The sequence below is a fragment of the Parasteatoda tepidariorum genome, chromosome 9 (genome assembly GCF_982258835.1).
Source record: "Parasteatoda tepidariorum strain Cologne lab strain chromosome 9, Ptep-v5.0, whole genome shotgun sequence".
NCBI classification, from domain to species: Eukaryota; Metazoa; Arthropoda; class Arachnida; order Araneae; family Theridiidae; genus Parasteatoda; species Parasteatoda tepidariorum.
Window position 1 is genome coordinate 27,875,011 of NC_141763.1, and position 105,287 is coordinate 27,980,297.

The 105,287-nt window shown below is 27.9% G+C and overlaps 2 protein-coding genes across 10 annotated transcripts; one reads left to right on the forward strand and one right to left on the reverse strand.

The window, feature by feature from the left end:
- Positions 1–3,228: 3,228 nt before the first annotated feature.
- On the reverse strand, positions 3,229–64,356 carry spg (dedicator of cytokinesis spg). 2 transcript variants are annotated; one of them, XM_071186398.2, is made up of 47 exons: positions 64,202–64,356; positions 62,464–62,547; positions 61,629–61,669; positions 60,736–60,791; positions 60,561–60,657; positions 58,396–58,544; positions 57,707–57,791; positions 57,219–57,251; positions 55,678–55,823; positions 53,968–54,049; positions 53,814–53,874; positions 51,704–51,769; positions 50,809–50,884; positions 50,505–50,596; positions 48,842–48,964; positions 45,949–46,073; positions 44,870–44,968; positions 44,404–44,467; positions 43,932–44,035; positions 43,270–43,495; positions 42,584–42,681; positions 41,534–41,626; positions 37,814–37,914; positions 36,588–36,722; positions 35,553–35,664; positions 35,003–35,189; positions 33,788–34,032; positions 33,226–33,437; positions 32,649–32,727; positions 31,255–31,355; positions 31,055–31,113; positions 29,913–30,061; positions 27,811–27,896; positions 26,914–26,931; positions 25,277–25,378; positions 23,934–23,994; positions 22,801–23,043; positions 21,427–21,516; positions 20,652–20,756; positions 14,651–14,792; positions 13,423–13,589; positions 11,776–12,123; positions 10,430–10,653; positions 8,016–8,277; positions 6,483–6,732; positions 4,864–4,952; positions 3,229–3,750 (listed from the first exon to the last, which is right to left on the reverse strand). In XM_071186398.2, exons 1-47 carry the CDS (start codon positions 64,236–64,238, stop codon positions 3,379–3,381), a joined length of 5,976 nt encoding a protein of 1,991 aa, XP_071042499.2. In that variant the 5' UTR covers positions 64,239–64,356; the 3' UTR covers positions 3,229–3,378. The 2 variants fall into 2 exon arrangements, with proteins under 2 accessions (XP_071042499.2, XP_042900639.3); XM_043044705.3 differs by lacking the exons at positions 60,561–60,657; positions 60,736–60,791; positions 61,629–61,669; positions 62,464–62,547; positions 64,202–64,356 and adding an exon at positions 59,753–59,901.
- Positions 64,357–64,544: 188 nt separating this feature from the next.
- LOC107448687 (uncharacterized) lies at positions 64,545–83,459 on the forward strand. Of its 8 annotated transcripts, none has more exons than XM_071186399.2 (3): positions 64,545–66,283; positions 76,696–76,766; positions 81,892–82,599. In XM_071186399.2, the coding sequence occupies exons 1-2, from the start codon at positions 64,795–64,797 to the stop codon at positions 76,743–76,745; spliced, it is 1,539 nt and encodes a 512-aa protein (XP_071042500.1). In that variant the 5' UTR covers positions 64,545–64,794; the 3' UTR covers positions 76,746–76,766; positions 81,892–82,599. The 8 variants fall into 8 exon arrangements, 6 of the variants coding, with proteins under 6 accessions (XP_071042500.1, XP_071042501.1, XP_071042504.2 ...); XM_071186400.2 differs by having other exon boundaries at positions 64,545–66,265; XR_006225422.3 differs by lacking the exon at positions 64,545–66,283 and adding an exon at positions 71,416–73,375 and having other exon boundaries at positions 81,892–83,459.
- The last annotated feature ends 21,828 nt before the right edge of the window (positions 83,460–105,287 follow it).

Here is a 105,287-nt window from a genome sequence, read left to right on the forward strand (position 1 = left end):
AAGTTTTTCTGCTGGCAACAAAGCTTTTATATATAGATATAAAAAAAGAAATCTAATAATTTTAAAATTAAAAAATGTTTATTGCAAAATATGTTTAGTAGACATAAGCTAGCATGGAATAGAATTCTGAAAAAGGCCAAGGCTGGCACTGGCATGTGGCGCTATTAAAAGAAAAAGAATTTATTCTTTTGAAATAAAACTATAAAATAGAACAGCAAAACTTCATCATTAAAATAATACATAAAAATTAGAGACTACTGTTTGAATGCCAAAAGATTTCAAGCACTTTAGAGAAAATTTTTAAGTTAAAATAAAAAAATAATTAATAATAAATTGCTACAAATATGTTAATAATAAAAATTACAAAAAGCAACACATTTCAGATTTTTTTGCAGCAAATATATAGCTAATTATATTAATCAAATACTGATGCCACAAGTATCATTGAATATATATGTTCCCCCCTTTTTTTCATATGTCTGTAATTTTCCTTTGTTTTATCTTCATATATAAATATATATATATAGGGCCCTATAAATTATGCGAAGATGCGGAATCGCAGCATATCTGTATAAATTTTATTTCTCAGCAAAATGTATTCATTTACCAGATAAATTTTTCCTTAAGGGTTTTTTTTTTCAATTGACACTGCTTGTCTCAATCAGTGCAAAGTTTTGTTAGAAAACAAGTATGTTTCCAAAGACTTTTAGTTCATTGCAGAACACGCTCAGATATTAATGGATACTCTTCTCTTTTTCGAAACATGTGGTGTATCTATTCACAAAGCTTACAATAAGATTTTTTCATCTGTGGTCTAAACTGCGATGTAATTCTCAGGCATCATACCCACGAAAAGATTCACGCAATGTATTTCTTCAAGAAGTGTTTCACAAAACAATTGCAAAGTTGAATACTTATTACTCTCCAGAACTAGACGTATTCAAAAAACGCGGGCCCAAGTTTAGTCAACCTGCATTAAACTTCACGAAAGCTGCTCGAGTTTTCGATCCAGAACAAATAGTCAACCTCAATATTGAAGACAACGATGTATTCAAGAATATTCCAGGAATGAGTGGTCAAGATATAAAACTCGAGTATGCTTACAAAGAATATGTAAAAGAATGTTCAAACCAGGACTTAATTAGATTCTGGAATTCAGAGGTAGTCTCAGAGAGATTTCCAGAACTTACAAAAAAAGCAAGACTAGTGCTCTCAGTGCTTCCTAATTCAGTAGATTGTGAAAGAGCTGTATCCTGCTACGGCCAAATTTTTACAAAACAAAGACAGAGTTTGAAAGAAAACGCAGCTTCTGGACTAACTTCTCTCCATTTTAATAAACTTTAATAATTGCTCTGATGTAGAAAATGGATGTACAATACATAAGAAGGTAAATTAATTCAAATCTTTACTGTATTCATTGAATTTTTTTTTTTATTAAAACAGGAAAGAAAGTTGAACTTTTTTAAGAGATTTTTTTTTCAGTTTCAATTGTTTTCTGGGTCATTCGTAACCTGCATGCATAACTTTTAAAAGACACCGCATCCTTGCCGCATAATTTTTAAAAATTTTCGCATAATTTATAGGGCCCTATATATATATATATAAAACTTATTCTGAAAATTAAACAAAGACAAAATATACAAAATACTTTTACTAGAATTTTATCAATAGATTGAGAATCAATTAAAGCAAAATATCTATTCAATATAACTCATTTTGCATATGGTCAAATAATACTATTAATTTAATAAATTAATAAATTTTTAAAATATATTGCCTTTTTTTCATATCTAATATGAATTAGAATAAACTCAAAAGCTTTACACTGAAAGTAAAATTTTTCAAAATTTTAAAAGAGATAAGAGCATTAGAATGCTTTATCTTAATGTTAAGAAAATTCTATAAAAAGTAAACTATATTATGCATCTTAATTTTTATATATAAATACATATAAACTAAGACATCTTTTAAAAGTCAGAATTTTCCAAATTAAGGAAATAAACTGCTTATTTAAAAAAAATCTTACTTAATAATAAATTATGTTTAAAAAAAAAAACTTAATTACTTAAACTAGGCTAAAATCCTTGGTTAAACAATAATAAAGGTAAAAATTACACATTTTTCCATAAATAATACTTAACTCAAAAATTATACTGTCTAGAATAGATTTTTTACTTCTAAAAATAAAAAAATTAGGCTTTGAAAATGCAAATGTTAAAACTACACCATCAAAATAAAACAAATTCAATTATTTAAAAATTTTACGATATTGCTGAAAAATAGCATGTTTTTTAAAAAAGAATTTTTCTTCATTAAAAATAAACAAACTATTTTTCAAAAAAACATTTCAGTGATATCCACATAAATATCAAATAAAAGCATGTTTTTACCAGCATTTTAAGTAAAAAAATTTCTTTAAAACATACATAAAAACATATTATTAGTAAGCACTGCTTACATGTGTAGAAAAATCTTAATATCACAAACAAAATGTATATAAATAAACTAAATGATATTACCCAATTTTGTGTATACATAACAAAAGTAATTTAAAAATGTAACAACACGTATTTATTAAAACTTTTTATATGGCTCCATTTGAAAAAAAAAGAAAAATTCAGCTGTCTTTTTGCTCCATGCATATAAAAATATATAAAGATCATGAAATTTAATAAAAGTAACCCGAAGAGGCATGAATGGTTTTAAAAATGAACGACAAACAAAGACAAAGCACAAAAATAGCTAGTTTTTCACATAAAAACAATTAGAATTTATCTATACAAGGAACATAATTGAGCGAATCCACAAATAAGAGCAAAAGCAGCCAAGAAAAATATACATAGTAAAAATTTAGAAAAAATATACATAATTAAAATTTATATTTAACTAAATGATGTATACATACAAATGCTAATAAGTAAGACTCTGCATGACTAGAATTTCTATAAGGTAAAACCATTAATGCCTTTTAATATCAAATTTCTACTGTTACTCATCACTGAATTTTTTATTATTAAACATACAAGTTTAGAAATTTTGCATAAAAAAACCTGTTTTTTCACAAGTGAATTTTAAAGAGATCAATACAGTTACTTACAATGTATCTAAGATAGAAAAAAAGTAATTTCTAAAACACAAATTGGCAAAGGCCAATCATGTTATCTATTCATACAGTATAGATTATATATAACTGTCTTGAAAGTATCTGTTCCACAGTAATATGTACTTACAGAAATAACGCGTTGAAAGTATCTGTTCCACAGTAATAGGTACTTTCATGAAATAAAAGTTATTTCATATAAATTAAAGATCTTGATCTGAACTGCATCAAGATCTTTTTCCAAGGAGATTAAGTTAAAATTTTGTAACTTGTGTCTATCAGACACTGGAGGACTCGTCTCTATCGCCATTGAGTTCATCTTCAAGGTCAATACCGCCTTCTTGTGGAATTAGAGGCATGACGCCAGTTGGTATTGACTGGGATCTAATCATTGACTCCGGCGTCCTGACAGGTGATTGATTAGGTGATGTGGTAAGTGAAGTTGGATTGCTGTTACTATTACCGACAGCTACGACTGACTTCTTGTTGGGAATAGGAGGTGGTGTAGGCTCGTTTAAAAGAGGAAGAGCAGATTCTGTAATAGGACTAGGCGTTGAAATAACAGGAGTTGACTGAGAATCAGGTGAATCTGTCATAATAGTGAACTGTTGTAATTCTTTGGATTGATTGGCCATTGCAGGCATTGAGCTCTGGAAAGACATTTAAAATGATCAGGTTAATGCATGTTTTACAATCACTCCTCTTTCAAAGAAAAGTTTTACTTTTTTGCCAGTAAGTAAAACAAAGTTGAACGAAATGCACCCAATGGAAAAATGTGTTCATTATTTTATCTCCAAACATTTAAAGGTAATGAAAATAACTTTTTTTTCTTTTTACTGTTATTTCCAGAAATTCACTTTGAAATAAATCTTTAATTGAAAAATATATTTATTGATCAGTTTTGGAGGTTTTGTGAATAAATTTATTTAAGAATTTAAGAGTGCTTCTTGTAATGCAAATTAAGTTCACTTAACATATATATATATATATATATATATATATATATATATTGATTATAATAAGCAATCTTCAATTAATAACTATAAGCAATTATTCTAAAATTAAAGAAAAATTACTTAATGTTACAATAATTTTTTTCCAGCATTTTAAACATTATACATCATGCATTTATCTAAAAAAGCAGCTACTTTAAACAATATCACTATCCTCGTTTTTTCTTTTCTTTTCTGAATCTCAAATTAATGTTTCGTTGAAATTCTGGTCATCTTCTTCTCATAAATATCAGCATCAATGAATCAGCAAGTTCTTTTCAATCGTATTGATGGATATATGCACATACTATATCTTTTACATAAATTTTTTTTTTTCATAAATGGCTGATCAGGAAATTTAACTTTAAATATAGCTATTTCTTTTTTTATTATGGATTCAAGAAATATTTCATTAAAAATTATTCTAGAAAAGTTTTTAAATATCTGACTGCAAGAAGGAAATTTAAATTCTTCGGAATAAAAATAGTTAGTGGAATCTAAGTTCACCGACAAACATGATTGACTAAAAGAGATTTTATTATGCATAGGAATAGCAAACACAGAGAGAATTCATATTTTTTAAAAACATGGATAAAAATGACAACAATAATAGTACTAATGATTACAAATATCTTTTGATTTTATAAAAGACCATTTAGTGAAGCATTAATATAATTACATTATTTTCAGAAGAAACTAGCAAAACTAAAATTTTAAATGAATAACAAATACACTAATGCATTGCAAAAACAATATCAAATTTTTTTTTACTTTTTTAGTTAGTCTACGTGGAAGAGCAGGTTTGGAATCCTCAGAAGGGGGTACTCCTGTCCAAGAAGTAACCATTCTTTTCTCATTACCTGATGGCAAAAAAAGAAATATTTTAAGTATGTAATAGTAACATTTTACACTGAATTTTAGAAGATTTATTAATGTAACATTTAATTTTGATGATGTTTTCAAACATAGGTCAGGGGAAAGTTTGCTTATTTTTATACAATTAACATAAATTTAAAAAAAAGTTAATAAGGGAAACAAGATCTTTACTTAACTAATAACTGTGCCCACAAAGTATACTGGCTAATTTACAATAAAAATAAACCCTTACTCAAATAAGTAATTAAGTCTGCCGTTAAAGCTTTGCTTTTATTATTGGAATTAAAATTGCAAACAATATCTGATGCCAGGAAATTTAAAACAATTTCTTCTATATTATTTATTTGCTTTTATGAATTTAAAATGAATGAAGTCAAAATCAATAAACACATTTCCTTTAAAAAAGGTTTCTAAACATATGCTAAGGTCAGAACTTTTTCTAACAAGCAAAGAAAATCGACAAATCTAAGCTGATCTAGCTCTTAGTACCAAAAACTGTGATTCACAGTAACCTTCAACAACCAGATCATTACTGATAACTGTTAAATTATGCTTCATAAAATTGGCATAAAAAAAAGGTTGGTATCCCCTGATATTACCATTAACTCCAGATTATCCATTTTGTTGTTTTTCTGAAGCCCAGCTCTAGTACAAAAACTTGCTTGTACAAAATGCTAAAGGAATTATAAACAATTTTAGTAAACAAATATCACTATTTTTTACCCCCTACACTTTAACACAATATAATTTATAAATAGAATAATATGAAATGCTTTGACATACATATCCCTTCTTACTCTGAATTGAAGCATAGGGCTTCTATCATGGCTTTTCATCTCACTCTATTTGTGGCCAGGTATTTTGCCTCTCTCCATGTCTTTCCTATTGCCTTCATTTAGTTTTACAATCGCCCTGCGCCAAGTACTTTTAGGCCTTTCTCTTTTTCTATAGCTCTTAGGGTTCCAATCAAAAACTTGTTTAAATCTAAATTTTTTAGGTTTACTTAAAACATGACCAATCCATTTCCAATTACGTTTTCTAATTTTAGATTTGAAAGTTATTTTTAAAAAAAAACTAAGCATCTGAAACTAACAAACCTCTTCTCATCTTTTAGAGCTGTCACAATTTTATGATATAAAATTAAATGTAACCTTAAACTAAAAACATAATTCTTATATATTATTCATAAAATAAATTTTATTTATTTAAAATAGATCTCTCATTCACAATTCCTAAATTTGTTTTTATGCATAATTATATTAGTAGGGATCATTTTTATTGATGCTATATTTTATTCATCGATCTGGTTTCCATGCCAATTCAAGTGGCATTTCCACACTAAGAAAATTACTCTAACAAAAATCAAAATCGTTTACGAAAAATCATATACCTTCGATAAAATTTTGAAGTCAATGGAGGTTACCCTTAAGAATGACCAACCTTCATTAATGACCATTTTATTGCAGAAAAGAGACTGTTCACTGTATTGTAAAATGAGTAATCAGATTACCTACCTCTTGGAGGCAGGGGAGGAGCTTCTTCTGGTAGAAGACTCTGTTCAGACCAGCTGTTTCTTTCAGATCCTTTGGGACTATTGCTTGGACTAGTTAATGATTTGTCACCCATCCCATCAGGAGTATTCAACCACTTCAAAGGGATGTTGGGGCTCATTAATCGATTGTAAGGATAACCCCTGGGATGAGAGTAATCTTCCCCAGTGTCCTTCATGGGAGAGGTTTGAGGGCGTGATTTGTCATTGCATATCTATGATGAAAATCATATACACATAAATAATTATATCAGTATTATTATATCATATAGTATAATTATATCAGTATAATTATAGCCAGTATAATTTATTAGCATAATTATATCAGTATTATAATTATTATAAATAATTATACACATAAATAACTATATACACATAAATAATTATATTTATTTCTCTTCAAATACCTAGTATAATAATAAAAAAGAAAAGAATTTTAAATTTATAGTTACATAATAGCACTAAATTGAAATAATAATAGTTACATTAATGCAATTGTACTACAAAACAATAAAATGCATAGATTCAAATTATTCAATGAAAAACACAAGTTTAATAATAATAAGAATTTGAAAGAAAAATTTCGAAATCCATAAAATAATTTCGACAATATACAGTAGGGAACCGATTGGGACCATCCCTATTCCGGATAGCTGATTTTTCTGGTTTTCTGAATCGCTGCAAAAAGCCGTTTTTTTTATTGTTAAACCCAACTAAAAAAAAATATTTGGAAATAATCTTAAAAAGAAGAAACAACGATGAAGTAATACACTAATGATTATTTCCAAAATGATGGTAAGGTAAACATCTTTCAAATAAGAAAGAAAAATTTTAAAATCTTATGAGGAAAAAAAAAAAAAATTTTTTTTTCAAACGGCGGGAAAATTTATCGAATTTCGCTCCGGTTTTCTGATTTACGGATAACGGGTCCTGTACTGTATATATATATTTTTAATGTGCAATCATGATCTCATCTGATGATTAAAATAGATATAGTATACTATTTTGCATGTTTTTTGAAAATTGTTTTTGCAGTAATTATTACTATAAATTTCCACGCTGTTTTTAAAATCCAGATATTTTTTTACACAATAAATACATGAATTTGCGAATTTAAGTAATTAATTTTAAAAATAAAGAATTTTTTTTTTAAAAACAATGTTTTTAACAGTACAATATTATAAGCACAATTGAGTAATCACTTCATTGTAAACCCATGTAGTTTTGCAAATCGCTTTTTCAGCAGTTAATGTTACAGATTTCTACATGGTTACTGAAATTATGTTGTAACATAAAAACATAAATAATCTTTTTTGCAACATGAATGATCTCTAATATTGCAACACGTGTATTTCCACATTTATTCTCAAATTTAAAATTGATTAAAATAATTTCTTTCTTATCAAAATTTGAAAAGAAATTGTCACAATTTTTGTGGCTTCCCGATTTTATAAGTCTGGATTTTTGAGGTTATGTTGTTGGTTCAAGAGAATAGTACCTTTGGTTCAAGAGAGTTCAAAGCCACAGAGCGTGGCCTGTTAGGTAATGGAGGAGGATGCAACACTGAAGAAAGAGGTGACAGAGGTATGTTGACAGGAACTTCTTGCGGTTTGTCGGGTGGGTGAGTATATATTTCTTCTTCATCTGAACCTTCAGGAAAGAAGTGACCATAGATACTGGAACCTGATGATGATGATCGATTGCTACCACAAGGGTCCATTTTCTTAGTGGAATCACATGGCAATGGAGGAAGAGGAGTACTAAAATTTGAAATTAGAAAAAAAGAATGGAATATAGTTTACAGTCATGCACATTTTAATCATGCACAAAGAGCTTAAAAAATATTTTAGAATAACATACTTGAGACCTATGAATCTTACTTCAGTTAATGAACTAATCAATGTTTTGTAAAAAAAAAATTCTTAGGTAATGTACTACAATGCTAATGTTTATAGATTTAAAAATAAACATTATTTATAAAATCTTTTGAACATTTGTGTTGACCTTATTATTTCTATCCCTAAATCTTCAACAAAAATTTTTTTTTTGTACTTAAAGTAAAATTATTTCTAGTTTTAAAAATCACATTTTATTAAAGAGATATGCAATGATTAGAAACTGTATTATCTTTAGTAGTAATTAAAATTTTACCACTTTCTTGAGACAATCTTATGATTTTCATAAAACAAGAAAAATGCGTTATAATAGTTTCAATTACTTAAAATATAAAAGTTGTAATCTGATACAGTCAGGGCCTTAAAGAGGAGAAACAAGTAATAATTTCAATATTTAAAGAGGAAAATTATTTTTAATGATAAAAAGAGACAAAAAACTATTTTCTTATAACAGAAAGAAATAAACTATTTCCAATATTAAGTAAAATAATCAATTGCTAAATGTAGAAATTTTTAAAATAAAAATTTTATTTCAGTAATAATTCAAAAACAAAATGTTAATCATTGGGACAGCCACTGAGGTTAATAGGTAGGTAGGTTAAGTCGCACTAGAGCAACACTATGGGTTATTGGTGACTATCTGAGAAACATCACCGAGGATGATTCAAAGAAATGCCATCATAATTTTGATCCTCTGCAGAGAGGATGACTCCTTCGTTTGGGTACCCCAGCGACTTTTTGGGTTCTTCTTCCTTATCCCCAAAGTTAGCAGGGCTAAACAATGTCCATGAAACTCATGACCCGGAGGAAGTCGACCACCAAAAGTGGGTTATTCAGAATGTCCCCCTTGTCTAGACCAAGACAGTCCAGGATATGTTGGGGAGAAGGCTGCATGTTGTGGCACCTGGGGCAGTTTGGGTAGGTTTTAACACTACCCTCGAAAGAAAGGGACTTAAGGTGGCCGCTGATAAGCCTGGTAAGTGCCGTCTGTTCCTTGCGATTGCACCGAATGTTGAGTGCACCTCCTGGACGGGTGCTCTGGTACCAGTGATGTTTGGGTGGTACGAGCCAGGAAACATTGACTTCTTTTTTCTTTTTTGATGCCAGTTCCATGAAGGTGAGTGAACTTGAACTCATCAAAGTTTCTTCTGTCCCCTCCTTAGCCAGCGTGTTGGCGATGTCATTGCCCAGTACCCCAACGTGAGAAGGGATCCATTGGAGGTGGACTTCACGTAATTGTGAGAGGATTTTAAGTTTGTGCAGGATTGAAGCTCCTGTTTTGTCTCTCACCTTCCTCCAATGCGATAAATACTGTATGGAACTGAGACTGTCGAGAATATCCAGATGTTATTGTGATCCTGTAGGGTTAGAAGAGAATCCAGAGCAGTATCAATAGCAATGAGTTCACTTCTAAAAACTGAGCAGTAATCAGGATTCCTTTTGGAGATGTTAAGGGAGTAATTACTTGATTTAATGTAGACACCGCTGCCAGATGATGATGTGTCCGTCTTGCTTCCGTCTGTGTACACCAGTATTGAGTGTTTGGGGATGGAATTTATAACCTCCAAAGCAAGTTGCTTAAGCAATACCGGGTGATCCAATTTCTTGTTAACTTGTGATGAAAGGTGTTGATGGAAATAAACACCAGGAAGTCCTTCAGTTGGGTCAATAATTTGTTTATTAAGGCAATCCTCAACATTACCAGCAAGAATGTTGTTAACTACGGCCTGGCTAAATGGGCTATTCTTCTTTAGTCTTTGGTTGCTGCTCCACCTTTGTAGATAATCTGCTGTTCTGTTTTGATGTCCAAAACTAGAGAGCTTGTTAAAGTATTTAGTTAGTATTTACTTTACAGTGGAACAGTTTAGAGGATTGATACCGCACACCCTCGGTCTCTACACTGGATGATTAAAGTGGTCATCTACTCGCTTACTGAGCCAGTAATGAGCGTGACTTTGAAGAAAGAAAGATTTATTGACTAAATTTTAAATAAATACAGAGGTAGGAATTTACTTACTTCACAATAGAAGGCTTTCTGTAATCTGGAATTTCTGTAGAGGGTGTGGGTGGCAAATCCCCTCTTCGGTTAATGGTAAATCTGGATGCTAAACTTGGAGAATCTACTTCTCTAATCGATTGTTTCATCACAGAGAAACGGTCAACCAACCGCCTATGTAAAGGTATCACTTCAGGTGGCGCAAGTCTTCCGTGAAGTGATAAACCACCCTCCAAAATTTGTACCTGTATAAATGATGTATGCAAATCATTAATAATTTTGTGTTAGGTAATCAACATTTATTTTTATTCATATTTAAAGTTTTTTTTTCTTATTAATTTACTAACTAAGTTTGCATTTTCGATAAAATGCCTACAGGGTAAAAAAAAATCAATAACTAGAAATCTGTGAGAACAGGGTGCATAGCCAAATCTTTCAACTAAAAATAAGCACCTTATAAGCATATTTTGCACTTATTAAGCACTCAAAAAATATTTTAAAGCACTATATATATATGGGGGACCAAAAAGTAATGTCGTTTTGGTGCATTAAATATTTGTTAGTCTTAAAAACGAATTCATTTTTTCAATCCATTTCGATCTGGCATTGAAAAGTTCTTGTTAATGAGGGCAAATACATTATTGATTAAAAATAAAATCTTGATAACAAATATCGAATGCACCGAAATGATATTACTATCTGGTCCCTCAAATACTAACAAAATGCAAAATAATTTTTTAAAGATTTTACATGGTCATGATAAAAATGACCAGTTTCTGACAATGAACAATCTTTGACAATCTTCTGATGATGACAATCGTCTGACAATTTCTTGACTATATCAGCCATTATAAAAAAAATCAAGAGGTTTTTCAGTTTGATATCAGTAGGTGGAAAATGAAGCCGGAAATGAATGAATGAATGCAGCAGAGTTGCAAATGAGAGTGCAAGAATCTCACCGAACCCAGCTTAGTAGTTGCACATATGTACTCGCAAGTATTTCATCAAACATGCAAAATAATTGGCATTTTTTTCTACACTATGAACCGACAGAACGCTAAAATAATTAATAAATTGCGGTTGAATGAATTGTAAAAACGTAGAATAGAGCAATAAAAAAAATAAGCACTGAATTGTGAAAACGCTAAATAGAACAATGTGAAAAGAATGAGTTGCATAATACGTGGCTAAAAACAACTTGGTAGAGAAAAAAATCTCATTTTCAAAAAGGGAAAATTAACACCTTTAAGGGCTTTTAAAAAACGAAAAAAAAAGCACCTTTAAGCACTTTATAAAAACGCTACGCACCATGCCTTATATTTCAAGGGGGGAAAACTGCCTATGTAGTTATGACAAAAAAAAAATACCTTTTCAAGGATGAGAGACTTAAGCTTGATGATCTTGTGAGTTTCTTCAGGGTTTTGTAAGCTGAACTCAAGAGTGAAAAAAGCCTCTTGATATTTTGCAATTCCGCCATTCACAGCAGCCTCAATGACACCCTGAAGACGCATGCTGAGGGGACTGATTGAGCGGCGAGGCTCTGCTGTGTACTGTGCAATAAGTTTGCGTAGCTCTTTGTTCATGTGCTCCACTGTCTCACATGCATGTGTTATGGGAGAAAGTTCCACCACATGCCAATTGATAACTTCAAACCATCTTAATATTCCAGGGAGTTGGGAAGCTATAGTTAACGTTGTCCGTTCTATCCACAAGCTCTAAAAAAGCAATAAATATAAAAGAAAAATAAATTTAAAAAAATAAACAGAGATATTTATCAGTAGTAGGAAGAAACTACATTTTTTAAAATTTAACAAAAACATAGCTGCCAACATGGATAAAAAAATTCCAGTGGGTTTTATGAAACAATATAAATTTCATGATAATTGTTGCATAATATACTAAATATTTTACACTCGGGGAATTTTAGAGATTTTTATAGTCATCAAAATAGAAAAACTGCAATATTTTCCACTTATAACCTACATCAAACATGCTTAAAATGTTATGCATTATGTTTACTCATAAATTCAAGTATTAATTGCTTAATTTAGCTACTTTGTAATTTTACATGAAGTTATTAAGGAAGTTATTAAGGAAGTTGATAAACTGAAACATATTCCATATAAAATATTGTAGTTTTATTTCCAATAATTTTAATGATTCATCTTTTCTATGTAGTATTAAAGATATTACATTTATTCTTTGAAGAAATAATAATCACACATTTAATAAATGTTTAAAATAGAATTTTAAAAATAAATACACTCAAAAATACAGTTTAAAGCTTCGAAATGATAAGACACATTTCCAAATTGTGCATAAAAATAGTTCTCAAGTTTTGCATGAAAAACAACACAATTTCTATGAACACAATACAATAGTTTCTGTAACCTGTAATGTTATCGAAAGGAAGTTTGAGAAAATTTTATAGTATCTAACTACAAACAATACTAAAGAACAATTAAATTTTAAATTTTTTCCTCTAAAAAAAGTTTGGCTTAGAAAATTATTCTTTCAATTTAAATAAGTCTTTGATACAATTAAATAAGTCTTTGATACAATTAAATAAGTCTTTTTCAATTGAATAAGTCTTTCAATTGCCTCTTCAACTCATATGAATTATTTTTGGCATAAATTATTTTAAAGTGTTATTATCTATTACATTTTATCAATGGTAGAACATACACTTGATAATAAAGCTTTATTTAATTTTAAGTTTTACCTGAAAGTTTTTTTTAAATGTCAAGAAAAATTAAAAACTTAATTATTAATTAAATAGTTTAAACTATTCAGAAAATATTTTAGTGAGTATAACTGTAACAATATTTCTTTTTCATTAAATCTTACATAATTTTTAATTTAGATATTTTTTTTTACATAAAATTTCAAATTTTTACTAATTGAAACAAAAAAGCAAGATTTTTTTTAGCAACTTTCCAATTAATTTCACGACATATAACATTAAGTTAAAAGATCTCATTCAAAGTAAAAAATAGAAATTTATGCAATGTTACCTTAAACTCATTATCTTTATCAATTTGACCTTTTTGTACTGGTCGATCAAACTGAAAGGACGAAACATCATTAACTAGGTAGTAGCTGATGATTTTCTCAGGAATATCTCGATTTTCAAATTCAGGACGTGTTTTGGGTATGGGTTTAACATTACAAATTTGAATATCTATTTCATATAGGAATGTATAAATAAATCAATGAAAATTTACTAAATTTTTAAAATACAGAATGTGTTTACAAAACAAACATTGTTTTATTTATTATTTTAGAAATGATATTTTCATCAATTACTATACTACTATTAAACACATTTTAACAATCATTAGCCATAACCAATATACTTATCATTTGATAAAAAAAATCACAAACATAAAACAGAACTTCTGGAGTTAATATATTCGGACAAGTCTGTACAGATATTATCAATCAAAATACTAATTTTTAATTAACACACATTAAATGACATGCATATTTTTAATTAAACCCCTACTAGGCCATGAGTGCTCCCATTGTGGTAAAGCAATGATAAGCATACTACTACCAGATTGAAATAAAATAAATATTTGATTTTGATTTGTAATAAATATAGATTAAGTACATTTGAAACAAATTTTCAGCAATTATTAAGCAATGCCATTTTATAAAGTCAGTCTTAAGTTTGTACTCTCAGTCACTGATGACTGGCGTGACCTAACCAGAAAGTTCTGTGTTAATCACCGATAATCGACATGGATTTAACATGCTAAATACAGCAGAACATGCTAATCAGAATGCCGATAAATAAAGTTTTTTTTTATCAACTGGATTAATCAAGGACCCTGTTTAGAGAATTTATTGAGTCAATCTGCTGCACAATTTTTACCTAAGCAAATTTGACTGCGATACTGGCCCAGTCAGAGAGAGATTATTATTATAAGCATTCGGCTTAAACTAACATAATAAGCAAATTTTGCATAAAAAAAGCTAAAAATTTGAATGAAGAGTTAATGCCATTAAAAATTTATGTACCTATGATCGTTTTTAAATTGAATTTGAAATACTTTTTAACAAATCCTTGGAGAAGCCCCAAAGGAATTTGATACAGAATTTTGCATAAAATATGACAATAAAAAAGCAGATGAAATTTTCTAAAATCATAATGAAGTATATTTGCAGTTTATCTAAAAGATATATAACATATTCAATATCAATGAGAATATTTGGATATTGAAAATACTAAAAGGATACATTGTCCATCTGAGTTTAAAATGCTGTCATCAGGGGTTGTACTTTTCATCAAAATTTGAGCTTGGGGAAATTCTGTTTGTAAACGCTGGGTAAATGCTCCTATTCTTTCATATTCTAGCCCTCGATACACAAACACCTTATTCTATGTAAATAAATTGCAAAATTAATATACAAAATAACAATCGTAATAAATAATAATGGTTGCAATGTGTAAAGTAATGATAAAAATAATACTGTCTGTCCATCACAAACTGGGGTCCCAGACATTAGACATGCTGAAAACAGTTTATTACACTCTCTGTAGGTGTGAAAGCTGCTGCTTGTGTAAGTATAAGTATATTTATAGATTCATAAATGTGCAGATAGGCATCTTCTGCCAAACATATAAAAGAGCTCATTTTGCAATGGACAGACAGTAAATAAACTTTATTGAAATATCATATCAAGATGCACATATAATGTCTTTGTCTAGTATTTTCCTTTCGCATTATGATTTTATTTTATGGCTGATTAAACTCATCTTATTAGAGACCATGAGAAAAAATAAATAAAAACATCCATAGTTAATTCTGTTACAGTTGTCAGTTTATTTAGTTGTGTCGATAAAATAGAAAAAAAAAGTCATTAAAAGCTGTACTTTATTGAAATGAATAAATCTTAATTATTAAAATTTAAGTATTAAAAAATATTTTAGTGCATATAATTTTCTAGCTCAATGAAGGATTCAGTGAATCATATTTAAACTGACCAATTTAATTATCTAATAACACAGGCCTGCGATGAAAAAAATACAAGGGGGTCTGATAGCTGAACTTAATGTATTTTTTGTTGCTGAAATGGAAAATAATAATGAAAAATGTCCATCACGTCACATGTTTCAGAAAAATTCTATTTTACTGGAATTTTTATGAACAATTACCATAAAAAAAATTTCGTTTTCGAATTTCTTCCCTTCTTGACTGACCAGCATTCTACTTTGGTCAAATCTACAAAAGTACCCCTCTATCACTACTTCCTGTCACAATCTCTCTCAACCAACAGCGTCGCGAGAATCCTTATCTAGGTTCGCTGACCTCTCAGAAACACTAGCAAGTGTAATAGGGAGTCATTTTAAAGTTTACTTTTTTCTGTGCGTTTCGTGAAACATGGCTTTGAGTTCCAAGACATTGTGAAAATTTCCCAGGTGACTCTTGTTATACATGCGGAGAATATAGTGTTGTTAAAAATCGCATGAGGAGCAATTCAGACTATGTAAGACAACTTTATCTCGCATATTTTGACATGAAACTCTTGGATCAGGACAAATCTTGGGCATCTCATGAAGTTTCTGCGCAGTGTCTCAATGATCTACGCTTATGGCATCAAGGAAAGAAGACTGCTTTACGATTTGGAATTCCTATGACGTGGAGGGAGCCCCCAAACCACTTTAATGATTGTTATTTTTGCTCCTGTCATGTTCGTGGGTATAACCGGAAAAATCAAGGATTGATATCTTTTCCAGATAGTATTCCATCGGCCATACGCCCCGTTCTTCATGGACCTGATGTGCCTGCGCCTTTGCCTTCAACTGAATTACCAAATCTCTTCAGAGTCTTCAGACTCGAAACATCCAGAAGTTCAAGGGTCCGATATCGAATATAAACCATCTCCAGCCGGTTTACCTCAGCCCTCCTCTCAGGTTGAGTTTAATGATCTGACTAGAGATCTTGGCCTTTCGAAAGAGGCAGCTGGATTGCTGGCAGGCTCCAGACTGAAAGAAAAAAACCTATTGGCCAAGGGAACATCTTTTTATTGGTACAGGAATCGTGAAAAGGAATTTATTAAGTACTTTGATGAGGAGGAGAACTTGATCTATTGTTCTGATGCTCCTGGATTGATAAGCAAATTTGATGTCATCTACAAGTGGATGTGTGGAGGCTGTTTATAGATTCATCTAAAAGAAGCCTCAAAGCTGTTCTTCTTCATCATGGGAGCTAGTATGCTAGTACCAGTTGAGAACTCAGTATATTTAAAAGAATGCTACGAAAACCTGACTCTCGTCCTGAACAAAAGAAAATATATCGACCACAGTCGGACCATTTGAGGTGATTTGAAAGTTATCTCCATGCTTCTTGGTCAACAAGGGGGATTTATAAAGTTCTCATGTTTCATTCGTGAGTGGGACAGCCGTGACAAGACTCAACATTGGGTCAGAAAAGAATGGCCGAAAAGACAAAATCTTGAGCCAAGCACCAAGAATGTTATTCGAAACAGGTTATTTGATCCGAAAAAAGTATTGTTACCCCGCTGCATATAAAATTAGGTGTAGTGAAGCAGTTTGTCAAGGCTGTTCCAAAAGATGGCAATTGTTTCAAATACCTGTGCAAAAAGTTTCCATGTTTATCCCAAGCTAAGTTGAAAGAAGGAATATTTGTTGGTCCATATCCGCAAACTCATGAAGGATAAGGAATTTGAGACTAACAGAAACGGAAAAAGAAGCTTGGGTTGCCTTCAAAGATGTCGTCAGTAAATTTCTGGGTAATTATATGGTTACAATTCTGGGATCCTGATTATAAGGAAATTGTAACGAAAATGCTGGACAAATTTAAAACGTTGGGTTGCTCCGTGAGTGTAAAAATGCATTTCCGTCACTCACTTGTGGACTTTTTCCCTGGAAATTTAGGAGCAGTCAGCGAAGAACAAGGGGAAAGGTTCCATCAAGATATCAGAGATACGGAGCTTAAATATCAAGGAAGATGGGACAAGAACATGTTCGCTGACTACTGTTGGATGATAGCTCGGGATGAACCGGAGATTAAGCATAAAAGAAGATCATCAAAAATAAGTTTCAGAGAAAAACGAGCATATACTTAAATAGAAACTTTTCTTTTTTGTTTTTTGCTTGTTTTGTTGTTTGTTTGTTTTGTTTTTTGTTTGTTTTGTTTTTCGTTTCAAACTTTCATATACACATACACAATATTTGCTATTCTTGGTTAATCGTCAATTTTGCGTGAGTTATCTCAATAAAAACAAATTAAAATGGTATGTTGGTGATTTTCTTCTAGAAACTGATGTAAAAAGTTAGAACACAAGGAACTTATTGCTTTTCTTCCGACCAGAGGTAACTTCTGCTGTCTGGTTACAGTATTTTTTATTCATTTTAACCTATAAAAAGTTAGCTGATAGCTCAAAAATCAATTTTCTTTCCCAAGATTAATTTTTACATAGATCAAAATGAATGAAGAGAACAGTTACCGGGTAGTACATGCAAAATTGCTTGAGAGAATTCCTTTCCAAATAAGATTTTAGTAAAAACATTAATATCGATTTTATAAAAAATCCTGATGTGATTGGTAAAAATGAGGGTCATTTTCGAAACCAGCGCATCAAATAACATATAGATCAACAATAACTTCTCTTGTATTTTTCAAAAAGTTCAATTTCGCAGGCTTGTGTAATTTGATATTTAACTGTATAACAGTAACTAAGAAAGGTAAAAGAAAAAAATTTATAACCAAATATTTTTTCACAATACATCGTTACACTTTCCTATTCATACAACTTCTTTGGAAACCAAAACTAAAAATGAATAGTTCAATAGTATTCTGTTTCAACACACAAAACTAGGAGCAGGTTTTGAAAAACCAGGGTATATTATTTTTACCTTTTAAATAAACCAAATAAACACAAGTGCTTTTTTTTATTCTTAGTAACCAAATTACTATTTAAAAGTACATTGTTTCTGATCTGGATATACTAAAATCTGAGGTCATTTTTTACGGAATCAATATTTTTAACAATCATACAATCTTTCAAAGTATAGTTCCAAATCCTTGAATTTAATTTCTTACAAAATATAACTACAAGGTACAATTTTGAATAGAGCATAAATGGTTTCCAAACAAAGGAGAAACAAAAAAAAAAAAAAAAAAAAAAAAAAAAAGGACAAAAATACCTTTTTTTATAGTAAAAATAATCTATATTTTTTCAAAGCTATATTTCTTAATTCTACTCCATTTTCACCTAAATTTTAGTAACAAAACTGGTCAACTTACAGAACATGAAGTTTTATAAAGAAAAATTATAATCAATCAAGTTATCTAAAAAATGACTTTGCATTTACAAGCTTTATAAACTGTAAATAATAAAAAAGTGTTAAAAGGTTTTTAAAAATATTTTATTTTCAGCATATTATTTGAATCTTAAGTGCTCTTATTGTTTTACTGATAAGCATATGATTTTTTTTTAAATAAACGAAAAATATTTTCAATAACTGAAATTTTAAATCCTAATAAGCCTGGCTAAAAGCACTCAATTGCGTCAAGGCACTGTTTCCTAAAGCACAAGATTGTCAATATAATTCACCAAACTTGAACTCAATTAATTTTGGAGAAAAGGATTTGTGCTAAACATCATTGTGCTTTAGAATCTACTAAAAAATTCTGCTCACAAGGTATAGGACAAAGTTTTAAAAGTTGAATTATGTTCAATAGCAGAAAATTTTGCGATATGTTTACAGTATTGGGTATTTTTTAAATTAATAATTACTTTATATGATTATGTAAAAAAGAATAATTTGAGTTAAAAAGTATTTTAAGTTAAACTATAATTCAAAAAGTCACTGGGTGTATTTTTTAGATTCAAGTAAAATTTATTAATAAAAGTATATTCAACAAAGCATTAATAAGATTATTGATCATACTGAATTTATAAAGATAAGTAAAGAATTAAGTAAAGTAAGAAAACTTAATGAATTTATATCAATTATGTAAATTAGTGAATAGCTCCTACTAAATTTTTATAATTTTTTTTCTTAGTTCTGTGTTTCTTTAATAAAGTGATAAAAAAATTTTTCAATAATTTTAGAATGTAAATACAATAAGTATTGAAGCTAAACATTTTTGTCAGAAGTAAATTATTAAATGGTCTCTACATTTGCTAAAAATTTTAAAATCTTGTCTTTAAACATTATCGAGTTTTTTTTTAATTAAATAACTTAATAGCACTAAAATATAAGTAATAAAGAACAATAAAATGTTTAAAAAATGTTTTTATACGAATAGTAAATATTACCTCAGGTAAAAAAACTCAACAAATTCCTATATTTATTAAATTTAATGAATAAAAAGGAGATGGTAATCGTGAGATGAGGAAGCTTTGTGATTCTTGACTGCTTTAGAGTCACATGAAATTACGTAATTAGTGAATGATCCCCACATTACGTTTAAAGATTATGGTAGTGATCATAAACAGAATAGCACAAGAAGGCCATTGGTTTACCAGTGACGAAGATGATACCACTTCACCAGCGATTAAATTAACAAGAGTAAAAAAATTTTATTTTGCTATCAGGCAACATTTTTTGGCATGTTTAATTGGTCTCCATTCAAGAGACCAATTAAATCAAGAGACCAATTCACCCAAAATTCAAGAAATTTTTCGGTTAAATTTCAAAAGGTGGAAAATGGAAGACTGAAATTGAGAACCTCATGCAAAATGCAGCAGAGCTGTACAAAAAAGTGCAAGAATCCTTTCCAGTGAATCCAGCTCAGTGTAAGCACATGTGGAACGTATTTCATCTAACATGTAATACATTAAAGCCAAACGTATTTCATCAAACATGTAACATACAGATCAACTGTATGCCAAAATGGATTGTGGTTAAATGAATTGTGAAAATGTTGAAAGGAACAATGTAAAATTCACGCTTTTTGAGTGCTTGGTATCGAAAATTAAGGTAAAGTTAAAAAAAAAAAATCTCATTTTGAAAAAGGGGAAATTAAGCATGCTACACACCTGTGTTTAAATTGATTTTCATCACCATGTAAAAAGAAATTTCAATTAATTTATTGAAAAAACACAATATAAAAACAATAATTTGATTTCTGGATTATTAAGTAACTACTAGTCAAAACAATGAAATTACATTTCTTTAGAGCATTACAAAGATATCAAATATATTTAAATACATGCATGTAATAACAAGAAAATTTAAAACAGTTTAAAGTTCTAATTTGCATACCCTTAAAAACAAAGGAAATCCACATCCATAAAATCCAACTCGAAAATATTCTGGCTCTGGTCGAATTTGGTTGAGTATATTGTCAAAAAATTTAGCCTGTGTTTTCTAAAAAAGAATCAAAAAAATATTTTAATTCATTTCACTGTTCCAAAGTAAATACTCAATTTTCATTGAATTTCAAACAATTAAATCACAGCTATTATCATTAGTAACACAAATATTCTTATTTTAATCTTTTATGCGGTTTTAAAGATTTATTTTTTTATCTTGTTTAATTAGAAAAACTATAATTATTGATATATTATCAGTAGGAAATAAGTTTTAAACTATGCCTGTACTACGCTTATCCTGATTTAAAAATATAGCAAATTAAGTTCAATCAGTAGTTTGCCTTTAATAGCAACAAAGGAGCAGATATAATTACTTCATCTCAGCTTACTTTCATTTGAAAAAAAAAATATTCTTGAATTAAATACATTGAAAAGATATTTCAGGCATAAATAGTATATTAATATTTGTGCTCTTGATTAAAAGTTAAAAAACTATAAGAGTAAACCTGCCAATAAAAAATTTCCATAAATATTAAGACTTGAAATAGATAATATGTCAGTCAAAATAAAAATGTTACCATGCTGCATAAAAACTATCGAAGATGTATTTAAAATAAATTAAAATTTAATGTAAATATACAAGCATAAATCACTAATGCATTAAAATGAAATAAAAAAAAACAAGCAGAGAACCTAAATAATAAATGTTGAGTTAGTTTACCTACCAGAACATTACTTAATTTTGCATAGTCAAGCAACTTCTTTTCATACAATTCAGCTAATTCTTTGCACAAAGGTATACCTTCTTCCCAACACTAAAAATAAAAAACAAAATTTTTAGGTGACTGTTAAAAAATCAGAAGAATATTATGAAGTTCAAAGTTTCTGTTTCAAAAGTGAATAAAAATATACTGAGATGCTGTAAGAGTGGGACAAGCTGGGTATTTGCTTTAGGTTTTGCACTAGTTATATTTAAAAAATGAACAACGTTTTTTGTTCAATAATTATAGATTATTTCATATTATTTTTATTATTATTTTGTGTGGAAAATAGATTTAAAGGTTTTTCTCTTTTTAAATTATTTTAAATGATAATTTAGATATAGTTTCTAAAGGCAGTGCTCTTCACATTTCTTGTTACCGTAACCTGAACTAGGAAATACACATAGAAATCAAAATAACAAAGAAAATAGATTGAAGAGTTTTAATGTATTTAAACAGTTTTAGATAATTCAGGGGTCTGTCTAGGTTTTTCTGAGAGGTACCTATTTTGTGAAAATTCAGACATAATTTGCGAAAATAAAAAATTATATAAAAAATCAACACAAAAATATGGTAAAAATATGGATTTAATGTTTCTTATGGGATACAAAAATAAAATTTTAAGAAAATGTATTTTACGGCTAAACGGTAGTAAATTTGGCCTGTGCAGACCACTGCTATAAACAAAAAAGCCCCAAAAATGTAAAATTCCAAATTTTTAGGAGCCTTCTGTCTGAAATAGCACTAAAAACATGAAACTATTTTGCCATAGAATTTAAAATAATTCATTTTAAATAAATTGAGAAATTTTTGAAAAATTATAGAAAAAAAAATTAAGTTCTTAGTTTTTAAAAAAGAAAATTAAAAAAAAAAAAAAAAAAAAATACATTCTAGCATCTTTTAGAGTTCCACCAAAGAAAAATATCAATTGAAATTAAGAGCACAGAATTAGGAAAAAAATTATACCTAAACTTTTCTGTTATTCAGATGAGGTATTTCAATGTGAAATTTTTCAGTGAAGAGCTTTGAGTTCAACATACCATCATTGATAAAAATTTCATGATAAATCAAAATTTAAAAATAAAATTAAATAATAATAAGGGAATGTTAAATAGTTACTTTTAGAACTATAATTTTAAGAAAAATTCAAAGTATACAAACTTATTTCTATAATCTATGTAAAAATCTAATAAATTTTCAAGTGTCTTTACAATCTATTTTCTTAAAGCTAGATGACTTTTTTAGTCCAATGCGCAAGGTTTCTACAAGTGACAGCTCTGAAAATAAAAATGCAAGCAAAACATGTAAGCAAGCATGTAAATTAAAATATACACTTACTTTTCCCTTGTCAAAGTAATCAATGATTTTATGATATAGAGCTTCCCTCCTTTGCCACTCAGGTTGTTGATTGTAACGTTGATCACCAGGAAGAGTTGTGTTGGAAAAACTAAGCAGATCAGCATGCAGCTTTAAAGTGAAAGCAGCTTCTGTATAATTCTCAGCTGGTAAGTGAAGCTCACAAAGTTTGTAAATGTAGCGCACATACATTTCTTTACGATTGATCTCATTTTTGTAGAAATTCTGAGAAAGAAAAACAGAATGATTTTAATGCTTCTGAAACACCTAGGAATGCTTGTAAAAACTCTTTCGCTAAACAAAAGAAAAACACTGTGAATGCTTTAAATTTAAAACTATATTATACACCATTCTCGCGTCTCTAATTTTTCCTCTATGTATCAGTTGTTTTAATGGTCCTGTCACAAAGACTATTCTTATAAATGTTGACAATGCCATTTTAGATCGTTTCTGAACTTAGCAGATTCCTGCATCTATTGTTCAAAAATTGTAAAGTCATTAAAAAAAATAAAGTTATTTCTTTTAGAAAATTAGTAATTTCTTATGCTAATGATGAAGAAGAAATTCAGGATTGAGAACTTACAAAGCATTGTTTGAGAAAAACACCTCAAATGTTGAAATCTGTGGTATTGTTGATTAAAATTGATTGATTAAATACAAAGATATTGGATTTTTAAATCATGTGAATAAGTATTGCAATGTACAATTTTTAAATCGTGTGAATATGAATCATGATGCGTAATTTTTAAATCAGGTAAAAAGGAAACCTGAAGTTTCATATTAAAATCACGTGATTAAGAATAACAATATTAACAGAATCCAGCACAGTTCCAAATATTCAAAATGGCAAAAATCCTCCAAACCAAAAGAATCTAATTGGTGGAAGAATCACATGTATGTAAATGCGTCGTTAATGCGATTTAGCAAAATTTCAGGGGATTTTAGGTTTTTGATGTCACAAAACTGTGACTTTTCTTCATATTGACTTTTTGCACTTATTTCACAAATAGCTTAGATGCCGCTAACTAAATGTGGACAGTTTCTAATTGTAACCTGACAATATAATCTTCAAAAAATAGTGTTAAATAATGATTAGAAAGACGATTAATACATACTAGGAGATTGACTGTACAGCTCATTCGCTTGTCACGATTTTCTTCACCATCCATTACATTCCTTAAAAAAAAAAAGAACATTTTTCTATAATTTCCATTAAATCATGTAACATATCACCATAATTAGAGGTGTAAAAACTTAGAGGGGGCAGAAGTACAAATTATAAGGTCAAAGAATCAAATTCCTTAGACTATTTGAAAGGAAACAGGTTCAAAACATCTAAGAATTCATTAAAATATTAGTTGTAAGTTTCTATACAGTAAAAATCATTTTTCTTACAAAAAAGTAGATAAAGATACATTAAGTTTACTACTTTGAGAATATATACAATTCATTGTCCTTTTATTTTTATTTTTAAGAAAAATTTATTTTGCTCTTATTAAAGAAAATTAAGTTACAGTTACTTGACATAAAAACCAAATTCATTGAGGCCCCCAGCAGCCAATTTATCTCGTGGGTTTCCTCCAAAAAAAAAAACTCTTAACATTATGTGATATTCAGGTTATAAAAGTGACCCATAACAAAAGGGATCCAAAGATCGTAGTTATTTGTGTACTAAGTACGTTATATATTCATGCACATAAATTTTATCAAAAAAGAACAACTACAAATATAAATAAAGCAATAAATAACTACATTTTAAGTTTTTATCATACATACTAAAATACTTTATTTTGAATGGATTTCCTAAAATTTAAGGATAAAAGGTTTTATTGCTTAAAGTTTTTAATGATAATTTTTAAAACTTAATTCATAATTTAGTTTTTAAAGCATTATTATTAAAGATGATTTATTTAAAGATTGCAAGACAATAAAAAAATTAGTTCAACAAGCAGTATATTTACTTAAATGTATGCTCTTAAAAGAAAAAAAAATGCAATAACAGATCTATAAACATTTTTGTGCATTATTATATGTTTCGAAATTAGATAAATAGTTTTTCTAACATAAATGATCAATACAGAACTTTTTGAGTTCTAATGTAAATATTCTTTACATGCAAAATGAAAATGCCATTCTTATAAACATCACCTAAAAATTAAACATCTCCACTATCTTATTCTATTTCTATGCAGTTGAGCAAAAACTAGAAGAGGAAGATTGATTTTTCTTACACATATAGTTATAATAACTGCTCTTCATCTTGGAGAAGCAGCAATGCAGAGAACACAATGAACTACCATAAAAGTGCAACCAACATGTTTCAAAAATTTGAAATTTTGGATCTTTTTCATGCAAAAAATTAGAGAAGAGAGATACATATAAAATGTAATATTTAATTAGCTTCTTAATGCTCATCAACAATACTTTTAAAAGCAGTATAATAAGCAATGGTTTATACCTATAATCAAGCAGTCTTTCAAGAAGCTTTGTAATGGAATTAATAAAGGCAACTCCATGTTCTTTCCAAATTGGATCATTAGTACGAACCTTTTCAAGGAGTCTGCAAAAAAGATTTTTTTATATTAATAACAAGCAATAATGGTTCTTATTTCTTAGGTATATTTTAAATGAAAAATATTTTATTTTTAGCAAACCTAATTTAATTAAAAAAAAGAATACATAGATATATGAGAAAGCATTTTAAAACAGAAAAAAAATATCAAGATTTTAAAAGATAAGATTTATTTTATGAATGATTTAGTTCATTTCATTAAAAGGTGACTATTCAACCCAGTCAGATACACTGTGCTAATGTCCTCATGATATTTTATTAATTTCAACTAATTTACAGACGTTCTTATGACAAATAATACTGTTAGTTTATTAAGGCAAAAATAAAATCCTAATCACAGGTACATTAAATTTGCAACTACATCAATGCTTAAAATTATAGCCAACAGTTAAGTTAACACAGTAAAAGTCTGTAAAAAAAGGATGTTTTAATGAATTTTGCAATGATTGCGACAAACTTAATACATTTTTTAAAATATCTTATTTTACTTATTTTAATATGCTACAAATACAAAAAATTAGTACTTATATACTACAATGTTTAGAAATTTTCTATAACCTACTGTACTCATAAGTTGAAAAAGTCATCCAAATTGAATTTTTATTTTAAAAATTTTTTCACAAAATGGTGGTATTATGAAAATTTTTTTAAAAAAAAAATTGCATTTTTTCAGATTACTCAAAGCATGTAAACTCAATTAAAAAAAAAAAAACCTATTTGTAACAAAAACTATATTTGTGACAAAATTTAAAGTAAATTAGTTGGAAATTGTATTACTTATTCAGAGATATAGCAAGAGAAACATTGTTAAGAGGAAACTGCATTTAAAGTTTTGTGATCAATTATCCATATAAAATTTTGCAGCTAACTAAAATGCATCAATACTAAAAATGCTTTTTCTACCATCATTTTTAGCAGTCTCAAGTGCTAGTCTAGTCCTATTTTAAAGTCGATCCAACCTTATTTGATGCCTCATATGATTTTAGATTAGTATCCGAAATTCTGTGGTCAGCTTCATTTTGGCTGCTAGACCTATACTTATTTTTAATGTTTTGAAAATTGTTAATAATCCTTTGCAACCTTCATTAAAAATTATTACAGCTAAATAAGTATTATTGATTCTTTTTCTTACACAACTTAAACACATTATTTCAATAATATATTTAAAATGATGGTATTTTCCTAAGGATAGGAGTGAGCACAACAATAAATCAGTTGAGCGTACAAGTTCACATGTTTATACATGTAACGTGCCAAGCTTATAATAGGCTGTAACTTTTACATTTTTACCAAAATAAATTCAATATTTTGGTACAATAATCTTAACAAGATAAAGTATCAAAAAAAGTGATAATATTTTCCTCTTTTTAAAAATTTTGTGTTGTTCCTTTTTAAGGGTTATCAGATTTTCTGTACAGATAACTAGTTCATTAATAACAGAATAAGTTCAGTTCAGTTATAACAAAAAGTAATAAAAATTTTTTTTGTAAGAAATAAGACAATGAAATTGACATTATACTTACACAGCACTTAAATGTTCCCTGGAACACCATGTAATAGAAATGAAAATAACATTAAAATAGAATAAATAAACAACAATTATTTCACAAAAAGTTATGCTAATCAAAATTAAAAGAGCAAAACTCGCTTTTATTTTAAACTGAGATAAATTATTAATCCTAAGCAAATTCTTTTTAAATCACATTTACGATCAATTGACTTGACTCAAACAATGAGAATTATAAGCAAATAATACTAAAATATAAACAATTATTAATTAACATCAAGATAAGATAAAATATCAATGCACACAAGCCAAAAGTATCTGTAACTCTAAAATATTCCTTGATAATAGTTATTTTATTCCAAAAAACAGAACAGAAAAAAAAAGAAACAGTTTTCTTACATTTCTAAACAAACTTTTTTTATTGAACAATTAGTGAATGAAATATCTATTTCCCCTAGAAAATCTCCTCTGGAAATGTTTACCTCCTATAAATGATTATTTTTTTATTTTTGCATAAACTTAATATATTTTTTGAAAAATAAATTAATTTTTAAAAAGCATTTGCAAGATTTAAGAATCTTCGCCAATGCATTCACGCACAGTGTTTGCTTATACAGTCTTAGCTAAAATCACTAAAATACTTTTAAGAGCTGGATGGTTCTTAGCAAAATTTCAGATATAAGTCAGATTTAAGATTTTTTAGTCTAATACCTACTTTAAATAATACATGAGAATTTTAAAAAATCTAAAGATTAAAATAATTTTTAAAAAAAGAAATAATGATATTGTAAAATATTATTAAACAGTGAAAAAAAAAGAAGACTTATATAAGTAAATAACTATTATAGTTAGAATAAAATGGTACATTTAAAACCATTAGAACAAAACTGCAATATCAATATTGCAAGCTTACATAGTATTAAAAAGTTGCCTGTATTCCTCGTCACCTTTGTTCTCACTGACTAAAATATCTAACTTATCGATGAGTTCAGATTCCACCTGCAAAAAAAGAGAAAACTAATAATGAAAAGAAACTCCATAAAATAAATTTTTTTTTTGTCAGTCAGTAATTAAAATTTTAAATGTGAAATTTTTAATCAAATTACTGTTCTTATGAATATTGTCGGTCTTTAAATGTAGGACATGGATAGCTTAAACTGGTTTCGATGAGCACAATATCAAGTTTTACTTTTTAAAATTTTATTTTATTTGAATTTTTACTACAGTTTTCTGTTTTTTACAAAATTAACAATATTCATTGATTATGCAGTGCAAATTGCATGCTTTAATACAAGTACATACTTGCCCACGTTGGAGAAATAAAATATTGGAGATTTTACTAGCGACATTTAATAAGCTATCAGTAAAGTTTTGATACATTATGCATAATTATGCAAGTCAAAAAGAGAAATTCATATTTGAAAAAAATATTAGCACTTACATTTACCGAAGTAAAAAATATGTATATAAATAATAATCTAAAGATTTTTTTAAACCATTATTTATAATTACTTAAACTATTTTATTTTATAACCGTCGTTGAATAGCCAACCCAAAGCCATTTGGGTTTACAACTACTAATGTTCAACTTCGTAGCCTTGTCATTCTGAACCCAATCCAGAAGACAAGGGTACTCCTGGATCAAGTAGTAGGAGAAATTTGCCTTTGTGGAGGACTTTTTGATGGAACTAACCGGCATTTGTGTTATACGGAGAGGAAAACCACAACGTTTTTCCATGGTTAGCCTGACGGCAAGGGGACTCTAACCCGTGATCCGCCTACCACGGAGGATATTTCACATTCGCACTATGGTCCGTGTGAGACAGGCAGGGCCGGATTAACCTATAGGCACACTAGGCACGTGCCTAGGGCCTACGAAATTCAGGGGCCTACGAAAAACTTGGGCGAAAAAAATTTGTTGACAAAAATAATTTAGCTTTAAAAACAACAAGTGTATTTTGCACAAAATTATGAAGATACAAATAAAAAATATAATATTTTTCGGTAATAAATTATTTTGCAGAATCTTATGATATTACTTTTTCGCGATTTTTGGATTCAACGAAATCTTGTATTATGCTGTCGAATTCCAAACTACGCAAAATGTCGTATTCAATAGACATAAGAGCGAGCGATGCCAAACGATCTTGATTCATTGTTGAACGCAAATAATTTTTTATCAATTTTAATCTGGAGAAAGATCTTTCTCCTGCATTTGATCCAAGAATCGACAAATATATTCTTAATGCAATGTGAACGTTAGGAAAAGTATTCACAAGTTTATCTTTAACATAGTTATCGATCGAACTAATCATAATGGTATTATCGATATCAACTGCAATATCGGAAGTATGTCGGTATTGCAGATGAAGTTCGATAAACAAATTTGTAAATTAAAATCCATATTAATAAAAATGTAAAAAATTATATGCAAGAAAATTTTAGCATATATTTTGAAAAGAGGGGAGGAGTGGGGGAAGGAGGGGAGGTCCCAAAAACGGCTGTGCCTAGGGCCTACGAAAGGTATAATCCGGCTCTGGAGACAGGAGTGGAATTCGTATCGACTAGCCATCGCTGGGATTCGAACCCAGTTCACTTCATTGCAAGGCGAACATTCTATCCCCATAACCATTACTTAAACTATAAACACTCAACATACCGCAATACTGGCAATAACACCATCTGTAAAGGATTAAGAGAGGTATTTTTGCCATCAATGGATATTTTAAAGCCAATTTTTTTTAAATTCTTAAATAAATACAGAGAAATTTGAGAATATAAGGGTAAACAGGAGAGAGTCATAAAATACAGGAGTCTTCGTTAAAAAACAGGAGACTTGGCAGGTATGCAAGTATTATTTATAATGAAAAGGAATAATTATTATGTTTTTGAAACAGTTTGAACATATATCTTGCGTAAACAGTTTTTTTATTTTAGAATTTAATATGTTATCTTTTATTGATTTTCACACTTTTTTAAGCTCCCATTTCCAATTGATATAAAAATGTAAATTACCTGTTTAAAGCTGCCACGGACTTTTTGCTCACAATCCATCATATCAAAAAATATTGGTAAAGTTGCTTTCCGTAAATCAATTTCAGGCACTAATGTCACTTCTAAGAATGGTCCCACCATTGCAGGTATAAAGAAAATTTTATGATCACCTATTAAAAGAATATGACAATCAATAAAATGTCTTCCTCAAAACTTGAATTTATGCAATGAATACAAATATATTAACTAAATCTCAAACATAAAAAAAAGAAACAACAGTTGAATTATTTAATATCTCAGAAACTATTAAATTCAAAGTACTGTGCACTTTCATGCTTAATGCAATGATTCTACTAGACTTAGGAAACTGCAGGTCCTTAGGGCCCTGTACTAACTATTGTCAATGTTTCTAATAATGTTTCTTTGTTTCACACGAATAAAACATTTATTTCAAACTTGATATAAATAAGAAAAAAATAAATTTTTAAACTTTATCTTCAAACATTCACTTTTTAATAAAATGTAAATTTTACTAAATATGCAACTGACAAACTACTTAACAAATAGAATACAAAAATATGCAGTTTTTTATTTCCATGCAGCATTTTATGCAGGATATCTTTTAATATTAGATAATAGGAGTTTGTTATGAGTCAGGAACATCATGAAGAGTGATCAATATTGAGTGATATGGCATCTTGGTGACTGCATGGCCAGCTTTGTGCACCAACCACCTTTACTTCCTACTTTCATGGGGTGGGTTTCAAGCTATAATCAGGAATTGAAATGCAGTGCATTACAGCAATAGTTCAGTGCCATAACCATCGACCCATTATGCATTAATTAAACTATAAAACCTAAAATGAGAAACTTCAGAAAACCACTTTTAAGTTGGAATTTTAAAATTGTTAGAGTCATTTCTATTAAATGGAAATATATAATACGTAAAAATAAATTACATTTTCTTTATAAAAGAATTATCAAAGCTTGACCAAAAATTTTAGGTCAGACAGAATGTAAAACTTTTTTGTTCATTTTAACTATGTTTAAGTGATACTTGAAGAATGAATGAATTTTCTTCAGTTGATGAAATGGATTGATGAATAAGAAAGTAATATTGATTGTAAAATGGTACTAAAAATATATATATATATCATGCCAACCTAATTTGTCCCACATGGATAGTATTTGAAAGCCCATTAGAACTCTCATATCTCCATACCTGAAAAATAAATATAATAAAATCAAAATTTGAATTAAAATAATATCAATTATGACTTAAACACACACAAAAGTTAAAAAGCAATATAAATTCAAAAATTCTTCCATGTAAAATTATAACTCAGCATTTCATTTTACTTACTTCTCAATAATTTTATCTTTCTTTACATCAGAAAAAGTCTCTAATTGTAAGGCTGGTTGAGTTAAAAAAGCTACAGCAAGAGAAAAATAGCTGCTCCATAACTAAAAGAGAAATATAATATACCTCAAAAAAAATAAAGAGAACATATATAAAATTAAAATATTAAAGCCCTTAATTAAATTGGCTTTAAAAAAGAATAAAGAACAACATAACAGCAAATTAATGTTTTACTATGAAAAGAATTTTTGCACCTAAAATTGTAACGAACTCCTATAAAACGTGAGGCACCATTTTTAAATTGAAATTTAAACTTTTTATGCCAGACAATGTAAGATTGATAGGTGTAAAATTAAAGATTAATTTTAGCTACAATTATATCAATTTAAACTAAAATGGCAACAGAATTAGCAAATAATAAAACATTTCTATAGTGATTACTAGAAATTTATTCAGAGGACAGTTCGCAATTAAAAAATCAGTGATCGTATTTATAACATTCTTAAGGTATCCAACTGGGTAAAAATCGGTAATTTCGGCAAAAATTTATATTTTTTTACTGTGTATATTTAAATTTTTGTCCATTAGCTTTCTAAATCTCTAAAAAATTTTGTTTTCTGAACTTTAGAATCAAAGTTATAGTTGTTTTTTTTTTGCTTGCTGACAGACAAAATAGAACAGTAATTACATACTTTAATGGAACTTTCAGAAAAATGCTGATTTTGAGGATCTCTCATTATGCAAACACACATTGCAAAAAAAGCTTATTTTAGAATTCTTCCAAAACTTTATACATAGATTTTGTTTAGTGTTAGTTATGTTTAGAGTTAAAAGCTACAGTTAAAGTGTGAATTTATTGTATTTATCATGCTTTAAAAATCTTCATTTTTCTTTTAAAAAAATCAATATTAAAAAATATATTTAGTTCTAGTTCTATTATACTCTAACAGCATCATTTCCAGCAGACACCCTATTTATAATCTCAAGTTTGTACGACAAAAGTAAGATTTTAGCAGGATAGAAAAAAAAATTTCTTTTAAGAATCACAAAATGACTCAAATTTAAAAGATAAAAAAAATTATGTTTATTAACATTCAATTCATTACAGGAATCATAATGTAAAAAAAATTATAATAATAAAAATAATTCAAATATTTAAAAAAATTAAATTTACTAATTCAAATGCCAATAAAAAATTCACATACACTGATAACTTATTTATCTCTGCATGCTTTACGTTAGGTTATAAACAACCAAGTACAAGATAAAACATTCATCCCAAATTTGCTCCTTGTCGAAATATAAATAATAAATCATGAACAAGTATATGAAATTTCCTGAATGAGAACATAAAAAGTTTCAAACAATTTTGCAGGAATATTATTTTGAAAGCTTACTTGTTCATCAAAGTCAAGACCATCTAAAAAGTCCACAGTTAAAGGTTGAGAGAATTCCTGAAGAGCACATAGAATAACACTGAAAAATAAAATTATTTTATTTGCTGTAATTTGAGAAAAATAATAATATTAATAATACAATAAAAACAGTTGAAAGATAACTTTTAATTTTAAATTTTAGAATAAAAATCTGCCGAACTTTAAGTTAGAGTGAAGTATTAACCTTTGGTAAATTACATAGTTGGTAAATAAGCCCTGTTAAATAATAACTGCATATAATTAATATATTATTATAAATCAATGCAATTTAAAGCAGAACACAGATGAAATTTCATTACTGAATTAAAAGCTCAGAAAATATTTTAAATACTTAAACTCAGTTAAACAAATATTAGGGAAATTTTCTGTTTCTGTAATGTGAAATGGACTATTAATTTATAAGAAATAGAAAATGATAATTAGCAATGAAGAAATTATTTAGTTAATATTAGCAAATCAAAAATACTTATTAGAACCAGGTAATTAAAAAAATAAAATGTTTTTGATAGATTAATAATCACGAGAAAAGTTCACTTACTGATTTGTGAGCATTTTCATGATAACCCAATCTGTGGGAAAAACATCTTGTTTCACAAAATCATGGAAGACAAAAAAGACACTGAGAAGAAAATCCTTCAATTGCCTCCTATCTCTACGCTGCCGAACATTGCCGAATTTCTCCCACAAATGATTGTAATGCTGCTCCTCCATTAATCTTAAAAGAGCAACTAATGATGCCACAAGAGGTCCCTAAAATGATAAATAACATGTTAATTTATTTATATCCAAAGAACTTCTTGTAGTTTTTTCTTTTCTTTTTTTTTCAAATTAGTTTAACGTTTTTAAGTTATAAACTTTTTTATTTGCGTACTTTAACTTTAAGTTATTTACTTACATATTACTTTGACAATATACATTTTATTTGACAATATACATATTATTTGACAATGTACACGTTAAATGAGTTGAGTCCAAATTCAAGATGAGGAATTAAAGTTTTATAAGAGTGTATAAAATAGTATTTCAATGAAGTAAGAGCTATATTAAAATATGAATGTATGAAGCAATATTAAAATAAGAGAAATAAATTGCTGACTTACAGCCACTGATGATGAGCGATCGAGATCCTTAACACAAAAGATTAATGTTTCTAGTAAAACAAGGGCTAATATTTCTACTTCTCGGCTCACCGCATGACTAGAGGAGTGTTGCTTTTTGGAATGCTCATGATGCAAGTATGTAAGCATGTCACCCAAAATGGTGGCACATGTTGTCAGCTCTTGCTGTTGTAGCATATGCTTTTTTAAATGCCGCGTGAACACTTCAAATAACTCCACTCTGGAATCTAAAAGAAAAACAGAAAAAAATATATATTCTGCCAGGAAGAACTAGGTTACTGACTGCATAAAATTAACAAAACATAAATGGTATTTACCTAATTTTTGGTAGATATTTACTAGTAATATTGATTTGTCAGATCTTAATATAATCCTTTGTTATTTTAAAAGTAATTGTTTTTTATTATTATTCAAAACTAAAGGTGTTAAACAAAAAATGTTGTTAATATATTATATTGCCCAGTAATTACATGATTTTACCTTTATCAGCAGCACTTATTCATTAAATGTTGTATTTCATTCAATTCATAAAAGATACTTATCATTAAAGGTTGTAATTATAACCCAGCAAAATTATTGGGTTCATATTTAATCTCAATAGAATCAAAAACTAAATCTTTGGAACCAAATTTGTGTTAATACAATTAAAAAGTTTTCACATTGAATTGTAAAATTAAAAGTTAATACAAACCATTTTTTAATAGTACAATTAAAATGTTGTTCCTATATTATATTGCAGTGATAGGTAACCAGGCAAAATTATTTGGTTTAGATTTTATCCAGAAACAAAATCTGTACAATTAGAAACAAAATCTGTGGAACCAAATTTGTCTTAATACAATTAGAAAAACTTTTAAAATAAAAATATATTAATCGAATAATTTTTTATTTTGAGGCAACATGATAATCATGAAAAAAAATATTGTTGAAGCAATCATGGTGAATAGAGGCTCCAAATTACTTAAATATAAATTAATGAAAACCACATTAACTTCAAACAACCTCTAATCGAAAATAATTTTTTTAAAAGTAAGATTGATATACATTTAAATCAAAACATTCATAGAGGTGTAATAATAACATATAATGTATGTGTCAATGTCTTATATTTGAACAAACTTTGAAGACAATGTAAATTAAATAAAGAGATCTATGTGAAAGAAAGTACCTTAATTGACTAATTCAAAAGTAACTTACCTATGTTTTGAAATATTTCACTTTTCACAGTATCATGTATACATCTAAGTTTGGCTTGAGTAAGAGCAACATTTGGTTCAGTGGGTAAACAATCTATGGTCAACTTAACAATTTTGGCAACTTCCTGGACTGGTAACACACTTAAAAGCTGAACATATATCTGACCAAAACTAGAAACTAAGGCAATCTGCAATCCAAACAAATTGATTAAACATCTTAATTTTTTTTTAAAAAAAGTGAAAATGTAGATTATGAATCAAGTAGAAAAAAAATTATTTTAAGTTAGTAGTATGAAAAGTACATAACCTGATCAAAAAAGTCTACAGTAAATTTTACAGTAATCAAGTAGAGTTATGCATAATCAAATGTGTTGCTAAACAAATTAAATAAAAGCTAATTAAATTTTGAGGTTCAGCACTACCTTAAAAAATTTCTTAAAAGCAACAAAACAATTCAAATATGGAGACACAAAACATTTGGATGAAGCAACAGTTAAAGAAATAGATGGTTATAATGTATGAAACAATATTAAAAGAAATGCAAAACTTACTTGAGTAGGAAGAATAATGAGATCATGATTAATGGCTAACATGCGGTTAAAAGAATTAAATAAAGAATAGAGATCGGCTTTGAAAGCTTCCTCACTTTGATCACCAGTAGCTCTGAAATGAGACAAATATTTGTCAAAGTAAATAATTATTGATCCATTATTTAAGATATTCATACAATTCAAACAACTAGCATTACACAAATACATTAACTTAGCAATGAAAAATCATTTTGTTGAGAAACAAAGCATTTTGATCAATACAATCTACATAAAAAGGTACATAAATTTAAAAATTTGACTTAAAATTAAGTTCTCGATTTTATTTTTTTAAAATATACTTCAAACTAAGCATGTTAATGTAACTTTTTTTAATACAATATGAAACATACTGATGAGATCTCAGTATAATATATTTATTATATTATCACAAATTTAGGTTTGGTTTCTTTGTTGTTTGGTTTGGTTGTTGATGCTTTAGAGTTCACTACTGGGCTATTAGCAACAGGTGAGTCTGATTGAGATTGGATAGGCAAGAATTAAAGCCACCACACTAATTAAATAGCAGTGTAAATTTAGATATAAAACATTTCAATAGTAAAACAATTGTGTTAAAAATATTAGGCAAAAATTCTGCTTATTTTTTGACATTTATTTCATTAATTAATATTAATTAGTTGATAAAATGATGCTTAAATAAATATGAAATTTCATGAAATAAAAATTGATTTTGTTTATTTGTTTGTACCTTTAACACACGTGTTAGTCTTTTTTTTAGAATTAAAGACTTATTATGTGGGGAAATCTATTTTTCAGACTTGTTTTAAATCCAAATGATTCAGGATAAAAAATTCTTCACTATTAATGAATCATATGATAATTTTGAATAAGCTAAATTATTTAGCTATAAGGATTGAAATACCAGTCAGAACTCAAATATTCAGAGTATTTCTATTTGATACCAGATGTAAAGTATATTAAATTTAGGTAAATTAGGAGAATGAAAAAAAAATCATTATTTAAATTGAAAGAACTTACCTAGCAAATAAAATCCTAGACTGTATAATAAATTTAAAAATATATTCCAATGAACGGAAACACTTCTGAATTGCATCTTGTTTATCAGCATCTCTAACTAAATCTGCGCAATGCTTCACACAGCTTATCAAACCTCTAAAAAGTAAAAAAAGAAACAAAAATATTACATAAGTGCTATTAAACACACTAAGCATCTAACAAGCAAATGAGGATAAAAAACAAATTTTTAAGGTACATTTTATTTATTTGCATTTTTAAATTGTTGCCCCCTTTCATTATTATATAATTAATAATAAGCATATTGCTGGAGAAAAAAAATTTCAGGTAAAAAGTGCAGGCGTAAAGATTATTTTTAGTTGCTCAACAAGTTAAACAATTATGATAAATAATGTTAAAATTTCAAACAAAAAATGGATTAAAATTAGCAGCTCCACTTATATTAAACGATCATATTTTTTACATTTAAAATTTCAGATTGTAAAATCCTCTTTTATTAAATAAAAAAAAAGTATTTCATTCAGAACAAGTACTTTTTCTTGTTTATTTTTAACTTTATTGACTATCAACATCATTTAATATCTTATGTGATCTTCTCAAGTCAATAAAATTGTATCTTAAAACACAGAAAATGATAATCTTAATATTTGGCTAAAAGTTAGTAACGCTGTAACATTATGTTTTGTATACTATACAAACTTTTTTAACTTTCATCTACTACACTTTTAATTTGCAATGTCATGAAAGAATAATTTAGCCCAAAAAGAATACTACCACAAAATACACTACGTCAAATACAAAGAATCACTTTCCTTAAAAAACTTGATTCATAAAAGTCAGATTGATAAATAATAAAAAAATCTCTAATTGAGTTCTTATATGACACAGATCATAAAAGACAAAATAAATACTACATAACCAAAACTGCATTTAGCTACTTATTATGATAAATATTCCTCTTCGTGACTAGGACAAAAAATTTTGCTACTATTTATAAATAAACAAGCATTTCCCCATTGAAACTTGCAAATGAAAATTCAGAAAAACTTAGTTGAAATAAGTGTTTCATCATTTTCAAAATGTAAAAATAATTTAAAAATTAAATAATATATATGGCATAATTTTCACTAAACCATACATTGTTATACCTTATAAATTACGGAAAAGTTACATCAGTAATGTATGCATTAAATACTTTATTGATAATAAGGCAATATGTTTTTACATACTTGTACACTAGAGCAGCAGCAAAATGTCCAGTAATGTATGCATCCATAACAGGCTTAAAATGCTCAAATTTGTTATCTTCTAGCAGACTTAAGATGTGTACCTTTAAAAGGAAAAATAAAAAAATACCCATCAAAATTTCAAAATTAGAAAGGAAAAAAATATTGTGTATTAGGTTAAAATAATAATTATCTACCATCACTAAAGCCCGGAATTTCAGGCAATAAAAAATGCAAAAATAGGCAGGCAAAAAGGCATTTAAAAAGCTTGAAATAGGCACTTAAAAAGGCACTTAAAATTGGAGCAAAATGGTAGTTGGTAATGCCTAAAAGCCTATATAGGTATCCAAGGTATAAAAAAAGTTGCTAGAAGTATCCAGTATACCTACATATTCATTTCACTCGACTGCCGTAGCAATAGTACAAAAGAAGTGGACATAATTGCACAAAAAAAAAACCTCAACTGCGTAGGTGCGAAATAAAAATTTAAAACTCGTACTTACAATAATATTGTATGCAAATTTATTCTGATGATTGGTTGTTGTTGCACATCACAACTAGATGCTGTTTCAAATTTTTGAAAGAGAAATTTTGTCTCCTGTCAGTCAATATAGTTTTTAACAAAGAGAAGGATCTTTCTACTTCGACAGAAGTTATGGGCGCGTACCTGAAACAACTTGCCATGGTAGGAGATATGGTAAGTTCAACTGTAGTATCACCAGAAAATACTTTTGCAATGTCCTTGATGCATTCAAAGTCTGTATTTGCAGAGATGATGCTTTCACATTTCTTCCTTATTATGTCACCAAATGGTCCAGGCACAGACATTAGTTCTTCAATAATATTATCGAAAATCTTTAGTGACTCGGACAAAGACATATTTCTTTTTTCCATGTGTTCAATAGCTCCAGGGAGCTTCCCAAAATAAGTTGAAATAAAAGTCAGTTCATTTTTAATTTTAGAACTGCTAAGCAGATTTTTACTTTTTCTTATGGATATTGCCTCTTCATCCGAAAAGCTGGTAAGGACTCGAGTAACTTCCTCAAAATTTGTGCAGTAGTATGAGACTGCTGAAATCCATGTTCCCCATCTCGTAAGAATCGGTTTAGGATGTAATTGAATGTCTGGTGCAATTTCTTTGAACACTTGAACTCTTGAAGGGGCTTTCACAAATACTTTTTTCACACTAGAAACAAGCGAGTCTACCTCAGGATAGAGACCTCTTACTTCCTCTGCTATCCTGTGCAATGCATGAGCAAGGCACGTTAGATGGATCATATTAGGAAATAAAACTTTTAAGGCATTTCCAGCTTTTTTCATGTAGGAGGCTGCATCTGTAAGAAATAATAGCACTCTTTCATGCTCAGTACCATTTGGCCAAAGTAAAGCCAGTGCATTAGTGAACAACTGTGCAATTGTAGTACTGTTAGTCTTTTGCAACTGTTCAGATGTCAACAAAAAGATTTTATGTTTTTCAAATGGGTCCATAACACCAACAATAACATTCGCAACATATCGTCCAGTTACATCTGTCGTTTCATCTATAGATAGCCATATGCTTTTCGTTCCGATTTCATTTTGAATAGTTTTAAGAACTTCGGTATAACAGTCATCTAAATAAGTTTTCCTTAAAGTTGATTCACAGGGCACACTTTGATTCGTATATTTTTGCAAAAAACCTCGTATACTTTTATTTTCAAGTTTCCACAGCGGAATGACGGCATCTACAAATGATCTGCATAAATCCATTGCAAATTCCGATTTGCGAGAAGATAATTGAAAACAAGTGGGAATCAGAGTTGGTGTTTTCCCATCTTTTTTATCTTTTGCTGTTTTATGCTTAGATGTCTCCAAGTGCTGAGATATAAAATACTTCTTCTCAAAATTTACTGACTTCTCGCATGCCTTACAAAACAGAATGCTCCCATCAGTAGAAAACACATCCGACCCAAATTCTTTCACAAAACTGTCCAGTTTTTTGCTTGTGCAGGCTTTTACTTTAGGCATTTTAGAAATAACTAGTAGTACTAGAAAACTTTTTCGCACTCCTGCTACAATGTGCTCAACCAGCTTGGTGAATTCGTTTTGTAGATAAGAGAGCATACGAGTTATTCGATGGTGTGGGCTATATGGGCCGTAAGTAAGAATAAATTCTATTGACTGTAAGTAAAAATAACTCCAATCTTTTCACTCCCTTTCTCTCTCTCCTTACAAAGCGCATCGGGCGAAGGTGACGCCATGTTTTCTGACGCCACGACGAAGGTGACGCCATCACGAAGAGACGGAGAGAAAATATTAATAAGACAAAAGGAATTAAAGTCCTAATCTCTATAAATGCATTACAATACGTCGGATGACAATCAACCATTTCTGTACTTCAAAATTTCTCCATTTTGCGTTTATGCTCGGTCAAAAGCACAAAAAGCTTTGCAGAAATATTTTAAATTAGACAGAAATAGGCATTTATGAACAAAAGGAACGAAAAAGGCATTTTCAGAAGAAAACGTTTAAAAAAGGCAGAAAAGGGCAATTATGGCATTTTGCCTGAACTTCCGGGCTCTAACCATCACATAGTAAAACATAATATTTCGCCCTTTAACAGTGAAGTTAAGTCAAAAACATGTACCCTCTAAAAAACATAAAATAAATAAATTTATTCTTGCACAAATAAATTTATTTCCGTTAAATTATTCATACATAATGTGATAAAATATTAAATGAATTAAAATAGTTTATTATACTAATGTTTTGTTTTGGGACATTAGCATTTGAGGTTCTAAAAATCAAAAAGTGGTCAAGTACATAAAATATAAAAAAGAAAAACATTTTCCCTTAAAAAAATCATTGAAATTAACATGAATTTTCCAGAACTTGTAAAACTAGCATGGTACCAATCATGTTATAACACGATTTATGTCAAGAATTTACACAAAAGACACATTCTAAGCCAACATAAATATTTAAAGGTCAAAAAATCTCAAACGAATTTAGTCTATTATGAAGTGCTAAAAAATAACACTCCATTCTTGGTCTGTAAGTCTTCATGCACTCATACAAAAATTCACCTTTTCGTGCATACAAATGAATTTTTGGGTTGTTAGAATGTAAAAAAAAAAAAAAAAAAAAAATTGAATTTTAATAATACATTATGGAAAAATGGATTTAGAGAAAGAATAATTTTAGTTTATGAAAGATCGATTTAAAGCAGTTTAGAATTTTAATTTGATTTTTAAGACATGGGTTTTTTGTAAAGAAGCCTTTTTTAGTTTTGGATAGTTGTAATGTGTACTTAAACTTAAACAGATTAAAATTCTTTTTAGATTGTACCCGGAATGTTATGTGACTAATAAAAATATTATTAAAAACTTGTTCAGCTAAATACAAACATATATATACATATTAATATGAAACAGAATATCTTTAAAAATCTGTTATATATTGAGCAGTTTAAATACTATTTGAACAAAATTTCTTTTTAAATTTATTATTATTTCGTTTGTATTATTTCTAGATAAAACTACAATGAAAATGAAACCATGTTGAAAAAATTTCAACTTAATGGTGATGAAATATATTTGAAATAGCCCGTTTTTTTTTTTTTTTTTTTAGTTTAAATAAAAAGTAATAAAAAATAATATAAATGCTATGTAAAAATAATATTTTAAGCATTTAATAATTAGCCTATAAAAAGTCATAATGGATTGAAAATATTCACGAACTTACTAGAACTTTAAACACTAAACCAGAATTAGAGGTAGAATTTCCATCACCAGTTGAAAACATTGAAAAGAGTGCATCAAGAATGTCTTGAAGAAACTAAATGGAGAAAAAATATATAAATTAAAAAATATCTGTAAATTTAGAAGAAGAAAAAAGAATAAATATGAAAAGTAAATTTTAATAAATATTAACAGGCATAAATTATGTAATAACAATATTAAAATAGTTTAAATATTATTTCATTTGTCTTGTCTTATTCTGACAAGTATGGTAGACGTTATATAGCATCAAAAAAAAAAAAAAAAAAAAAAAAAAAAAAAAAAAATCTTATTGGGCTCAGTTATTAGGAGAAGCTGGATAAATTTTAAATAAAATGTGAAAAAAAAAATTTCTTCTTGACAAAAGCGTAAAAGCAAAATATATAAAATAAAACTGGGAATCTTGATATGAGTAATAATAATTATTTAAGTTAAACAGTGGTACAATAAATTTAATTCTAGCAAATGATTAATTGAAATTAGCATCCACACTTATGCACCATCTTTTTAGTTATGGAAAAAAGTTGTTTATGCGCCTGCCTGTTTATACATGCTAATAGTAGCTTTAACAGATTCGAAATTTAATAAGAACGTAAGTACAAACCCATGCGCGTGCACCTTGAAATCTATTTTTTAATGAAAATTGTTGTGTAAAACTTATACCTTAATTTTTATAAAAAAGTCTTAAGCCTAATTTTTATTTAAAAGCATTCAGCTTAGTTCCATTTGTTGAAACAATTCAATTCAGGGGAAATAAGTGCTTTTGGTAAACTTAATAGAAACTATGCAAATATAACTTCATTTGTTTGGTTTAGTACAAATTATTCAACAAATAAATTAATGGAACTGAGACAAGCTTCAACCTGCAATTTTAATGCTATTATTTAATAAATAATAATGTGGTTAACATAAAGTTAGTTTTAAAAAAATTTAAGAAATGTTTTTTTTTAGTACACACAGATAATAGGGTTAAGACCAATAAAAAATAAATAAATAAAAGAAATTACATACAGACCTTAACAGTTTCTTCACCATTTAATTTCATAACTTTGTGAAGCGTATCTTGAATTCGCTCTGGATGAGCCTTCCATTTTAATAAAGATAAAAGATCTCCTGTAGGTGGATTAAAAAAATAAATGTAGTTTAATAAGATATATAGCAAAGCCTCTTCAATGGTTTACTTTAACGAAACTTAATTTCACAGAGAGAAATGAATTAACTTTATTGCTATTCCTCAACTTCATTTGGATAAAATGTAAGGAACTTTTTTATATTAATGAAATTGAATGTAATAAAAAAAGGCATCAATTAACCCACTGATGGTTTCGACATTTTCATCGTTATAGCTACCAAATATACTACTGTATAGAACTGTGATTCAAACTTATCCCCACCCTTCTAATCAAAAAATTGTGGCATGAAAGGTAATTTTTCTTCTTATTAATAGTTTAGTTTAGATAGGTGGGTGTTTTGGAGGTTTTTTATAAGTTTCGGATCATTTATAAATAGAGAATGAAGTGTAGGTTTTCTTTGCATAACAATTTGGGAGGGGTAGGAGGCAAAAGACTATGTGCAGACCTGCTGGTGAATAAAAAAAAAATATTTCGACTACAGATATAGATTAGGACATATATAGATCAGATATACAGAGTCATAATAATAAGTTGCTTATTCAAATAAAGGTTATCAGCATGAACTAACCATTTTGAGTGAGTTTAGTGGAGCAAAGGAGGGTCTTTATATGCACAGTTTCACGTGAACTACGGGAAAAAAACTGTCCAGTGGTTGGATTTGGGAATGGAGGTGGTGACGGAGGCACAGGAGCGTTGCTACTGATGCTATTTGGTGTTGTTCCTCCACCATCTTTGGGACCACTAGGAAGACTAAGATAAACTCTGGGATCTTGTAGTTTAGGACCATCTTCACACTAGAATATTTTAGAGTGGTAACTTTTTAAATATCACTAAATTATGTATAATACAAGAGTGCAAAAAAATTGCACTATTAGAAAATAATTATAATATGGCTCATAAATAATTATTCTAAACTGGCAAGAATTCGTAAATTTCTCCTTAGCAGTAAATTTTTAAAAAAAATAAATGTTAGAAAAAATCTAAAATATTTGGAAAATTAAGTTTAACTTAACATAACAGCATACCAACAACAAACTTAACAAAATTATCACACCAGATTACATTTTTTACTTTTTGAGTAACAAAAGAATTACCATTAAATGATAATTTTCATTAGAATCCTAAATCTAATCAAATAAAGGAAAGTATACAAGGAAAGAATATTTAAGTTTTCATACACTTAAAAAAAAAAAAAAAAAAAAAAAAAAAAAAAAAAAAAAAAACTCTTACTTTATATACATAAAGCTCATGACTGCCATTTTTTAATATAGTTCCTTTATCATCCATCAATAGTATAAAAGAAAATCCTAGTAGTTTCTTATCTTTATCCCGAGCTACAATAAAAATAATTATTTTCACTTTTCACCTCATTTAACAATTATTCAATTTTATCCAATAAGGTAATATCTATTTCAAATGAAATAAAAAGAAAAAAGTTACAACAAGAAAAATGTAACACAAGAAATTTTTCATTAGAAACTAAGAAAGAAACTCAAACAACAACTAAAAGAAATTGTATTTGTGCAAGGAAAAATAATTGGAAATAAGCAGCTTATTCAAAGTTAATAAGTTTTCAGCTGAAAATTCTTTAAATGTTACATAATTATGAATAATGATATAAAAACTTAGTTCTCACAATTAACATTTATAAACTAATTATCAAAGAACCAAAAAGAATTTCAATTTATAATGATGTTCTTACTTGAACAATGGCGATATTCAATTCTCACATGAGCACCATCAAACCTTTCAATTGGAACAGCAAGCTAAGAATACATGCACAATAACATTAAACAAGAAATACTGAGCAACCTAAAATTTAATAGTTACCTAACAATTTAATAGTATTTAAAAGGAATAAAAAAATTATGTAAGTTAATTATGTAATAATTTCTTGAAATTAGGTGTATGTTTCAAAAATTTAATTCAAGGATATATTATTTTTCTTCCCCCCCCCCCCCAAATTTAAAGGTCTATTAAAAAAAGAACTACAAAAAATTTTCTTATGTTTGCGTAAAATTAACAACACATGTGCAGACGAGTAATTCTTTTTTGAGAGCTAAATTCATATCAATGATACGTAAAACTAACAGAAGCTTGTGTATTTTAAGATATTATCAAAATATTGTAGTAGGAAATGTTAGTTTATAAATTTAAATCATACTTACTTTAATCATTTCAGACCAACGAGGAGTGTTGTTGTGATATAAAACTACCGAATGATACTTTGAAACATTTTCATGACCAGAGCCTGGATTTATACACCTCTAAAATACAAAACATAAAAAACATTAAACATATTATTCGTAGTTTTTTTTAAGTTAAAATATTCAAAATAGTTAAAATTGCTTTTAATAAAAGGAATGAAATAGTTTTGAAATTTCAAATTTTTTTTGTAAAAAAATTCCACTTTTTGAGAAACATAACAAAAAGTTGTAGCTTACTATTCAACAGTTAATTTTTTCTTAAAAACAAATAATTAGGTTTAAAATCCTAAAAATAAAAATTTTTACAAAAACGCATAGTGAAACAAAACATCTTTTAATTAAATGAATAATTTAAAAGCTACTAAATGTAGAAATTGCCTTAAAAAAATACAAAATTTCTATCATAATCCTCAAGCTTAGCAAATATATAACTGAAAAGAGACAAGTGAGAATTTTTTTTGAATTTATTTGAAAGTTATTGAATTTTTTGAAGCATTTTTTCTTAAAGAATTTTAAATTATTTTATTAAATATACATTCATAAATGACTAAGCTAGTATTTAAGTATGAAGCACCATTTTGTCTTAAATATTTTTCGTAAAAAAATATTTAAGAAATCTGAATAACAAGAGAATCAAACTTTCAATTATGACAAAAGTCTAATTTATCTGTAGATAAATTATGACTTTCACAAACTTATTCTCAAGAAATTTACTAATTCATGTCTGCTGAGAAAATTGATTTTATTTTTTCATGTGCCTATTTTTTCTATTTGTTTTAGATTATTTGCATGAATTAAATATACCAAAAATAAAAGCCACCAAGGTAAAAATAAAATAAAATAAAGCTTAGTGATTGTTGCTAAACTCCATCTGATACCCAGCTAACAGATTAGTTTTTTTTTTTTTTTACATTTGATTTTATTATTTAAATTATCCTCTGCTATAACTAATTAGCATATTTTAGGTGAGTACCCTCAAACAATGAAGAGTGTAACTTAGTTTCACTCCTTTTGTAAATTTTGTAAAACAAATGACATACCTCTAAAATAAGCCCTTCAGCATTTACCAAGAAAACTGTGGCTTCAATATTTTTTCCAGTGGATTTTCCTCCTTTCTCGAAATCTCCTTTCTCCAAAGTCAAATACAAGTCATTCCTCACATCACCTATAAAGGGTGCTTTGTTTTAATATCTCAAAATATATATATATATATATATATATATATATATATATATATATATATATATATATATATATATATATATATATATATATATATATATATATTAAGCAAAGAAAAAAATATAAAATAAACTATTTAACATAATAGTAAGCTTATACAATTTGTTTAATCTTGATATTTTTTCATAAAAAATTATATTTCCTTTTTAATAATCAAGTTTGTTTGCTTTTTAATTTGTTTTTAGAGCAACAATAAGAATTTAAAATCAAGGTTAACTTTAAGTTTAATAAAAGGATTAATTATTTCGAATTTGTAAAGATTCAGAAAAATTTTCTGTGCTATTGTGTAAGGCTAAAAGCAATCAAGTGGAAGCTAATATCATGGTAAAAATTAAGCTTATTAAAGCAACTAAATAACTAAGAGGAAAAATATTTATATCCAGTTCAAGGTTTATTCAATAAATATCTCTAGGATGGTTTGGGGGGTATAGCGCTCGCCTCAGGTGCCCCGGATTTGAATCCCAGAAATGACTGGTTGATACAAATTCCAATCTCGGCTCGCACTGACCACAGTGCTGATGCAAAATATTCTCAGTGGTAGACGGATCATGGGTTAGAGTCCTCTTGCCATCATGTTAACAGTGGGAGGTTTTTGTGGTTTTCCTCTCTACATAATGCAAATGCGGGTTAGTTCCATCAAAAAGTACACTAAGGAGAAAAATTTCTCATAATACTGGATCAAGATGTTTTCCTGTCTTCTAGATTGGCTCAAAATTACGAGGCTATGTAGCTGAATATTAGAATTGTAAACTCAAAATTCAGTTCAGCTGTTCAACTAATAGTGATAAAATAATATAGAATAAATATCTCTAAGATGTATCACTCTAGATAAAACTTTTTTCAAATTATTATTGGAATAACTTGGCTAACTCAAGCATACATGTAACGAAATTTGTACTTGCAAATAAAGGATAGTTAAAAAATCTATCAAATTCATGCCTTTTTTTTAACTTAATTATAAATTTACATAATACTACTAAAGAAAAATGAAAAAAAATCTATAGTTAGAGCTTTTAAATATCAAAACAATTTATCCCAAATATATAATCTAATCAGAATATCAAACCAGATTACCTTGCATTCAAAAAAAGGTAAAGGAATAGGGGTTTAAAATTTAGGTAAAAAGTTTAAGCTTTCATAAACAAAATAATTAAATATTTTCTACCTTTTTATTAAATATGTTTTTGCTCTTTGTAAATATATTTTAGAAAAAAAAAATTGCATAAGAGCCCTTCACATAAAAATTTTCCACAATTTAAGTCCTTGCAACTTCTTTATCGAAGCACTGCTAGCAGGCTGCACCTACTTGATTAATTGTTTTAGGTGGCAGATTTCAAAAAGGAGAGAGATGATTCCTTATTGCTTCTGAATGAGGATAAAAAAGAAAAATTATTTTTCTCTTGATCTCTATTTTACTCAGCAATTTCATTTACTTTAAAAAGAAACAAAAACAAAATGTCAATAAAAACATAAAAAATGTCAAATCATCAGGAATCGTACAAATATTCCTCTGTAGAAATATGTGTAAGTATTTTGATTACTATAGACTATGAAATAATTTAACAAGATTACTGCATGAGCTATATTTTAACAAATTTGATGATTTTTTTTAATTGATGATACATTATGCTATCTAAAATTCTAAAATGAAAAACAATTAGAGATATAAAAAATATTTACAAAATAGGTAAAAGAAATAAGAATTAACTGTCACCGACTTTCACTGACTGTTGCAAAACGAAATCTGATTGAAGAACTGGTAAAACGAAGAATTTGAACATATCTTCATTTAAAATATTGCATTTAAAATCCCACTATTGCTTTTGTGCAGTTTTTAAAACTAATTGATGATAAGATTGGATTAGGTGATTGGTGCAATATCATGATTGATATATCAAAAATTTTAACAAAATGCAGTTTAAAAAATATTATAAAGAAAAAACTGCTTACACTTTTTTAGAAAATGCAATTTTAAAAGAGAGGAAATTGATTTGAGAAATAATGTGACTATCATTTACAGTACAGATAAATCTATATCCATGCTATATCCATGCCTATAAATATGAAGTCTACAAAATGTTTAGTGCTACTGTACCTCATTCATTACATTAATTCAAATTTAATTTGATAAACAATTTTAATAACAATATCTTGTAAAGTAATAGATGTTCTAGGAATATTTTACCAAATTTATAGCACAAAGAATTTTTTATCCCAATTGTATGTCATAAAATAATAAATATTCTAAATAAATGTAACTGTTTTTCAGTTTTCCCCAATTCAAATTTGTAGCAATCAATTTTTACACCTTACAAAAAGTTTATTAACACTTAAAAAAACACATCAAAGATCTCAATAAAATTCCTCTCCAATAAGTCTACACTATAGCCTAAAATAAAAATTTCGAAGTCTAATAGTTTCCTGAAATATTCTAAAAAAAAGCTATTTAGTTAAAATGAAAAAATACAAAACTTAATATCTGGTTCCCTCTTAAGAAACTTGAATTAATGTAAGAATTTATTTAAAATCTTTTACAGCATATTCACAGTTTATGAATATAATTAGGAGTACCAAATATTTCAAAGTACATATGTATAAATAATTTGGAATATAGAAAATATGAAATATATCTGCAAGTACAAACAATTATGTAAGGAGTATATTTTAAAAGAAACTAAAGAAAAATCATACCAGGCATAATTACATCTGAAAAGCCCAACTTGTGCGTGATTGTTAAATTTTTAAATAGCAATGGTGTTTCTTGTTGTAACTGTGAGATCTCACCATTAAAAAGCCTTAAAGATAAAACTAATCCTAAAAGAAAGAAAAAATTACAAGACACATGTAGAATAGCAGTCACAATGTAATAATAATTGTACTATTACATTAAATTTCCCAATGTAAAATTGATAGTAAAAAGAGGTAGACATCAATAGTTATCAAGCACTTAACAGCAAATAAAGGAACATAATTTTTTTTATTAATTTAAATCAGTTTTCATAGATCAGAAAAAAATAATTGTACTATTAAATTAAATTTCCCAATGTAAAATTGATAGTAAAAAGAGGTAGACATCAATAGTTATCAAGCACTTAACAGCAAATAAAGGAACATAATTTTTTTTTAGTAATTTAAATCAGTTTTCATAGATCAGAAAAAAATTTAAGCTAAAAAGTTAATTTAAAATATACATACACATTATCAAAGCTAAAGAATCAAGAACATAAGTGTTAATGGGAAAACACACAAACAATGAATTTCTGGACACAAAAAATAATTATCTATAAAAATATGTCTTCTTAGTTTTTCAGAAGTTTTCAAAATTACTAAATAATTAATAGAGCTAGAATAATTCCAATACCTTTTATGTTTATTATTTATTGCACTTCACATTGACTTTACGTTATTAGATTTAGTAAAACACGTTTTTAGTAACTCATCCCATAAAAATAAAAATTAACAGTTTTCAGTATCAACTGGCATAATGCTGTTGTTCAAGGCAAACTTATATTTTAAATTTATCAATCAAGCAATTTTCTCCTGTATTTTTATCTTTAAGGGACTGTAATAAACCTATTTCCACAGTATTTATAATAAAAATGCACAGTAATTAAGCAGTTTTAACAGGCATCAAATTTACTCATAAAATACTTTGTTCCTATATTAATACATCTGGGACCTATTAAAACAGCGCCAATTACCATAATACAAGTAGTTCAAAATACTAAAAATAATTAAGTATTATTGGCATCAGTATGGCAATTTTTATGCCTCTTCTAAACAAATTAGTACAATTTATTTATTAATTAACATTCATTACCATATTTGAGCATCATTGGCATCAAAAATGGTATGACAATGTTTTACTTTTCTCCTAAACTAATTGGTAGCATTGCTTCAATATTAATAGACAAGATTCATATATGTGGAGCCTCATTAACATGGGATAATGTTCGTTAAACAGTCAATAATTCTAGTTTTCTCAATTAATGAATTACTTTGAATTGAGCATAAAATCATACCACAAAATTCTTCAAATTATAGTTAAAAAAGCTTAAAATTATTGTTTAAAATTACACCTAATTAAACAAAAAACTGCTTTATTGTTCAAAATTATAGTTAATCAAACATAAAACCATGCTATTTTTCAGAACTATTACAAAATAAGCATGTTTCCATATTGTAGGTAACTATATATTATGCTTAGTTTGGCAGATCCATAAAAAAATTAGGTTATGAGAATTCATAAAAACAAAGGATAATTGACAAGTAATGAACATGCTTCTAAATGCCTTGTCAAGGATTGATTTTAAGTATACTGATTATAAGTATACTGAGTAAAAATAACACTTACCATAGTTTTGTTGCCCTGAGACTACATTAAATTTATTGCTGAGTTTTTTTATGATAAATTCATGCAACTGACTGAAGTCGCTTTCATTGCACCTGTAAAATTCAAATGAGAACTTAAAAAACCCATTAATGTAACAAAAAATAAATAAATTTGCATCCGAAGACAAGTATATTCTAACATAATACATATTTCAAGTAAAATTATATATAAATATAATAAATAGTAAATAATTATAAGAAATAAATTTAACATAACTAGTTGGCATCTTTCGGAAAGTAAGAATTCAAAAATATATATTTCTTACGTATATACTTTGGTTGTAAATTCCTTTTCTTCCTCATTTTCACTCTTCGCTGATAAAATATCAGTAATATTCAAAACTAAAATTCGAAATTGTAACATTATTTGAAGAAAATATTTAATACACATCAAATATATACAGGGTGCGTAGCCAAATCTTTGAATCAAAAATAAGCACTTTTTAAAAACTTTTCAAGCACTTTACAAAAATTTTCAAGCACTCAAAAAATTCATATTGAATCAATGATATTATTGAAAAACAAATACTTTTTATGAACAGTTTTAGCATTAAAAAAAACCCAAAAAGAAACAGACGTAAATCGAAACAATCAGTACTTTCCCACATCACCGAGTGAATTCAACTTGACTCTGAACTCAGAACAAAAGTACCCTTACCCCCTACATCAAAAAAGTGTTAGAAGTAAAATAAAATAAACAAGAATAAAATTAAAATAAATTAAAAAGAAAAACATTTAATAAGGATCTGACTCTATCTGAATTGGAGCACTCGGGTTTCAGTTTCGAGCGTGCGCATGCGCAAGTCATAACGTGGGTACGACATGAAGTCCATGTGAATGATTACATAGCAAACACCCCATTTTTAGTGAAATGCAGGGGATCCGCCAGATATCACTGAAGGAAGAAAAAAAAATCATTCGTGAAAAAAAGTACTCTTTAAAAACGCCAGCTGAAAAAAGCACCCTTAAAAGCTTTTAAAAACGAAATCCCCCAAAAAGTAAAACTTTTACAAACACTAAGCAGCCTGATATAAAATCTGAAGTAAACTATTCCATAATAATAATAAGTAATGAATATAATGGGCCCATAAAAGTAAACTATGACAACATGTAAACAAATGAAATGTAAAAATAAATAAGTAAAATAAAGTAAAGAATTACCTGAACAGCCATAAGGCCTCCTATAAGAATGCACAGCAGATTTTCTTGAATCATTCAACATTCGACCTGGATTTTTGAACATCATATATTAATTATATTAATACATTCTATATTAATATTATATAATATATATATCTACATTATATATATTAATTATATTAACATACTACAATAGAGGGTTGTAAATATACAGTCAATTCGCTATAACTCGAATATTACTATAACTAAATTTTTTTATGTGGTTCCGACCCTTTTATCTTCAATTTCATGTTAATTATTCTCGATTACTTGAATTTTACTCCCTTTAACTCGATTTTTCTTTGTCTTTTAAAGCAAGAAAAAAAAACTAGGAGCTGATATCTTGCCCCTTCCTTTGCAACACACACACAATGTCTTTTGCACTCTTCATGGAGAAGCTAAAGCTGTCCCTCTTGAAGAATGTGAACAGTGGTTAAATGAAACGTTACCAAACTTACTTCAAGGATACAGTTAAAATGATGTTTTCAGTATTGATGAAATGGGTTTATTTTTTAAATATCTTCCAAATAAGACTATGATGTTTAAGGATGAAAATTGCTCAGGGGGTAAAATGAGCAAGGAATGTTTGACTGTCCTAGTTGGAGGAAATGCGTCTGGGACAGAGAAATTGCCCTTACTTGTTATCGGAAAATACTGAAATCCCTGATGTTTCAAGAATGTAAAAACATATCTTTTGGATTGCAAGTCTAACAAAAAGTTTTGGATGACATCAGTTTTATTTGAAGACTATGTAAGAAAATTGGATCGGAAATTCTTCGCTAAAAAAAAGAAAAGTGATACTCTTTATGGATAAATGCACAGCGCATAGTGATCTACATAATTTGAAAGCAGTAAACTTGCAGTTTCTCCCACCAAACACAACAGCAAAGTTGCAGCCGATGGACCAGGGTATCATAAAGTGCTTCAAACAGTCTTATCGTAAATGGCTTCTCAGAAAAATTATCTTAAATATTGTAAGCATTTAGAAGATTTGTAATTAATAAGCATGAATTAAATAATCCGACAATATTTTGAAAGTTCAAAACCGAAACTAACGGTAAGGCAAACTTCCGATATCGTGATTATCCGATTCGGGTTATCGTGAATTCACTGTATAAATAAACTTTCATTAATTCTAGAGTAGCTCTTTGATTATTCCTAGAGTTTTTTTAACTTTTACTACACAAGCTTTTGTGTTTCTTTGAAATTTCTTACCACCTTTGGCTTTTTCCAAAGAATAACATGCTTTTTACCCTTATTATTGATTGAGAAAGTTGTTGGAAAGAAATTTCTATACAAACTTGCTTAAATGCGAAAAGGGTCGAAATGCATTTTTAGGCATAGAAATCATGATATCACTGTAAACTGCATATATAAAGCACATATGCGAGATACTATGACTCAAAAAATTAGATAGAATATGATTCAGGCTAATAAACTACAAATAGTTTATTAAAAAAAGGTATATTTTATATCAAGCAATTTTTTTTCAGCAAAAAAGAATTATACCCTTTTTAAAAAAAATAAACTATAAAAGAAAAAAAAACATACGTCTGAGACAAAGCACAAAATAGACTTAAAATTTTGTAATTTTTTTATCATTAAACAAACACAACCTAAATTTAGATTGCTATGCAAAGATCTGGCATTGGAAAACTTCTTCAATTATGAAAACAAAAAATTACTTAAAATTTATTTAAACACATTTCTTTATTCCAGAGATATCTATAAAAGCTTGTCTTATAATTACAAAATTTTTTGTTTGTTTGAGAATTACCCATGAAGTATGTAACTGCATTACAGATTACTTTTATTTTCAGCAACAAAAAAAAAGCAATTAAATACAAAACCCTTTCCTACACACTCACATCCTTTTAACTAAACAAACCAGTTTCTATCACTATTCCCTTATGTTTTTCAGAAATTTGTCAATGAGTGGTAGATTTTAAATGGTTAAAAAAATTCTATACACGGATTTTAACAAATGATTTTAAAACAAGCTTTTTCTTGTTACTATCAATTGTCAATTAAGCAAATTTTTACAATTAAAAAACTTAAAAAACTAAAATAATTTTTAAAAAAATTTATTTACCGCTCCTAATAATGTGACACACAAGATACACTTCCCTATTTAAATCTGCAACACCTAAATCCTGTAAAATTAAGAAATATTAGAGAAAAATAAGAAAAACAATTTTTTAAAAGAAATTATGAATAATTTATGAGTAAAGAAAAATTTATTTTACCGTGAATATTGTACAAGAATTATTAAGCTTTTCAACAAAATGAGACATTCCAAATTTTGCAACCCTAACAAGAAATCTTTCACTACAAAAGAAAAAATTAGTATAATAAATAACAAGCAAGCATTATACTAAAAAACATACAATTATTGTTTTCTCTGATGCCCATCCGATTGACACTCGTCATTCAGGTATCAGTAAGGCAAATTTGTAGGCCACTCTTTCAGGGGCACCAAATAAGGTGGGGCAATGTTGCTCCCACAGTAAGGACAGAGAGTACAGAGAATAAAAGAACACCCCTGTCTTGCCTGGAAATCGAACCCAGGACCTTTTTGATGCGAGGTCAGCTACCTAACCACTACACAGTCTGGTCAGCAAAACATATAATTACAAGAAATATAAATAAGAATATACATATATATATCTTTATGGGCAGCACTGCTTTAGGATTGAGTTATACTGTAATACAGTGGAAAGTCCCATATCCGGAATCGTCGGAGCTTTGGTAAATCCAGAAAAAAGATTTTTCTGGATAACAGGTCTTTAAGGTATTGACAAATATCAAAACATCCAAATTCAATAAAAAAATAAGAAATAGACGATGCTAAATGTCAATTTAAAAAAACGAACAAATAATTCCACATAATCTGCGTAGTTGCGCTATTTCAAAAGATTTTGTTACAGATTTCCACATGGTTTTTAAAATATGAATGCAAATTCTGAATCACGCATTTCAGTTAGTAATAATTTCTCAATCTACTTGATTAGCGACGATTCCACAGTGAATCTGTGTGTTCGGCAGATCGTTTTTCTCGGTAGCTATAAAAAAGGATTTTCACTTCATTTTTACAATCTCAATGTTTTAATATATTATTTTAAGCAGCAAACTATGAATCGCTCATTTTTGCACTCAATTATTGATGACTCACCGGAAATCTCATGCTAATTTACGACCGCCTTTTTGCCAATTATTGCTACCGACTTTTATTATTTTTTAATGTTACATTATCATGTAGGAAACTTCTATTTATGCATTTGTAGAATTACTTTTTGATCATTCAATTTGTGATCATTTTATTGTCCATGTGGTTTTGCCGATCACCTCTTCAACGGTTCAGGATTTTCACATAATTTTTAAAATATAGATTTCATTTTTAATAGAAAATTATTATGACCCACAAATTTTGAATCATGCTCTTGAATAATCAATTAACGATCCGCTTTAGTCGTGACAATTTCACCTCAAATTCGCAATTTTTTTTAAATGATAAATTGTGTGCACTCTGAAATTAATTGTGTGATTCTTGGCAATAGTAATCCTTTTATAGGAGACGTGATTTTTTTCGCACTGTAGTGAAATTGCCGAATTTTGTTTCTGGGATATCCAATTGTTTTTTTTATTTTATATTGTAGCAGAAATCGGATTAAAATTGAAAAAAAATCGGAAGTTGGAAAAAAATAAAAAATAAGCGGAAAAACGGAGCATTCTCATTCATGCATACTTTTTTGAACAAATCATAAAAAAAGAAATAGATAATTCTTTCTTTGATAAGGGAAAAAGACTTCTCTTAAAAAAAAAAGAAAAGAGTTGATTGTTGAAGCGTCTGGTAAACGAACGTTCAGATATGGCACTTTGCACTGTATAATTATATTGCAAAATCATTTATGAATATATATTAAAAGATGCTTTTAAAAAAGAGAGAAGAAAATCACCTAATTGTCTCAGTTTGCTGAGCATCATATAGAGAAAAAAACAGTTCCATGTCTTCTCCAAGACTGCAACTAAAATCTCTCATACATAGTGATAGATGATAATTGGGAGACTTTTTTGACTCCTTCCTTTTTGTTGTACCACGTCCCTACAAAAAATTAAGCAAATTATATTATAATCAGTGCTCTCCCTAAATGATTTATGAAGGGTGGCCCTGCATGCCTCCCTATTGATCCATTAACCCCCTCCCCTTTGCCCTTTTAGTAAAAATAGGCCACCATTTCTTTAAAAACAACCTTTTAATTTTTTTCTTCTTCAGGAAAAGGTTTTCTTAACCATCTATTTAAATGAAAAGTATACTTCCATTTCAGATGATCATAATGATTATTATTTATCATTATTACCAGATAACTGATTATTATTTAACTCTATTTTTCAATTTCATTTCATTTTAGTAAGATTTTTATGTTGTCTAGTTAAATAGTTAAAATTTGCATGATATTCGGAATCAGAGATATTCACATCTTTTATTGGGGGGTATATTAATAAACTTTTCAGTGATTTCAAAATTAACTAAAATATAAAAAAAAAGCTTTAAAGTAGTTCATCACTTAACCCTTTTACTTTAATTTTTTTGAAGAAAATCTATACACCGAGGTTGTTTTTTTAACTTGTGTTTAATTATTTTTCAAAAGCTTCAAGTTTCTATTTTGATCATGAATAAGAATAATATTATGAAGTATACACATAAAATAGTATAAGAGAGCAATCTAAAAATTGAGGATAAAATTCTGTTATTACATAATGATGCATATATTTGATAAATTTTAAGGGTGGTGAGTGACCTTTTGATACACAAAGTGAGAATATATTGTGAGAATATATACACACATTAAAAGTAAACAATCTTAAAATCAAGCACATGAACGATCAAATAATTAAACAACTACAGAAAAATCTAAATAATGGCCTTTTATAAAAAGAAACAAATGAATAGGAGCAAAAAATTGTAAATGAGTACTCTCAGCATCATGACCAATCAGGGTTTATAATCTAATGTAGTTTCTTATAGTAGTACTCTTAGTAGTTTCTTATTAAAACTTTGACAGTTAAATAAAAAAAAGGGACGGAAAAGATTTAACGCTAATAGATACATTAAGATTTCAGGATAGAGATAAGCATTTCAAATTTGCAAATGATACTATAACTATCTGTTGCATTATTAAGACGTAATACTAAATTTGAAATTATTTCCAACAATCACACAAGCGTTATAAAGATGAAATGAAAATACTAAAAGTTTTTTATATACAAAAAATGATTGAAGCTGGGCCAAAAAGAAAAAATAAATTTCATTTTTCATTAAAAAAAAAAAAAAAACATATCTCTAAGCTGCTAAATAAAGCGTACAAATAATGCAGATTATTTGTACATTTTTATGTTGTATTTACAGAATGAAGATCATTAAACTGCTAAATTATTTAATCTATTATAAATCATAACATATCATATTTTTAAATTAACAAAAAAAGAAGACACTCACCAATCCAGCAACATTTTCTGCACTTCGAACATGCTAAAGAAAGATAAAGAAAACAATATGAATGAACTTTTTTGTTCAAGGAACATAACAAATACTTATACTAAATGCAATGGTTTCAGCATTACAGTTTTAAAACATCCTGCACAAGTTTTCTACAGATTGCTTTATAATTATTGTTCAAAAATTTATAAAATTGCCTAAATACTATAATTTTGAAACTATATAAAAAACTTCAAGTGTCAAAATTAACACTTATTTTATCAAAAATATTTTTTCTAAATGAAACAAACTTTATAATAAGAAATCAATTAAAATCCCCCAATTTAAATTCTTTATATATTATAAATATAAATAACTGCAATTAAAGGAAAGAAAAATTATAATCAAATTAGATTATATTAAGATTTTTCCAATCTTAAAAAGCTTAAAAACTTTTCTTGTATATAAAATCAAGAGTTTTTAATTATGGCCATCAAATTTATACATACCACTTGATGTAATTCAATGGGGCTTAAAGAATCTGGATCTACAACTTCAGAATTAAGACGTGGTACAAGATCTAAGCCCAGCTGCCTATAGGAAAAGAAATGTTTCTATTAAGCATTCCAAACAGATTAATATTAGACTGCAAAATCATAATCATTTCATTTAAATATTCAGATAATAAGTAACCTCAATTTAATTTTTCCTTTACTTGTTAAAAAAAATGATAAAATAAAATTTCAGGTACTAACAAGCTACTTAGTTTAGGTGAATTGTTTCAAGAAAATCTCTATTAATAAGAGAAAACACATTTATCCAATGTTAATGTTAAGCTTTATAAAATTTTGTTTCATTTAATTTCTGTGGCAAACACTAGATTTCATACATGTTTCTCTATCTGTAGAGTCTAAATAATGCTGATTGACAAGGTATGCTCCAACCACAATTGAAATCAAAGATCTGGCTATCAAATTTGATGATAATTCAAAGAAATATTAATGAAAGTCAAATTAATTGTTTAAGAAAATAAGAATAATGTAAAATAAATCTTATGAACAACTCTTAATTATACTAAACCGATAAATAATACTGTCAAATAAAAATCAAACATATTAATTTAATTTGTGAAAAATAACTAAGTTTATAAAGCTATGAATCATAAACTATGAAAAACAGACAATATCTACAGTCCTACCTGTTACCCCAGTCTATTTTCCCAGTTATCTTTAACTTCAATTCTCGTATCTGATCTTGAGTCAAAGTTCCAGTAATTAACTGGCGTCTTTTCTCGATTAAGTCTCTCATAACTGTTAGAAGTCTCTGAAAGAGTGACACTTCTCTTCTCTATAAAGAAAAAAAAAAAGAAGATATTAATGATTGAAGTTTATTCAAACAAGTTTCATAATTTAATGATATAATAATAAAATTTTATATTAATAAGATTGTAAACTTAAATATAAATGCAGCAAAATTTTTTTTATATTAATAAGATTTTAAACTTAAATATAAATACAGCAAAATTCTAACTGAATTTCAGAAATAAAACTAATGATCTATTCCAGAATTTTCAATAGAATTCCAAACCATATTTAATTTAAACATAGCAAGTTTATATATATATATATATATATATATATATATGTGGGGACGGCATGAGTGGTCGTCTTAAATAAAAGACACGTTCTTAAACAAAAACATATATATTGAAGATTAAATTTACATTGGGACGGACGATTAGCAATTAACGATTAAATAACAAAAAAATAATAAATGAAAGTTCGTCTTTAAAAGTTTTGAATAATCAAAGCTCCTCTTTGGAGTTCACGTCTTTTCGGTTCGTTCTCCATCCCGCTCTAACTCTGGGAAATCCCCACTGCTTCCTCGTCGTGCACAGGGATGAGTTTTTAGCTTGCATTGACTTGCGGGACTTCTAGCTTAAGGCGACTTCTAACTGACGGATCTGAGAACTGATATCGGGTTACAGCACAGGAACTGGCACCACAGATAGGAACTGGCACCACAGAGAACTGAGATCGGCTTCGTGTACAGGAGCTGGCACCACATATATATATATATATATATATATATATATAAATTTTTGAGAATCACATTAGCATTAAATAAAGATATCGTACAAAAAATCTATACACAAAACGCTATATATGAGATAGCACTATGAAAACACTTATAAGCACCTGTATATACATATCAATTGATAAAAATCCTTAAATCTTGAAAGAGAAAATAAAGAAACGTTACAAGTGTCAGCTGCATATGCTTACTCGTGCCTTAAACTATTGAACAGAGACTTATGCTACAATAACTAACAATTTTTTAATACTAAATTAAGTGATATATACCAATGCTTGAAATGAATATAACTCTTTTTCATCTTGAGCGTTACAACTTGTTAGAAGTCAACTGTCTCTAAAAGATTTCTGCATTTGACTCTATCCAGTGTTAATGCTATATATTAGCCCACTCATATCTGCTTCAGATCAGCAAGCAGTGTCAGCTTAAGAAATAGAGCGCTCAACTCTGAACTACATTACCCAAATTCAAATCCCGAGGCTGGTTGGTCCATTTGAATTTTACTTCTTGCTCACATCAGACATAGTTCTGACATAATTTATCTCCATTGAGAGACCAATCATGGTTAGTCTTTCTGCTGCCGGACTAACAATGAGAGGTTTTCTTCCCTCTGTAACGCAAATGAAAGTGAAATCCACCAAAAAGTCGACCATGAAGGCTAGTTTCCCCCAATATTTAATCCAGAAATTGCACTCAAATTTAAAGCTATAGAATCGGACATTGTTATTAAATGTTAAAAAAAAAATTTTTATTTTATTTTATCTTATCTAAATCATCATATCTAAACTATATGACCAAGCCATCCAATATGAGATGCATTTACTATTTTAAGAATAGATTTGCCATCCTTTTTAATAAATATCAGGATCTAAATAATTTTCAATGCAGCATTTATTTTACAAAATTTTTCTTTCTGAGATCAAATCTTTGTTGTAGTAGTGATAATACAAACTTATACAAATATCATGTTAATAATTTTATCAATTATATAAAAACTAAATTCAATTCAAAATAAAATTATAAATAAAATGTTCAGTAAAATTGTAGTTCAAGTTTTTTAAATCAAACGTGAGAGAATTTTGAATAACTTATTAAGTACTTATGAATTTTTTATTAAATTCACCATTTTTAGCATTGAAACCTAATTAATACTGAACATTTTTAATATTCAGATAGATTTAAATAACATATTTTTCATGCATACATTATTCATAAATAACATTTAATATAATGTCCCTCAACAAATTTAGTGTAATTGCTAAGACTTACTACATATAGCCGCTTCCAAATTGAGTGCCATTCTCTTAAAACTGATGCAACTTCCCTAACTGTAGAATCTTCAACAGGAACTACTGTTTCATACAAACTAAATAATGAAGAAAGGGTACATTTTTATAAGAGCTGATACAGCACTTAAAAAAATTACAATAATATATATACTTACCCTTCATTGTAAATATGGAAAGCTTTCAGGTGAATGTATGATGCAGGAAATATACCCTATATGCAAAAATACAATTTAGCAGTTACATTGTAAGATATTTAAAATGCAGTTAGTAATTATTTTTATTACTTAAAATAATAGAATTTATAAAACTATATAAATGGTTTGTCTAATAATAACTTATTACAAAATAATACAAGGTTGGAAAATACAATCTCTCAATAAAATGATAAGAAGTAATTAAGTCAAAGACAAATTATTGATTAGTAAAAGAACACTTTAAAAAAATATTTTTTTTTCAAAAAAAATATTTTTTTAAAAATCTTTTAAAAACCTTTCAATACAAACAGACACAGAGAAAATACATTTTGGCAAAAAGAAATTCAAGAATTTCTTATACATGAAGAAACATTTTACGCAATGCATTTCCTTCTGTCTGTTTTAGATTTAAGTTTTAAATGTTTAGCTTTGTTTACTTCATGTATTTCGTTCTTACACTTTTGATGATAAAACATTATTTCACAATGCAATAGTTTAAAAAAGATAAAAATAGAAGCTTTGCTTGTATTAAAAAAGGGAGAAAAAGCAAACAAAACTAAGAACTGTTTTAGATTTTTCTCAATTTGAATTAATAAAACTGTACAGATATAGTTTTCAATAAGTTTAAAATACTTTTCCTTTGACATTTAAGATATTATTTTAATTAATTTTATTTTTAAACATAAGAGCAAATAAACTTTTCACTTAGATACATCAAATTATAAATAAGAAAGAGCCTTTGACAACTTTGAACAAATCCAGTTGTGAATATCAATGGCTTATCTGATTTTATTTGAAATAAACTTTTACAATCAAAAATAAATAAGATTAAGAAAAATTTATAACAAACTTACTTTTAAGCTTTTATTTCGAACAGAAAACCCTCGGAACCAACCTAAAATTTTTTTAAAAAAATTAAAGCAAAATATATACACATAAAAAATTATATACCAATTAATCAATTATATATATATATATATATATATATATATATATATATATATATATAAATATATATATAATCTGATAGCAAATTTGAATGTTCTTTATACAAGTTAGCCTAGGAGCAGAATTAATTTCAATGTGCTCAAACAAAATTTCAAATAACAAATGTTTCACAAACATCATTAAAAATAGACAAAAAATTTTAGCAAGTTAAATTAGGAAAATTTTTTTTAATGATAAATAATCTTACTTCATAAACTAAAACTGCTAAGCAATTGAAACTATGTTTGCTAAATTTGATTATTGAACTTTAAATGTAACAATTTTAGAAAAAAGATTCAAAATATTTTTCAACAATGATTTTTAAAATTTATGATTTGAGACAAAATCCATAAAAAGCACTCAACGTAACAGCTTCATTTTTTCAAAGAAAAGTAATTTATTAATTATTGTTTAAAATAAGGTGACATAAATAAAATATGATTAAAATAGTACAGTATTAAAAAAAAAACTTTGCTTAATTGTAAAACAATGTGTTTCACTAAAAATGTTTAACTGTTTAAAAGGTTGAAAAACATCAGTCTAAACTAAAACTGGTAAATAAATATTTGTTGGAAACCCACACATCTCTAAAGATTCACATTTAGACAGTAAGAGTGTATGTTATGAAATAAAATACATCAGATGATAACAAAAAAAATCTATGAATTTTTTTTTAATTGTATAATTGAAAACTGCAATTACCTCCATATTCTTCTAAAATTTGCACAGTTTCTCCAATTTCAAGTGGCAACCCACATTTAGTATTTCCATCATAGTTGTAGATACCTTAAAAGTTATAATACCAGTTTAAGCAAATAGAACAGCATATAAGTGTCAAACTCATTTTAAAAATTCTTTTGTGAATTACATCACAACTTACAGCAAAAACAGCATTTAAAAAAAATTATTATTAAAAAAGCTAATAAATTTCATTTTTATTCATCAAAGAAACTGATGCATACAAAATGAACAAAAAAGACAAAATAAATTTTTAAAAAATGAACAGAAATTTAACATAATACTTAGAAAGAAAATCTAGCATTTACAAATTATTATAAAATATAATGAATAACAGAGAGTTAATTATTCATTGTATTTTTTATTCATTTTGCCTTTAATTTGTGCTAAATTTAAATATTTCGCGACAGTGCATTGATAAATTTTAAATTTTGAGATTTGATAAAGAAGTTTAGTGATTTTAATTTTGTCCCACGAAGCTCGAAATTTATAAGATTCATATCTTCTAAGATTGCAGTTATATCCCATAAATCAAAAGCTAAATCAAATCCATAAAAAAAAAAAATAATATTCAATTTAGAAAAGTATTTTTCCGTGCCACATTTTATAACTTTAATTAACAGCCATACAAATTCATTAGCATATTGCAAATTATAAATTTATTTGATTTTCACAGTCTCTTTCTGAGTAAAGAAAAATACATCTTCTAACAATTTAACACAACTCCATGTTAGAGCAAAGACATACACAACGGTGGGGAGAGGGACTACTGAGTGCCTAACCAAAATTTCTTATTGAAAAAAAAAACTTCTTTCATGAAAATTGCAGAAAATAAAGCTAATTAAGCATTGAGGGGAAAGTGCCTTCAATAAATTGTAACACATTTGTTCAGCCTTGTATAAGCATAGGCCCTAAATTTGGTATCTTTTAGTTTCTATAACCCACTACCTGAAAATATATGAACTTCTTGCTGGAAAAGAAATTACTAATGAGAATAATTATAAGAACAATTATTTACACGAATATTGTATCATTCATTTTCCTACGAACTTATTTACTTAGCTGACCTTGTTCAAAGATAGTTAAGGCATGAAAAACAATTAGTTATCAATTTGTAAAATAATAACTGAACAAAATTAAGAGAAGAATATGACTGGATCACTCTTATAATATTTTTATACTAAAAAAAAAATTAAGCTCGTATTCAAACACTAAGGAATAAATTGCAAAAAAAAGTCACTCGTCTAAAGAGAGTTTATTAGAAAGACATCTAAAACAAATAATTAAAAACTTATGTAATAATAACAGAACAAAACTAAAAAGAATGTGACTGGATGATAATTTCTATTCTGTTTTTATATTAAAAAACAAGATTACGCTCGTATCGTAACATCGAGGAAAAATTGGAAAAAAACGTCAACATTGGTAATTGTAAACAAGGAATTAGATGTATTGAAATTACAACACTTGTCATTGATTAAAGCTGTGACATTAAGTATTATGTATTCCTTCCAAATTACTTTAAGATAATAAAATATTGTCAGGTAGGAAAAAATGACAATCAAAGAAACAAAATGAAAATCAGACCAAATAAAATACAGCTTTAATATCAAGAATATACTTTGAAGGAAACAGATGCAATGTTTAAATTTATTAAATATAACTACTCTATTTGAGACTTTTTAATATGTACTAAACTTACAAACTCCTAATTTTTTGTTTTTAGTTGGGTTCCACATGATTTTAACCAATCATGCCTAATAATTTTTGTAAACAACACTCCTACACGGAACAAAATTCAGAATACGCCATTATTCTTTATTTTTCACTCTGCTGTCGCCAAACGCCGGGTATTAATTCTAAAATAAAAGTATTTTGTTTTCTTTTTCTAAATATTTTATCAAAATAAAAATTTAGTTTTGAATGTGAAAAATATTTATCATTTGCGGATCAGGCATAGACCAAAAAGCTAGGGAGAGCTGAAATTTGGTTCTTCCATACAATGACCAATTTGGATCTAGTTCAGCCATGATGAAAACGAAACTGCAAACAATATGGCTAGCATTAGCATTCCTTATGACGAAATAAACTTTTTCCTTTTAATTATTTTCCATTTCCATTAGAATTTGATTTTGTCTGTATATCTTATTTTAAACAAATATTTTCCCTTGATATTACTTATGAAGTGTTTCATAAATTTTTACCTCAGCTTTATTACATTATAAAAATATTTTTTTCTTGGTATAGCTCGATTGTTATAAACAGTGTTGTTTAAATGCAAATATTTAAATAAAAATGGAATCTGATGTTAGTAATGACAAGTCTGTGACTGAAGAATGTTATATTTGTGGTTTTGTGTGCAGTTCCAGACGTATGTTAGGACATATACGAAGTCATACGCACGTAGAGATTTTTGAATGTGAGATATGTGGAGATCGCTTTGCATCGAAAAAAACTTTGCAAAAACATTATATAACCCATAAGACACATTTTATTTGTGAACATTGCAATAAAAAATTTGTAGATCCTGAACGTTTGAGATCACATATATGTTTTAATCCTGAAGAAAACTATACTTGTGAAACTTGTGGTAAGGAGTTTGTTCATCAAAGCAGATGGATGAAACACATTGCTACCCATTCAAAAGATAAAGCATTTAAGTGTCAATATTGTTCCAAAGGATTCCGATATAAGCGAAATCTCACAGCTCATATAGCCAAGCATCCTGTTGATGAGGATGGTAATATAAAAATTGAGTCAACTGAGCAAAAGATCTTCACCTGTGATGTATGCAAAAAAGAATTTCCTAATAAAAGAAATCTTGAACGGCATCATTTGTCTCATACTGATGAAAAGCCTTTTATATGTCAAGTATGCAACAGAGGTTTTACTCTAAAGCATAATATGGAAGTTCATGAGCGTCTTCATTATCTTAATGAAAGACCACATCAATGTCAAAAATGTGGGAAGTGTTTCAGCCGAAGATCAAATTTAAAAGTACATTGTGCTATGCATTTGCGTCATGAGTTAGGCTTGCCTGCGCCCAAACAAAATAATGGAAAAGTTTTTCCTTGTGATATATGTCAAAAAAGTTTCATTTCTAAAAGAAACCTCATTCAACACCAAGTTACTCATACTAAAGAAAAACCCTATGTTTGCCAATTTTGTAACCAAAGATTTTCTTATGACTCTTGTTTAAAACGTCATTCTTATCTTCACACTGAAGGGGCATTTCGAAGAAGGCCTAAATATTCAAAAAATAGAATTGTTGTCATTGGCCCTGATGGTGAAATAGATACTAAGCCGTTTATTTGTCATGTGTGCCACGCTGCATTTAATGAAGAAATTGAATTAAAGGCCCACAGGAAAAGTTTTTGGCAAGTTCATAACTATAAGTGTTGCAAGTGCTTACAAGTTTATAAGTGTAAAAAAAAGCTTAAAGAGCATGAAAAAATCCATGACATTGGCTCTACTTCAAAACCAGTCGTTTGTGCTTTAAAAGTTGATGGTAGTAAAAGTACTGAGTCTGAAAGTGATACTATAGACACTGAAACTGAATGTGGAGAATCCAGTATGAACTCAGTTAGTTCTCTGAGAAATGAAACGAAAAATATTGAATATGAAAGTGACATAGTAGATATAGAAGAAGAAGAATCCTTTCTAAGTCTAGTTGTATGTGCTCCAAGTTTGGAAAATAAAAACATCGAATCTGAAAAGGATAGTAAAGGTGTTGAAATTGAAGATGAAGCCACGAGTTACACTAGCAGTGAGAATTATTTAAAAAGTATTTTAAATAGTTAATGTTTATTTTTAGCTTACATCAGATCGTGAGAAAAAATATATAAATAGTAATCTAATATGAATTGATATATCAACAATTTATTTAATTTTTATATTTATGAAATTATTGTTATCATGTATTGAACAACGATATTTCTTTTAATTGGTGACTTCGTAAATGTACTTCTTATTTTGAAGTGAATATGATAACAATGAGATTGCTCCCCCTACAAATAGTTATAAAAATTAATTCTCAATCAAAGGGTTTAAATAGTCATATTAAGCTTTATTGTTAAATTTTTAATCCTCATGTGTGAAAATATGAATACAGTAGAATCTTAATCTATTTTATGGAACGTTCATAGTGATTGATAGATGCTCTTAAACAGTGACTGCAGAGCAACATTATAAATCAAATAATAACTTGAAAGTGTATAAAAAGCTATAAAGATGTAATAGTCTTGAAAATTTATAAATTTACAAACCATATAAAAAAAAATCCATTTTAAAAAATTATTCATTTGATGGATAAATATTCACAATGCATAAGGATCACCTTTATTTATTTAAAATATTTAGAAATTTTGATTTTAACAGACTCTTTTTCTATTCAGCACAAACACGAAATTTTTGACATCTGTAATAAATTGCTGTTCATCTTCTGTAAGTTTGCAAAGTTGAGTTACTGTTTTTCGTCGAAAAATTAAAAAACTTCAATATTTTTTTATGAATGCCGGTCGAATTTCCGAATAATAGGTCCAGGAATCTGTTAGTTTCAAAAACTATCCAGATGATCATTATTAACATTATAAAAATAGCAATTGTGATGGAACTGTTGGAATAAGATGATACATATGGGAAAACAAAGATACAGGAACTATAGATTGAAGTTTGACTGTATTTTCAGATTGTTATATTTCTGAATGAACAACAAATTTATTGAATTTATATGTAGTTGTTTTTAAAATAATTTATTTTATTAGTTTAAATTATCTTCTAATCACCTCTTTTAAAAATTCTTAGCAAAATCAAAGCAATGTGTGACAATTAAAGCTTTTGATCAAATAATAGTTATATTCAATTTTGAATTACTTTCTTAAATAAGGTTCTAATCAAGGTTGATAAAAATCATTATTATTTTTTAATCTCGTGATGATTTAATGTAAAATAATAAAAAAATCCAGTTTTATTTTATTTAAATTGGATTTTCTTAAAAAAATTTGACTAATATTTTTTTATTTTATTCATTAGATTTAACTAATTTGAGATGTAATCAAGGGTGATTGTATTCCTGGTGTTTTCAAAAAATCAAATACTTATATTCCGACAAAATCCTCACGGAGCTCCACAAATCTAAAATTTAAATATTGAAATTTTCACAAAATCTCTATAATGTGACACTTCTCTTACCATTATTCCCTTTTTTTTCTTATAAAAAAAAACTATTCACCAGCAATATTTGTTTATTTATAAATTTTTTTTTGTATAGATTACTGAGAAAATAACTAAAAATGTAGCTAAGAAAATTTTTAAAATTGATAGTAGTTCCGAAATAGCATACTTTTAAAAAATTGTTTGCTTTAATAGTGGTTATATTTTTAATATTATTTAAACTTTGTATTTTAGGAAGTATAAATGTGATAAAAGTAGTTTTTGATCGCTGTATAACAACAGAATCTATGATGGAAGAGATATAATTATATATTACCACTTATATTAATGTATTATCTCTTAAAAATTTTGAATTACACATTTAAGTCATTTCCTTATAAATCCCAGTAGCACTTTGATAGCTTTTTTAATTATTGCTTTTGATATTTATATGGTTTCTAGTATACTGATATTTTTTATGGGATATTGTAGCATGTAAAATTCAAATCCTGCATTTAATGAAATTCATTCACTCTTAAGTTCACGTGTAGATACAAGCATTTTTACAACAATTATTGTTATTAATTTTCTGATGGTTTTTAATTTGCTAATATCAATATAAGATGAAAATTCAAATTATGCATTTGAGTAGCAATTTTTTGATGCACTTGATTTGACGGAATTCCATTTTTTAAATTTTTTTAGCAGTTGTTGCTAAGAATTTTTACATGCTTTTAAATTCCTAGTATTATAGTTTTTCATGATGATAAGATATCATTATGAAAACAAAATTCGAATAACTTCTTAACACCTCGTTTCTATGTTTACCCCCCCCCCCTATTTTTTCTACTTCATTACAATTGACACCATTAATACGATATTTATTACAACACACAAATTTCACTTTACAGTAATTACTTTTTACACCTCTGATTCGCTTGGTATCGTGGAAAATGCACATGTTTTTGTTGCATTTTGACTGTTACTGCTACTCATTTTACAGTGTTTAAAATTCCATTTTCTTTAAAAATAAGATTACAATACACAAAATACTAAAAAATCAAAGAATAAGTATTTTTTTTTTAAACTGTGAGATCACCACCCATAATATTGTCATACAAGTTATTTGAATATACATAAAACTGAATCTGTATAATGGAAATCTCTAAATAGATTATTAAGAAGCTACTTCTTTTGTATATATTTTGCATTAATAATTCTGCACATTACTTACATTAATCATCTGACATGTATTATTTTTTCAAGAGTATTTACATCATCTTTTCGTGTGATAATTCAATAATATCTTAAAATATTCTGACGAATAAGCATCATTATTCCATTTCATTATTTTTTATTCAATTCAGATCACGTGACTACTTATATTTAGTCTTTAAACGAAAATAAATATCAATGAATAATTTACAAATATATATTGATTCCTTATTCTCTTGGTAAACCTCATATGTTTTATTATTATCAACCTAATAAGTGTTATTGAACTTAAAAAATCATAAATTTTTGATATCTTTTATACTGTTTAAAGTATTTTTTAACTGATATAAATTTAAAAAAAATCTGGTGAAGTCATTTTTAAAAATAAAAAAGTAAATTGAATGAGGTTAAATCATCTCAGTCATGAAAATAGAACTTTTTCATTAAACCTTATTTGTTTAATGCATTAATATTTCTTTGTCAGTACCTGTTTGCACCAATTACAATTGCCAAAGAGTAAAAAGAATTTTGTACTTGTAAAAAATTTTAAAAAAAGTATGCAATTATTTGCTTTATCTGCTACAAGTTATTCCTTTTGAATATGTCTCCTTCTCTGGTTTTTGTTTAATATTTCCTCAGCCACTGCCAGTTGTCTTCAAAATTTGGCGTTCCCCCCCCCCTTTATTTAGTAGATAATCTCATATGGAAATCTTCCTTTTCCTTGGACAGAGTTGTTACTTAAACTATAGCCTTTTTCTTTTTTTTAGGATGGAGTAGTGTTATCATGAAATAAATTTCACTCTCCTATTAACTTTTGCGGAGTGGAATTTAAAATAGAAGAGTGAAATTTAGAACAAAGATTTCATTGTAATTTGCTGCCATTTCATAACACTAGCATATTAAATATAAATTAAGCAAGCAATTTAAAATTGTTGATAGAATATACAACCAAATAACACTATCACACATAATTTCAATTTTTTTTTTACACTATTTACTTGATAATTTGACTAAGTTTTCTAAAAGACGAACTTAATTATAAAATATATTAAATTTAATTTTTTAAGCATTTTTTCCTTTCATAATTTTGCAGCCTGTTTGAACTTCATGTCGCAATCAACACCTTCAATTGTGACATGAAAAGAGAGTCCTTCACTCTATAATCTGAAAAAGACATCTAGATGTTTTATCCTTAAGCCAAGCCTGGTATAGTTGAGCAGATTTTTTCGAATCCTTAGCTAAAATTACACAATTTCATGTCACGAGAATTTTAAATCGAAAATACATGTTTGTATTGTTCTTTTTTCACTATAATTTTAACACTATTTCTTTAAAAAAAATTTAATGTAAAAAAATTTACTATAGCCATCTTGTTGGTATCTGGCAAATATAAAGTAATGAAGATAAGCAATTTCAGACAGGTAAGTAAGAAAGCAATTCCAGGTCTTGAATGATTTTGAATCCCTGATAAAGAAATCTTTTATTTACATGTCATTAGCCTAAGTCAAAAAGTAAGTTGAATTTTAGCAGTGTGACAATGAGTAATTATGTAATTAAATAATATTTAAATTGTGTCACTTCTTGTATCTATTTTCGAGGATAAATATATAAGTTTTTAAATTTTTTTAGTAGAAATTGTCACTTATGAATAATCTTGCTTAGAGATAGAGAAATTTGACCATCTATCAGTCTCTTGTTTTATAAGTTGTCAGATTTCTGATGTTGCTATATTATTGACTTAAAAAAATCAATTAATAATATAAAAAAATTGTTCATTCTCTTGTTGAAATGTAAAATAAATAAAATGTTAGTTCTTTTCCATAGTTTGCCAAAGTTATAGGTTATATATTATTTTTTCAAAGCTAATTTAAAGTGAAACTTTGGTTAAAAAAAAATTTCTTTAAATTAAAAATGAGAAAGGGAAAATAAATTAAACTACCCTTGTTCTAAAGTTAGCAATATTACGTCTTGACTAACAAATCTTTTTCATGAAAGTGATAGAGAAGAAACAATAAATAGAATGAATGAAAAGAGGATAGTGTTACTCTTTTCTAAATACCTTTGTTAAAATGTTTTTTATTTATTTATAAAACTAATGTAGTTATTTATTGCATTTATTTTAGGTAGTAAATAATTAAAAGATATCGAAATGATTATTTTCCAAAATATTGTTAACTGATTTATGTTCTTTTAAAATTAATTTATAATATAAAAGTAAAGAAAAATGTTGTTTTAAAATATCATTTATTTTGCATACAATTTATATTATTTTAAATTCAAATGTCATCTGGTTTTTATATTTATAACTTAAAGAAACTTTTTCCTAAGTGTTTAAGATTTCGTAAAATTTGACATTCACTCTTTTATGAACTAAGTTAATGCAAAATGGAAACTAGCAGTCGTCTGCAGGTTTTAACTTGAAGACTTAAAACGCTTGTAGCTACCTATTTCTTCACAATTCAAGGCTATCTTAGTTGACCAATTAGCCTTAAGAAGTTCTGTTCCTTAACTTGGTCACATGACTTAAAATGGCCAATAAGCGATTAACGTTCGAAATGCGCATAACGTACGCGTAATAATAACAATATGGCTGGCATTAGCACCAGTTTTAGGGAAGGTGAAATAGAATAATAATAAATGGATACTAAAATATTGTTTTGAACATGAAATGAATCATTAAAGTTTGCTTAGAAATGGCATCTGGTAAAGCAGATACAGAGGAATGTTATATTTGTGGTTTTGTGTGCACCTCCAGGCGGATGGTGGCGCATATAAAGAGTCATACACACGTTGAGATATTTGAGTGTGAAATATGCGGAGATCGTTTTGCTTCAAAAAAAACTTTGCAGAAGCATTATATAACTCATAAAACACATTTCATATGTGAACATTGTAACAAAAAATTTGTAGATCCCGTACGATTGAGATCGCATATATGTTTTAATCCAGAAGAAAACTATACTTGTGAAACCTGTGGCAAAGAATTTGTTCATCAAAGTCGTTACATGAAACATGTTGCTACCCATTCTGAAGAGAAAGTTTTTACTTGTAAATATTGCTCCAAGAGTTTTCAACATAAACGAAATCTTACGCGACATATGACAACTCATTCTGAACACATAGAAGAAGGGCAACAAATAGACGAAATTGATCAAACCTACTCTTGCGACGTATGCAACAAAGAATGCTCTAACAAAAGTCAATTGGAGAGACATTACATGTCACACTCTGACGAAAAGCCGTACATATGTTTAGTATGCAACAGAGGTTTCAAATATAAAGGAGATATGAAGTCGCATGAGAAACTTCATTTTCAACAGAAAGGACCCCATGAATGTGCAAAGTGTGGGAAATGCTTTAGTCGAAGATCTAATTTGAAAGTGCACTATAATATGCATTTACGGCGGGAGTTGGGTTTACCTACCTTAACTTTTCACAATGGCAAGACATTCACTTGTGACGTATGTAATAAGAATTTCATTTCTGAAAAGGTTCTTACTCAGCATCAAGTTACTCACACAAAGGAAAAGCCTTATGCTTGTCAATACTGTGAGCAGAGGTTTTCTCACGATTCTTGTTTAAAACGACATTCTTATCTTCATACGGAAGGAGCATATAGAAAAAGACCCAAGTATTCGAAAAATAGCGAAGTTACAAGTGGTCCTGATGACGAAGATGATTCTCGGTCATATGTCTGTCATGTGTGCCAGGCTACCTTTGAAGAAGAAATTGAATTACGCGTACATAGGAAAAGTTTTTGGCGACTTCAAAATTATAAGTGTTGCAAGTGTTTTCAAGTATATAGGTGTAAAAAGAAACTTAGAGAACACGAAAAAGTTCACGATGTTAGCTCCACCTCAAGTCCACTTGTTTGTGCCCTAAGGGTCGAAGGTAGAAATGCTGAGTCGGAAGGTGACACTAGAGATGCTGATGTGGAATATGAAGAATCAAGTTCGAGTATTTTTATTGGCACTGTATCTATGGATAGTACTGAATCTGAAACTGACACCAGAGATGTTGAACTGGAAAGTGAAGAATCCTGCTCAAGTCAGACTGAGCATGCCCTGAGAATCGAGACTGAATCTGAAAGTGACAGCAGAGATGTTGTGGTAGAAGATGAAAATTCAAGTTCTAGCACTCAGAATTATCAAAGTATTTTAATTAGTTAATGTTTGGCCTATGTGATAGGAAAATGTATTTATCAAGTTTGATGTTTCTACTTTTGTTTAATTTTTATATTTTCTTGATAGTATAGTTGAACAATGATTTTATTTTATTTTGAGATAGTGTTAAGAAGATTTCCATATCCGCATTAGTAATTACACCAAAATAGTTATTAAGTTTTGGTAACTTCCAGGCAGTGGCATGCATTGAACTGATAAATAAGATCAGATAATAGGGTAAACTCAAAAGTAAAACTCTTATCTGCCGTCTGGCTAGCCACTATATATTTTTCTCCTGTATATCCTACTAGGTTGAACAACTAGGCATTATAAGTTGGCTTAAACAGGTACCAATATATTGAAATATCATCTTTTTCTTTAAATTCTTGCTCTTTTATTATTATTATTATTTTTTTTTTTAATTTTCGAAAGACAACTACTGGTATTAACATGTCCTGTATTAGTCTCAATTGGGCCCATAGTTATCAGTTTCAAATTACTTAAAGAGTAGAAAGAATCTGTTTTTTTTTTATCTCATTATGTATTGATTCTATCATTTTTGAAACATATATAAAGTACTTTGAATATCATCAAAATCTTGCTATCTTTGTTAAATGCTTTTAAGTCTGTAAATTGGGATTTTATAAACACTTATGCTACAAACCTCACTTTTCTTAATTATTTTCATTTTCATCCTTCCATAGAAGTAATGGTATATCTTTTTGGTTTTTTAAGTAGTTATAAATAAACATATCCACATTGATATAAGGAATAATAAAGCTCATTTTCATTGATTTATGTTTTTTCTTTCATTTTTGTATTCATTCAAAATGTCTTTTAGGTTGTAGTGATTTTATTTAATATTTCAAAAGCCAAGTACTCCTTATTTTGTTTATTTTCTGGAATCTTTAAAATTTTGTTTATATTTTTTAATGGGTGTTATAAGAAATATATTTTAGATGATAAATTGGAACTCTAGATGCTTTTAATCTAAATTGTTGGTTAGTTATTTAATTACATTAAACACAGTTTTACATTTAAATTAAGTTTTACTCTTGTACACTTTAGTTCTGTATTTCTAAAAAGAAAATATTTTGCAACTGTAGTTTTGTTGAGTACCAAATAATTTGACTAATTTAGATTCTCATTTAAATCTAATGAATAAAGCATTAAACCACTTTCATGTTTATTTAAATAAAGGGGATAGTGCCATAGCAAAATCTGTTGAGCCAATTAAAATCGCTGAGGCATCAAGGAGATTTTAAACTTACAATTTGAAAAGAAAGAAAAAAATCCATCTAGCGGTAGCTATGCGTTTTACCTTTTGAGTTGGTATCCTTCTGCGATTTTATGTTATTTCACAAAACTTGGCAATTATTTTGACCAATTTTAATACGAAAATATTCTGTTTTACATTTATTGATTAATTCTAAACTCAGGCAAATTAAAATAATTCTAAGACAAACACAATTTCAATCTTGCTGTTGTGAGATATCTGACAAAGGTTTTAATGAAGTTTAGAAATCACCCTCTGCCTTAATATGCCCTTTTTCAAAAATAAATATTAGAACAGTTTGAAAATTGCAATCTAGCTTAAATAATATTAGTTTTCAATGTATTTTAAGTGTGAATCCATTAATTTAAGTAATCCAGTAATTTTTAAATAAATGGATTAAAAAAGCAATAAATGGGAATGAATTTCTTACAAAATAAGATTATATTTTTCAGAATTTTATGTAATAATGTATAGTAAGACCTAATTTTGTAATTATATAAAATGATATTAATAATACTAAGTAAATCAAATGTTGTTAATACTACTAAATAACAAATTGTCTTCATAACTTATACACTGCAAGAAAACACATTAATTTTTTATTATTATTAATTTTTATAAACGAATTCTGTTAAGTATAAAACTCTAACCTACTTTTGAATAATATGATATATAGAATTAAAAATTCTGTGTATATAACTATTATAAATTAAATGAATTTTGACTGTCTGTTACTATATTAAATTAAAGCTAATCTAGGGAAACATTGTTAACAAATTGTATTGGTTATTTTAAGTTTCTTTTAATATTCTGAAAGAAATAGATCTCCTCTAGATGTAATGCCAACCTTGTTTCATATATTCTGAAATATTTTATGTCCTACATTTTTTTAAGGATGTTTATGTAAATTTTTTACTACATTTTATCCTTATGGCATACAATTCTCGAAACTTCAAGATCGAAACAGTAGGCACATAGCCGGTAGAGGTCGCTCCAAATAGGTAAAGTGCTTAAAATTGTTGGTGTACTACAGGAATTATTTTGTTTTATTGTTACACATAAGCAGGCTTCTGTGCTCATTATAAGTACCTTTTCTCTCGTCAAGTCCGTAAGTAGCCCTCGTCAAGTCCGAAAAGCGAATATCACTTAAGATTTTTAAAAGCAAAAAATTTTGTGATAAATATTTTATTTAACAAATTTTAGGTTGTAATATAAAATGTTTTCTAGTGCTGTACTTTATTTGAATGAAAGAGTAAGAAAACAAAAAAAAGTTTCTTAAAATATGTATGCATCAGGATTGGTAGGTTCACTTTCGGTAGATTAGTCAAAGCAGATCAAAATCGGTCGCTAAGCAGATTGCTAAAAAAGTTCTCACAATATGGCAAAAAGTAAAATTAACAAGGAGTTTTAACTTTGCACTGCTCTCCTGACTATGGGGACCATATTTCCCAGATTGCGGCTACCCCATATTTTGGGGATTTGAAGTTCGAATCTGTCGAGAAAAAGTTATGTTTCATCAGAGAAAGTACAGTTTTGTATCTGATTTTATAACTTAAAATATATTATCTACCCTAATTAATTATTAGATTTGAGGTCACCATCTTGAACTATTAAGATTGAGTCCCAGAGCAGGAACATTCTATCATTAGATCAAGTTATTTATTATGGTCCATTTTAAAAAATTTTTTTTTTGCGTAATGTACTTTAAATCTCGATGGGACCTTCAAAGCATGCAAAATGTGAATCTGACATCCAATAAAAATTTAGGAAATATCTTAAGCAGTATTTTTTATGATAAAACACAATTTGGCAATCAACTATTTATGAAAGTTAGTTTAACATATATATATACCTTCTTGTTTTTAGTTTTTTAATCAATAACTTAGTGCTGTATAATATACATAAAGAGAAATTTTTAGCATTATCTAGATTCTTTTCATCAGTTTAAAATATACTAAAAGTAAATTTAAAAAATGGCATATATTTAATTATCAAATTACCAATCAAAAAATCATTAACCTCTTAATTTAATTGATTAAAATTTTTTAGAAGAAAAAAAATTACGACAAGCTCTAAAATTTTCGATAAATGATTAAGCCCTATTTCTCCTATTCTTATAACGTTATGCCTTTTCTTTTAAACCCATTTGAAGGATATCGGAGTGTTGACTGATGTGTCATTTAAAGTTTTTTAAGAAGGGAAAAAAACTAGAAAATAAGAAATTTCATCTAGAATGCTTGATAATCAGGAGGCCTCTTAACGTTTCTACTTATCAAAGTCTTCTTATTTTGTCTCTTTATACCATTTTTAGTTAAAAATTTGTTTTGTTTGCTTATTAAAATATATTTTATGTATTCATGCAGATGACTAAAAAATTTGAAATTTTAATAGGAGTTAAAACTCGAGCACTTTTATGTTCAAAACCAATAACCTGTGAATAAAGGATGTGGATGTGCTGTATCGTAAGTTTACTGCTTTTAACTTTTGTACTGTCTAAGTTAGTGGTTCCCATATGATGTTTTGCAAATGTCTGGGATACCGTAGAAGAGTTAAAGCGGCTCTGAGAGTAAAGATTTTTTTAAAAAAAACTTTTTTGGGATATTGTAATTAGACCCAATTAATAATACATTATTTATTATTTCTATTGCCTTTATCACATTATAATTAAAGTTAAATGCCAAAGAGAAAGAAAGGAATTTTTTTTTTAAAATATATAATTTAACTATAATTATGAAAAGGCCATGCATTTGTAAAAAATTATAATCATATTCACATTGTGCTTTTCAAAAAACAATATTTAAAAAAAAAATTTTGAAAATGATTATTAGGGAATAATAACCATTTTAATGTTTATAACAGTTCTTTTATATAGCAATATAAAAATAAGTTTTTATCTAGACTAGATTTTTATCGCTCATATAATAATGAGCCTGACATAATTAACTTCATTAAATGACAAAGAATAAAATGGGTAGGCCATAATATCAGCCTGGATGAAGACTGTACCACAAAGAGTTTTTAATTCCAGACCAGTTGGCGCACTAAAAAAAGGCAGGCTGAACTTGAGGTGGGTAAATGGCCTAGAAAAAGACCTTTTGGTCTTAAAAACTAAAAAACGTTAGCAGGAAAACGGTTGGCCGAGAAAAAACTTCTTGAGAAGGCCAAGGCCCACCCTTGGCTATCAAGTCATTGATGATGATGAAGATTTAACTCAAAGACTTCATAGATATTTATGCTTTGTTAAATATAATATTAAAATCATAACTTCACATAAGTTAAATTTTTAAATTTGATGGTTTAGAATCTTATAATGGCTACTATTACATATTACTACCCTTCAGTATATCTGAAATCAAATTGGGTTAAAATTCATGCTTAATCGTTGCAGAGAGTAATATGCTGGGTTTGTAATGCTTCTTTGTTCCAGCAAAATTCGTTGAGTTCTCAATCTCAGATGACAAAGTCTGAACTTGTTGAATGCTTTGTTTTAAACTCGCTCTGCTTTAAACGATGACAAAATACCACCCAGTATCCTAAATAAGTACTCAACTGGTTAAGACTATTTTTTTATAATTATTCAAAATTAAAATTATTCTCTTTTTTTTCTTCAAATTTTTCTATATATTGCAACAACAAAATCTAAGCTATTATTATGTCTATATTATTATAAGATCTTAAGCTTAAACACTCATGATATATTAAAGTAAAATAACTCTAAAAATTAATAATGTATGTCATGAGCCAGGGGTCTGTCCAGGCCGAATTTACTACCGTTCAGCGATACCTTCACAAATTAAATTTTAGTTAAAACTAGTTTCACAAATTCAACTTTAGGAAAAACAGTAGTTTAACAAAATACGTTTTCTTAAAATTTAATTTTTGTATCCTTTAAGAAACGATAAATCTATATTTTTACCATGTTTTTGTATTGTTTTTTTTTTTTTAATATAATTTTTTATTTTTCACAAATTATGTCAAAATTTTCACAAAATAGGTACTTTTCAGAAAAACCTAGACAGACCCCTGTGAGCACAAAATACTAAAAGAAGACCAAATCAGCGAACACTGAAATGTATTTAGTTCAGCAGAAACAATACAATCAATATGACAGTGTTAAGACAAGGCAGTCGATGGGTCTTGACAGAATTATTTGACCTTGGTGCACTCTTAAAATTTCTAAAATCTATGAACACAAACACTAAATCTGTAAATCCACACTTTCACTATATCATGATTATTCGAGAAAAAAAATTTAAGTTTATGTTTATATTATTAGGCATTTCGTTGATGTCAGACTCATGCGTAGTTTAAATTTTTGACAAAGTTATGAAACTCCTATTTCGAATATCATTAAAGTCAGTTGCTAACTCCAGATTATCATAGGATTAATTCTAAGATATGTTGTTTTTTTTGCCACTCTGGATTTACTTTAGCATACAGTTGAATGTTGCTTAATACTTAATTAACATTATGTAATTGCCAACATAAATTGTATAAAAATGACCTATTATAATTTGCATAAAAACCAGAAGAAAAGCAAATTCTTTTTTATGATGTTGTAAACAACAACTCTCCTATTTAGTAAGAAACCACCATGACCATCATAAAAGATGTAAGCAAAAGTACCTACTGTTTAACAAAGGAATAATTTAAAAAGTAAAGTCAGTAGTGTTTTTTTATTTAAATTCGAGGGAAGAAAATGCATAACAAAATATAATTTGTCAAACTTGTTTACATGTTATAGGAATTAAAATCTGTAAATTAAATTTTTTTTCTATTGTAATTTGATATTCTGAAACTATGCATAGGGAAAAGAGGGGTAATACCTAGAAGCTAAGATTCAAGGGTCTGTTATAGAGCTAAACTGTTTGACCTAGGAACTTACATTTAATCAAGATATTCATTGTTTTGTTGCGTGCAGTATATAATTCACGAAAAGTCACTGATGTACTACTTTTTTTAAAGAAATTTGCAGAGAATTTCTTTATATAAAAACTGTCATTTGGTGTAAAGGCTCTTAAAAAATTCTTCAAAATATGAAAATAGAGCTTTTTGTGTTTTGAAGAAGGGGCCCATAACACCTTTTGTTTTGCTCTTGGTCTTGCCCCATTCTCCCGTACGCGTTTTAAAAGTGCATTATTCATGTATTTATTTCTCTGTGGAAAAATTAAAATTTATCTACTAAACTGAAAAGAAAACTTTATTTTTTGTTTCTGAACTTCAGAAAATGCATAAAGTAAGAATTGTATTCAATGAAGAAGCAAAAGTTTTTACATAATTTGAATAATCTTTTATTGTTCGCTAGCAATTTTTTCCTGTATTTTAGCGCACTTGTATAATAATGTGAATTTAAACATGTATATTCCTGTTTGAACAACACATTGATAATTAACATGTAAGAAATTACATTTATAACATTACTATGTAATATCACATTAATTACTATTATTTATGTTAAATTTCACAATGATTGAAAATAAAATTTTATGTGCAACAACTATATTTACTTTTTTAAATAAAATATGGCTCAATTGATTGTGATGCAAAAATGTAATGAAACATACCATAAGTACATGTTACTCGACTCATGTACATGTACTCGAATATCTAGCTAACTTAACTCTTAAGGACCGAATATATTAGTGTAATTTTCCCAAAGCATTTCAGGAAAATTTAATCTTTCTTATGTTGATAACTTATGAACTTGATGTTGATAATTTTAACATTAAGACCATTCATTTAGGTATACAAATCAATGATCAGCAATGAAAAAACTTAAACTCTAATTGAATGAAAACATGTAATTACTGTCCCCTCACTGAAACTCTTTTAAAACACATGAAGAAAATATTAATATTTTTCTCTGAATCAATAATTAATGATAAGTAAATATGTATAGGTAAACATTTTAAATACTATTTATTTTAAAATTTAATTGATATTTTTTATGAAAATAGATTGCATCCAAAATTTTGAAAAAATAAAAATAATTTTTACCTTTTTCATTAGATAAACATCTTTTGATCACTTATATTTTTATATTATCTTACCACAGAAGAAAAGTTTGTAAGAAAAATCATAATTTAAAAGAGAATTCTTGTTTAAAAACATGCTTTTGAGTTGGAGGACAGTAATTACAAAATGGGACAGTAGTAGAACAACACCATTTTTTTTTAAAAGATTTATTTTTTTCTTAACCACACCATAATAATATCTATAAATATTTAAAAACATGATAGATACTTTTTGTTTTACACTTAAATATATAGTTCATCCAAATTGTTTAAGGTTTTAAAATGGGTAAAAATTGGTTTCTAGTGGCATTTTTTATTTTTTTTTATTTTAATCGAACATAATCTCCTTTTTTTGTATACTTTGTGCTTGCAACCAATAAACCTTTTAATCCAAACAACCCATGAAAATTTCAGTTAATTCTTTACTTAGGTGGAAGTTTTATTCTTGATCTTTTTATCACTTATATTTAAGAAATTTATCTAAAATTTAGAAATAGCAAACAGTAGTTAAAATTGAAACTATAAATTCCTTTAGTAAATAAAATTGTTCTTTTTAAGTAACTAAATTCTTATTTATTCCCAAAGTTTTTTAAATGAAAATTGGCAAACAGAAGTCAAAATTACAAAATTTAATGTTGTTAAATTATAACTTAAAGCAATTGTGCAAACATTCTAAATTATTTAATTCTTTATAAGAGTGAAAAAGGAAAACAAAAATGTCAAATAAAAAGTTTAAAAAATAAAGATACAGTTAAAATTAGATTTTTTTTTTAATCTATTCAGTTTCACTTTACAAAGTTAACATTATAATCTTATAGATCAAACAATAGTTGGGATACAAAGCAGAATGCATTTATTAAACTTTGTAAACACTTCTTGATAGATTATTTTAGCTTTTTCTCAAAAAAAAAATTACTGATAATTATCAATACGTTTTTAAATTTTGAAAATTAAGTATTCTTATGTTTATTATTGTCAAATTATCTTCTTTTATTATTGTACAAAACTTCTTTTTTCTGACAAAACGTAATGTGAAATTAAGCTTTTTGGTCCTAAAAGAAATGGTACTGCGATTAAACTATTAATTTTGATGTCATATTTACAACCTAAATGTGGCATTTAATTGCTTGGAAGCTTTTTTGTTTGCATGCCTATGAACACATTAAGAATCAAAAAATGTATCGCTAAATGCTTAAGCTTAGTTACTTGAAACCAACTTGGAATCAAATCACGTCAAATATGGTGGGCATTTATATCAAACTTCATAATAATATCTGGCTAGAGAAAAGAAAATTTTAATGAGTCAAGTATAAAAATATTTTTTTCAAGAAAAATTTGACTAATTGAATTTTTATTTTTCTTGCCCTTTCATGATTTCCTGATAGCAGAAACTTGACTTGTAATGACCCACGATTCTATTTTAGAATAATTTAAGTCAATTAAATATTCATAAAAAGTACAGCATTCCAGCAACAGGAAATTATGGTAGCCAGTGGATGTTATGACTCCATTCTTACTTAGAATAAGCTCTGTCCTTTTGCCTGTAGTTTTAAGTATTTATTTTTCATTCCAGGTTCGCTTGGTTGATACCTAACTTGTCAGAGTTTTATCCTGAATTCCTTAAGGTACTGTATATATATATATTGAGAAAAATGAAGAGGTTGTTACTCTACTTGAATCTTTGCCAGATCAGTTTCAAAACAAGATCTTGCAAAAAGTCAGTGTTTTTAACTCAAAGCATGAAGAATACTGCTTTTTCCCTTTTTCTATCTTTGGCTGATTATTTATTAAAATTCCGATAAGTTATTTGTGTATGTATCTTTAATTATCACGAAGTGTAGTTGCCTGATATTTAATACTTATGCTTACAATCGAAATTAAATATGAACAGTTCAGAGGGTAAAATAATGAAATATTTTTGTTAATATTGCTTCATTATTCTTATGTTAAAGAATTATTGTTTTGCTTGCATTTTGTATTATTCTTATAAATATTATTTCAAAATTATTAAGTTGTTCAACATTTTATTGTTTTGCATACTTATTTTTATGACTGTTTTGCATGCATTTTAATGTTTTGATAAATATTTTGTTTAAATATTATTTTGCTGTCTTCCGATTGAGTGACAACTAATAAAATCAGTGGATTATGTACTCTGCCGCTTTTAAAGATTAAATTTACAATATGCATGCTAAAAGCATCTTTTAATGAAATCATCCATATTTTTTTAATGAAATCATCCATGCTATTTTTAAAAATAAAGATAATCCAAGTTTTTTTTATTTTGCTTTCCTGGTTATACCTTCCACATTTCTTTTCAAAATTTATAGAGTAGTAAATTTATACCATTCGTTATCAAAAAGCACTTAAATTGTACCATCCATGATTAAGAAGAACTGAAATTAATTGGTGCATATTACATATCTTGAAAAAGATTTAAAGATAAGATTTAAGAAAAAGAGGAAATGAGGTTGAAAAAATTTAAATACATAAAATTATATATTTATTAATAAAGGGGGATTAAATGCCCTGCTTATTCAATGAGGTAAACTGTAGGACCAAATGATAACAGTTCTGTTAAATTGATTTGCTCTGTTCTCAGTACAAAAAGACCAGCACATAACTCAACAAATCTTTTTAAATTTTATTACAATGTAAATTTTTAATTTTCTATTTCAACACTCAAAATATGAATTTTTTTTAAATAATATCATAACAAATTTAAATGATAATAGGTAAAATGAATAATATGCATTTATTTTAATTTTAGTATAAATATATGTTTGCATATTAATGAATGTTGAAACTTTCTATAATGAAAGGAATTTTCTCTGCAGTAATCACTGTTTTAGGGATCTGAACAGTGTGAGGCATTCACAACAAATAACAATAGTAAAGCAAATTGAAGGATTAGAATGGCAGTGCAAAATGTAAGTCTCATAAGGATACATAATTAGATTTAAAATGCTGTTAGTGCAATTAAAAAATTCTTGATTTTGAAATATTTGTAATAATATTTTTTGACTTACTGTCTCTATCATGCTACCTAAGCATCTAAAATATCGTACCCAAATTTCTTACATATTTCCACCATACATTTTTTAATATGTACTATTTCAAAATAAAAAATATGAACTTAAATAATTGTGGTTGTCTTTGAATTAATGTATTTCAATTCCTTTTTAGTTTTTATAATCAGTGAGACACTTTTAACTAAAAATCATTGTGAATCATCAAAAAAATGTAACTGATCACTCTGAATAACTTTTGGTCTAATGATCAGATTTACATGTTCAATGTTACATACTCAATGGTTCAAAGGGATACCTCAACTATTCTAATAATTAGCGTATACGATATTTGAAGTTACGAAATCAGACACAACGTACACTTTTTGACGAAATTCCGATTTCTGACCTTCAAAATGTGTGATGCAGCCACAATCTGGGAAATATGGTCTCCTCAGGAAAGCAGTTGAAAGTTTAGACACCAAATTTTTTTTGGATTTTGTCATATCTTGGTATCTTTTTTATGCGAATTGAAACATTTTTGCACACAATTATAAAATATGTCCATATCCAAAAATAAATCCAAGCAAAAATTATTTTTCAGTGAATATGTATTTTTATGGTTTTATTTAATAATAGTTTCAAAAAAATTTGGAATTGCTTGGTATATTATTTTTTTCATTCTTTTATAGAATGCAATTTTAAATTGAAAAATACAAAATCTAAACAAAATTTGTCAAATAATTCCTGAGGTTGTACTGTTTCTTTTAAAAAACGACTTTTTAAAAATTCGATTTTTCAGGAACTATTTGCCTGATTCAACTGAATTTTTGTATTTTGCCTTGTAAAATTACATTCTTTAAAATGTTCTGTATACCTTAGACAGTATGCTTTCTACAATTATCAAAATAAAATAATACTTACTGAAAGTTATTTTTTGCATAAATTTATCTTTTAACTAAACGAATTTTATAATTGTGTGAGGAAATTATTCAATTTGCTTAAAAAATTCTTGAGATATGCCGAAATGCACAAAAAATAAAATAAACAGTAAGGGTCTAAAGTTTGGACTGTTCTTCTGACCAAACTATTAGGACCATATTTCTCATATTGCTGCTACCCTCTGCATTTTGGGGATCAGTAAACCGAATCCCCCAAAGAAAAGGCATGTTCATTCAGAAAAAACATATTTTGTTTTTGTACTCTAAATTATTGTATGCATTAGTTAATCATCAAGAGTGAGTCTCGAAGGTAAAAATCTGATCTTTAAAACAAAAGTTAATAAATTTTTTTTTCTTTCTCATTGCACATTTTAAACAGACTGCTGTTTCATAACTCAGATGAAATAAACTGTAGTAAAAGAAAATTGAAAATTTTGGAATTTTTTTATACAAAATAAAAAACTAAAAAAAAAAAGTTTTTTTTTTGTTTACATCTCCGTGTGTACCAAATTAATTTACTAGAAACTGTTAATAGATAAATACTTATTAAAAGTTATTTTTTGCATAAAATTAATTTTAAATAGACGAATTATATAATTTATAAATAAGCTAATAGACACCGAAAACATGAGTGAAGATTAGATATGAAGTAATTATTGTTTACTTCATATCTAAGCAAATTGAGACTCAATAGTTAGGAAATAAATTAGACTCAAAGCAGCAACTTGTCTGCTAAGGTTTTTCCAAACATTTTATATCTTCAGATCTGACTGGGCAATCCATCTGGTTAATAGTTTCACATTCAGAAACGGTCTATGTTGGTGCGTGTTGTCACCCATTGCTATGAAATCAGAGCCAACTGAAACTAAAAAAGATGCTTAGAGCTTTAAGAATGCATCTCTACGCAGCCTCTTTCTCTGGAATGGGAAGTCCTGCATGCAGCCATCTGGTATAATACCAGCAAGGTCAATCACACTTTCTCTTCCATAATGGTTGATTCCTTGGACAGTGAAATGTATGTAAAAAAAATTTGGCTCAATCCTTCCATACATAAGTTTCAACACTTTAACTTCCTTGAAATCAACTGTTATAGATGTGAAAGTTCAATGGTCTCTAAAAATATCAAGTTGTCGATGTCGTGTTGCACTACTCTTCATCTCCTTAAAAGAGTCACTGTCATTAGAATGAGTAGAGATTTATTTTTAGAAATTTAGCAGGTTCTGACTTCATTTTAATAACATGTGGTGGGTAACTATCTCATTGGGCTAAAAAAAAAAAAAAAATTTGCAATGAGGAGATATTTGTCTGAATGATTAACAGGCAAAATCTTCCGGAAAAAAATTGATACTGTCTTGGCTGACAAGTTGCTAGTCCTTTATCACAGTGGTTCGATGAGCTGGAATAAGTATCTCTTCCTGTCTGGCTTACACTCAGCATTTAAATGCCTGACAACTCATACCTTTATTGGATTATTATATTTTTTTTTTTTTTTGCAAGAGGTAAGTTTAAATTTCTAACTATTAAAAGAGGTTCAGGGTGCTTTAATTTTGGCATTTTTTACTAAACATTTTCTTTAACAACTTTTTTATTACTAGCTAACAGCTAAACCAATGGTTTTAAGTTAAAATAAATATTAAAAAGATTCATTGAAGTTTTTTATTTTAAATTCGCTATTGTAAAAATTACAACTTGATCAAAATTGTTGTAAAAATTACAAGATAAATTGAAAGAAAATAATTTTTTAAAAAATAGATTTTAATATCTAATTCCCTACTGTAAAAAAATACTTTAAATTTTTATTTTTCATTACTAAACTGTAATTTTCTCTTAATCTATTTTATAACAAGTAATAATAAAATTACTTTATTTTTTCATCGTTAGATGGAGACACGTATCCAAATGTGGAATAATCTTCAGATTTGAAGTTCCGGAAAATTTAATGAAGACCCTTACATGTGACAGACATAGGCAGTTAAGAGCGTTATATTGGAAATCTAAATAAATATTAAAAGTTAAATGTGATTATTTATTTTTTTTAGAAAATGAATTATGTAAAAAGTTTCACCAAAAAATCACTTGAAGAATGTTATATTTGTGGTAAACTTTGTGATAACAGGCGTATATTATCTCATATTCGAACACATACCAATGTTGAGGTTCATGAATGCCAAGATTGTGGTAGTCGATTTGCCTCGAAAAAGTCTTTGCGGCAGCATTCTCTGACTCATACAACGCATGATACATGTAATGCATGTAATAAGAAATTTAATGATCCTAACTCGTTGACGCAACATCGTTGTATTGAAGCTAAAGAAAAAAAGCATTTTTGTAAGACTTGTGGGAAACGATTCTATCAAATAAGTGGTCTCACGAGGCACACTGTTACCCATTTAGCTCAAAAACCCTTTGCGTGTGATGTATGTGATAAACGATTTGCTCAGAAAGGTAACCTAACTGTTCATTATGCCAAGTATAATAGCAATAAATGTGCTCAAACTGTCAAACTAAAACCTTATAAATGTAAACTGTGTTCTAAAAGCTTTTCTTTAAAGGGAAATCTTAAAAGACACTTCATTTCCCACTCTAAAGAAAAACCATTTCCATGTGAAATATGCTCTAAGTCTTTTGCATATAAGGATCATCTTAAAGCACATCTTTGTTTACATACTAATGATGTTAAACTATACCACTGTGAATATTGTGATAAAATCTTCAATCGAAAATTCAATCTTAAAGTGCATTATGAAATGCACAAAAGAAAAGAGTGTGGAGAACCTGCTCCTAAAAGAGAGCAAAAAAACATATTTACTTGTAAACTATGTTTTAAAAGTTTTCCATCTAATAGAAATTTGCAGAGACATCAAATATCACACACTGATGAAAAACCTTATGTGTGTGAACTTTGTGGTAAAAGTTTTGCTTATAAATCTTATTTAAAAGTTCATAAACTGCATCATGCTAGTGAGAAAAAATTTAAGTGTGATGAATGTGGAAAATCTTATTATGATAAAAGAGTGCTGAATCAACATATTAAAAGGCATAAGCCACCGACTATTATTTGCTCAGTGTGTGGTAAAGGTTTCTATGCACCAGCTGAGTATGATCGCCATTATATTATTCATGCTAATGTGAAACCTTATATCTGTGATATTTGTCATAAAGGATTTTCTCAATGCGGTCATTTAAAGAAGCATTATATTTGCCATGTAAAAAAGGAAGATCAGTATTTAAAACAGAAAGGAAATTATTTCGATGATAGTGTAAATGAGTCGAAGGAAAGTGGCAATAAAAAAACGTGTAAAAAAGTAGCAGAAAATATTCATTTAATAAATAAGCAGGTTAAAAGTTGTGATGATAATTTAATAAATGGAGTGAATGAAAATTGTGATGATGATTTAATAAATGAGCTAAATGAAAATTGTGATAATGATTTAATAAATGACCTGAATGAGAATTGTGATGATAATTTAATAAATGAGCTGAATGAAAATTGTGATGATTTAACAAATGAGCTAGAAGGAAAATGTGATGATTTAGCAAATGTGCTGCTTACAAATTGTGATGATAATCTAACAAATGATCAGAATATTAATTGTGATGATAATTTAACCAATAAGTTTGAAGAAAATTTATGTAAAATTAATTCTAAATATGAATTGAAAAAAGGGTGTTCTAACAAAATTGTAAGGAATAATTTGCAAAGAAAAGACTGTACTAAAGATGTTTTAACTGTTTATGATCAAATAAATTATGAAAATATTTTTAATATTTCAAAGAAACTATCAAATGTTCATGATGATGATATATTAGATGTCAAGCTAAATAAAAACTCTTTTATTAAATCTTATGATTTTAATGAATTATCTTGTGCTATACCTTTTAGATGTAATTTATGCAAACAATATTTTGTTTGCAAAAAGGAATATGAAAAACATACAAGTGGCCTTTTTTGTTGTGTGTCTAATAGTGATTGCAATCTTAAAAGAAGTATTAATGAAAATAAATTGATCCCTAGTACTTTTTCTACTGGCAAACCTTTCATATGTATTCTCAAAAGGGAAAGTTAATTTAAGCATGGTTCGTTTTTATAGAACCACATAGTTAGAATTAACACATAGTTCACACTAAGCGAAAATAATCTCTCTAATAGAAATTATTTTTACTTGCTGTAAAAATATCAATATTATTCTGTTTTGGGGTGTTGTAAAAAAAAAAAAAAAAAAAAATCTGAAATCTAGATCCTAATCTAGGATTACTAATTTATTACAAATGCAAAAAATTTTCAATAGCTTTTTGCATTTTGGTAAAAATGTGTTTCTTAAGCTCACAAAAATACAATTTGTATCAATAATTGTTTTGGAATTATTAAACCCCAAAACAGATACAAGTTAGTCTGTATGTCAAATCTATCAAATTTTTATTTCCAATAAAATAATTAGTTTTTTTATAACTTTTCCAAAGTTGTACATCTGAATGACTCATGTTTCACAATAAATGTTTTATAATGGAAATTTATTTTATTAATAATATTTTGTATATATGAGACTTTTTATGAAACAAGTGCTATTTTTATATTTATGTTTTTTTATTGCAAACCTGATTTTTTTCAATTGCTTTCACAAGTTGATTGGATTTCTTTTCCTATCTATGTACATGTCTATACATTCATTCCTTACCTGGAGAAGATGAAAGTACTTATACAGTAAAGCCCCGCTATAGTGAACCTTCAAGGAACCAAAATTTTGGTTCACTATATCCGTTATGCAGGCAATTTAACTAATGATTCCCAAACTCCTCCTTTTTATCACACATTATTCAAATAAAAGACTGAAAAATATTATGTAGTAGCAAAAAATGTGTAATTCTTAGCTGATAAGCAATCCTCAACATCAGATATGGAAACACTTCTTGACTCTCAGGTAATTTGTCCTGAATTTCTGTTATTCCGCTTTTTAAACGTGTCTAACCTGCCATTCTAGCATATAAAAGTAGTCTCATAAAATTGTTTAGCAAATTCTTCGACATTTGTCCAGATACTGAAAGATTGCGGTTTCTTCAAATGGTGAACCTCTTCAGTAATGCTTCTTCAACATCCTAGTGATCTGCTTTTTTTTCTGCCATCTAAATTTTTTTCATGAGCAGAATTTATTAATTGCCTATTTTTCCACACATCACAAACTGCAGATTTGGATAGTTTATATTTCCTGCAAATCTCAGCTTGATTGCATCCATTTTCAATTTTTCTGATTGTGCCCATTTTATCAACAATGGAGAACATTTTATGTTTACTGATCGCCACAGTTAAATTTGAGACACTTGTTTGCAGACTTTTTTTTAACTGAACTGAGAGCAAAAAGGAGTTGAAATGACGACCTTATCAACACATATTAGTGTCCAACCCTTTGACCAATAATGAATAATTACTCATTCCTTCTGACAGAAAATGCATATTGATCCCACTGAAACTTTACAGGTGCATCAACTGCCTGGGTTGGAAACATCTGCTTGGTCTGTTTATGGATTAGAAAGTGAGATAAAAGAAGCAAACAAGAAAAAATGCTTATCGCTATATTCCCCTCTAGAGATGGTTTTAAACACTGGTATATGTATTTATTTTGACGCAGAAATTTCAAAATTATTACAACAAAAAAAAATAAAGAAAAAAAATCCGTCGAAGACAGAAAAAAGTTCCTTATGTCCAACTTCCTAACTTTTTTGGTTCACTATATCCACAAAAAATAATGTTATACGCGTATAGCAAGGAGGGACCGAACATTTCGCTCACTATAAACCGTGTTCACAATAGTGGGGTTTGACTGTATATTTATTCTTGTGCTTTTAAAAATTTAAATATGTTTTCTTTTATAGCTTTGCTACTCAATGAAAAGTTATTATTTGTATACAAATTGAAATGAATAAATTAAATTTTCTTACAGTGGTTTTTGTTCCATGTCTATGCTTTGGATAATGTAAGTTATAATTTATGATGATCTGCATAACTACTGATAAGCTTTTGATAACCTACATGGCTACTTAAGTTCAAGTTTTTTTTTTCTTAACCAATTTCTTTTCTTTCTTTCTTTTTACCAATCTTTCTATTGAGTCTTGCTTTATGGTCAAAACTCGTTAAAACATTAAAGCTTAGCACAAATCTTTGCTTTACGAGATGAAGGAAAACAATAACAATTGCATCGTTTAGTATGAACCTTAAAATAAACTTCTACTTAAGATGAAATAAATATTGCATTGAATGAAAGCAAATTCCTAATTGTAACCTTCCCCTTTGAAACAAATTTGTCTTTTTTCTCTGAACTCGACAGGTGAGGATAGTGCATTTGTTTTTAAAACTGACTTGAGAGGTTGACATTTATACCAAATTTAATTAAAAGACTGTTGCAGCACAGAAGTTTGAATCTCTCATTTGATGAATCACTTTTTGACATGCTTCTGACCATAAATCCATGTGGTACTTTTATCGCTCTTTCAGCAGCTATCGCTATAGATTTTCCCATTGTTCTTAAGTCCTAATTTATTATACAATATATTTATGGTGCATTAATTTAGAATTGTGCATGTGGGAATAGTATCTGTCAACCTACAGCCAAGAAAAGTTACCCCAACACAGAATCAAGTTAACTTGTCTTATATACTAGTGAATCGCACTTTCTGTAGTGGTCGACACACTACAGTACTCCTCCACCAGAATCATATCAGTGATAGAATCAATGAATGGATACCATTAGTTGATTCACTGTGCTGTTTTGTGAGAAGCCGATACTTTTGATTGCTGTATTAAGTTTGAAGGGATTTCATCTTAGATTATGTCAAACTTCATCTATCAGTAGGTACCTCAAGATCGATTAAAGTTAACCTGTCTTATATATTAGTGATTTGGTATTTAATATTTATAGTGGTAGTTACACCACATTACTCCCCTTCCAGAATTTTATCTGTGATAGAATTTGATGAACGAATACCACTAGTTGATTTATGCTGTTTTTTTTCTTATTATTTATATAATTTTTGCTCATAAATTTTTTTTCTTTATAGCATTTCGCAAATTTTTTTTTGTATTTCGCTCATTTTTTTCTCTTCAATATTGTTTATTGACCGAGAGACTTTATTTACTTTACCGGATCTTATCACGCCCGGGTCATCATTGAAGGTATTACATCTTAGACTATGTCAACGTTTATCTATCAAAAGGTACCTCAAGATAGATTCAAGTTAACACGTCTTGTATACTAGTGATTTGATATTTAATATTTATAGTGGTAGTTACGCCACAAGTTCATAGTCTACCATTAGCAGTCATGTGCAACCACAGCGCTAGGAGGTGGATAATGTCGCAGTCACAAGTCAAATGTCCTATGGGGAATCCATCATGTGGGGAGAGGCATATCTATCGACAATGTCAACCTTCGTCTATGAAAAGGTAACCCATCACAGAGTCTGGTTAACATGTCTTATACACTAGTGAATTGGAATATAATTTTTGTAGTGGTAGATACACTACAGTGCATAACTTTTAAGTAACTTGTGACTGATACAATCTGCACCAATTTCATTGAAAATCTAAGTGGTTTGGCCAATCATTGTTTTTTTCAAGTTGTGGAGTCAAAGAAAATTTTACAAGTCAGAAAAATTTGCTAGATTCTGGTTAGTTAAAAGAGGTTAGATTAAAAGATAGGCTATATAGAGGCTTCTTTTTGTGGGATTTACCTTAATCTGTAATTGATGACTTTACCAGTTAAAAATAAGAAGAGCATGGATCTTTAACCACGGAGGGACGGACCTTGGAGGAAGAGAAAAAAGGACCCTGTTGCTTATGAATGTTTTTGTGTGTGCTAATACATAATTGAATCTAGTTGTGAAAATTACAGGGGGTGGGAGGAACCTCTTGGTTTGAAGAAGATTTTTGTGATGAGATTTTAAAAATAATAGTGATTGAAGCAAAGAACAGAACCTCTTGGTTTGGAGAAGATTTTTGTGATGAGATTTTAAAAATAATAGTGATTGGAGCAAAGAACAGAATACATGGTATTATGAACTTTTAGATTCTATTTAATTAAAATTTTTTGATATTTTTGCGTTAATGATTTGTTATTTAAAAACATCCTAACTACCTTTTTCTGATTTATCAACTAATACAAAAAGATTTTTGCTACCCTTCAATTTTAACTGTATTTGTTTTAATATTATTTCACATTTTTTTTAAATATTTTTATTTTATTATTTTGTGTACCTTTTAGTTTCCCATTAATTTTTTTCAGTGATAAAAAGATAGATAATCTACCGAAAGAAAAAGTTTGTATTTGTAGGATAATATTAAAGCAAAGAAAAAAATACTGAGGCTGAGTTTAAAAGTACAGTGTGCGAAAAAAAAATCACCCTGAATAACTTTTTATCTACTGTTTCAGGGGGAATCACAAATATGCTAATTAGTTGGAACGAGCAGATGATATTTTAAGTTATAAAATAAGACACAAAAACTTACTTTTTCAGAATAAAGATACCTTTTTTTTTGCTGACAAATTAAGACCCTTAAAATGTAGGGTGTAACTACAATCTTGGAAGCATGGTTTTAATAATTTGGTTAGGACAGCAGTCCAAAGCTTAGACTCCTTAATATTGTAAATTTTACTTACTGCATTTTTTGACAATGTTGAAAATAAATTGAAAATATTTTGCACACATTTATAAAATTTCTTTATCCTTAGATAATTCCGTGCAAAAATAAGTTTTAACATTCATTTATTCTTTTATTCAATGCTAGTCTAAAAATTTTTAAATGTGTCAGATACACAGTTGTTTGCTTAGTTGTGAAGAATTTTATTTGATGCATCAATGTAAAATTGGAATGAAATGAATCAAATAGTTTAATTGATCAATAGAAATGGTTCAGATTGAGTGTCAAATATACAACTTCTTTAAAATTTGATTTACAAAAAAATATTTGACTGATTTTATTCAAATTTTGAATACAAAAATACATTCTTTAAAGATATATACCTTTTAAAATTAATAATAATCATTGCAAAATAATTATTTAAAATTATTTTTTGCATGGATAAACAAATTTTATAATTGTGAGCAAAACTTTTCAATACTTTAAAATTTGATTTACAAAAAATTATTTGACTGATTTTATTAAAATTTTGTATTTTGAATACAAAAATACATTCTTTAAAGAGATGTACCTTTTAAAATTAATAATAATCATTAAAAAATAATTATTTAAAATTATTTTTTACATGGATAAACAAATGTTATAATTGTGAGCAAAACTTTTCAATTTGCTGAAAACATTTCTCAAGATATGGCAAAATATGCAAAAAGTAAAATTAACATGAAGAGACTCAAACTGAGACTGCTCCCCTTTACCAAACCATTGGAACCATATTTCCTAAATTGGGGTAACTCTTTACATTTTGAGGGACAGAAATCAAAATCTGTCGGGAAAAAAAGGTATGTTTATACAGAAACAGAGTAAGTAAGCTTTTGTGTCTGATTTTATAATTTAAAATATCGTCTACATTAACTAATTAGGATATTTGAAGTTCCCCCTGAAACCATTGACTCCTAGTACATGGTAATCTGATCATTAGATCAAAAGCTGATTAGAGTGATTTTTTTTTTTTGTGAACTATACATCTGATTTAGAATTCCATTATATGTCAATTGATGAAAATGATTTTCATTATCTCAGAATAAAGAATAGAAAAATTAAAAACCTTTTTTTTTCCAATTAATTTAGATTTTGTGCATCTTTTCTCGAACATAATTTGTTATAAATCCTTTTTCATGTTTTTGATACAGATAAATAGCCTACATTTTATAATATTGCAAAAAGTACTTTTTAATACATAAATATATAAGAGGGAAATCTATGAATTATTCTCAAAATCTTTATTTCAGGAGAATATTCTCGCCTCACATCTCTATTCTTAATAACTTTTTTCTTAAGATACCAAAACATATTTACTTAAAAACATTCTTTTTTTCTAGAAGATTCAGAATATGAAAAAGTTAAGGGTAGTTGCAGTTTTGAAGATATGACTGCAATAATTCTGCAAGGAGAGCTGTAAATAACTGTAGTAGTTCCTTAAAGTTAATTTTACTTTTTGCGTAGTTTGCTATTATACCTTGAGAAACTTTTGAGGGAATCAAAAACTTTTGCACACAATTGTAGAATTCTTTTATGTAAAGATTCAAAGCAATTGTTTCTTACTTAATATTAAGAATAAAGTTATGCAATCCGAATCAAATCGATTATGTACTTTACAACCTAAAATTACAATGCTTAAAAATTTTCCTGTTCTACATTACAATATTTTTTAAACCATTATTAAATAAAATAATAATTGCAAATTACTATTTGCATGCACGGAATTTCCTTTGAATAAACAAATTTTAAAACTGAGTTAAAAAAGTTTTGCACTCGCTTAAGTTCCCAAGTTATGGCAAAAAACATTCTAGACTGTTTGCAAATTTTTAACAGTTTTCTTGACTGAGCCACAAATCACATCTTCCAAACTTTGGCTACTCCCATCCTTTGATGGCAAAAATCCCAAATCTGTAAAAAAATGTATGCTTTCCAAGAAGCATATTTTGGTGTCCCGTTTTATAATTTAATATTTAGCATTAATTAACATATTTGAAATAAATCCTTTTAACCATTAAGATGTTATTTTATTAAATGAAAATTTGCTCATTAGTACTAAGTTCTCAGAAAGATGTCTTTTTTTAGGGGAAGCAGGGGGGGGGAGTCAGTGTACATCCTGGTTATTTTTTTTAAATTAACCCATCGACACCAACTGCATGAAATAATTTGTTAATTTAATAAGCTCATAATAACAATATTCATTAGAATTATCTTCTGCGTTAAAAACTGTGAAAATAAGAAGTTTAAAATGGCAATTAAAAATCTGCTTTAACACACACACAAAAAAAATACCATTTTTAATTTGCTTATTAATAATCAAGTTTAATGTAAGTGTATATGAGAGCACAACACAATTTTGCCAACCTGTCAAACTTATACAAAAAAATTTTTATCTAAGTATGAACTGAAATAAAGCTAATTCAAAATAAATTTTGGTTGATTTTTTAAAAAAAAAATTAAAGAATTAGGAAAAGAGTGTATAGTTGTACAAAATATAAACATTTTCTTTTATACAGTGATATTTTGGTCTTTTTTGGTATGTAGTTAACAAAGCTAATACAAATAACACCAACATTTTTAAGCCACGCCCTTAAAACATTTTAATTGGTATCATTAAATTTATATTAAGGTTTGTATTTGGAAGGAAACAAAATATAATCATAATACACAGATATTTGATTCTAAATCAGTGGAAATTTTTTAATTTATTTTAATCAATGATCACTAAATTTTTACCAACATATAACATCACATGAACTAGGATCAACTTGATAATAAATGAGACTTCTTCTGACTCATATAAAGTAAATGCATTAATCAAAAATTTAAATTTTAAAAAAATTACTTTAAACAGTCACTATTTCGTCATTTATATTGTGGATAATTTTCAATTCAAATAATCAACTACATTCATGTAGATAAATAATTCTATTAATTGATTTAATGGCAATACGGTAATGTTTTTATATAAAGAAAATAAGGGGAAAATCTTAGCATGATTGATCATCACATTAACAAGACCTCTTTAAAACTTCAGTGGAGAACAATAGTCTTTCTGTGGTTTAAAGAATGAGGATAATTTATTTTCACTGTTATATTATCATAAAATAATTAGAAGCTACTGTTCCCTTGTTGTTTACAACTCATTAATTTTTTAAAAAAAACTTATTATAAAAATATATTTTAATAAGTAAAAATAAATATGAAATACAATTTATGTATCTAATATTTATTAACATGAATTAACTATAATCATCAAGTAATTGATAGTACAGTTACATTTATTTTTATTTCACAAGGTGCTAGGCAAATATTAATCTACAACATTTCAACAATATCTTGCAAACATTTTGAGGACAAATTCATTGTGAAATTACCAAAATATTATTCAACTTTGTTTACATATTAACTGATACCTTTATGAAATATATATATATGCATATATTGTACAAATTTAGATCTTAAAGATATAATTGCAATAAAATTTAAAATTTTTTTTTATCAAAGTGATATTTTTGACAAGTTAAAATTTTACTATATATACACCTATAAAATTTGAACAAAAATTTATTATAATACCAATAACTTATGATCATAAATTATGTTTTATAAATCTTAAGAGTAGCTCTTTTGAACACATTTCATGGATTTTTTTGATGCGATAATAAATCTTCTTCAACATCACATTTTTTACCGCATTTACAGCACATAAAATTATCTTCTTGAATAAACTCTTTTTTTATGGTTTTCAAGTGTTATTTCATCTGAAAAACTTTTTGGCATACAGAACAAGGAAAATATTCTTTTTTTAAATTTTATTACCAAAGCACCATGCGGTTCTTCACAAGTAGTTTTCAAGTGTTATTTCATCTGAAAAACTTTTTGGCATACAAAACAAGGAAAATGTTCTTTTTTTAATTTTATTATCAAAGTACCATGCAGTTCTTAAGTACTTGCTTGAATTCAATTGTATTCAGATTTTATAAAGCTAATGAGTGGATCTTTTAAACAAATTTGATGGATTTTTTGATGCGATAACAAATCTTCTTGAACATCACATTTTTTACTGCATTTACACCACACAAAATTATTTTCTTAAATAAATTCTTTTTAATGGTTTTTAAGTGTTATTTCAACTGAATACTTTTTGGCATACAGAACAAGGAAAATGTTATTTTTTAAAATTTTATTATCAAAGCACCATGCGGTTCTTCACAGTACTTGCTTGAATTCAATTGTATTCAGATTTTATAAAGCTAATGAGTGGATCTTTTAAACAAATTTGATGGATTTTTTGATGCGATAATAAATCTTCTTGAACATCACATTTTTTACCGCACTTACAACACATAAAATTTTTTTCTTGAATAAACTCTTTTTTATGGTTTTCAAGTGTTATTTCATCTGAAAAAAGTTTTTTGCATACAGGACAAGGTAGTTCTTTTTTTAACTTTATTATCAAAGCGCCAAGCATATGTGGTTCTTCAAAGGTATTTTCTTGAATTACAAAATTATCTGAATCCGCAAAGAAATTTTCATTTTCAATTAAATGAGTTGGAATCTCTATTTCTACGTACTCACTATCATCTTGATCATTAAAGTTATCCGAATAATTTTCGTAATTGAATGAAACTATGTCGTCATTTGCATCATTAGAATCATCCACAGAATTAATTATACTGTTTCCTTGATTAATATCATCCTTATTAATTTCAATTACCTCATAATTTATTTCTTCTCCAACAGCCTCATAATTTAGTTCGGATTCAAAAGTTTCATTATCTATTTCACCTTCAAAAGTTTCATTACTTATTTCATCTTCTAAAACTTCATTACCTATTTCACCATCCACAGTTTCATTTTCTATTTGTCTTACATTATATATTTCATTTTCAGAAACATCATCATGTTTTCCACCTTCAATACCTCCATGACTTGTTTGAACAATTTCATAGTTTCTTTTATTTTTTCTCTTAACTCGATTTATATGACAGTGATAATGAGCTTGCAGAGAATATCTAGCTGTAAAACCTTTATGACAAATGTCGCATATATAAGGTTTAGCCTTAGTATGGCTCAATAAATGTCGGTCATATTCAGATGGCATGTAAAAACCTTTACTGCAATAAGAACAAAAAATTACAGGTTCTTCATGTCTTCGTTGATGTTGAACTAACTTCCATTTACATGGGAAACGTCGATGACATTTGTCACATTCAAAAGGTTTTTCATTCGTATGTACTAAGGCATGTAATTTGAGATAGGACTTTTGAGAAAAACATTTTTTACATGTTTCACATGAATAGGGCTTTTCATTGTTGTGAATAAGAAGATGCCGTTTTAAATGCTGTTTATAGCCAAAAGCATGAAAACATATTTCACAAACGAACTTTTTCTCTCTTATAATCTCTTCATTACTTTGGTTATGCGTACGATAATGTGAATCCCGATTACTTTTTTGGTTGAATCCTTTTTTACAGATATCACATTTAAAGGGTCTACTATTAGTATGTATTATTTGATGCCTATTGAGATCGTATCTAGTGAAAAAAGCTTTGCCACAGCTATCACAAAAATGATTCTTCTCCTTACCATATATACAAGTGTGAGTTTTTAAACGTTCAGCATCTTTAAATTTTCCGTTACAATCATCGCATTGAAGATAAACTTTGTGAGCACTTTTGTGCTTTTTCAAATTTTTCTTCGACGAGAATTTATCCTCACATTCATCGCACCCATACTTTTTGCAGTTTTTATGACTGCGGATGTGAGGAACAAGACCTTTGGGAGCGCAAAATTTACCACAGTATTTGCATTCTCTCTGCTCCATAACAGGAATACATTTATGACTTTTGAGATGCTTAGTGTCTTTGTATTTTCCGTTACATTCCTCGCACAAATAATGAGTGGCATGGGTGATCTTGTGCTCTTGCAATAATTTTTTAGTAGAGAATCTGAAATTGCATTCGCTACAATCAAATATAGTTATGTTAGTATGGCTACGAATATGGGCTTTCAGTCCTTTTGGAGCACATAGTTGCCCGCATAAATAACAAGCTTCCATCATTTTGTCCCAGTCCTTAAGCTCAGACATGTTAATTTACAGAAAATTAAGTGAATTTCAAATCAAAATATGATTTAATATAACTTATAAATGTCGAAACGATAACTTAAATCATCAAGCACAAACTACATTACTAATTCTCTAAACAAACAGTTGTGTTGGGTGGTTTTCAAAGAAGTAATCCAACTACGCTTGTGCTGTCTTTTCGATTATTAAAGATCTTAGGGAGAATTCTCACTGCACGCATTTGTCTCACCTTCGATAGCTGTCGTCAGTAATTTACGACGGAGATCGTACGTGCGTAAACCGCATGGAATAATGTAGTTGCAGGAAACACAGGCAACAAGAACGGTCACTAAATGAAAAGAACATTGCCCTCTTGTAGATTGTTGTATCAATATCAATCGAGTTTACACGTCTTATATACTAGTGAATTGGAATTATATTTTTGTAGTGGTAAATGAAGAGCAGTACTCTCGCACAGAATTATAGCTGTGATAGAATTGTTGTTGTTCATTTACGTCGCACTAGAGCTGCACAATGGGCTATTGGCGACGGTCTGGGAAACATCCCTGAGAATGATCCGAAGACATGCCATCAAAATTTCTATCCTCTGCGGAGGGGAGTGATAGAATTCGATGAAATGTTGTTGTAGTAGTTCATTTACGTCTCACTAGAGCTGAACAATGGGCTATTGGCGACGGTCTGGGAAACATTTCTAAAGATAATCAGACGACATGTCATCACAATTATGATCCTCTGCAGAGGGGATGGCAACCCCGCTTCGGTAGCCCGACGACCTGCGCGTGAAGTCGAGCACTTCACGGTAGAACCGTGTAACGAGGACCAATACCGCTCACCCTCAGTCCCTACGCAGACTGATCCAAGTGGTCACCCACCCGCACATTGACCGCAGCTAGTGATTCTTGACTTCAATGATCTGCTGGGCACCATGTCTTTACGACCGGTACCCAGCAGATCACTGAAGAATATATTAAAAAACACACCGTGACTTTACGACCGGTCCATTGCAGGACAATTCGATGAATGAATTAAACTAGTTGATTCAATGCAGTTTTGTGAGAGGACGGGAGAGCTGTATTGAGACCACCATACACCATACTTTTGAGAGCAGTTTTAAGTTCACGGTCGTGGTCGCTTCTGTGTTGTCTTTAGCAATCTAGTGAATACGTTGCACGTTGTGTGTGATCGAAACTGAGTAGCAACAGCGCGGAGAATTATACATGGACTATGTCAACCTTCATCTATCAAAAGGTACCTCAAGAGAGGAACAAGTTAACATGTCTTATATACTACTAGTGAATTGGATTTATATTTTTGTAGTGGTATAGATACACTACAGTGGTATAGATGGATACATTGCTAAATTGACCCAAAACCTTTCAGTTCGACCATTATCATATTTAGATATTGGAAATGCGATTAATTTTACACTACAGTTCGAATGGCAAAAAAGTTGGAATGAGGAGACAAATAACAAATTACTCAGTCTTATACCAAATATAGAACCAGTAATGAAACAAAGTTTGCCGAGAAAATACGAAGTTATATTGAATCGTTTGCGCATTGGTCATACACGTATTACACATAGACATCTCTTACTAAGTGAACCTGCACCAGATTGCTCTAGCTGCAATGAACCATTAACTGTTAAACACGCTCTGATCCAGTGCAATAAATTTAAATTTCTAAGACAACGCTATTTTGGCTACAATAATCCTACTTTACATTTACTTATTGGCGATAAACCACACTATAATTTTCTGTTGTACCTTAAGGACATTGGGTTTTATAACTCAATTTAACTTTACCTTTTATTTAAACCAAGCACTCGTTTTTTAGACCAAGTTCATGGTGCGGTATGGCCATTTCTGGCTCTTGCGCCAGAAACACTAAATAACTAACTAAACTAACTAACTAAGATACACTACACAATTTTTTAATATTTAATGAAAAAAATTTTTGTTGAAATTCAGGAAAAGCATCCATTTTTTTAATATTTTGAAGAATTTGTTTTTGCGTTGAACCATAATTCTTTCATAAAATCTTGATCAATTTAAAAAATTTAACTTATCAATCAGTATACGAAACAGAAAATAAATAATCTTAAAGCAAAAAAATTTTTGCTTGCAATTATGAAATTAAAGATAATCCCATGCAAAAAAATTTATAATATATAGGTTAAATAATATTTTGGTCAAATAAAATAAAATTTAACAAACGTGACTTCTTTGAAATTTTATCAGTAATTGTAAACCATCATTTAAATTTTTGGATTTTTTTTTGTTAAAATTATCTTATAAGTTATTAGCTATGTATTTAAAACATTTTAATTGATTGATTTGTTCATTTACGTCGCACTAGAGCTGCACAATGGGCTATTGGCGACGGTCTGGGAAACATACCTGAGGATGATCCGAAGACATGCCATCACAATTTTGATCCTCAAACAGAGGGGAGGGCGCCCCCGCTTCGGTAGCCCGACGACCTGCGCGCGAAGTCGAGCACTTTACGGTAGAACAGTTTAACGAGGACCAATACCGCACACCCTCGGTCCCTACGCAGACTGATCCAAGTGATCACCCACCCGCACACTGACCGCAGTCAGTGATGCTTGACTTCGGTGATCTGCTGGGAACCGTGTCTTAGCGATCAGTCCACTGCGGAATTTTAAATTAAGTAATAAAAAATTAACTTTAGACAAACAAGTCCAATAATTTGCGGAATTTTTTTTTTACTTGTATAAATAGTTTACAAATAGCTTCATTGCGAAATATTCATTAACATTCAAGTGAAATTAACATCGGGGAATCTGAATTCTTGACTATTCATCTTATTAATACGTAACTATGCTTTAAGGTTTATAAATCAAAAAAATTTTTTTTTAATATATGTTTATACAGCGATAGTAGGATTCTGTATCTAATTCCGTAAAATCACCAGGATTACTTAATTAGCATGCTTAAAGTTTATTCTTTATTAAAATAATAGATAAATTTAATTTTAGTGTGTGAAAATCAAATCTTTAAATTAGAATTCACTTTGTTTCCTCCTTTATTTTGCACATAACACATAAAATTTAATACTTTTTATTTATTTTTATTATTCGTTTTAAAATGATCCCTTTCAATAAAATAACTTTTTGATTTTAAAATTAAAAATCCTTCAAATTGATTTGCATTTATAAAAATATAATAATTAAGTTTTTTTTCATTGTTTTACCAAAAATTAAGTCTAGTCTACAGTAAATTTAGCTTTTCACATTAACAGGGTTGATTGTGAGCCCAAGTCAAAATTCCAGAAAATTTCTTGAGTTAAAAAAAAAAAGTTTAAATTGAAAAAAATTTAAACAAGGTTTTTTCCCCCTTTTTCAATATATCTTAGTTTACTTAAAATATTTTTATAATTTTACACATACCTATGATGACCTGGAGAAGTAATTAAAATTTACAAATATGTCTTTCCTTCTTGAGTTTATGATTATAACAACTATTTACTGATAAAAATGAATATTAATCATGAATACTATAAGCTTATAAAGTATATCTCTGGCTCTCCCTTACGCAGAAATGAAATAAACAGTGTTTTTAAGTTCCACCTTTGAAAATTTGAACTCCCGAAACTTCTGTGATCAATGATTTTTTGAAACGTCTGGACCTTCGATCTCCGGAAACTTCCGGATCACTGTTAGAGAAAGTCCGGAAATCCGGATTTTTTTCCGCAGCACAATCAGCCCTGCATGAAAAAATTTATTTATTATTGGAAAAAGTTATTTCTGAAATGCAATTGTAATATTGTTGTCCTGTATGTCTCAGTCATATTTTCCCAGAAGTATGCTATTTGACACTTGCTGCTCAATTTTTAAAAAGCAATATTTCTCAACTTTTTAAAACTTGGGATAATGTCAGTTTTAGTGATTTATTTTTTTAAAAAGCCAGTGTTTTTCGAATTGAAAAATAGTACTTCTTTTACAGACAAGTACGTTACATAACATTTTTCTTTAAAAAAAAAATCAAAGCAATTAAAATTTAGAAAATGTGTGTTTTTTACAATTTGGAAAATTTGATTCTAATAGTTTAGTCATCAGAGCATTCAATAATTTCCCTACTGCTATTTTTACTTTTTGTAAAATACCAATCTACCTCTGGAACTAACTGCATAAATTAAGAGTACATTTTAAAACATATTTACCCAAAAATGTCTTAGATAAAAAATAATTTTATGATTACTATTAACTCTTGTTATTAAATGCAAAAATAAAAACAATTGATTTTTAACAATTCTTTTTAACTTTATTTGAAAATCTTCTAAAGTAAATTTTCAACCATAAAGTCAAACGTTTAAATGAAATAATTACAAATCCTTAGTAAAATAAAAATTCAAAAGCACTGTTTTTGAATACTTATTTATTGAATTATTCAATAATATAAAAATGCATAGTTCAATAAAATGTTATATTATGTTGAGTCAAAACTTTTCAATCATTTTTAAAGTAAATAATTTTAAAAATAGCTAGTTATGGAAAAATATTTTTTGGGTAAACTAGCTTATCATTATATTCGAAAGACCACCAGAGATATAAGGAAAAATATATATAGTAGGAGCCATATTATTTTCCAGCCAAACAAGGTAGAAAAGAATCCTTAACAATGTCAAAAATTTTTTTTATGATAACTACTAAATATTAATTGATGATTAACAATTGTATATAAAATAAAGACATTTATTTATTAAGTACAGTAGAGCGCCGATTATCCGAATGTCCAATTATCCGAACTGTGTTCGAATTTATTTATTAATTTATTTTTTTTCAAAGTTTAGAATACTTTTTAACTTATCAACAATTTTTCTAAATTTCTGAAAAAGTAGATCATTCGGATGAAAAGATGCCAGGTTATGCAGCAGAAGAAATAGAAGACTGGTGTCGAGACACTGAAAACGTCCCGGTATTTCAAATGATGATGAAATAGTTGCTAAAATTTTGAATGAAAATCGGAACTCCACAGAGGAAGACGTAGGTGATCAAGTTCAAAGTAGTGGACCTTCTCATATAGATGCATGCAACTCATTAGATATTGCAATGAATTAACTAGAATGCCAAAATGATGTTGATCCATTTCATTTGATTTATTTAAAAGAATAAGGAATATGGCTGCTCAAAAAAGAGCATCTTCTTTGAAACAAAAGTCTTTGCTGGATTTCTTTTGTAATGGAAAATAAAGAAAAATGTGGTTAAATCAGTAATGGACAAAAAAAAATTTAAAAAGCTGAAATATGATTAAAAAAATTCAAAATAAAAAAAAAAGTTTTAAAAAAAATAACTAAAAATATTTAAATTTTTTTTTAAACAGAGCTATTTTAGATAGTACTGCCAGTCCTAAACCTGGAAGAAGTGTGAAGGCAAGTTAGTGCATAAATAATGATAATTTACTAGATTTTAAACAACCTTCCAATTATCTGAACGATGTTTGGTCCCGAGCAGTTCGGATAATCAGCGCTCTACTGTACTTTAAAAATAATCACAAGTTTGACAGCTTCATTAACATCTAACCAGTCTCTAGTTTTGTTTTGTGCAAATCTAAAAACAGAAAACAATCTTTCTATACCAGCAGTTAAGCATACTGCTGCATGCAATTACATCATGATCTGTATAACATTTTTATCTATTTGTTTTGTAAGGCTAATACATTTTGTTTGATTCATAATAGTGTAAAATTTTGCTACGGTGAAGGAATATATAAAAGATGTAACGAGACATATTTCAATTCTGTAAAGAATACTCGATCAAACAATATAAATCAAAAATAGTTTCAGTTAGTAAAAAGTAAAATTTTTCTAACATTTGTTCCAAATGACTCTTTTTTTTAAACATCTAGCATCAAAAATCATTCAAGGTATCTTCAACATGTTATAGTCGTTGAGTGCCAAGCGTATTTTTAAAGGAATCCCTCTCATGCCAATGTTTGTAGCATAGCAGTAGTGCTTGTTTTATAGTATACCAGTGCGACAAGCTCACTACTAAAAGATTGAAGTAAATAAAAATTTGATTTGTTAAAAATAAAAATCAAGTAAATCTTAAACAAATTTCTAGTAATTGATAACAACAATGAAAATTTCTTAGTTTTAGATAAAATTTTATGCTGTAAATCACTGATAAGTGATGATGCCATAATAGAAAGTTCCGTTTCAGTCACTCATGACTGATGTGACACTCAATGTGTTTTTAATGAGAGACAATTTTCCCCCAATCATTAACTAAGTACATATGTT

Excerpts from the sequence above, each read along its gene's own strand:
- spg (XM_071186398.2), bottom strand. The coding sequence starts at position 64,238 with ATGTGGAACCCAACTAAAAACAAAAAATTAGGAGTTT. Across the intron at positions 57,792-58,395 it reads AAAATAGACTGGGGTAACAG|GCAGCTGGGCTTAGATCTTG; the intron begins GTAGGACTGTAG and ends CTTTTCCTATAG. Across the intron at positions 21,517-22,800 it reads ATTACTTTGACAAGGGAAAA|TGTTGGGAAGAAGGTATACC; the intron begins GTAAGTGTATAT and ends TTTTATTTTTAG.
- LOC107448687 (XM_071186399.2), top strand. The coding sequence starts at position 64,795 with ATGGAATCTGATGTTAGTAATGACAAGTCTGTGACTGAAGAATGTTAT. Across the intron at positions 66,284-76,695 it reads CAGTGAGAATTATTTAAAAA|GAGTTAAAACTCGAGCACTT; the intron begins GTATTTTAAATA and ends AAATTTTAATAG.